General features: G+C 44.1%; 12 protein-coding genes and 1 long non-coding RNA gene across 24 annotated transcripts in view; 4 read left to right on the plus strand and 9 right to left on the minus strand.

Annotated features, from left to right (window-relative positions):
• Window positions 1-9,939: 9,939 nt before the first annotated feature.
• Window positions 9,940-13,376, minus strand: LOC108936915 (fibroleukin). The gene is made up of 5 exons (XM_018756569.2): window positions 13,169-13,376; window positions 11,629-11,706; window positions 11,343-11,455; window positions 10,759-11,021; window positions 9,940-10,270 (listed from the first exon to the last, which is right to left on the minus strand). The coding sequence occupies exons 1-5, from the start codon at window positions 13,374-13,376 to the stop codon at window positions 9,940-9,942; spliced, it is 993 nt and encodes a 330-aa protein (XP_018612085.1).
• Window positions 13,377-17,561: 4,185 nt separating this feature from the next.
• On the plus strand, window positions 17,562-27,452 carry rab7a (RAB7a, member RAS oncogene family). 2 transcript variants are annotated; one of them, XM_018756636.2, is made up of 7 exons: window positions 17,562-17,896; window positions 20,832-20,856; window positions 23,383-23,445; window positions 25,072-25,198; window positions 25,430-25,648; window positions 25,860-25,988; window positions 26,666-27,452. In XM_018756636.2, exons 3-7 carry the CDS (start codon window positions 23,393-23,395, stop codon window positions 26,759-26,761), a joined length of 624 nt encoding a protein of 207 aa, XP_018612152.1. In that variant the 5' UTR covers window positions 17,562-17,896; window positions 20,832-20,856; window positions 23,383-23,392; the 3' UTR covers window positions 26,762-27,452. The 2 variants fall into 2 exon arrangements, with proteins under 2 accessions (XP_018612152.1, XP_018612151.1); XM_018756635.2 differs by lacking the exon at window positions 20,832-20,856.
• Window positions 27,453-28,974: 1,522 nt separating this feature from the next.
• LOC114909871 (uncharacterized) lies at window positions 28,975-36,961 on the plus strand. 2 transcript variants are annotated; one of them, XR_003797429.1, is made up of 4 exons: window positions 28,975-29,183; window positions 35,804-36,040; window positions 36,536-36,607; window positions 36,805-36,961. It is a non-coding gene; the product is annotated as an uncharacterized LOC114909871 (long non-coding RNA). The 2 variants fall into 2 exon arrangements; XR_003797428.1 differs by having other exon boundaries at window positions 35,804-35,913; window positions 36,805-36,870.
• Window positions 30,253-31,680, plus strand: h1-10 (H1.10 linker histone). Its single transcript, XM_018756640.2, has one exon. The coding sequence runs from the start codon at window positions 30,362-30,364 to the stop codon at window positions 31,100-31,102; it is 741 nt and encodes a 246-aa protein (XP_018612156.2). The 5' UTR covers window positions 30,253-30,361; the 3' UTR covers window positions 31,103-31,680.
• tada3l (transcriptional adaptor 3 (NGG1 homolog, yeast)-like) lies at window positions 31,608-40,640 on the minus strand. Of its 2 annotated transcripts, none has more exons than XM_029249867.1 (9): window positions 40,609-40,640; window positions 38,714-38,946; window positions 38,116-38,366; window positions 37,469-37,574; window positions 37,138-37,270; window positions 36,819-36,922; window positions 36,529-36,638; window positions 33,010-33,201; window positions 31,608-32,667 (listed from the first exon to the last, which is right to left on the minus strand). In XM_029249867.1, the coding sequence occupies exons 2-9, from the start codon at window positions 38,921-38,923 to the stop codon at window positions 32,475-32,477; spliced, it is 1,299 nt and encodes a 432-aa protein (XP_029105700.1). In that variant the 5' UTR covers window positions 38,924-38,946; window positions 40,609-40,640; the 3' UTR covers window positions 31,608-32,474. The 2 variants fall into 2 exon arrangements, with proteins under 2 accessions (XP_029105700.1, XP_018612153.2); XM_018756637.2 differs by lacking the exon at window positions 40,609-40,640 and adding an exon at window positions 39,271-39,595.
• LOC108936968 (actin-related protein 2/3 complex subunit 4-like) lies at window positions 39,939-43,824 on the plus strand. Of its 2 annotated transcripts, none has more exons than XM_018756639.2 (7): window positions 39,939-39,954; window positions 40,236-40,333; window positions 42,040-42,158; window positions 42,244-42,355; window positions 42,649-42,744; window positions 42,918-43,088; window positions 43,306-43,824. In XM_018756639.2, coding segments are annotated over exons 1-7 (603 nt in total). In that variant the 5' UTR covers window positions 39,939-39,953; the 3' UTR covers window positions 43,312-43,824. The 2 variants fall into 2 exon arrangements, with proteins under 2 accessions (XP_018612155.1, XP_018612154.1); XM_018756638.2 differs by lacking the exon at window positions 39,939-39,954 and adding an exon at window positions 39,965-39,980.
• An 866-nt stretch (window positions 43,825-44,690) lies between these two features.
• pfkfb4b (6-phosphofructo-2-kinase/fructose-2,6-biphosphatase 4b) lies at window positions 44,691-65,965 on the minus strand. Of its 5 annotated transcripts, XR_003797170.1 has the most exons (15): window positions 58,673-58,850; window positions 55,641-55,757; window positions 55,384-55,480; window positions 55,094-55,160; window positions 54,557-54,631; window positions 54,372-54,428; window positions 53,704-53,825; window positions 53,289-53,496; window positions 53,019-53,165; window positions 52,522-52,626; window positions 51,712-51,841; window positions 51,564-51,626; window positions 51,075-51,139; window positions 45,887-46,048; window positions 44,691-45,318 (listed from the first exon to the last, which is right to left on the minus strand). XR_003797170.1 is itself a non-coding variant. In XM_018756682.1 (14 exons), the coding sequence occupies exons 1-14, from the start codon at window positions 58,770-58,772 to the stop codon at window positions 45,989-45,991; spliced, it is 1,413 nt and encodes a 470-aa protein (XP_018612198.1). In that variant the 5' UTR covers window positions 58,773-58,970; the 3' UTR covers window positions 44,691-45,988. The 5 variants fall into 5 exon arrangements, 4 of the variants coding, with proteins under 4 accessions (XP_018612198.1, XP_018612194.2, XP_018612197.1 ...); XM_018756682.1 differs by having other exon boundaries at window positions 44,691-46,048; window positions 58,673-58,970; XM_018756683.2 differs by lacking the exons at window positions 44,691-45,318; window positions 45,887-46,048 and adding an exon at window positions 49,115-49,907 and having other exon boundaries at window positions 58,673-58,970.
• Window positions 65,966-67,202: 1,237 nt separating this feature from the next.
• Window positions 67,203-75,777, minus strand: LOC108936987 (neural Wiskott-Aldrich syndrome protein). The gene is made up of 8 exons (XM_018756684.1): window positions 75,347-75,777; window positions 71,706-71,855; window positions 71,316-71,402; window positions 69,281-69,380; window positions 69,012-69,117; window positions 68,446-68,476; window positions 68,155-68,197; window positions 67,203-67,625 (listed from the first exon to the last, which is right to left on the minus strand). Exons 1-8 carry the CDS (start codon window positions 75,455-75,457, stop codon window positions 67,357-67,359), a joined length of 897 nt encoding a protein of 298 aa, XP_018612200.1. The 5' UTR covers window positions 75,458-75,777; the 3' UTR covers window positions 67,203-67,356.
• Window positions 75,778-76,321: 544 nt separating this feature from the next.
• Window positions 76,322-90,748, minus strand: LOC108936916 (MAP kinase-activated protein kinase 3-like). Of its 2 annotated transcripts, none has more exons than XM_029249217.1 (10): window positions 89,590-90,748; window positions 82,621-82,760; window positions 80,603-80,667; window positions 80,141-80,217; window positions 79,616-79,742; window positions 79,211-79,286; window positions 78,873-78,997; window positions 77,997-78,082; window positions 77,792-77,872; window positions 76,322-76,519 (listed from the first exon to the last, which is right to left on the minus strand). In XM_029249217.1, the coding sequence occupies exons 1-10, from the start codon at window positions 89,890-89,892 to the stop codon at window positions 76,355-76,357; spliced, it is 1,245 nt and encodes a 414-aa protein (XP_029105050.1). In that variant the 5' UTR covers window positions 89,893-90,748; the 3' UTR covers window positions 76,322-76,354. The 2 variants fall into 2 exon arrangements, with proteins under 2 accessions (XP_029105050.1, XP_018612086.2); XM_018756570.2 differs by having other exon boundaries at window positions 80,141-80,220; window positions 89,590-90,746.
• Window positions 90,749-96,267: 5,519 nt separating this feature from the next.
• efcab12 (EF-hand calcium binding domain 12) lies at window positions 96,268-101,997 on the minus strand. 2 transcript variants are annotated; one of them, XM_018756617.2, is made up of 5 exons: window positions 101,323-101,997; window positions 100,315-100,458; window positions 100,006-100,201; window positions 98,741-98,936; window positions 96,268-96,697 (listed from the first exon to the last, which is right to left on the minus strand). In XM_018756617.2, exons 1-5 carry the CDS (start codon window positions 101,617-101,619, stop codon window positions 96,469-96,471), a joined length of 1,062 nt encoding a protein of 353 aa, XP_018612133.1. In that variant the 5' UTR covers window positions 101,620-101,997; the 3' UTR covers window positions 96,268-96,468. The 2 variants fall into 2 exon arrangements, with proteins under 2 accessions (XP_018612133.1, XP_018612132.1); XM_018756616.2 differs by having other exon boundaries at window positions 100,006-100,204.
• A 470-nt stretch (window positions 101,998-102,467) lies between these two features.
• uroc1 (urocanate hydratase 1) lies at window positions 102,468-110,760 on the minus strand. The gene is made up of 20 exons (XM_018756606.2): window positions 110,373-110,760; window positions 109,223-109,353; window positions 108,391-108,484; window positions 107,979-108,038; window positions 107,759-107,887; window positions 107,564-107,625; window positions 107,395-107,461; window positions 107,010-107,153; window positions 106,633-106,721; window positions 106,403-106,465; window positions 105,842-106,021; window positions 105,593-105,690; window positions 104,715-104,787; window positions 104,508-104,626; window positions 104,172-104,242; window positions 103,917-104,015; window positions 103,735-103,834; window positions 103,416-103,497; window positions 102,866-102,965; window positions 102,468-102,776 (listed from the first exon to the last, which is right to left on the minus strand). Exons 1-20 carry the CDS (start codon window positions 110,496-110,498, stop codon window positions 102,636-102,638), a joined length of 2,028 nt encoding a protein of 675 aa, XP_018612122.2. The 5' UTR covers window positions 110,499-110,760; the 3' UTR covers window positions 102,468-102,635.
• Window positions 110,761-113,264: 2,504 nt separating this feature from the next.
• On the minus strand, window positions 113,265-119,187 carry sec61a1a (SEC61 translocon subunit alpha 1a). Its single transcript, XM_018756538.2, has 12 exons — window positions 119,030-119,187; window positions 118,218-118,285; window positions 118,036-118,101; window positions 117,645-117,723; window positions 116,820-116,951; window positions 116,602-116,711; window positions 116,271-116,424; window positions 115,890-116,050; window positions 115,492-115,689; window positions 115,027-115,218; window positions 114,824-114,900; window positions 113,265-114,591 (listed from the first exon to the last, which is right to left on the minus strand). Exons 1-12 carry the CDS (start codon window positions 119,034-119,036, stop codon window positions 114,405-114,407), a joined length of 1,431 nt encoding a protein of 476 aa, XP_018612054.1. The 5' UTR covers window positions 119,037-119,187; the 3' UTR covers window positions 113,265-114,404.
• A 14,904-nt stretch (window positions 119,188-134,091) lies between these two features.
• Window positions 134,092-140,104, minus strand: part of ip6k2b (inositol hexakisphosphate kinase 2b) — a 23,005-nt gene continuing 16,992 nt past the window's right edge. The window contains exons 1-5 of one of the 2 annotated variants that reach the window (XM_018756761.1): window positions 139,100-139,710; window positions 136,670-136,901; window positions 136,285-136,442; window positions 135,854-136,029; window positions 134,092-135,665 (exon numbers count right to left, since the gene is read on the minus strand). In XM_018756761.1, coding sequence (XP_018612277.1) covers window positions 135,111-135,665; window positions 135,854-136,029; window positions 136,285-136,442; window positions 136,670-136,901; window positions 139,100-139,313 — 1,335 coding nt within the window. In that variant the 5' untranslated portion in view covers window positions 139,314-139,710 and the 3' untranslated portion in view covers window positions 134,092-135,110. Of the gene's footprint in view, window positions 135,666-135,853; window positions 136,030-136,284; window positions 136,443-136,669; window positions 136,902-139,099; window positions 139,711-140,104 lie in introns of those variants that run through there. The other variant, XM_029249673.1, reaches the window with a different exon arrangement.

Genomic DNA, 140,104 nt, shown 5'->3' on the forward strand with positions numbered 1-140,104 from the left:
CACACACATTGTCGGAACCGCTTGTCCCATACAGGATCGCGGGGAACCGGAGCCTAACCCGGCAACACAGGGTGTAAGGCCGGAGGGGGAGGGGACACACCCAGGACGGGACGCCAGTCCGCCGCAAGGCGCCCCCGTATATGAAACAGAAAATGCCAAATCAACTTGTTGTGTGATTAAATAATAATTTTGCGTTTTTTGTCACGTGTCAGCGTTGCGTTGTCCGTGGAAATGTGCCGTGTCCACTCAGCCTTCTTCATTGCACATAGTCATGATTTTTGCTCAAGCTGTCCATTTGCAGTTGGTGTCATTCCCAGTTTCACGTGCACTCTGCTGAGGAACTCCTGACCTCTGCTGGTGATGGGAGGCAGTACAGGAAGCTGAGGTTTCTGGGAGAAGAGAAAATGTAGCAGTTTGAAAATGTATTCTTGGGTGGGTTGAGCAGTGCCTGCATTTTGGCGTACATTTGGTGTGAGTGTGCGTGTGTGTGTGTGTGTGTGTGTGTGTGTGTGTGTGTGTGTGTGTGTGTGAGTGTGCGTGCAAGCCTGTGGATTAGGGTACAGGGATTGGCCTCTATCAAAGCCAGGCACCTCTTTGATATGAGGATTAGATTCTGCCTCATCCACACACTCCCTCCTTCATTTCTGTTTTCTTCTACTTTCTTCCCTCTGTTCTTGCCTCTTTCTTGTAAAGGTGACGGATGACAGTTGAGCACAGGATTAGTGAGCAGCAAACAGCAAATACACTGTGGACTTAACCCTTTCAGACCCACACTGATGTTGAGTACAACTGCTGATTAGAAGGAATGCAGGCTTATTTCATATTTTTTAGTTGTAATTACTCTGTGTGTGTGTGTGTGTGTTTTGGAGACAAATTGGTGACACAAGCTAAGAATCAGTTGTTTTATCAACCACGCCAGTATGGAATCCATTACCTCGTTGTTATTTTGGTCTCTGAAAAAGTGTGTCAAAAAACCAGCAAAGAAAGAAGACAGAACATGGCTCCATCTTCAGCTTGATCCTGTGACTGAAAGGTTGCAGGTTCCAGAAGGGAGAGTCTTGTTGTTCCCTTGAACAAGTATATGACCAGAAATAGGCAACGGCACATGCATCGTGTGAGTACACGTGCTGAGTAAGGCTATGTATAATGTAAGCTTTAAACAACACAACGCAAAGTCAAGTAAAACACACACACACACACACTTTCAGAACCACTTGTCCCATACAGGGTCACAGGGAACCAGAGCCTAACCTGTCAACTCAGGACATAAGGCTGGAGGGGACACACCCAGGACAGGACGCCAGTCCATCACAAGGCACCCTAAGCAGGACTCAAACCCCAGACCCACCGGAGAGCAGGACCGTGGTCCAACCCACTGCGCCACTGCGCCACCGCACCCCCACTCACGTAAAACAGTTTCTGGTTATTGAAGATTTTACTTAGAGATCATAATATAAATTTGTGTGTGTTTGTGTGTCTATGAATGTGAAAGGAATGGTAAACCATTTGTCCAGATGTGTGTCCACCTGTTTGCGCATATGTGTGTGGGTGTTTTTTTCGTGGTTATTTTTCTGTCAGCATTGACTCATCACATTCACTCACCTCTGCATTCGGATCTCGGGTTCTGACACAGCTCTGAGTTAGGGCGGTGGCTTCTCAAATCTGCCAGATCTTACCCCAAACCCATCATCTCCTCCATTTCTGCCCAGAAGGGAGTTAGAGTTTCAGTCCAGCCACACAGTGGCCCCTCGACTCCTCCCCTCCAACACATGTCTTGTGTTAGCTCACACTCTTCACCACATCAGGATACACTTCTGCTCATGAATTCCGGTTTAAACGGAATTTTTCTCAGCTCTGCTGAACCGCAGTTATGGTATAATTAGCAGATACATCCTATAGATCACTGCAGGCTCGTAAACGAAAGGGACGGCTCTAACGAACTTTCATTTTTGTCCCTGTCAAACCCTGTCGCTTGCTCCGCTACCAGACTGCGTACATGCGTGTTCGTGTGGGCTGATGCGGAAAAGAATATAGAATCTTTATTATGCAGATTAACTGTGCTGAAAGAGTGATGCTGATGCATGATACGAGTATCTGTGTTCCGATACAATATTGTACATTTTACGTGGGAAAGGTGGACAGCAATATTCAGTTACGGTTGATGGGCCTCAGTGAACTTCATGTCTCATTTCAATAACTGTGGCACAGCGGTGCCTAAACCTTTATGTTGGTGGAAAAATCGCACCTCGATCAACCCTTGCATGTCTAGCAACAGCAAATGATGTTTTTAGTGTAAGCTGGGGCAGGAGATAAACTTGCAGATGCTCCTGTTTTTATTACAGAGGGTCTAAATCCTGACAGCAATGGGATTTGAAGTCCTGCCGCAGGTGTGGGGAATGAACTATGAAATCTGTCACAGGTGGTGAAAAATGTCCTGAATTCCTTAATGAATGAGAAAGGAATTAAGTTAAACGTAAAGTTGTTTTTCAAACACTCTCCTGGGTGTAAAGCAAAATATTAGAGGACTGCCGGTTATCCGGAAGAGTCGGTGCGGAAGACGCATCCCCAAACACTGAATATAATTCCACGGGTCTGTAGAATTATGTGACAGCAAAGTTACCAAGAAGAGCTTTCTTGACAAGGCTGGAAATGCCAGCATAAGTTCAGTTACATTTTTCCCTTAAGGATTTAGTACTATTTTGTTTTTCCTGCATACAAATTTTACAACACCAGATGTGGTGCAGTGTCATGAAGCAATTGTAAAACTGTGGTAGAATAAATGTAATTTGCGACAGATTTGTTACCAATTTGCCATGTGCGGCGACTGGGAAACGTTGCTGAACCCGTATGGCATTTTATATCTTCTTCTTGAACAATCTGCCGTGAAAGAGCAGCAGCCTCTTCCACAGTACTGCATAGACTGTAGGAGACTCACCTTTGTACCCACCTAAGAAAATCATCGCAATTGCCACACCTCATCCTCCTTCCTTCTCACTTAGTTGTGTCTTTTTTTTCCCTCCTTTCCCTCACATCTCCTCCGAGGCATTCATTTCCTTCATATCTACTCTCTGGATTAGTTAGGAAGTCAAATCGAATGGGCCATAACAAAGCATGTTTATCAGGCTTGATTTTTGTTCTGTCTGATCATGCGCTATAGGTCTCTGATTATGCAGGAGCACTTTGTAAAACTTGCCCTCCTACACTGTGAATGACATTAATTAACCAACACTGTCATCTGTTGGTGAAAGTGTGTCATAGCCACTCACACTGTCTTTGTCTAACTTTGGATCCACCGAATAGGCCTGAAATGTAAATAGATTGTCACAAATCAAGAGTATTATTCCAGAAAGGGATTTTATTACTCAGAAATGCAGCATCAGGTGCTCTGTACAATATGTGTGTTTTTTTTTTTTTTTTTGAAGACTGTGCAGTTAAAGTGGGTGGCAGGACAAAAATGGAGAGGGGAGCTGTGATTTTGTAGTCTCTGTCTAGGCAGTGCAGCTGTCTACTGGTCCAAAGGCCTCTGGAAAGCAGCCAGAGGAGCGCCATGACTGTACCAGCAGTGCTGGTCCAGGCGGTGCTAGGGGATGCTCAGGGGTGACTCCCAGAACCCAAGGACAGTGTGTGGTTACATTTGCTAATTCTAACAGGGCAGGTCACATGGGCCCCAGTCACTCAATTCCTTCCCCCAGGAGCATGTGTCTGTTCTCAGGGGGATGTGCTCGGTAACTGCTGCCAGTCCTGGGTTTCCGGCCGGGGACAGCAGAGGTGGCCGAGACCTCCCGCAGCCCCTCTATCACTGTGCTCCAGATGCTGTGCCAGGATACTGTGGTGACAGTGAACAAGGCTTCTGTTCCCCTAGTGTCAGTAAGACTGATGGCACAGTGAGGAGGAATAGGAGGAGAAGAGAAGCAGACAGACGGAAGGCAAGGACAGATAGAGAATGTATATCGTGACGCGGGAACGAGCGAAGATAGAATGCAATCATGGCAAACCCTGTGTACCAATCTCTGTAACATACACAGTGTGTTAAACCCCGTGGTAACATCCAGTGTTTCACAGTCTTTGTGAGCGCTCTAATTCTCGAGTCAGAAGTTCTGCACCACTTTGTCTTCCGGTGTTTTGTGTGTCGTTCTTATGCCGTCCAACACAGAATATTTGTTAACAAAGCGAGATATTCAGATTTTGGTACGTTAAGAGCTTTATCTCTTCATTGGTTAATGCCGTCTGTGTCCAAAAATAAGACATGTTCTTAAGAAACTGGAGAAAGGATGTTTTTCTTCTTCTCTATGTTATCATTGGGATGTTTCAATGTAAGGCTGTTGCTTTCGTTTCAGATGTGGGGTGGCATGAAAATATGGTAACCTGGTACTCTAATTAAAATCTGGTAAATTCTTTGAAATTCTTGGGAGAAAACTGATATTTTTAAAAAGTGTTGGTAATTTCCTGGTTCTAAAATACAACTGTATATTATCCTTACTTATTCTAGATGAAGTGCTTTTGAGGAATTATTTGTATCTCTATTGATGTCACTATATCAATGAGCATGATAATATCCCTGCATTTCAACGTAACCTTATCAAGTGCATTCTACTCTTTTCTAGTGACCTAGTGTAAAAGTATTCATCCTGGCTATGAGAACTCAGTGCTGACCTTAAGACTGATCTGGAAATTCTTTTAAACTCATGTTGGCAGTGATTTCAACAGTCAGATTGGTACACAACAGTAAGAAAAAGTTTGTGACCCCTTTAGAATGATCTGGATTTCTGCATGAATGGTTCCAGAAATGTGATCTGATCTCCACCTAAGTCATAATAATAAGGTAGTCTTATTTAATAAACAACACACATTTTACATTTCTATATCTTTATTGAAAAAATGGTGTAAACAATCAAGGTCATTGGAGGAAGAATTACGTGGAACCTCTTTTACTGGCAATAACCTCAGCCACACACTTTCTGTAGCTGCTGATCACATCTGCACAATAGTTAAGAGGTATTCTGGGGCATTTCTCTGTGCAATACTGTTTTAGTTCATGTATTTTTTTGGATGCCTCACTTAACTGTCTGTATTAGATCACACAACAACATTTCGATGGGACTGACGCCTGGACTCTGACTAGGCCATTCTAAAATATGTCATTTTTTTCTGTTTGAGCCACTGCGTTGTCAATGTATGTACACCTGTGATTTGGACCATTGTCATGTTGCTTAACTCTTGAGTTTTAGATCACAGACAGACACCTGGATATTATGTTAGGGAATTTTCTCATAGAGGTTGGAATTCATTGGTTCATCAATGATCACAGTCTGTTCAGGCCCTGCGGCAACAAAGCAACCCCACCACATTGTGCTCCCTCCACCTTGCTTCATAGTGGGGGGTTCACATAGAGAGTTTGGTGTTGGTATGCAGTATTTTGTTTTTTCCAAACATAATACTGTGTAATTTTACTTAAAAGTTAAACTTTTGTCTCATCTGTCCTCAAACCATCGTTTCAGTAGTTCTCTGGATCATCACAGTAGTCTTCAGCAAACTTGCAGCAGGCAGCATTTTCTTCCATGAAGACATTTACATTTACATTTATTCATTTAGCAGACGCTTTTGTCCAAAGCGACGTACATCTCAGCAAAAGTACAATTTATGCATTACATTGAGAGAAGGAGACATAACTGCAGACATGAAAGTCTCAAGCAAACCTAGTTTACCTACCACTTGCTGCACCAAGGTTCATCATTCGAGTAGGTGCATAAGACACAGGACAGACAAATCCCGATACCCACACCAATTTTTTTTTTTTTTTTGTTAAATATTATAAGATACGGGGGGTGCGGTGGCGCAGTGGGTTGGACCACAGTCCTGCTCTCCGGTGGGTCTGGGGTTCGAGTCCCGCTTGGGGTGCCTTGCGACGGACTGGCGTCCCGTCCTGGGTGTGTCCCCTCCCCCTCCGGCCCTACGCCCTGTGCTACCGGGTTGGCTCCGGTTTCCCGCGACCCCGTATGGGACAAGCGGCTCTGAAAATGTGTGTGTGTGTATTATAAGATACACAAATGAGCAGTACAATACCAGAGTAATGGCTGAATAAAGGTTGTATCTGGGGATGCTTCTGGAGTTACGATGCGTGAACAGTTACACCATAGATGAGCTGGAGAGATCAGAAGAAGAGCAGTGGTTTCCTCCATGGTAACCTCTCATGAACATTACTCTTGATTGGTATTTTTCTTATGAACACAGTTATTATCAAGTGCAGTAGATGCCTGCAACGGCTGTCAGCCTAGGTTTATTTGTCCGTTTTTTTAGGATGGTACTGCTTGCCCTTGAACTGGTCTATGTAAGATGCCCAGTCTGAGGGAGACTAGCAGCGGTATTGAATTTCTTTCATTTTTATTTGTATTTCTACTGTCTGCCAAGCTGTGGACTGATGGACACCCAAGCTTTTAGAAACCCTTTTGTAACCCTTCCCGGTCTTATGAGCTTCCACCACTCTTCTGAGGTTCTCTGAAATCTCTTTTGATTGGGTCATATTGCTCCTCAACTGCATTCTGTTGCGATAACAAGTAAACAGCATTGTGTAGGTTTTTATACAGTAGGGCAGGTCAAACACATATCTGGACTGATTGGAACATCTGGAATGGATTGACATAAATGACTCTAATGACCTTCTTTTCAAGATGGTATTATTTGGTTCGTTTACTTTTCCATCAATGACCTTGACTGTTTAAATAATTCTCTTCAATAAAAACACGGAAATGTAAAATGGTGTGTGTGTTTGTTAAGATTGTCTTTATTTATTATTATAACTCAGACAAAGATCAGATCACGTCACATTTTAGGAGCCTTCCATGCATAAATCCAGGTTATTCCAAAGATTCACACACTTTTTACCTAACAGCTGTATAACAGGCTGTTGGTAATGGAGAATATTCGTATGGTGATATCTGTTCCTAATAATCACAGCTTTTTCTTTTGCCTTTTTAAATGATGTGTCGCTTTTTTATTTCCTTTCTGCTTAGTGAACAGGCAATGTTGTTGGTGTTTCGTTGCCTGTCGATGTCCACCAGATGCCACTGTTTTACAAATGACATATTCAACTGTCTCCCCCTGTATAATACACACACACACACACACACACACACACACACACACACACACACACACACACACACGGGCTGAAACCGCTTGTCCCAAGTGGGGTCACGGCGAACCGCAGCCTAACCTGGCAACACAGGGCACAAGGCTGGAGGGGGAGGGGACACACTCAGGACAGGACGCCAGCCCATCGCAAGGCACCCCAAGCAGGACATGAACACCAGACCTGCCAGAAAGTGGGACCCGGCCAAACCTGCTGCGCCACCCTGCCCCCCTGCATAATAGTCAAAGTTAAAGTAAACTTTATTGTCATTCCACCTATAGAGTTACACGTACAGGGGAAGAAAATTTTGTTTCTCTTTGGACCTCTGTGCCACATAGGACATATAGTGCAAGACAAGTCCAAATACGAGACAGTGCAGTTCACATGTGAGAGTCTGGTGACAATATAGAAAAAAATACAATATACTCACACATGTCTACAACCGCTTGTCCCAAGTGGGGTCGCTGCGAGCCAAGACAGAACAGAGGGTTTAAGGTTGAAGGGGGACGGGACACACCAAGGACGGGACGCCAGTCCATCACAAAGCACACTAAGCAGGGCTCAAATCCCAGACCCACCACAGAACAGGCAGCAGCTGAACCCACCACGCCATGCCATGCCACCATGCCACCAAAAACTACACAGGAGATATCATTTACATAAAACTCTAGACAGCAGAGACAGTGCTACACACAGTGACGTGAACTATACAAGCACAATAAATTAATAGAGGGACCGTGTGTGCTAAGAATTTAACAGTTCAAGTAAATTTTTGGGGAGTAATGCCCAAATTTGGTGCAGAGGCACGGAGGATTCAGTTATTGCGCAACATGCTTTTTGCTTCACAGTGACATGTGCCATGTTCAAGTGACTTGCACAGTCTTTTCTTTTGTATACCGCATGTAGTATGGGGATGGTCTCGGGGTTCATGCTCTTCAGGATCCTCACAGCCTGAGGGAAGAAGCTGTTGCGCAGTCTGGAGGAAGTGCTACGGATACTTTGGTATCTGCTGCTGGACGGGAGGGGGACCGAGAGACTGTGGGAGGGGTGGATGGGGGTCAGGTGTGATGCTGAGGGCTTTGCAGGTGCACCGCATGTGATACAAGTCCTTAAGCATATTATTAAATTTAACTGTTGTTACAAGGGTCACCACAAAGTTAGCAAAATGTAAAAACTTGCAAATACACAGAGGGGCCCTTTGAAACACACAGTTTCATTACTGCGCTCTATAGGCCTACACGAGTGACTGATTATATAGGGTTTAGTGTAGTATGTCTAGCATTGTAAGTTGCCTTAGGCAAAGGTTTCAGCTAAATACTGTTAATATTCATTTTGTGCTGCTTTATAGAAAGGTGACTGCAAAACGAATGACATCGTTCACGCACTCATTTTCGTTAACACCTTATCCTTGTCATGGTCCTGGCAGTCTGGAGCCTATTGCAAATTCACTGGGTGCTGGGCTAGGAAGAACACACCGTGGACAGGACACCAGTCCATCACAGGCTAAATGAATAAATATTAATACGTGTATGTACAAGTTTTTAGCTATCTCCCGGTAATAACTATCAAAGGTAATAAGTATCATAGTGGAAGTTCAGCCATATGTTACCACACTTTTGGAAAAGTGGTTCCAGACTTTGGCCCTGCAGTGTGTGATTGCAAAGGACTGGATGTATCAGCAAAGGAAATTTTGCACGGGTGTGTAAGGTATAATGAATGTGTGTGCATTCTACTGTAAGGAGTGTGTGTGAAATTCTTCAGCTCGCTGGGACCCTGTCTGCTGTCTATCTGCGTGTCCACGTCACAAGGCTGACACGCTCTTTTTTCTCTCCAAGTGGTATTCATAGCGACTTAGATGTTGTTGGACAGGCTGGCAGCTTGTTGCAAACACTGCCTGCCCACGCTAAAACAACGGAGCCCAGTTCTCCCCACCTTCACCCAGTCCCACTCTAAAGTGAGTAAAAATCCAGCCGCTTTCTAAGTCTGCCCGTGAACTCGTGCCAGCAACTGAGCTGCCCAGTCGACGCGAGGCTCGAAGGATAATCTGGGGTCAGTTTGTGCCCTCGGAGCTCTGAGCACCCTAGGGTGCAAGCAGAGCCACGGAGAATATGAAGTTAGAGGGGCGGGGAGGACAGGAGAGGAGATGCATAGCTTACAATCATACTGTCTGCATTAGTCACCATTCACTTGAAATAGCCTATGAAAATTCTCATAGCCCTGACATTAATGTCATTCACCTGGAAAAAGAACAAAGGCCGCTGCCTTGCATGGGGAGCAATGGGTTTCTTATTACAGGGGCTTGTCAAAGCATTCAGTGTCCTATGTCTGTCTGGGTCTTTGGAGCACGGCTTTAATAGTATGTAGGAGGCAGAGTTCCCAGCGGATGACTGTGTCTTTGTATAATCCGTTGCTGAGTTAACCAGTAAAGCGTGGAGATAATGATTTTGAATGAAAATGGGCAGAGCAACAGGTAACCCAGGACAGGAAACTCCCTGTCGTTTATAAAAATGCCATCAAGCCCCAGTGGTCACAGTTAGCGTTTAATGAGCAATCTCAAGCCTGACTGAGACAAACAGATTCATGGCCCGAATGCCAGATGTTTCAGAATAAATGCACTTATAGAGAGTGGAGCAGTGAAAAAAAGATTTTGTCAGAAGAGAAAGATCATTTGAATGCTTGTTAAATTTAGTTTAGAGATATTTTATATACGCTGAATCGGTTGGGTTGCACTTTGCTTGTTATGTTGAGTGTATGCGTCTCATTTTGCTTCTTAGTAGTGAGACGAGCTCCACGAACCACCTTCTCATCTATCAGAAACCTCGTGGCCGAGTCTTCATCTCAACAGTCTTGAAGGAGTACCTCTCCCCAGTACGCGCATCTGTTAGGATGTACCACGTGCCCCAATAGATGCCATTGGTGAGGCCGCTGTACCGCCCGCGGTAGTACTTGCCGTTCAAGTTAGCTGCGAAGCAGGAATCGAACCACCAGCCAGCTCCATAGTACTGTGCGCAGTTCCCAGATGTGTAGCGGTCGTGGTCCCTGTCAGAGGTGCTGAACGGACGCCCATCGTGGTTGTAGCGTTTACTGTAGCTGAGAGCATTTCCTGCGTCACCGGAGTAGTCCCGTGCTGTCAGTCGGTACCTAGAACAGAGGAATTTTTTTATACCTTGCAGACATTTTTCATAACTGAACTGATTTAAGTCTGTTTATGGACAGCAAAACATACGAGAAAAGATATGTGGAAATGGTTTTAAAAAAAAGGTTTAAAAACCTCTAAAGGGGCGCTACTGCTAGGTCTTCACTTGGTGAGACTCTTAATGATCACATCATTTTCAGAAATAAAAAAGAAACTAAAATCAATTAAATTTGGAAAGACTTTGACTTATAACTACACACACGATGTCTAGGGCCGCTTGTCCCGGCGGGCTGGAGCCTAGCCCAGCAGCGCAGCGCGTGGGGCTGAGGAACACCCTGGATGGGATTCCAGTCCGCCACAAGGCACTCCAGGCAGGGCTTGAACCCCAGACCCACCACAGAGCAGGCCCAGACTAATCAACCTTAAAGACATTCAGAATAGATCTTTTTCTCAAGGGCATTGCACTGTGCCACTGGATTTGTTTGATTCTGACCTACTGGCCTCAGATGCTACCCGAAAGGTGCTGTAGGTGGCCTGGCGCCTCTGCAGGTGCCAATCCTCCAGCTGGATACGCAGCACGTTCTGCCCAGAGCCCGCCAGGGCGTGCAGGGCCCCGTTGCCCAGCCAGTGCTCCCCTTGAGGGGAGCCAAAGCCATCCCGGTACTCCTGCCAGGTGCGGTTGAAGTCCGCCGAGCCATCAAGACGCCGCTGAAACACGGTCCAGCCCCCACCTGCTGTCTCCATGTCACAGGCAGCCTGTGGAGGTGACAGCACTTTGTGAAAACAAACATTTTGTCTCCCTGTAAATCAAAGTGCCACGAATCAGTCACTCTTACACAGCGTCAAACCTACACAGAAGTTTCACCTTAGCCACAGCGTGCAACCTCAGTTATCTCCTTGGTACAATGCGAATTTCACAGGAAAGCTGACCTGAACCTTTTCCTATATGCCAAGTGAGAAACTGTCTTAATGTCATGATTACGCAATACGTATCATGCGGTGATGCAAATGTGGTATGCAATGTGTATCGTGTTCTTATGCATGCAGCTCTCCTTGGGGGGCCAGGTGTACTGTGACCTCGAGGGCAGGGCGACGTGGGTCTGGCTGGATGGTGTAAATTCCGTTCTCTTCGATTCCTAGATGATGGATCTCGGCACAGCTCTGAGGGTACAACCTTGCTGATGGAGCCACTGGAGCAAACAAACACGGACACGGTGAAAGACAGACGTAGAAACGCACGCAAATGGTAAAGGAGAGGCATGTTTATCTCCTTGCATTTCTTCTGCCTACTTCTACATCCTCCTTACTTCTCGAAACTTTCTACGCGCACTCTTTATATCCTTGGAACATCCTATTAACTCACCTGTTGGCGGGTTTTGTACGATACTCCCCAGTAGCATTAAAAGGTCCTTCTCGCCGTCGCGGCCCACTGCAGCAGTTTCTAAATGGCAGATACGGATGGACAGACAAATAGAATTACGGGCCTGAAAACAGACCAGGACACAGACACGTACACAAGAAAAGAAACAGGTAAAAAGAGTTAATGTAGAGAACTGCACATACTTGGCACCCCTACTTGTTGTAGTAAATACACACACACACTTTCTGAACCACTCGTCCCATACAGGGTCACAGGGGGCCGGAGCCTACCCAGCAACACAGGGCGGAGGGCCGGAGGGGGAGGGGACACACCCAGGAGCGCAGCCAGTCTGTCGCAAGGCACCCCAAGCGGGACTCGAACCCCAGACCCACTGGAGAGCAGGACCCGGCCCAACCCACTGCGCCACTAGGCTCCCCGTTGTAGTAAATATACTTTTAGAAATCATTTGCTATATCAGCCAAGTGACATAATTTTAAAATGTGTCATTTGCTTACCGTGTTATTTTTCGACGTATTGTGACACAAATCCAAGGTTGTAATTCTCTGTTGTGTGTTTGTGTCGCTGATGTGTGAATGCTCAGCTGTGTGCAGGGTTCATATAAGATGGAACAGTTGAAGGGACAGCTGAAGGGACAGCTGAGGGACAGCTGAAGGGAAAGTTGAAGGGACAGCTGAAGGGACAGCTGATGGTGTAGTGGTTAGAGTTACCAACCAAAGGTTGCAGGTTTGAGCTTCACCTCCAGCTGTAGTACCCTTGAGCAAGGCACTTACCCTGAATTGCTCCAGTAAAATTACTCAGCTGTATAAAAGGGTAAATAACTGTAACCTTAACATTGTAAGTAGCTTTAGGGAAAAGTGTCAGCTAAATGCGTAAATGTAAATGCAGGTTTGATCCCCACCTCTCGCTGTAGTACCTGTGAGCAAGGTATTTACCCTCAGTTGCTCCTGTAAAATAATCCAGCTGTACAAATGGACTAATGTTGTAAGTTGCTTTGGAGAGAAGCATCAGCTCACACACACATTGTCTGAAGCTGCTTGTCCCATGCTTCTCAGGTAGCCAGAGTCTAACCCAACAACCCAGGGTGTAAGGCTGGAGGGGGAGGGGACACACCCAGGATGGGATGCCAGTCCATCACAAGGCACCCCAAGTGGGAGTCGAACCCCAGACCCACTGGAGAGCAGGACCTGGTCAAACCCACCACACCGCCCCTTGAGAAGTGTCAGCTAAAAGCATAAATGTAAGGTTCAGGGGCTGTTTTGTACTGTTGTGAGTCTTTGTAGTACTTGTGCACTGGCTGAGTGCTGCCAATGTTCTACACTTGGGTTACAGGTCATCTGGTTGCGCTCACTTGCATTCCTGAGCGCTCACCTCTGACCGACATTGAGCAGACCTCAGTGGGAGCTTTTCTCAGCCTCTTCTGAATGTGTTCGTGTAAGCTTGTCCGTGCATTTGTGTAAAAGGGAGAGCAATTGTTTGCACGTTTGTCCACGTGCTGGTGAAGGAAAGGGAATCCGGGTCTCACCTAGCTGTTCGGTCATTGAGCGGAGGGCCTGACTGTGACAATGCAGATCACACTGGGTCAGAATGCTGGCCATCAGTGCCAGCGTGGCCCTTAGCGTGGCCCCTAAGCGTCCCTGATGGCCTCCGGGCTCCTGCAGCACTCCCATGCAGCGCTGCAGTTGGGCTAGTCGCTCAGAAACATCGCTCACCTCGAAGAAACGACGTGTCATTCTCAGTGCTGGGACACTATTGTTACAGTATTACAGCTCATGTCATTGGTACACCATGCACATCTAAGTTACTGTCATTCACAGCAAGCAGAAGTGAAATATTACTGATATGGCATCATCGCATTCAAACACCCTGGATATTAATAGCAAATGCAAGTTATTTCAAACAGCACACCGACAAACTATACACACTGCAGGATACATTGTCATAGTGTAATTCTCTAAGTAATTCATTAATAGCTCTTAGTGTAAAGTAACAGGTACCTTTAGATTACTATTTGAATACTTACTTGATTGTTTTAAATTGTTCGATCATCATAACATTCCGTGTTAACCATCATAATATTCCAGTATTATTAATACAGGTGCTTATTCTGGGTTAAATGGGAATGTTTTGATTTTTCAATAAATTCTGGACATTATGAGTGTTACATTTTAACGTAAAATACAAATGAGAAATGTATTTATAATAAATCTTAAACACCTTGTCTATATATCTCTTCATATCATTCTTCTTACAGTAAAGCACTTTGAGAAGCTGCTTTTAAAAGTGCTATATAAAATAAATGTTTTTAGTATTAGTATTATTTTTTGTAAATATAATATATTGCGCATTTGAATTACATGGTTTGTTGGTTGGTTGGAATTTAAATGCTGTTGATTTTGGGCAGAACACATAATTCAGATATGCATTTTTTCCAAAGAAAAAAAATTCAAAATGAATTAAAAATAGAGAATGTGCACACACAATAAGATGTGGTAACAAATTCTGAGAAGCATTCTTGAACATAATTCAAGTGGTGCCCGCCCCTAACAGTACCTGAACTTTATGTACTATTTATTACACATTTTGGAGAGCCCCCGAATATCTCATGACGCACTATGACACGGCAAGGCGGCACTCACCTCTGGATGGCCCTGTCTTGTTCCCTGTCTGTTGTCCTCCTTAACCGCGAGGTTTAGTGTAGAGGGGCTGAGGGCCACCACCCTGCACCCCGAGGCTGTTGACCGGCCCTCGCAGCCCCCCACCCTCCCTGCCAGAGCCACCAAACTGTCCCTGCAGGGTGGACGAGAGCACGCCGGCACATCCGGGGACGCCGAAGCTCTGCTGAACAAGGAGATGAGAGGAATGAGGCACAGGGGGGTGACTGGAAACATTGGGAACTTATTAGTGAGGGTACTCTGCACTTCACTTCTGTTCTCCAATTTCACTCTTCCTTCAGTTAGGGTTCTCTTTACGCTACTGAGAATTCTTTCCTCCGTTTTCCCACAGTTTTCTCCTTCAACTCTTCTCCCTTTTACTTGTCCTTGCTCTTGCTGTGCCTCTTTGAGTCCTGTCCTGGTGTCTTGGGTCCGGGCGGCAGGCACCGAGGGGGGTCAGAGATGGACTTCTGAGAGCTCACTCCACTCTGCCAACCCTTGGTGTCTCTGTCTCTGTCTCTGCTGGTGCTTCTTCTGGTTCAGATTCCTAGATAAGTGCTGCTCTCTGTGCCTCCCGACATACACCGATGCTCCCTCCCCGTGCGCCCCCCCTGCACACACGCACATTCATTTTCAAACATCCAAATAAATATAGACATGCGCAAACATCATAAAGCAAAAACCTATAAAGGACTGACTTGCTCTCCTACTCTCCTACACTCTTTATGCGCAAATATTTTAATTACATAGCTCTTCACCCATTAGGATCACACACAAGAGAACAGGGTGATGATAAGGCATATGTAAGAAAAACAAGAACGGAAATATTTTAAAGCATCAAAGTTTGGACTTTAAAGCCTCTTCCTCAGGTTCTTAACTTTTGCATCCATTTCCACAGATACTTGTTGACAAGATTTACACAGTAATTTGTCTTTTCCACCTCTCACATAGAGACACAGCACAGACACTTTTGTCCTCCCATCTTTCTTCACCCAGAGACACACACCCTACAGTTCCCCCTCTCGATTATACACACATACACTCATCATTACCCCCCCCCCCCCGAATAGCTATTTTTGCCCCCCTTTTTTCAAAACCTCCCCCTTCCCTTTCACAATCCTCATTTTAATAATGCTTACCTTAATCAATGGTTGTGATTGGCTGGGACTGTCAAAGTGGAAGCAGGAGAGGAAGTATACAGTTGCTTTTGCTTTGGAAGAAATGTGAGTGTAATAATAAACTGCTGGAGGGAATATCCCTCTCCTTCCAGTGCCTATAATAAAAGACAGTGGTCCAACCACCACCATTCAAACCCAGGGTGATTTAAAGGTTAATACCATAGTTAACCAGGTAATAACTATATTGACACCACTGAGGGACAAAAACCTTTTGGGTGTGTGTGTAGATTTTTTTTATGATTTTCTATTGCTAAATAAGGAGCTCCCTCTACTGGTACACTTGTCCTCAACCAGGATATTGTTCTAATGGGCCTGTTTTACACACACACACACATTTTCAGAACCGCTTGTCCCATACAGGGTCACGGGGAACCGGAGCCTACCCGGTAACACAGGGCGTAAGGCCGGAGGGGGAGAGGACACACCCAGGACAGGACGCCAGCCCGTCGCAAGGCACCCCAAGCGGGACTCGAACCCCAGACCCACCGGAGAGCAGGACTGAGGGCCAACCCACTGCGCCACCGCACCCCCTGCTATGGCCTGTTTTACATTTATATTTATTTACATTTATTTATTTAGCAGACACTTTTCTCCAAAGCAACTTCCAATGAGCTCTATGTAGCGTTATCAGCCCACACACCTTATTCACCAAGGTGACTTACACTGCTAGATACACCACTTACAATGGGTCACTCATCCATACATCAGTGAAACACTCTCTCTCTGTCACTCACACGTTATGTGAGTGACTATTTTCTTCTCAACATTCTACAAATTAGGGGGCTTTAGTCGATTATCATCAGCCCCTTGGTCTCCATATTATCACATTCCCTTAATATATCAAATCATTGTTAAATTTTTACTCCCTAAATGTGAATTTATGCCATTCATTCTTAAGAAAGGAATGGAATTTCATTGACATGAAAATGAACAAGACTAATATTTGTTCCAATAATGTCTCACATACATACACACACACACACAGAGCACAGTGATGGTGACAACTTTTATGTGATTAAGACTGAAGTGATAAGGAATACTAGTATGATCCATGGTTAGCCACATGATCTCATCACCATTTGCTCCACCAGCATGTGAAGCCTGAAGGTTCTCAGTTCTGGCTCTGTTGTGGTGGAATGACCTCCCCTTCTCACTCAGAACTGCTGAAACTCTGCCTCCATTCAAGAAGGGCCTGAAAATTCACCTATTCTGAACTCACTTTGCCCATGAGCTCTCCAGCTCATGCAAGATGTTCATGCACCGTAACTTTATGATCATGCCCCAGATAAGCATTTACACAGACGCTACTCTTTTATTGTATATTAATGTTTGTGTACCTACAAAAAAAAAAAAAAATTGTAGGAAGGTGATCAGGATTAGTCTATTAGTCTACTATCCTGAGTTTTATGCATCTACTTGTGCGATGAACACCGGTGCATAAAGTGGAAAAAAACAAATTAGGTTTACTTAAGAATCATGATTGCTACTATGTCTCTCTTTCTCTAATGTAATGCACACATTGTATTTCCTCTGAGATGTATGTTGCTAGAGAAGTGTCTGCTAATGAATAAATGTAAATGTAAGTATGACACATGCTACACATATCATTTTGCTGCGTTACCAGAGGCCGGGGTCTTGAACAACACTTCAACCTTCTTCTTACGTACATGAAATGATCACACGCAGGCAAACATTTCCGAACGGGATATCATCATCATGTTTATTTATTGCAGTAAGTAACTGTTGAAAGCCAAGGCACGTGTCCCCAGAGGGCTGCTGAGGGCCTATGCCATGGGGATGATGGTGACAGATATGTCGTTACACGTGGGCAGGAAAAGCTGCTTTCAGTACACAGTGTTAAACATGAGCCCTTACACAACCTGCAGAAGTGGATCATCACACAATACACCACATACTGCCGACAGCAAACCTCACGACCAACACACGACCGTGAAGCCCCGCTGCCACGTTCTGACTGATAAATGAGATCCGCGGCCAACACACGAGCCAATCATCGCAGGCTGTAGCAACGCGTGGGCGGGGTTTAAGGCACGCCGCGGCAAGCGTGCATATGACGTCACCGCAGGACTGACACGCCACGGTTGTTTTTGGAGGAAGTGGGAGAGGAAGAGAAGGAGCGGCGGCGAGCGGTAGCGCAGCTCGTTTTGTAGGTACTGCAGAAGCAAGAAAACTCGAACAAAGGTAGAAGGTGACCAGAAAGGTAGCGAAGCGATTCAAGCAACCGGTGAGCCGGCGTGAGGAAAAGAACATTTTAACGCACTGGTGCTGTTAGCCTAGCTTAGCCCTCTGCTGCAGTACTGAAGCGGAAAAAAAAGAAGACGGCCGTTGGCTGCTGCGGGCCGCCCGACACGAACACTGACTGCTGCTCCGGATCTGTGTGACTGACTCTGTGTGTGAACGGTAAGTTCTCGCAACACCGCTCGTGGGCGCAGGATCGCGACTCGCTCGGTGCGCGTGTGAGACCGGGAGCCAGAGAGCCGCGCTCCGCCGGCGGGAGGAAAGAAAGAGTTACAGGCCGCCGGAGCCGAGCTGCAGGTGGTGGGGAAACAAACACAGCAGGTCGGGTTTGAGCCCCGTCGGTTCTGCTCCGGTCCAAACCTGCCGGGTGAAATGAGACTTTTTTTTTTTTTTTTCCCCCTCTTCTAAGCACTGTCTGTTTTACCGTCTTCAACCACCAGGAAAAGCAGAGATGTGTGATTACTACTCACTCGCTGTCTATTCATTGTTGTTATTAATAATATATTATAATTTATTTATTATTATTATTGAGGTCGCCTGTGTAACAGAAATATTAACGTTTGCAAAAGTTTTCACTTCTTGATTTTACCGTTTGAGTGCTGAAGTGAAGGGGTGAAAGAACCGGTAAACAAGCACAAGTGACGGGAACATACTGTACTTAAGGCACGATGACAAAACAAAATCCATTCATGTTTTCCCCCAGTTACATGACTAGAAGCCAGAGATGGCACCTACTCCTGTATGTGTTCATTAGTGGTGGTTCCAACTGCTTATGGATATTAATTTAATGTTTACAGTTAACCCTTCTGTAGCTTCCTCCTTTCTCCAAGTCGGCTTACGACATTAATTGACCTTTCCGTGCACGCGCGCACACGCACACACTGGTTGCAGTCGCTCGTCCCGAGTGGGATTGTGGGAAGCCGGGGCCCAACCCGGCGACACAGGGTGCAAGGCTGGAGAGGGAGGGGACACGCGCAGGATGGGACACCAGGCCGTCGCAAGGCACTCCAAATGGGACTCGAACCCCAGACCCACCAGAGAGCAGGACCCAGCCAAACCCGCTGCGCCACCGCGCCCCCTCTCACTTTTCCATGATTTATCCGTTTATATGTACTTTGCATTCTTGCTGTAGCATATTAAGGGTTTTAAAGCAGAGAAGGGATTGGAACCAAGAATCTTCAGGTCACAAGGCTACAGCTCTGACCAGGACACTACGCGCTGCCCATCATGATGCCCATGATTCCTGAGGAACAATTGTCAGTACAGGGTTCTTGGGCACAATGGTCAGTGTAAAGTAAATGTTAAACATGAAGACTACAGCTGTGTTAGAAGCTCTCTGCTGTGAAGCTGTAGAAAGGCACCACAGGGAATTGAAGAGTTTATGAAGAGTCCACAAGTGCTTTTCGTGAGGGTCGTGACCCCCCGGGAAAAAACTAAAGCTACACTTGAGTGACTTCTGTAGAAGGAGGTCAAATGAATGAGCTCATCCAAGAACGAGTGGAAGTTGCACCAGCCAGTGGTGCAAAGTTAGGAGAGGCTTAGGACACTCTACTGGTTATTACTGCTAAAATGTATAAATTGCAAGAATTTCTTAAAATGTTGTGCTAGTATAGTTTTTAAGATTGTTTAAAAGGTGCAGCAATGGAATATGATTTGCTGAACCTCTGTAGTATTGGACTAAACTGTGGGTGGGAAGCAGATGAAGTATGTGTGGTGACAAAAGGACCCGTGACAAAGAATTGCATTCTAATGAACTGGTTGAAGGGGAGAATGAAAATCAGTTTCCAAAAATGTTCCGTTGTACTAACTTGTATCGCTGACATTCTGAAACAAAGACATTTCTGTGTAGGGTTATGCTGGATGCAGACATTATCATTACACTAGCCAAAATTTTATGGCAACATTTCATATAAAGCATATTTTGTGACATATTTTGGATGCATCATAAATCAAAACAGTCGGTGGCTTGAGTGCATTTCTGTTTAATTGGCTGCCTAGAAACAAAAGCTGAACATTGCTTTACTTTCTTTGTGGATTTAGATTTGTGGAATTGCTTCTACTTGGGTCCTAGCACTTTCTTGGCTTGACTGCTGTAACTCCTGGTTATTGACCACACATTCAGTTCAGCTCATACCGTGTTGTCCTGTGTCTTTTTTTTCCTGAATATGCACAAGTCACACCACATTGTTTTTTTTTACTTTGGACTCTTTTATCACTGCAGTCCAAACTGGGGTCAAAACCCTCATCTATACCGATCTCCCCTTTTTTGCATCGTCACCGTCTTTGGTTTTCTTCTAGATTCCCACCCATATACATTGATTTTTTTTTTTTTTTAAGCTGTTTCTTATATTACACTGCTCCTTCGTTGTACCCCTACTGCCTGTCTAGCAGCTCAGAAATGGAAGATGTCTTGTGTAGGAGTAGCTAGTTGTATAATTCGGGTGTATAAGAAGGGGAAGAACAGTTTATAATTCATCTGGAACTGTGAACATAAATTATTACTGTACACAATCTGTGAATGGCTCTGTTAATAAAATTATGAATCATTAAAGTTTAAATGGACTATGTTTGAGACGACTTGAATTCGTTATAGTTAATTTTCTAAAGATGATGCTGATAAACCAGAGTACATATATTTGCTGTCATTATACCTAACACTTCCTATACAGAGTCCTTTCAGATCTACAGCTGTACGGAACATTATGGAAAACATTTCATGTGGTGGTAGGCGTAAGAATGAGTCCACACGCTGTTTGATTTCTTTAAAAAGAAAAACAAACTTATTTGCAAAACACCACAGTGGTATGACTGCGAGGAAAGTTTAACAGAAACAAGACCAAAATTACAGTGTTCACAATAAAAATCTTCTATGATTACGCTTTCTTTATTGATTGCAAAAGTCACATAGACTGGAAGTGTTTAATGTAAGGCTGCTGCATTGGTTAAGTTTCCCCAGAGTCAGATAAAGAGGCTGAATGAATCCACCCAATGCGGCCTGCTGGTAGGGTTTTACTGTGTGTGTGTGTGTGTGTGTGTGGTCATGACTCAGTGATCACTGACTTGGTCACATGTTCCCCTTTTTTTTTCTTTCCTGCAGCCATTGTGGCAATACTCTGAGACAGGTCAGTGAAGTCACTTGTCTCCTTTCTCCTAGCGTGTACTTCTCATAGTCCAGTTTGACCTTGTGTTTTATGTGAAACTGATGTCAAAAGCTGTACATTTATGATGAGTGCTTATATATTGTGGTCTGTAAGTATTTTGACAGTGACAGTGTTTGATGTTTTTGCTCTGTACTGGAAGGGGGTGCGGTGGTGCAGTGGGTTGGCCCACAGTCCTGCTCTCCGGTGGGTCTGGGGTTCGAGTCCCGCTTGGGGTGCCTTGCGACGGACTGGCGTCCCGTCCTGGGTGTGTCCCCTCCCCCTCCAGCCTTGCGCCCTGAGTTGCCGGGTTAGGCTCTGGTTCCCCGTGACCCCGTATGGGACAAGCGGTTCTGAAAATGTGTGTGTGTGTGTGTGTGTGCTCTGTACTGCAGCACACTGGTTTTTGAAATGAAAAATCAACTATTAGGCTAAAGTGCAGACTATCAGATTTAATTTGAGACCGTTTAAATCTATACGAGATTAACAGTGTAGGGATTACAGCCCTTTTTATACACAGTACTGCATTTTAGGGGAGCAGAAATAATTGGACAGATTATCATAATCTTAAACAAAATTGTCATATTTGCATCTGATGACTTCCTGAAGTCTTCAACCCATAGACCAAAGCAGACTCTGGGTATCTCTCTTGATGCTCTGCCAGGCCTACATTTCCGGTTTGTTTCAACAACTATTTTTTTCTTCAGTCCTGTCTTTGGTTAAGTCAAATGCTGCTTAGGGATTCAAGTTAGGTGATTGACTCAGCCAGTCAAGAGAATTCCACTTTTTGCCCCTGAGAAACTTGCGTAATTGCATTAGCAGTGTTTTGGGTCATTGTCCTGCTATAGCATGAAGCATCGTCCTGTGCATTCGGTGGCATTTGGTTGGACCTGAGGAGATAAGATGCCTCTTCATACTTGAGAATTTATCCTGCCATCTGTTCGTAGGTTCTTTGTTACAGCACTCGACATGCTTTTTAATGTATTTTTTAGCAAACTGTATAGCCTGGCCTTTCTGTTTTTGAAGCTTACCGGTAGTGTGCATTTTCAGGTGAACCCATTGAGGTTATACTGGGGAATTCTTCCCTTTATTGTAGTCTTTGTCACATCTATGCCTATATCCTGGACAGTGTTCATCTACTGATTTGTTCAATAGTTTTTAAAATGGGCTTTCCTTCAGGATTTACAGTATGCTTTGATCATTCACTCCAGTTGTCTTCTATACTCTGCCAGGTCATTTACTATTTCTAAGCTCACCAGTGTGTTTTTACTTCTTAACAATGTACCAAAACAGTTGGTTTTGACAAATTTAGTATCTTTGCTATGTCTATGACTTATTTGGATTTTTCAGCCTCATAATGCCCTGCTATATTGGCATTTACACTTCTTTGGTCCTCATGGTGAGAGGCAGCAGCAAATGCTGTTGACAGCAGTGCTGCATCAACAATCAACTCTAAACCTTTTTAGGTCTTTTGTGCATGAACTTGTGATGCAGTGATCCACGACTGGCCAAGAGAGCACCTAATTGTCCAATTACTTTTGGTCCTTTAAAATGGGGTATTATGTATTAGAAGAGCTGTAATTCTTACAAGGTTCTCTGTTATAGATGTAAATACACTCAAATTAAAGTTGACAATGTGCACTCTAACCTGCATCCTGTTCAAGGTATATCCTGCCTCTTGTGCTATGTTTCTGGAATAGTCTCTGAACCACCATAACCCTGCAGTAAACAAGTGGTTATTGATAATGGATGAACAAAAGAAAAATTAGAGTAGTATGAAGGTGTGCTTAAAATACATCAAATCTGGACGCTTGTATAAATTCTGAAAACATCTGTACTGAACTAGTTTTAGTCAACATAGTCACAGAAAACAACCTGCAAGCCTAATCTGATTCCACTGACCTAGACACTGGAGAGCTCTCATGGCCATGCTTGACAATAAGCAAGCTTAATGTAATGACAGTACAAGTTGAAAGGTGAAAAGGTTTGATGCTCTTGGTGAGATCAGTGTTAACATGCATAAATGAGACAGACCCCCAGAACTGTGGAAGTGATTTGCGGTCGTGTATGTTTTATATCGCGTTTGTTTTCTTCATCACTTGTGTGTGTCTTCATCAGCAGGTAAGACGCAGTGTTATAGCATTACCATCACCTGAAAAGTTCAATTCCATTTATTTTTATGGAGCACTCTTCTCTCACAGTGTCAGAGACCACTGAACAAAGGATCAAGAGACATAACATAAATAAAACTTTAACTGTACATTGTTACTACAAGAGCTATACTACATAGTAAAGTTATAAACTAAGCCAGCGAGCCACAGAGTGTTAATTCACTCTGGATCACAGTGACCCTACACTGGGCAAGTGATTACCGATAATGAATGAATGGCAGCTTTATTACCTGTAGTTAAGATTTTGCATGGATATCTGTGGAGTTGGATGTTTACCTTTCAGTGGATGTGCTGCCATTTTTGACACAGTTTTATTTTTTTATATTTAATATTTCCTTAGCCTTGATAGAATGACATCCAGAAAGAAGGTGCTACTCAAAGTCATCATTCTTGGAGATTCTGGGTGAGTAATGACCATCCCTGCTACTGGCCCTTTCTCTCTTGCAATGTACTGCATTTCTGCTATTTCCCTTCACTTTTGATTGTCAGAGTCTAATTTAGGTCTTTTATGTGTCATTGCTGAAGTCTTAGCACATGACTTTCACCAGTAAGAGATGAGTCTAATGTGTAAGGTGCAACATATGAAAATAATTTGCCACAGATTGAAGAGCTCTAACCACGCCCTCAAAACTTTAAACCCTTTTATTTCTGTACAGTTTCACTTTGGTGTATGTGGAAGACTATTGTATGTACTGAGAAAATAAGCAGTGTGCTTTTGCTGCTCTAACTTCTTGTGATCATATTTAATCATATTCAATGTGTGATGAATGGTGCATGCCAGCTATCATGCAGTTCCATTAGTTGTGGCCTGAGACAGACCTGTCATAATGCAGATGTATTAATGCATATAATTACAAAAGTACTTGCCCTCATATAAATTGGCAGGTGTTTGTCACAGTTCTTAACTTCTCCACAAACTGCAGCTGTAAAACAGCATCCCTTCTGAATATTTAACATGCTTATTTGGTTCTCATGCTTTATCAGTAGGAAGAAACCTGGTAGGGTGGTTTTACACATCAGCATGCTTGCTGCTCATCCACAGGAGTCAGAATGTAGCTGTATTCTCACAGTTGTCATTTCATTTATTAATTTTATTTGCAAGGAGATCATCTGGTGTGAATGATGGTTACTTAATGACATATTAACTGTCAACTTGGATTTATATATATATATATTATATCTTTGAAAACATCAGATGTAAGAATGTGTATAAAATCTATCTTCTTTGTAATGTTATATATGAAATCATAATTTAATTAGAGTATAGTTTTTATAAATACAGTTTAAATTCAGTTACAGGTACATTACCTGTAATAAACATTCAGTTATCAAGTATTTTGGAATTGTGTGGTTATGTGATTTTGTTTACATGGTATGTTGTCATTTTAGTACCTGCAGTTTATCACAAAAGAGTATGAATAAGTTGAGTTACAGGAGCTAAAAAAAGTTTTATCTCATGTAAGGAAGTAACAAAAAGTTCTGTATATTTCTTTTTCTACTGAAAATTATTTAGACTGTATCCTTTCTCTTATGCTAATTGGTAGTAGTATCCAACACATCTGATGTCTTGGGACTCTTGGTGTCTTCTGCCATAAAGCCAGTAAAAAACCTCTTGCAAAAATGCAATATTGGAGTCTGTATTTCGTTTATGTTCCACTGAAGCTGTTAAATGATGATGAAATAAATTTAAATAACTAAGACACTTGGTAAATGGTTTACCTTTGTATTATTTAGTCATGTAGCATGGACACAATATTGCAAAGCCATTTGACGTTCTTTGAAGTAACATTATTTCTGTAGAAATAGTACTAGTGCTATAGAAAACAGCCTGATGTTGGTTGAAACTGTTTGGTGTTTTAGTACATTTACATTTATTCATTTAGCAGATGCTTTTGTCCAAAGTGACGTACATCTCAGCAAAAGTACAATTTATGCATTACATTAAGAGAAAATGGTAATGTGACGTGGAGTTCATACAGTGAATGGTGACGGAATGATGTTCTTCTGTCTCCTTTGCTTGAATTTACAGTGTTGGCAAGACTTCCCTGATGAACCAGTATGTGAATAAAAAGTTCAGCAACCAGTACAAAGCTACAATAGGAGCAGACTTCCTTACAAAAGAAGTGATGGTGGATGACAGACTTGTCACAATGCAGGTATAGCTCCACATTCTACATTGTAACAGAATAAATGATTATGGTATCATTAGATAGTCCATTGTCAAATTCTGGCAAGCCTGCTTGAATAAGGAGACTCAGTAGTCTGCAGCCAAAGTTGTTTTTACAATTAAAATAGCAGATTATTCAGTCGATATGAATTTAGTGCTGATGATCCAAACAATCTGTTGGACCCCTAACTTATGTCATGTTCCCCGACACCTCTCCCAGATATGGGATACAGCAGGGCAGGAGCGCTTCCAGTCACTGGGTGTTGCCTTCTACCGCGGAGCAGACTGCTGCGTGCTTGTTTTCGATGTGACTGCACCCAACACTTTTAAGACCCTGGACAGCTGGCGGGACGAGTTTCTCATCCAAGCCAGTCCTCGTGACCCTGAGAACTTCCCATTTGTAGTACTAGGCAACAAGATTGACCTGGAGAACAGGCAGGTATGTAGTAATTTTATTTGTCCTTTCTTTGTTTTTTGAGTTTGCTGTAAAGCTTTCAGTACCTTCTATACAGGCTCATTGTAGTTCTGATGTAACACTGAACCATCTTTAAAACTTGTTTTACTCACAGAATGTACTTAATACTTATTACCTTTTGCTTAAAACATTATATTACTGTGCATTGACTGTAATGACCCGTCTTTACATGTAGGTAACAACCAAGCGAGCACAGGCCTGGTGCCAGAGTAAGAACAACATCCCATACTTTGAGACTAGTGCCAAGGAGGCTATTAACGTGGAGCAGGCCTTCCAGACCATTGCACGCAACGCTCTGAAGCAGGTGAGGGTGTTGTTCAGAGGGAATCAAGAAGCAGCATGGAAAAAGTACTGAGAAAGTTCACGTTTTATTCACACATCTGCCTTTCTTTCTTTTTTTTTGATGAACATTTTTTCTCATTCGCTGATGTATGTTTTAGCATTATGATTTTATAGTTTTTAATGACTCTACGTCTTTTTTTACATTCAGAGGATACATTTTTGCAAAGTGACTTAGTTTTAAGCAATCTAACTACTCATTTATGCAGCTGGGTATTTATTACTGGGGCAATTTAGGGTAAGTACCTTGCTCAAGGGTACTGCTGCCTCCAAGTCCAAAAGCAGCAGATCTAACAGCTATGCCGTTTGCTGTCTGTGTAGATAATAAACTACTGGTTATTTGCTTAGCTGATACCTGTGTCCAAAGCAGCTTACAGTATTTGATGCACTTATACAGCTGAGTATTTTAGTAGAGTAATTCAGAGTAAGTACCTTGATCAAAGGTACTCCAATAGTACCAGTAAATGGGACTCAAAGTAGGAATCTTATGGTTACCAGTAATGACCTTAACTATCACACTACCTACCAAGTTATTTTTTTTTTATTTTTTTTTTAATGCTTATTTATATTACATGTACTTCAGTGTGTGCCCTTTGGTTCACATACACAGACACACACCTGCTTTTTGTGTCTTTATTTTAGGAGACAGAAGTAGAGCTGTACAATGAGTTTCCAGAGCCAATCAAACTGGACAAGAATGATCGAGTGAAACCTTCAGCGGAAACATGCAGCTGCTGAGGGGGACCCGGGACCTCTAGAGGCCTGAATGGTCCTCTTAAATCCTCCCTTGCCTTCTAAAAGCCTCTCCTACCCTCTTCTGCCCTGCTGTATGCTCCTCTTACCTGACCCCATCATCACTGGTGTGCAGAAGTAGTTCAGTGTGTTGGTAGACAAGAGCTGGCTTTTTCCATTTCAGTGTACTCTACACGCAGGCACTCTTAGAAACACACATCCTTGTACCCAGCCCTAGGCTCAAGAACATGTGCTCTTAGAAGAGTTACTCTAATTTGAGAATTGCGCTCCCTCCATGACAATTTAAACTCTTACTTCAAGGTACATTCACAGTCAGTCCTTTACTTCAGCCCCTCCACAAAAAGCTGAAGCAGACCTCCAGTTCCTTCTCTGCCCCTGACATTTAGGATGTGTGAGCTTGTATTTCCTAACAGGTAAGATTAGGATCACAAAGAGGAATGTTTCACTTTACAGCTTTTGATTATGTTCACTTTAAGCCTGTTTGTTTAGCTGTTTTGCAAATTTGCTTTTCAAAGCAGCTGCAGCTCATGTGATCTGATTTAACATGATATATTGCCAAGACAGCCATCGAAGAAAATAATTTGCCTCGGAGGAAAAACTTGATTACTTCTGCACTTTCATTTTGTACATGTCTGCCTTTACATATGTATGATAAGCACTTCAACTTCAGCCAGTACTGATAGAACATGAAATTAATTTGTGTGTTAGACCTGAAATCTGGTCAGTTTGCCAACCTACGGTATGTGTCCAAGTTACAAGGAACTTCAAGGCTCCCTTCTCTGCTCCACACTCCCACAGGAGTCTTAAGTGTGTTATCTGTCCAGTGTTTATACTCAGATTCAACACCGTTATGATTCGTCATGTTGGGCAGCCTGCAGTTACAAGGCAAGTAAGTTATGGACAGGAAATGTCAACTGATCTCATTGTTCGAAGAACATTACTACAACCGTTACAACTTTTGAGTTCTATCAGGTTTTAAATGACAAATTGGCACACTTTACATATTTGTTAATCACTTTCAGCAAATGCATTTGGCAGGTTGGCAAATGCTTTATTAAGTGCTTGATATTAGGTAGTCGTTCTTTCAGTCTGTTGGGGTAAAGTCAAGTCACAATCTGATTTTATTGCGGGGAGGGCTCAGCTGTATCAAGACTGGATATTCATCCTCACAAAAAAACCTCCTGTAAAGTACTCATCCTGGTGTTATTTAAATAAATACAGTACCAACTGAAGTGTTCAACAAATATTTGGGTCTCAAAGTAATAATAAAGTTATTGAATAAAAGTTCATTGTACTGAATTCCATGGGACAAAATGGTTGTCAAATTTATTCATTAAGGAAACGGTCCTTTAACACAGGGAAACCATGGTGTGCAGGAGTTTTAGTAGCCTCAAAATTACTAAGGTAATGTATTTAACAGTTATAACTATGTAACTTTTTCCTCAAAAACTGAAGGAAAGTGGTGTTATGCACTTCAGGTGCAGCATTAATATCTAACAGTGGGATTACAGTTCTCTACTGAAATCTTTGCATTTTTGCCATTTTGATAAAATAAACAGTAGCATATTTTTCAGCTGAATAAAAATGTACAATAAAAACAAACTGATAATGTTTTGTTGTCATGGTGAGCTGATACCATTTTATCAATTATTAGAAGTAGCCTGTTTAGTCTTTGAGGTGTCCTTTTGAAATGTATTACTTTACATGATAAATTGAGTTAAAATTAAGTGATGAATAGTAATAGGAAGAGTATATCACCAGTGGTACATGGATCACAGTGACAGACATGTTCAAACAAGTCTCTCTTGAGGCATTGAATACATTTCAATGTACTTTTTCAGACACTCATCATTGCCTGTATGACACTTTTGCGCTACAGTTTTATACTGTTCACAGTTCTTTGAATCACTTTTAGTTGAGACAAAAAACTCAAGGTCAATGTGTGTTTTGCAGTTTGTTACATTATTAAATTGCAAGATGTTATAACTTGAGAGATTCCAGCATCTCTCTGCTGTCCCTGCTCCTTTCTCGCTCTTGTCTCTACTCCACACTCGTCTTTGCCCTCACTCTCCCGCTCCTCTGCCTCTTACGTGTGTCCCTCAGCATGCGGCCTTGTCTGACTTTCTCAACTCGCACCTTGTTCCCGTCTGCTGCTCGTTCCCTCCCCGATGCCTCGACCCCCTATTCCCGCGTGCTCGCTAGCTCTCATCTTCCCCTTCAAGTGTCTCGCAGAAGTGTCCCGGAGTCCACCTTCCCTCTGCTGCTGCACGCCAAGTCCGTCTCCTCCTCCTGCAAGGCCGGCGCCCCGCCACCCTCACAAGATCCACGTGGACAGGTGAAGTGAGGTACACCACCCTACCCTCTGCCATCATTTGAAATGCCCTAACAGCCATTAGCCTTCAGGAAGGTAAACCAGCTTTTCTTTTTTCATTTCCTTTGTATGTTGAAAATCAGAAATGAGTCCATGTTGTTTATGCACCTGAATGTGTCTGGGGTTTGCGAACTATAGCCAACGACTTATTACTAGTGCGTATTTTAGAACAGTTTTATAGCAGTAGTCTGGTTTCCATTCTGCTTTACTTTGTCCACGTGTATACTTTTATTCCGAGGGACCCAGTGAGTGTATGTGGTCACCGTGCCAGCAGTCATTGTCGCCGCCGGGACACAGTTCAGTACGAGCCTGTTGCTGTCCGCTATTTGCGTCCCAGGTGCAGCATTAGGCGAGGAGAAACGGAGAGAGATCGGGGTGACCGAGGCTGTGAGACTGTAGGGCCGCGTAGAGGCGCAGGTTCGCTGGTGCCGCGCCGTGTCCGCAAAAGGCGTAGTGGCTACTAGTGAAATCGTCACGACTGACGCGTTTGTGCAAGAAGTTGTGACGAGATAAAAGCTTCACTCTGCTGTTGGATTTTAATTATACACGCGAACGCTTTCGAAATTACATTCGTAAAAAAGAAAAAAAAAAAGGCGGGACTCGGAGCAGGGGGGAGAAAAAAAAAAATCAATCAATATTCAACATGCTGCCACGCGAGGGCGTCTGCTGTGTTAGTTAAAATAAATTAAAGTGCGCGTATTTTGACAACGCGTCGCTGTTTAAGAAGAAGCGCCGCGGCAATACGTCGCTCGTCCTTGTGTTTAGGAAGAGCAGCCAGAGGCACGAGTGGATATTTGACGGTTCTCACGCTTTTCGCCCGTGAAGTGGGTGCCCCCATCCTGTCCTCAGAGGCGGAGCGGGGGAGAGCGCTTTTCTTTCGCTGTTGCCACTGTCCCCTTTCCACGGGATGTTTCGCCCGGCGCCGAAACGAGCACTGTGTCGTCCGGTTTGCGTGTTTGTGTGTGAAAAGCGCACGAAAGACGTTCCGTGCGGCGTAAAAACGGGTGTAAACAAACGTCAAAAAACACAACCTCGCGCCCGCTGTGGCGCGCAGTGTTGTTGGTCTCAATCACGTCCGCGCGTCAGTTATAAATCCCCGTTGCCTCCACAACGTCCCACCACAACTTGAAACGCATAACAGGCATCCTGCAGCAGCAGCAGCAGCAGCGGCGCATATTTTGTCTGCTTCTTGAGTCCCAGTGACAGTTTCAGCCATGGCTACTGATCTCCAGGAGACTGCGCCGGTCGCCGTTTCCGATGCCTCCGCAGACGCCAAAAAGAAAAGCTCCGCCAGCAAGAGCAAAGCGAAGGCGACCGCGGCTTCTGGAACACCTGCTGCCAAGAAGAAGTCTGGCAAGAAGAAGAAGAATCAGCCCGGTAAATACAGCATGCTGGTGATAGATACGATCCGCAAGCTGGGCGAGAAGAACGGCTCTTCTCTGGCCAAGATTTACAACGAAGCCAAGAAGGTGTCTTGGTTCGACCAGCAGAACGGGCGCACCTACCTGCGCTACTCCATCAAGGCGCTGCTGCTCAACGACTCCCTGGTGCAGGTGAAGGGCACCGGGGCCAACGGCTCCTTCAAGCTCAACAAGAAGAAGCTGGAGAAATCCGCAGCCAAGAAGAGCTCCTCCAAAGCCGCAAAGAGCTCGGGCGCCACCGGCACCGCAGCCGCCGCCGCCCCGCCGGGCGCCCCTGCCACCGCCTCCGCTGCCGCCGCCGCCGCCCCCAAGAAAGCCAAGAAGGCGGCGGAGAGGAAGAGCAAGGCGAAGAGCAGTCCGAAGAAGAAAAAGCCAGAGGCAGCCAAGAAGGCGGCCAAGAAGCCCAAGAAAGCAGCCAAGAAGAAGCCCGCTGCGGCGCCTGCCAAAAAGGTGAAGAAGCCCAAGAAGACCAAGACATCGGGCGCCAAAGTGCCCAAAGGCAAGAAGGCGTCCGGCGGCCCAGCAGCTTCATAGACACCGCGGCGCTTAACTCTCTTCTCATTTGCACTGAACGCGGATAAAGATGAATAATATGCTTCTTTTGGACATTCGTATATTTTTTATTTTTCGAAGGCTTTTTATTTTTATAAGGTAAACGTTTTTCTGTGCTCAAAACGTTGCGATAACAATTGTTGGGTTATGGGGAGGGGGTTGTCAGGGGGCAACTGTACACAAAAGCGCTGTCCTTTTGTGTGACAGTTGGCCAGTTATTGTGTGTCAGTGACTTTTTGTTGTTGTTTTCCATTTAGTCACACTACGCAGTTTGTGTTGTGACTTGATGGGCGGGCAACGCCCCTTTTCGGGATCAATTGAGTCTAAATATCGCGTCACTTACTTTGGAAAAGTCATTAATGGAAAAAAGAAAAAAGAAAAAAAACAAACTGTAACCAGCAATAAGACCTGTGTGACCTTAAGCATTTTGTGTTGTACCAAACCATAACCCGCATGCTCTCCTATCAACTTAGTTTTAAAATAATAAAAAAATAAAAAAAAATTTCTGCAGCTGTTATGTTCATCTATGTTAACTTAATAAAGACGTGTAAAGTTTAAAATGTGTTGTGTCCGTTTCATTTTATAATTTCTGCGGCAGGTACTTTCTATGCTAGTTTGTTACTACTATTCCTCAAGGGAGTGCTGTCACGTTATGAAAACCAGGGCGTGTTTTTATTGGCTGCGCCGTTTACACGTTGTACCAACAGTAACCAATCACATCATACTAACGCTTTGCCGAAACCTGTGCAAACCAGTTATAAAAGACCTTCCAATTTAAATTAGGTTATAAACGTCGGTTTATGCTCGTTCCAACTTCTCTAAAGCGGAACTTCCCCCACAATTTCACTCTTCATTTACGGCAGATCCTGACAATCATTCAATATTTTAATGTAATATTGTGGATGCAATATACGCTCAACTATCATCCTCTACCACGTGTAAATTTTAATATCCAATTGGTACTGCAGTATTGCTCATATGAGCATTATTGCCTAAGTCAGAAAAGTGACAAACCTACTACATAATATGTACCCATGTGATGCAAAGTTAAGCTAATTTTATAAAGTAGCGCTACATTATTTATAACAAAGTTCTGTTTATTAAAACATACATCTTTGTACATAAATATAAAAATGACAAACTGACAGTAAAGACCAAAACAACTTTCATGGACTTTAGTATTATAATCATTACCCCAACAACTGGATCACATTTGAACTAAGATGAGTCAGTGTGGAGAAACAAAATCACTGTGAAAGGGCACAACCATGCACTATACATAAATCTATCCATGTCCTGAAAGTCATCTCTACCCTCTGACCCCCTGGTCCCATTCCATCCCTTCCTTACTTTTCTACCCATCCAATAATTTCAGGATGCTCTCCCTTTCCCTCAGTGCCTTCCAGGCCTGGTCTTTCTCCTTCTTAGTAGGTGTGCGTTTCTTCTGCCGTGCAGCCATGATACGGCGGAACGCTTCCATCACTTCATTGTCAGACACTCGAACCCGCTGTCGAAGTTCCTGTTTTCTCATCTCCTCCTTGGCCAGACTGTAAGAAGCAATACAGGTGATCATCTTATTCTCTTTACTTATCCATCTGCACTCAGGTTCTTTCTGACGGAACAGAAAAATGAAAGAACTCGGACCTTATGATTAGTTATATTTACTGATCTACTTTTGCTAATTTTATTTCTATCATAAAAAATTTGTCACTACAGAATTTCACTCCCTAGCATGAAATCCAATACCAATGTAGACAATTATACTTTTTTTGGTTTTTAATTGTCCTTACTAGACAGCCATCAGAAACATTATTCTAAATTGTGTACATAATTTAAGTGACAACAGAACCACACAGTGGTTACATAGTAAGTTTTACTTTCTTCCTTACCGAAGCAGCTCTTGCTTGCGTGTGCGATTATGCATACTGAGGGCTTTAAGTTCTGCTTGACGCTTGTGCAGTTCAGCCAGCACTTCGTCCTCCGAGTCCCCACCTGCTCCCTGCCGTTCCTCTGCATCCAGCAGCCCCTGCGACACCAGTTCCTCCTTGATTCGCATCTCCAGGGATCGTGTGTGAGGCACACTAAGAGAGGGGGGCAAATATATATGAACAACATCATACTGGAAAATGAGAGTAATGCAGCCATTAAAGTCTCAGACTTGCAATGGAAGCAAGGGAGCAAATTCAAATCACATCATCTGGTTTAGAAGTACTGAGAAAGTACATTAAAGTTTCACAGTACTGATTTTTTGTTTGCATTTGGGCTATAATCAGTTTTAGCTATTAACTATTAACATTTGAACTACAAATGAGTGGCATACCAAGAAATATTTTGGACTTGTGGTCATACTGAGTTACCACTGTGCTACTTGGGGCAGCAGGTAGCACAGTGGTAACCCATCTCCTTGGAATCGTACTCCTGCTGCACCACTTACCCTGAAAAGCCCCAGTTAGCTACATAAGCCCTGCTATATAAATACGTAAATTGTTGTATACAGGCTATTATACAAACCTAAAACTGTAAGTGGACTTGACATATAAAATCTAAAAGGCATCAGCTTAAGAAAATATGAAATAACCGACACCTTTATCCAAAGTTCTTTATTTTTTTTTTGAAAAGTTACTTTGGGGGGCGCGGTGGCGCAGTGGGTTGGACCGGGTCCTGCTCTCCAAGTGGGTCTGGGGTTTGAGTCCCACTTGGGGTGCCTTGTGACGGACTGGCATCCCGTCCTGGGTGTGTCCCCTCCCCCTCCAGCCTTACGCCCTCAATTGCCGGATTAGGCTCTGGTTCCCCGCGACCCCGTATGGGACAAGCGGTTCAGAAAATGTGTGAGTGAGTGAGTTAGTTATTACTTCATTTAGAAGACGCTTTTCACAATTTCACAGTATGAAAGAAGATTGGAACCCCTGAAGAATTACTTTTATTCTTAAGTGCACGTAGGGCTGAGTCATTTATTGGTGGACGTTTCAGCATCAATCAAGATGTCAACATCAGCACCAAGAAAGCGAGAAAAAGAGGCTGTATAAACAATAATTTTATATACACTATCAGGTGATCCTAACAGGTGGCCGGTCATGACTGGCTGATTGGTTTGTTGCTGACCTTGACTTTGCTGAATTCCTGGATGCCTTGATCTCATCAGCCCTAGCTGAGACCCTTCTGGACATGCTTCTTACCTCATTAGCTCGAAAACTATATCTAAGCCACATGCTGGTTTATTTACTCTGGTCTGGACTAGTCTCCCAATCTTGTGTACAGCTGGATTGGGCCAAAAGCTTCAGGCAACCCCAAGTGAAGGTATGTCCTGTGGTTTCATCATGAGCTGAAATTCATCATCCTGAGGTGGTTTCATCAGCTAACTGAATAAATCTAAATGTAAATGAGTGAGAGTGGATTGTGTTCTCACCATCCCCTGATGTTCACGTACTCGCGCTGACACTTTTCTGCTAGTCTGTCCCACCGAGTGACACTCACTTCCAGCACTGTATCCTGTAAATAACTGGGGGCCTAGAAAAGCAGAATGTTATCTGCTTGGGGTCCACAGACCACCTCTTCTTTGTGAGCCACCATGTGGGGGCAGTAGCCAGGATCTAGAAGACGTCTCTAATGTATTGTTGTGTTTTGCATGTATGTTCTGACACATACGTAGCTGGTGTGAATGCGTCTCCTGAAGTTGCATGGGTACCCGTTCAGCTTGAGTATTTCATGTGGTTGTTTCTCTTTGGCTTCACACAAGGCACCTGCATGGTAAGGTGTTCTGATGTGATTAAATAGAGTTCACAAACAACATTTCTTATGGCATGTAGGTGATTGCTGTTATAGTGGAGCACCTGTTCTATGTGGTGTTATTTTTCTTTAGACTAATGTTTCTAACTTTCCCCCAATGTCTGTTTCACAAAAACATCCAGGGAGGGTAGGCTGTTATGCTTTTCTCCCCCCATCAGTGTCTCAACAGCTTTCTCCAAGTCTGCATCTTTTATGAACACGATCACAAACATATCCTCCACATACAGAATCTAAAGCATGCCTGGAACATGTATGATGGTTTTGCTCTCCCCTCAACCTGTGTGGTTTGTATGGGTTTCCTTTAGGTGCTCTGGTTTCCTCCCAAAAACATATGTCAAGTGACTCAGTGACTAAATGGTCCAAATTGTGTGTTGCTCTGGTGTATAAATGAGTGACTTGGTCATATGCTGTAGTGTGTGTAGCTAGCACTGTATGTCAACTTGGATAAAACTTTGTTTCAGCAAAATACTACATAGTATTTATTGCAAGTGATTTGGAGAAAAGAGTCTATTAAAACAAATAATTGAAAATGTACATCAAATAACACCACTATCTTGTCTTCTTCAACCAGTACGCTCTCTTGTTTGGACAGGAACTAGGTCAAAGAAGTGAGAGAATGTGGCGAATCCAAAACCAAATGTTGGAGCATTTAAGCAATACCTTAGACAGGTTGCATGTGAGAGCTGCCCTTGATCCAACAGTTTTTTTTTTTTTTTTTTTAGCATCTACCTGATCTTGCTTGCTATTTTTGTTGTCGGATGCTAGTGATGTATGAGTAGTAGTATCATTCAACAGTTGTTTTGATTGGTTATTGTAATGCTCTTTGTCCATAATCATGGTAATCCACCTTCTATAAACCAGGGCTACTAGTATATTCCATCTCTCTCTTCATTTCAGCTTATGGAGAAACCACAAGACATACCTTCAGTTGGGACACTGTGAAGATTCTGGACCGTTCCACCTGTACACAAGTTTGGAAAACCATAGGAGCTCCCTAGCTAGACTCGGTAAACCTTCACGTGGGCTTTAGCTCGTAAACATTGTCTATCAGCGATAAGGAGCGTGCGTAGCAGGATCTAGGTCAGGGTGGAGGCGAAATCAAGGCATCTTGGAACTGAAGGACAAAAGGTCAAGGTCAGTAACAAACAAATCATTCAACCAGGACCGCCTGGATATCGGGGTCATTTGACAAAATATAAACACACTGTTTACAGCACCCACCCCTTGTCACTTATTATGTGCTGCTTATGGCATCTTGACTGAAACGTCAGCAAATAAACCACTCAGTCATGCATGCACCGAAGAATCAACTTTACGACGACTGACCCTTTTACACGGCATGGTGGCGTTACTATCAATTCAGGATAAGTACCTTTATCAGTGGTACAACAGCAGGCAGCAGGATAGAGGGATTCAAACAAGAAACACTCAGGTTGCAAGAAAACACCACTAACCTCTACAGTACAAGCTACCCCCTTATGCTTGCACTTATCAGTTCGTAGAATTTCACACTTTTGGTTTGTTGACACAGGATATTTGCAATCATAAGCAAATCTAAACCTAATTAAGAGTTCTAATATAAGATGATGTACAGGATTTTTTTTTTTTTTTTTTTTTTTTACCTGAAAGGCTTTCCTTGACTGCGAGGGGACGTGCTAGCACCATCATTCCCCACATCCTTCCCTGACACATCGGGAATTGGTGAGTCCTCCATAGGGGAGATAATATTCTCCTGGCAGGTGGGAGACAAAACAAATGACAAATGTAGCCATAGAAACAGGATAAGTTAAGTCCTGTCTAACAAATAATTAACATCTGGACAACCAGTGGGACAGTAAACTCTGATCAAACAGCAGTAAATACTACGGTTTGTTTCAGAGTTATTCTTTTATTTGTAGGAGTGTTCCCTTACCTCCACCAGAGCCTGAAGGAGACGCTGCGTGAGGGGGCCAAAGGGGCAGCCATCCTCGGGTGGGTCATGTTGGGACTCTGACTTCTTTAACAGGGCGTCCACATCTGGGAAAAAAAGACACACATTACGGAATCGTATTTTTCATTATCCATTATTTTTCTAAAACAAGATTTCAGTGCCTTAATGGGTGTTATTGTCTACAACAGAAAGTGGTGTGAATAAGTAAAATACCAAAGAATTAAAAATCCAACCACTCACTACCTTCTTATTTGTTGTGTTTGACCTTTTTTTGTGCCCTGTATTCTGTTGCACCCCTTACCCTTAGCATCCAGCTCAGAGAGAGGGCCCATCACGCCTTTCTTCTTTTCATTTGCTCTGGCTCCATCTCTCTGCTCCTCTAGCAGGTCTTCCTGAGCCCAGCGCTGTGAGTAATGCTTTCCTAAGGCTGGTACCTGCAACACAACATGCTTGCTCAATCACGCACTGACAAACGCCCCATTTTTATGCAAGACATGGTACTCCTGTATTTCTCAGAGGTGTTTATGCCTTTAACAGGCTTAATATAACTTGTGCACATTGTCTGGACAACATAACAGAACATACAATGTTTAAATTTCAAAGGCACAGACCACATTGCTCTTGCAATGCACCTTGTAGTACTCTGCCTCATCTTCTGGGACCTTCAGCAGCTCCTCAAGCACTCGGATCTCCTCGTTGGTAATATCGGCACAATACGGCTCCACTGAGGCCCAAAACCTAGGGCACACACGTGCAGTGAGCCTAACAAGCTGAAACAGTTACACAGCCAAATGGGACACATGGTCACCCTGTATCTACTACACCAACATTGTCCTTTGCTCTACAAGCTCTGTGTCCAGTAATTACATCAATAACAAACAGATAAAAACTTATTGATCCTGAAGAAAACTGCACAAAAATTAAGTATATAAAGTCAGGGGTTCCAGAAAGCTTACAATAAATGTTAAATACTACATACATCCTAGATACAAATTTTAATTAAAAAAAAAAGTGTGTTGCGCACTTGCTTTTGTCACTGCTCTGTGTACGTTGCAGTAGCCAGGAGCAATTTCCATCAGGATTAAAAAGTTTTCAATTCAGATATAATTTGTAACTGACAGTCTAAAACTTTTGCAAAAAATAAGTGAAATAGAATTATTTCAGCATGTCAACTAAGCTGATAAGCGCTCGAGTTTACAAACAAAAATTTAAAATAAGGCCCAACATCATTTCAGTTCATGCAATTTTTCATCGCTGAACAGTTGTGTATGTCACTCACCTGTTGGGAGTGTCGTTCTTGGGATTGCGGGGGATATCCTGTGGATCTTCATTAAACTCATACTCCTGGATCTTTGGCTGAAGGTTCTTGGACTTGGGTCGTCCAGGACCAGGTCCTGGGCCATGGCTTCCTTTGCCATCCAGTTTCTGCTTCTTCGGCTTGGAGTGCCGCGGCGTGGCCATGAGATCCGCCTCCTTGCCTGGCTTCAGGAAACGCTTATCCCCTTTTTTATCCTGCCAGTCTGTGAGGATCTAAAACAGCACAACCAATGCACACCGTCAGAAAGACCTCTTAACAGACACCCACAGAAAGCAGCGTGTTCATTTCCACACCGTGTCTCCACTACGACGGGAATGGACCGGTACGTGGTTTAAAAAATAAGGGCTCTCCAACATCACTAGGTACGACCCGTCGATCGTTGACGTTAAGCGCCACATCGGCCATCCCTGTAAGGAAGCGGACGAAGATCACAGCGACCCATTGACCACCAGCAGATGACCATCAGGCCGGTGAGCGTCCAAGTGACCATCAGTGTCCGTGGCGTGATGACCATGGCATCTGTGTGAGTGACCGGTTGAGCCCTGCGTGACACTCGCACCTGTCTCTGCTCCTCCAGCGCTCGAAGGCGCCGGATGGCCGAGGACAGCAGGGTCTCAAGCTCCAGCTGCAGGGTGTCCAGCTCCTCGATCCCGATGCCGTCGTCGTCGGAGCGACTGAGCACGGCAGTGTAGCGGGGGCAAACCTTAACATGCTCAACAGGTTTGAAATCGTAGTATTTCAGCGGGGGGCAGTCCTTCAGTTCGCTCATGCTTAATTTTAAGCGCACCTGACCTGTGTGAACGGAGAACACACACATGATGATACACACTCTTCAGCACAGCATCACTAACGTTACCTCGCCGACAGTCTCATAACTCATCAGGGTCATCGTTCAACCCTCACTGGCACGCGAGATGCACTAGATGTTATTAAGGTGTAATACACATTTTAATTAACATATATATATGCAGCAGTAGTAACAGCATGGATCGTTTCGTTACACCACACGCACACACACTGACACTGCAGGCTGCACTCAACCAGCTCGCTAGACAGGTAACTCTGTGGCGTTTCCCGCTGGGTTCTGGTGTCAGCGAGTCGTGGAAAACGCACTACCTCAGAAGTGGGAACTCTTATTCAGCAGAAATTGATTGAATTCAGTGAGGCCGTCGCTCTGTTGAATCACACAGATGAAACTGAAAAACAATGGCGTAGCGAGGGGCCTTCAGACTGCGGGGTCCATTACGGACTGAACCATGTGCTGAGAGGGGGGGGTCCAAGCACCAGTCGCCGGTTTGCTTTCAACGAGTGCGCGGACAGCTTTACGCATTCAGTATGTCCTTAAAACAAGTTCTCTTCAGCTGTTTGCTATGCCTGTTATGTTTTAACAGGTAAATAATGTCAAAAACCAAATGTCTTCCGAACACGCTGGTACAAATAACCCGGCGAAACCGTGTCTACTTCCGACATTCAAATAGCAATATTGAATATAGTGGATGCGTTACGTATGCTTCACAAATGTAGAAACAACAAACAATGGCTACGGTTAAGACTGGTTATATTTTTTAAAGTGCGTTTTACACATTTTCAATGACTTGCTCAACTTTTTACACTGTACAGAGACATTTTTCGTGTTTGATTGAGCAGGCGTCCCCTACACTGCTCTGTGTAATTCGGCGACCCGTTTCACCTTATAAGGAAGAAAGTAGGGGCTAAAACGTAATATGAACGCAAATAATATTCCATAAATATAACACACTAAAGTGAAGGGACTGATTATGAATTGAGTACAGTGCACAAGTAAGAAGGAACCCATGGTGTAAAAAGTAAAAGATGCTCTTTAATTAGAAAAGCCACTTTCATGTATATGAACATTGTATTTAGAAAAAATATTGGGGGGGGAGGTAAGGGCACACATAATGAATGTTTAAACATTGTGCTATTTTGGCATCGCTACGATATTAATATCAATTTAGATACTTCTGTGTTTCACTTAAATTATTACAGAAATAGTGACCGACATAATCATGTTTTAAAGCACACTTGCTCTGTATTGTACTCATGAGGAATCCTCCCCACAGTGTGTCGTAAGTGGTACGTCCCAGCGAGGGAGAGGTTCGCGGAAGAGCGGGCGTGGCGAGGGCACTCCGTCTTCTTCCTCTACCAAGACGCTGAAATGGTAAGAGCGCTCAATCATTTTCTTCCGTATGAAATTCAAACTTAATATATCGCCTTACGATGACATTACATAGATGGTCGACTGCGTGCACTGACAATATCTTGACTATGCCAAGTTCAGCGGATACGGTGGTTGGTTTTTAATTGCTGACCCCAGTCCGGACTAACTGCTCGGGTAGAGCAGCGTTCTCAGTGTGGATCCGCACCCAGATCTCGATTCACCAGCGACGTGCATTGTTGTCTCCAGGTGTTTTCAGGTGGACGCGGACGTGTTACCTGAAAAATCCAAACTGAATCGCTGTTGATGTGCACGTAATCGCGTTGCATCTGCCTTGCTGACGTCATTGTCGTTAGCTGTTGGCGGCGTTAGCCGTGAGCATTCAGCAATTGAGCCGTCTGCTGTTCATTGGTGGAAGCTCTGCTGCTAGCTGCTCTTAGCTTCCTGAGAGTCTCCGATCGCCTCGGTCCCTTTTTAGGAAGCTGGCTACGGCTCTCAAGCTCACAGCGAGCACAGGAAGTTACTTCTGAATGCCAAGAAAGAATATACTGCCGCTGACATTCAGCGGGATATATTAATTTCTGCCATTATATCGATACATTTTGAGCTTTATTTTTAGCCAGAACAGAAGTGTTTTCAGTCAGTGGCAGAATGGCAGGAGGATGTACAACGCTGAAATGTGGTTGTCACACAGTCCGCCCTGTCTCTCGACTCTTCTTCTTGGTTCTGGTTTAAAAGCTTTCCCTCGGCCCACGACTGAGGATAGCCGAATATATTTTTAATAGTATTTCGTTCTGACCTGTCCATCTTCACGCGTTACACGGACTCGTTTTAACCGCCCCAGTCTGAGGCACAGGCGGCAGGTGTTCGAGTTGCGAGCCCACAGCGTTTGGCGGAGCTGCGCGAGCGCTTCACACGGCGCGCGCTTCCCCCGCGGCCACCGGCCGACGGCGCTGCGCTACATGATACACACTGTCTGTCACTGCAAACAAAACCAGAAGTGGCCAGTAGTATTAATAGCAATAGAAGTTTATTTTTCTCCTTCTGTCCTCCTACTATTAAGTTGTAGCAACATCATGATGATTACCAGATAAGATGACCTTCTTCTCTCATTTCGTGACTAAACTACTTCCTCTTTTGAGAACTCCGGAGAAGCATAATCCAGAGCTGCAGCTCCTTAAATAAGTATGACTTGTTTGAACAGGCCTTTGTTTGTAACTTTGTTAGCATCGATAATTTACTGCACGCACCCAATTATTTAGAGTAGTGGTGCTGAAAGGCTATTTTAGTATAATTCAAGAGGATGAAGTGGGCGGCGAGATGTCAGTGTGAAGGCAGCTGGTCTCAGACTTTGTGTGTTGCTTTGCAGCAGCGCAGGGTCCCTGGAATTCTAGTTACAGGTTGGGACCTGTGCGTCTGCTTGCCGGCGCTGCTGCCGGGAGGGGTACGAGATGCCTTTAGTGCGGCACGGCCTTTTGCGGAGGTAGAACGGGGTAGTGAGTGGAGCAGATTCATTGGTGCTCTTCTAGGTCACGGCCAGAGTCTTGAACTCGATACGGGCACCTGCAGGAAGCCAGCGGAGAGACGAGGATCTGGGAAATCATCTCGGAATTTTCATACGATCATACTTGAATAAACTTTGATTTCTCAGTTGAATGGACGATTAGTTGGTGCCTGTGCACTTATGTGTGTCCCCCTTTTGTTGCAAGACGGCGACTCTGCGCCCATATCTGAACGCCGTGCGAGCCACGCTGCAGGCCGCACTCTGCCTGGAGAACTTCTCCTCTCAGGTGGTGGAGCGTCACAACAAGCCGGAGGTGGAGGTCCGGTACGTTCTCTTTCTCATATCTGTAAACTTCAGTCTGTATTTCTTGTGTCCGTTGCAAATAAAACGTCCGTTTCCCAACCCGCAGGAGCAGCAAGGAGTTGCTGCTGCAGCCCGTGATTATCAGCCGCAATGAAAAGGAGAAGGTTCTCATAGAGGGATCCATCAATTCTGTCCGTGTCAGCATTGCTGTGAAGCAGGTTAGCCTTAAAGCTGTAATTCTCTCCCACAAAAGTTCTCAGCCTGGAGCAAATATCGCAAAATAAGTAAACTATTACCTTTTCTTATAAAACTCACATTGTTTATCATTTGTGCAGTTTAAAGCATAGCGTCACATGATGGTGCTTTATGCATCAACACTCAACAGCTACATTTTAAAATCAGCACAATGCATCTTATTTCTTACTCTTCCTCACATTGTTACAGCTTGCGGGTTTTATGACTGGCTGAGTAGTGAGAGTTAACATTGCGATTTAAATGTGATTCCCAACAGGCTGATGAGATTGAGAAGATCTTGTGCCATAAATTCATGCGCTTCATGATGATGAGAGCAGAGAACTTCTTCATCTTGAGGAGGAAACCTGTGGAGGTGAAGAGGGATAAATGGGTGGAAGTTGGGTGAAGATGATGGGATGGAGGGAACTGTTCTGAGGATTTGCATGCTGAGTAGTGCTATGAAAAGTTTGGCAGCATGGGATGAGGGATGGGCACCATGAGAGAAGAATGTCCTCTTATCTGACCATTTCTTGTTCCTGGTGCCAGGGCTATGACATCAGCTTCCTCATCACCAACTTCCACACGGAGCAGATGTATAAGCACAAGTTGGTGGATTTTGTCATCCATTTCATGGAGGAGATTGACAAGGAGATAAGTGAGATGAAACTGTCCGTCAATGCCCGTGCCCGTATTGTAGCAGAAGAATTCCTCAAAAATGTGAGTTTCACCCCTCATTTCTGTTCTCACTCTGCATTACTGTAACCTCAAATGTGATTTGGAGTCTTCATGAGTATGAAACAAAGTATTAGTAATATTTCAGATACTTTTGTTTCATACTTGTGCTAACTCAATCACATTTGAGGTTATGGTAACAAATTTAAACAGGATAGTTCAGACAATGCACCAGATAAGTGATTTGTTTGCACTGTTGCAGTTCTGAGGAAGGATTTCCAGTCCTTGTGCTGACCTCATGACGTGGCTGTAACTGGATTTGTGGATGGCGAGGAAAAGTTTTTAGGGGCCAAATGAAGAGGAAGGAGCGCATGAACACCAGTCAGCAAGGAGACCCATTGAAAAGAGACCAATCCAAAAGAGGGTGCCATGGTCCTCTCTTAATAGGCTTCCCTGATCTAATGAATATTGATGTTTTGTACATAAATATTCTCAGCTATGTTAATTTCTGCCTTCAGAACAAAACTTTAAATCAGGCGGGTCCTTTTAGTTAAACCTGAATCAATATTCATGAGGGCAGGGAAACATGTTTTTTCTTCTGGTAATTTAATGTGTTTTTTATATATAATATACAATATACTTTTTGTTACAACCACCCTTCAGACTACAGTGAGGACAATGCTTATGCTTGCATTTTGACACAATATTGAACAGACCTAGCAATTGCTGATGGAAACAATCTTAGATATGTTGTTGACAATTAAAGCCCATTACCCCTCATTTGTAGTGCTTTTTTTCCAGTGAGTTTCCACTCTCCTTGTACATCAGATGTTTCAATATACAGTCTAGGGATGCAAAGGGACAGTCATTTAGTGGAAGAAAACTTAATAGGCTGGACTTTCACTATTATATCAGTTGACATTTCATTAAAATATTTTGAAAGTGTATCCTTGGATTATAGCTGGCAGCATTACCCCATTGTTTTATAACATCTCATATACAAGATGAAAACTAAGGCACAGAAACCAAAAACCAATGGCACCTATGGCTGTAGCAAAGGTTGTGATGAGTTTGCTGTATAAGCAGAATCTAGGTACAGCCTGCTCACAGGGGAATGGCTGTCACCGAAAAGGGTCAAACATTTCTAGTACAAGCGGGCAAGATTTTTGGTAGTATAACTGACGACATGGCTTAAAACACAAAACGCATTGTGCGAATTCTCAGTGCTGTATGGAGCTGCTACAGATGCTGTCTGATATTTTTAGTGTTACCAAATTTAAGGTAATACTCATTTAGTTGTAGCTAAATTTAAGCTCCCCCTTCCTACTACCACTAGAGAGTGTATGCTTCTGTCCACTGTATGGGCTTTCAAATGCGTTAAGTATAGGGCTGTTTGGCCACTTCTTCTTTGCCATCCTTTCTCCAAAGGGAGAGAAGGACTCAGGGATCTCTCCCATCCAAGGAACCAGGCCTATTTGGAATTCGGGGCTCGTCGGTTCAGATGGCCAGTACGACACAGTGGGGATTTGAGCCTAGAATTATACAACTGAGTGAATGCACAGCACTGCAGAGCCCCCCCCCAGTTGTAGCACCACTGGCAGTTCTGCGAGACAAAACTTAAAGATGAACAGTTCAATTTGTTGCAGCTTATTAAAAGTTTATTCATGGAACAATTTATAAGAGTATCAGTACTCACATTTAAGGCTCTATACACTCCCTTACATTCATAGAAATACTACAATAAATGGTCACCATAAATGATTTGTAACATGTTATTTAGTGAGAGGAACAGCTGTCCTCAAAACACGCTTGAGCACCAACACAAATTTCCAGCCACACGTTTCCCTTTGTGGGCAGGAGTTTGCACGAACATGTCATAGTGTACGCTTCCTTTAAGTTTGGCAATGTAAATATACCCAAAGACGAGCCCTTTAAATAAAGAGCACGTTATAAGAAACTCGACAGGAGGGGTTCACAGAGCAGTTCCTCATATGCACATACAGTACTTAGCAGAAATCCCACTCAGCAAGGATTTATTTACAAATAAAAACATATGTACATACTAAAGCACTTAGTTAAACAGTGTTTGTGCACTTATGTACAGCATATTAATTAAAACTAAAGATAGTCTTTGCTCGGGTTCTCTTTCCGTTTTAACGCAAGTACCGTTTCAGGTGTAAAGCGTGTGCGTTTACGGCGTCTTTAGAATTCTCCACGAGCTCCAGGAAACGAGGAGAACGGATTCACAATCCTGTCAGTCTGCTTATTCCATACACTGCAAGAGAGAGGTGAGAGGCTGCTAACAGGCAGCGCACGATCCACAGGACAGGTGTCTGACGCTAGTTACGTGCTTCACGGATGTCTGGCTTCATCATGTGTGCAGTTACTAGGGTTACAGTTCAGATCTGTCCCCTTCTAGCCCTCTGCAGACTGGAAGCTCAGTTCTCCCTCAGAGAACTCCTAAGAACTTTCTGCTGGAGAGCCAATCGTCGTCTTACACAGGGCAACTAGTCCCTATGGGGAAGTCACCGTTTTTTTACAACAGTATAAGGATTTCTTAAAGATTATGTGCACAATGACAGAATTTCCTCAACAGCTTGAAAAGTGCTAAAAAGAATTTTCTCCAGGATCACAGGACACAGAGAATACAGTATTTTACATACAAATACACTTGGTGATTTAAAACACTATGCCTATTTCCACCACATTCACACCAGAGCTGTGACAAATGCACAGAGATATAAATAGCAGCACTGGGCAGGAGACTGTTCTTTAAAAGTTAACAAATGACATGTATAGAGAAGCGAGTGCGGAAGGGTCACAGGAGGGCTGAGTCGTCCTACCACATGGCTTGACGTTCCTGAGCGAGGTCCACCGGCATTTTGGAACGAGCTGGGGGTCGGGGAGGCTCAAACACATGTCGGGATTAAAGTACGGCGAGCATGTTAAAAGTGAGGAGGGACAGTCTTCAAAGCATCTTCTCTGCTGCGCTGGACGTTCACGTTCTGAAAGACCGAAGAGCCAGAGAAGAGGGGGTCACAGAAGAGGACACGGTGAGTCACAACAGCCGAGGAGTCACGCCACGTCCAAAAGTCGGTGAACGCCGCGGACAAAAGGGAACTCGAACGAGTGTTTTTACACAAAGTGATTTCAAAGACTTGAAATTATTATGAAATATCAACTGAGGCAACATGAGCCGTTTCCTTTTCTCCCACCGCCAATGTACATTCTGGGGAAAGACGACGACATGGATGGACAGCAGCAAATAAGCACCGTGCAGCACCGATCCAAGGTAGGAAGAGAAAAAAACCTGAACACCAAGGCATTAGTTATGTGCTGGTATCAAAAACCGACAATCGGTAAATATTGACACAAATGACCAAGGAGTGGTGGTGAAATATCAGCTAATTTAACCAGTCTTCCTAGAGCAGGATTGGTCAGCTTCATTCCTTAAGGCTCACACTCCCACACCTTCAATATACCTTGTAAATGTTGTGCAGCAGCAGCCGCTTGGAACAACAGGTAGAGCGGGGAGTGAGTCACGCTCTAAACCATTGGCGACGCTTCTCAAAGCCCTGGCGGAAGGACTCGGCTGTATTCGTTGGTTCTAGTGCAGTTTTGAACGTCCTCGTCGAGACTCCTCACTCTGCTAAATCCAGTTAGATGTCTGGATGAACCCGTAGAGCTCATCTCAGCTGTAAACCCAAGAGCGCACACACATACTTCCCATGTCCCATCACATTACTACACCCTTAGCGAAGCAGTCCAGAAAAGGTACTAAAAATGCGGTGTATCCAAGAAGATGCCCAGTGAAGAACATGCCACTTTCTGTAACAAAGACATTCAGCACACACACATTTCAGGGTAAAAAGGTGCTGATTCAACGTGTGCTGTATGACCAGTCAGTTCTGGCCACAGGTTCTTAATCAGTTGAGCCCAACCATTACCATAGTACTACTGTGGGAGGAAAACTCCACAAATCTCTTGTCCAAATAGTTTATTTTTTCCAGCACAGCCAAGCAGCATCGTCATATGCAGTAAGAAAGGCCAAATAACTTTGGAAAAATGGGTCAATGTTTCAAGCTTACATACTAACTATAGCACGAGCATGATTTTCAAGCATACCGTATAGACACTATCATTCAAAAACATTTTTTTTCATCACAAGCCAACAGGAAACTGGTCAGGAGAACATGACCACCGGTACCTAACGTATGAAATTTTATACCTTCAACAGAACAAAACAGGAAAACACCTTGAGAGTTCACATGGCAGAGAGGAACAGCGTGATCAAGCAGATGGACGTCATGCCCTCAGTTTGGGACGCGCTGATGGAAAAAACAAGCCCCAGCTGACAAACAGCTGTACCTGTACATGACTAGTTCAGTTCTACCTGGGACATTAAAATTGGTGGTTTTTAGGCCTTATTCCAGACCATGATGGGAAGTATTTAAGCAAAGGTCTTGCCACGTATCTGCATTTTACCATTCATACCTTCAGTATTTCAGTGAAGTTCTTCTTCTGGAACCTTCTCACTCAGCGTATGAGACACTGAGTTCTCGTAGAGGTGAAGGAAAATACAAACCTCTCCGCTTTCAAAAAATAGAGCAAACCACTGGATGGCAAAGACATGACCAGAAATGGGTGTAAAAATTATATATGTTTAAGCTAAGGTGAGGACAAAAAAGTTGTATGAGAAATAATGAAGGGTTGATGAACACTGGAAAATTAGTGAACTTCTCCCTCTGTAGGACTGCAAAGGGTTCCAGCCCATACCCAAGGTTAAAAGTAAATCCTCTGCTGTTTCGGAGATGAACTTGAACTGAAATCGACACCGTGCATCATGCCTGACGCACCGCACCCCACCCGAGTGCTTGTGCATCTCTCTCAAAATCTTCCACAGGTGAAAGTCAGGGCTCCTCCAGAGACCAGAATGGAAAATTCAAAAACTTCCCAGTCCGACAGTAAGAAAGAACAGCGTGATAAACAGCTCAGATTTATTTCATTCTTTAAAAGCCATGAAAAAAAATCAAAAAGAATTGTTCACACATTGATATAAATGTACAAAATCAAAAAACAACACTGATCATGTTTGTAGTAAGAAATACCCTCAGATTACTGTTTACTTATTACAATACAGCCATTTACTGTCTTTTTTTTAAAAAAAAAAAAAAAAAAGTGTCTTAGAAGCACTTATGACAGCTGTAAACAACACCATCGGCAGACACCTTTCTTCTGCACAAATGAGTCAAAGTGACTGTAGACAAACACGAATCGTCTCCAGTGACCAAACGGTCGACGCTGCCAGCAACCAGTCAGCACATTTTCAATCTCCAAAATTTGCTTATCAAAGATTTCTGCAGTTATATCCTCCCTCACGCATGCATTTTCACAACTATTTTATCCCCTGGTTTAAACTCATGCCCCGGCTGTCAGGCTGTAAACGAAGCCTAATAATGCAGAGCATCTTAGTGCCAAGTTTGACTTGAGGATGAAAATCCACATGTACACTACACTGCCCTGAACACCTCCGCATTAATCACCAACAACTAAAGCAAAAAAATTCTACCCATACAAGTTTCACATTAATGATTTCTCACCCAAAATGTAGAGAAGCGCAACCTTGACGTTACTCTTATGATAAGAGCACTATATCTGAACCAGCTTATTACCTTTGTTACCAACACGGCAACAAAGAAATTTCTTTTGGTGAATAATTTTAAAGAGAAATTAAAAATATTTCACACATTTCGAACTGTGGTTAGAAACTATGCTCTCGCATTACTGCGAATCTTCCAGATGAACCAGTGTGATCCAGTCACTCTCCTCTTGTGCTGGGAAAAAGCCAGGGCGACAATAACTGTGGTAACTGTGATATTCCAGCGCTGTCAGAACTTTGAGGTTTTTGAGGGAACGAGAGCAGCTTCCTCACACAGCAGAAGTAAACACACTTGCGTGGTCACTGGGTGACCTGTCACCTGTAGCCGCTCCTCATGGAGTCTAGATATGTGGGACTTTGCCATGCTTTATTGGGGGGGAAATATATAATATAAATATATATATATATATATATATATATATATATATATATACACACATACACACACACACACACACAGATGGTTTTAACTCATCACCACGGTATCCATTCTACTTTGAATTACCATAAAAAGTGTTTGTTTATTCAGTCACAAATTTTGCACACGAATAACTGCAAAAGGACCACAGTGTTATATGAACATAGAAAAATCAGAGTCATACTAAATTCCACTTATAAAATCTACAAAGTGCTGAATTTCACATTAATTGCACCGAGCGAGAAAAATCCCTGATTTGCTACACTTGAACTTCTGATGATTGCATTTGGTTTAGAGTACAAAATACTTTACATTACTTTAAGGAATAAACAATTTGTGCAATACTACGGTTAGGGTAAATCGAACAGCAAAGAGGAAGATTGTGTTAAGAGCTTTGAGCGCGCTGTAAAACGTAAGTCCGCCTTACATGCGGACGGAGCATTAAAACCCAGATGAGTCGTTCACAGGCACTGAGCACATGTGCACAATGGCATCTCACAATAAGGTATGTGCGCATGAATGCATGGACACACAGCCCAAGAACAGTCCACGTCAACTGGATTCCATTGCTGAGGTAAGTTAAAACTCGTAGAAAGTAAAAGGTTCACTTGATGCCAGAGCTCAAGAAAAGCCAGGCTGCGTTTTCTCTGGTTGCAACAGAAAAACAGATCGAGTGGATGAGCAGCTCTACAGAGAGGTGGTGCTTAGCGACCAAATCCACGCCGACTCACTGGTGGGCGGGGACTGTGAGCAGAGCCTCCTCGGCCAGCCGAGAAATGTCAACATTCTGCACAACGAGAAGAGAGGTGGGTCAAGTTTAGACAGTGGTTTGCTGGGCCTTCAGGAGAGAGCAGCACTCTGGGTTTCTTCTCTCGTGGCTTTGTTGATCTGAACACAAGAGTGGCAGTTTTGTCATTTTATCACATGTTCATGCAGCCCACAAACAGCTTAGTGTGGCTCCAACTGGAACTGTCGGGTTAAGCACATCTGGTAACGAGGAGCGATTAAGCAGAAATATCTATCCGTCGTTAAACAGAACGACCCATTTGACAGCATCTGCTTTGACACGTGTTCAACGCATGTTTCGAGAAACGGTTCAGATTCAGGACATGTGTAAGCCTTGAAGCGTCACATCAAAACTAGCTTGTGTCGCAGTCAAAACGGATGCTTGGTGTCAAGGTACAAATGAAGTCCTGACAGCTTCTTTTGCCACTGAAGCCGCCACCAGTTCGGTGATAACCACACACCAATTTTGAACAGACTTACTCACAGGTTCAGTTTGAAGGATCAGGTTAGTGCTGAGTTCGAGGTTTCCAGTAGCATGGGTATAACCGCCACTTACAGAAGCTCACACATTTCTATTGTTTCATCAGAACACAAATCCCAAAGGATTATTCTTACCCAACTGGAGGGCACCACAGTTCTCTTCTCAAAAGGTCCACATACTGGGCTAACACAAAACCATATCTGACTAGTACTTCGACTGATTTCTCAAAATACAGCAGCACATTCTCTGCTTATGAAGAATAATGAGGATACAGAACTTTATATATTACCAAGAGTGTAAATGTTTCCTGCTAGGACTTTCAAAAACTTGTTTGCAGGAACAGAATTGCCAGCAATGCTGGGTAAGTCAGTTCTATGACACTTTGACACCAATGAAGTAGGCTTTTAATGGTAGCACTCAAACTTGTAGCTTTCAGGAGCGATCTAGTAATGGCAAAGATCTACCACCAATGGCCTTGAGCTCATCTTTTTGATCTGTGGCTGATTTAGAATTGAAAGCATGATCTGATTCATTCAAAACAGAAGAGGACACCACCTCCTGCAACCGTGTAGTGACACAGCTCACACCTCTTGTACCACTGCTATATACCAACAGTCACCACAAATGGCTGGCTTGAAGGCACCATGAGAGGTTCAACATTCCAGAAGACACACGAAAGGTACCCACCTCTGGTTTGGCCCTGTGGGTGTCCACTGCCTCTACATTCAGGGAAATGTACTCAATCTTGCAGCCTGCGGAAAGTTAAACTACTTTATTCAAGTTACTGTTGCCTGAAACATGAAAAATGCTGCTCTACCGACATGTATTCTGTTCTAGAAACTGAAGAGCGACGTGCTGGTCATGTTCCAGTTTGGTCATCTTTATCTTCATGCTATAAACTTTCACTGGTCAAAAGTGTGTGTGTGTGGTCTTCTCAACATTTTCTACAGTGCCTCATCTGACCAGTAGGGGGCAGGTGCCCATCACAGCCTTCACAGTACTGCAGTTATCCAGGTTTCTTTTTCAATACTTTTAAGTACAGACTCAAAACTATTGCCGTTTCTCTTTATAATAGAGCTACATTAACCTGTACTCCAGTGCAAAGGCCTAGTTTGCCATTTTACACCTCTTCCTTAAAATCTCTTTTCACTGGAGGAAGTGAGAACTTAGACTTACCATAGGCCACAGGGGTGAGTTTCAATACTGTGTGCAAAGGGCACTTAAGGTAAGGCAATTCCTCTGGGAGGGAGAGAAAAGGAATGAAAGTTTAATCGTAGCAGTGAGTGAAACAAACCCCACGCAAAGTGGTGATCAGAGAACTGACCTGCAGGCTTGTCCAGGAAGTAGGCAAGCAGGCAACGCATGACAGCCTGGTGGCAGATGACCAGTACGTTCTCCTGTCGCTCCAGCTCCATGATGACAGGCTCCAGCCGCTGTACCAGGTCCTCGTACGACTGCAGCGAAATGCTTCCGTGAGGTGAAAGCTTGCACAAATCAACACCAGGAGACCTACAGCACCGAGACATCTGGGCTATCTGAGAGAACATGGTCTGTTTGCTCAAAGTGTGTCAAATGGTAAACTAAACACTTGCTAAAGATGTCCTTCATGGAAAGATATGTTGCAATCACCAAAATAAATGGCATTATAAAGCACCACTGTCAGGAAGATCATGTTGCTCAATGAGCAGTTAAGCCTTGGCAAGACAGATAGCAGTGTCTTGGCAATGCTGATAATGAGGACTACGCAAGTGACACACAGGGGTAATGCGGTGAAAGGTGACAACCAGCAGGATTCAAGTACGGTAAAACAGTGCGAAAGGTCTGCAGAAAGGCAGGATATGCACATGAAGCAAGAGGCCTTTAGACAAGTTCATTGTGTGTAAAGTTTCCCTTTTCAGTCCAGCCTAAAGATGTAATTATTGCTTCCCAAAGATCATGGATTAATACTACACCACAGCAACCCCATAACACCCAAGGAGGGGAGGTGGGGGAAGTAGCATTCCTAGTACATAATTGTCACATCACTTGTCATCGTAAATTTGTTACAAGGACTCAACAATGGCAAAGTCTCAGTTTAGGTGTTGTAAATGGAAACAGATTTTAAGTTATGCACAAGTTCCTCAACGACACTGACCTCCCCCTTTGGGTATCGGTAGCGGTACTTGTCCTGGTCTCGAAGTGCAAACTCCAGAGGATAGTTCTCCTGGATCTCCTCATATGTCATTTCTTCACATACTCCCTAAGATGAGCGAAGACAGTCAAGAAGGGTCTCAAGACTCACCTCTTTTGGACTCAATTCTCCTATGTGCTTGATAAATCTGTATGGTTACCTGTTTAAATTATTAAAAAAAAAAAAAAAAAAACACACACACACACAAACAAACCCCCTATATGTAGCTACTCAGGTAATGTACACTAGTTCATATGGTGGTATGTGACAAACTGACTATGCTCAAGAATCACGTGTCTGCATGCATGTCATTCCTACTGGCGTAATACACCTTTCGTATTGTTCTCAGAGATGTACAAGGCTTTGAAGAAAAGCATTTGCTAAATGAAAAAGTGTTAACGTACAGTCAGAACACACACGGCTGCACATACAGGAACACCTGGAAGGATTTCTTTGCTTACCGCATCAATCTCATTGAGCGCCTTCCACTGTTCATAAGGCACACTCAGAGCTTCAGCTGTCTGAATGGTCCTCTTCATTTGACTGGTCCACACCTTGAGCTCATTAATGCTCTGGTCTCGGATAAACTTACCCAGACACTCGGCAAACTGCCCAAGGAAGGAAAAGGGTAAATGTAACCTGACAAATCAGTTATAACTGGAGGAGCTGTTAAATCAGGCAACACCTGATAAGCAGAGGACTGGAGCCTCCACAAATGACTGACAACTCACCTCTTTGCCCCGCACTGAAAGTCCAGAATCACCACCAATGCGGCCCTTGACATTGAGATCGCTCTCGCCATGACGGCACAAGTAAATGGACCGGGGTGTGATGTGGATGTTCATGAGGTAATAGACAATACGGCTCTGAATGTGGTCTTGGACACGGTTCACCAGGTATCGACGACCAACATCCATAATTTTGATGAAGGAGAGTCCCCTGTAGGGACAAAAGGGGCAGACATAAGTCACAGAAGTCCCAGTAGAACTAGCAGCAAGACCCCTCAAGAGAGTAGAATCTGGAGGTCCAGTCTTTGTGATACAGTGGCTTTTCAAAACCCCCCACTCTAACAACACTTCAGATGAAACCAGACAAGATGATGCTGTCAGTCCAGATCAGTAATAGCCATGTGCAGTATGTACTTACCCGTCAAGGATCTCGTCCAATGGCTCATACGAGTTCTCGTAACACTTGATCCTCTTCATGAAATCCTCTACAGCTTTGTCCGTATCACAGTGTATGTAGTCTGGGCTGCTAAGCTTCACTTGCTGCAAAACAAGGAATCGGCAGAGCTGGTAAAAGAAAATCCTTTGCAGGAGATCACCATGGTCTACTAAGTTCATGTAATGTGTAAATGTTCACGCACTATAACTTTTAGATCATGCCTGTTAATGGACAAAATGCAACTACTCCTGTAATGTAACATAAATGTTTATATTATATACAGTATATTAAAAAAATTTACTGATGAAGAATCGTTGATATTCAGATAACGTTTTATACAGCTACTTGTGTGATTAACATCGATTCACATGGTGGCAAGAAACTAACCGCACTTTAGAATCATGGATCTAAGTCTCTCTTTTTGCTAATGTAAAGCACACATTGTATCTATGAGATGTTCATCGCTTTGGACAAAAGCATCTGCTAAATGAATAAATTTACTATAAGGTGCACTACTGCCATTGTATTCCTCTCTAGAAGAAAAGACAGTACATTTCAGTCAATGTACTTTGCCCATTAGCAGCTTTAGACTGTACAAAAGTATGTCTAATCTAAAACACACGCTACAGCAAAGTAAAACATTCACCTACCACTATATTCTCTGCAATGACATCAGGGTCTTCACAGACTGATTCCACAAAGAAGACCTAAAACCAAGAGGTCCTACAAAGGTCACTCACACTAGTAACTGTACATCCTAAGAGACAAACAGCATATGGACATGAGCTCCATCGCAGGGCTGAAACCAAACCTTCTGGAAGTCTACTGCTTTTACCTTGTAGCCATTCTGCTGGGCAAAACTCATAATGGTCCCTCTTCTCTCCCTTGTTGTGTTGGTGGCATCAAACACCTACTCAGAAAATAAAATAAAACTTTAAATTTTATAAATGGCAAACTACCATTACATACACAGATAGCTAAGAAGCATAGCAAAAAAACCAGTTACTTATTGTAGACCCCTGCACCCCCGTGCAGAACAAGCAGATAACAACAACACAAGATTACTGACATTAAGGCAGAAATTAAAAAAACTTTTGTTAAAATATAAAAAGTGTTATGCATAGAAATACCCTTTACTTTGGTATTTCAATTTCTGATGTCATTCATAATCTGGAAACCAATTACCCGAGAAAAAAAAGGATTTCAACCCCCTCACAAAGGGATTTTACCTAATGGGGTGATTTCATAGAAAGAATTAACCCAGTCATGTGAGGAAAGATACACGGCTTTAGTCATTTCAGTCTAATTAATGAGTTTATACATTTCTTGCAAAGACTGCATTTTTGTATCGTAACTAAGCATATTAACTCACCGCAACCTGCCCTCCCTCGTCTCTAAGGTAGCGCTGGACATCACCGAGTGCTGCTAAAGCACACTGCCTGAAATTTTCAGTGGTCAACAGCATCAGTAACAGCGACATTTTAAAGTACTCACACACAGTCTGGTGCCCTCTAATTGCAAGCTTTCAAACACTGACATCAAGAAGCTAGTTTATACAAGCTCACTCTAAAATGGTTGATTACTACCATTGAAATGTAATATTCATTCATAAGAAATGTCAAGTTTAGAGGCCTGGGGCATGGAGCAAGCCATCAATTTTACCTCCTGATCTTCAGACCTTCCTCATTGTCCGGACGGAAAAACTCGAAGGACTTGTAGGTCTTAACACACTTTCTTCTGTACTGCCCCACGTTGAACTCTGAAGGGACAGCGGTAAAGAATATATAACTGCACAGCATACTATATCAAGGAAACATGTCTATGATCTCTGCCCAACACCGGTCTTGGGTTCTCCAGTCACAATGATATGTGCGTGGACAAGCATGCATGGGCATTGACCAAGAGCTGATGGTTGATACCTTTGGTAGGGACCCCAATCCAGTTGAGGTACCGCGTCAGCTTTTTGGAGATGTAGGTCTTCCCTCTGGCTGGGAGGCCCACCGTAACAATGAGGGTGGGGCAGTTGGTCATACATACTGTGGGAAGGGACAAAACCCATCAAGCTTCACTAAAGTGTGCAGGCATGACCCAAGATAAAGACCACTTAACACTGGGGAAGGTGGTTTCAAAACAGACAAGGAAAGGAAAAACTTAATGGAAAATATTTCCAGACAAGTGAAAAGAAGTCAGAGAATGTGGAAACAAGACTCTGCCCTCTTGGGGAGTAAACCAAATGTATGGAAGACTGTCACAGTCCCAAGTTTTAGCATTCAGATTATCATAGGTCATCAGCATCGAAGGTTAAGGTGTACCACATAAACATTGACTGACATCAATTTATCAACATGTACACGTCACCTATCTTCATGTAACATGGTACAGAGTACAACCAGGTGTACTGATCTGATAATTACGGATAATTCATAAAGTTTGAGTGTTGACACAGAATGAGGCTCGTGTGAAGCACTCTTAACAAGCATGACACCAGACGTGGGTGAACTACTCAACAATGCTGACAAAGACCCCCCCTCCTTATATTTGGGAAAAGAATTCCAGGATGAAGGCATCCCACACCAGGGAGTGTGTGTGTATGGACTGGATGGAAGGGAAGGATGAGCAAGAACAAAGCAGATCAAGACTGGGAGCTGACATGAATGGTGCAATTGTTTCTACAGGAATTGCTCACATATCAGGGACTAACTCAAGCACACAAGCTCTGCTGACTGGCACTTGTGGGGAAGATCTCCAAGCCTTTCTTGTACCTGGTACCCAGTTGTCTGCCTCTTTGAAATGGAACACTTCCACTTTTCTACCTGCAAGCTGCAAAAACTAAGCAGGATAGTCAAATGTCTAAGGCTAAATGCCCAGACTTTCAGTTGTGGCCAAGCAAAAATTATACTCAAATTAAGGCCACTGACTAATAAATTCTTCATTTGGTTTTTGATGATCTTTCTTTCATCTGCTTCTTAATTCCAGTTGCACTCAAGCAAATAAGGAAGTGCCTGCAAAACTAGAGGTTTACTCAACAATGACTCAAAATACAGTACAACAGGAAAGCTTCATCAAACTGCTGATTCCAAATGCTGGTTCCATGAACAGCACATGAAGCAAAGCAACACCTTGGAGGCTGTGGAGATGGAAATTCACACACAAACTGAAATTGCTTAGTGTTCTGTGAAATTTTTACAAAAAAAAACAAAAAAAAAAAAAAAAAACAACATGCCTTTGAATAACTAGTCTTTTTGTGTGAAAAGGTAATTGGTCAAAATTCACCGGAATCAGTGACAAGGGAAGGGTCAATGTCACATTGCGGTCCATGACTGAAACAGCAGACATTACACTACGGCGAGTGAAAGGCACTGTGTTCCAAAGAAGCCTTGACACAAAAATCACGTGGAGGTTAATGTAGCAGCCGGCCTGATCCTTGTCCTTGAGACTGCTAGTAAGACACTGCAGTGAGAATGAAAAGATTCAACATGAGTGTTTTGTGTGACACTACCAGGCAGAGTTTGATGGGGGGTAAGAAAAAAAAGAATTAAATAAATTAATTAATTAAATTAATAATTAATAATAAAAAAATTAGACTGACTGGGGAGGGCTACAGAAATGGCCAGACTGATAACATGATGGTTTCAGTTCAGCATTTGTTACGCTACACCTAGTTCACCTCCCCCTAATAGCTGTAGACACATACAGAAACCACTTTAATTCTGAATGCATGCTTAGGAAATGCCCTTTTTGAGTGAAGCGTTCCAGAAAAGCGTATTAAGATTTGAATTTGCAGCTTATCCATGCAGTAGTTTTCAGATGTTTGTGTAATTACAGTAAGCACAGTGTTTCACCACACAATTAGTTGTCTTTTGTGTCACGAAGTAGATAGATGCAGTTCTAGTTTTAGAGCCGCAAGTTCCTCTTTCAGTCAAAGGAGAGTTTCTTCCTACCAAGATGGTAAGAACAGATATGTACGGTACAGACCATTATAATTAACTCGATGACCTCTTTCAGTGTAGTGTAGTTCAAGTGTAGTTATTCACCTACGTGATCATTTGTTGTTTTTGGAAAGCCATCACTGAGTTCTGCTAGGTTGGCTAGTAGTGAACATATACTCATATCTATATTTATGTAATTGCTTCAATCTTGTCTTCTGTGGACATATCAGTCAAAAATATGATGAATCGCTGCATTCAGTCATAAACACCGACTCCTCATCTTAGGAACACAACTGGCAACACAAATCGGAACGTAACTCGTTCTGTTCGTAACTTCAAAGTCTCCGCTGATTAAAGCGCAACAAACCACGTGATTTAATAGGTGAGGTCCTTCCTGACTATTTTTAAAGCTTATTTTACTGCTTTCGTTTCGAGCGACATGATGAAAACTAGTCTAAACTAAAATTACTGAAAATGTGACCCATACGAACTTCTGTTCAGGCCCCGTGACATTCCACGCTCAGTGTTCCTCATCTTCTTGCCACTTCACTCGTGTCCGCTTTGGTCCCCATGGTAACAGTACACCTTGTAACCCGCGCTGTCGGAGTCGGGGACCCTCACGAAAGGCGGTGAGCGGCTCTGCAAATTGAATTTAAAAAGCAAGCCCTCACTCCTGCTCCGCTTACTGACATCTGTCGGCTTGGCGGGTAAACGGCTCGCGTCCGCTCCACTAAGACATGTCACAGTAGTACAGAAAGAAGGAAAAAATGTACCACCTGGCTGGGGGTCTTGGCATCTTTCGACTTTCGTAACCCGAGGACTAAACTGTACAGATGAGGGCTACTCACTCACTGCGGTACAGACTCATGATCCGAAAAATCAGACGTAGGCGCCTATAAATTATAATATAACAACGCACAGAGTGAGTGAGTGACTATGTTGCAAGTAAAAAGAGCTGCATCCATCGTTTTGCGTGGCGCTTCCATGATTTGCCGGTGGGACCCTCCTGCATCGTGACTCACCTCTCCTCTGAGAAATGTGTCTGTCTGGAAGACCGTTCTTGCATGGCACCCAAATTTTTTTCAGCGGGTTCTGAGTGAGCTCACGGGGCGACGAGGCCATCGTGACGTCTTCAGATGAAATCCAGCACCATGACCGCTTTTGCCTTTTTAAAAAAAGGTAATGAGACCTGGCGATGCTCTCGGCGCTGTGAGGACCTACCGGCTCTGTGACCGTGCGTGATCTGATGTGGATGTCATCTGGGCTGAGGAGCCTCGTAAGAACACTACTACCGTAAAGACCCGGGAAAAGGCGCACTTGAAAGGCGCACAGTCATTTAAAATGGTTATCATGTAGCAAGAACTAAAGAATGAGTATGTATTCATTGAGTTGACGTTTTTCGCTAAAGCGACTTACAGTATTAATCTACCTACTGTAATTCACCCATTTACACAGCTGGGTAATTTTACTTGAGCAATTCAGGTTAAGTATTTTACTCAACGGTACTGCAGCTGAAGGTGGGATTCGAACCTGTAAAACTGAGTCTGGAACCAAAGACAGCAGCTCTAAATAACAACGCTACCTGTTGCCAGCTATGTTGGCTTACATTGCATAATATTCATACCGGCTCCGCATGTTGGAAAAAAGTTTGCTCTGAGAAGGCAACTCGTGTCACACTGGATTCTACGCAAAATAAATATTTTTAAAAGGCAAAAGTAAGGCTCTTCCTTAGTTTTGTTCGTTTTCAGTTTCATTTGTCTTACGAATCAATCAATGTGTCTCAGACAGCGACTGAAATATATCATGGTCTGATCAGCATGGCACTGGATTTTTCCAGTTTGGTTTAACTTAGTCCATATCACAAGAGAAAAAAGCTTTATAGAAAGAAGGGAAGAGAAACAGAGAAAACGCTGAAGGGAAAACGCTTCGTTGTAACGCCTGGGTCTACCGTAAAACCGGTGCCGCGCACCCTTCAAAATGTACAAAGATGCATGGAATAGCACACCGCCACAATTTCCTCAAAAACAAGTGGTCGCATGCTGTTCACATGCAACACACATGGAGCGAGGATGTTTACACGATCCCAACCAATCATCGAAGAGACGGGAAGAAAGACTGACCAATGAAGTTCCAGTAAGACTACCCTAGGAAGGCGTGTTAAGCGCTCGATCGCTGCTGATAAACAGCGTGAACTGCATGTTAAGCGTTTCACGGAATTTCTGCACGTACAGATCTGTTATGACAGATGAAGAACATCCCGTGAACTGCTTTGCGTCTCTTAGATAGTCCTTGGAATGGCAACTTTTTGCTGAAATATTTCCGGCGTATAAATAAAGTACTTGCGCAGACACGCCTGAGTGTAAAGCGCTACACACAACGGGCCAGTTCAACACGCTGTTAACAGAACGTGTTAAGGAGAATCTTGTCTTTCCCATTGTCTGCATTCTTGGCCGCGAGTTACAATTTAAGTCGAGTTTAAACAAGTCACGTGGTTTCTCACCCCCCCCCCCCATGTGTCCTAGGAATCGCGTTTTAATCAGTCCTAATTGCTCTCATTTAGAAATCACCCCACTGACTGCCAGCAGAGGCCCCTTTTTCTGAGGTTTAAACTTAAACCTGCAGTACACACGGTTCAGCTGAGGTTTGAGACACTGTAGTCTCAGATATTTCATATTCGAAGCTTTAAACTCTTTCACCATCCATGGCGTTATGTACGCAACTGTGACATGAGTTTGAAAAAGGCAATATTGTGTAATGAAACATTCAAAAAATATTAAAGCATCTGCTTCCATTTTTAAAGCCAGAGACTGTTATATAGTTACATTTATATTTGTAATGTGACGATGTACATGTTACATTGCGTTATTAATTTGGGATTTTTGATCTCAGCACAGCGAACAGGCCCCTTTACAGCAACCCAACAGCCATGTAGTAAAGATGATGCACATTTTTCTTCATTTACTGGTTTAAAGGCAAACCATACCAGACACCACTCCTTAACAGACAAAAACATTCTTTTATCTCATGTTCTTTCAGTGGAGCAACCCCACCCCCGGCATCAAAAAGTTAAGTCATCAAACTGCATATACAGTCACTACTAAATGGTTAACGACAACATCCATCTACTGAAATGATTGGCAACAAGCGCCGAGCAGAACGGCACGACGTCACCAGGTGTCAGCACACTGTGCAGCTCCTCACGCGTAAGGGAGAGGCGGCTCGCTATGCCGATCGATGGCCACAGAGGACTGACTGCACAAGCGACACTGCTGTTGCCCACTCTCTGTGGAGTAGCTCACAGGCCAGTGGTGAGGCTTAGTGAGGGTTAGGGTTAGTGGCTCTTTAATGCACCAAATGCCCCCTCCACAAAGGAGCAGGTTTTTCCTCTGGCTTTTTTCCAAGTGTCCCTCCGTGCACGAAACGGGTCTTCGTAGGCCTGTCACGAAGCACTGGCGCAGAGGGTAGCCGCACTCTCCAAGAAGCACTCCGCCATAAGGCCCTTCCTCAAATATTCATGCGTCATGAGTACTGCTTGGCCACTTTCCGTTTTATTCTGTATTTTAGTATAGGGGGAAAAATGTCAATAGTTTGAGGAGGCAAATATTTACTGAAATATATATACACATACGTACATATATACACACACACCATATATGCAAGAACTGAAAGTTCAGTTAAGTAGTCTGTAAATAAAACAGGCAATTATTATGCGCCATTGCCTTGTGTTGGGCAAATCTTATGTAACTTGACTGTATATGGGATGTAGCTGCAGTTCTTCCTGTAACTCAGCTAAACTTGCTGCTAAACCACAGCTGAGGTAACAAGAGAGTCACAGCCTCATTAACTTTCTACATCTGGCAAAGAATCAAGCTTATAGAAGGTGTTGTGACTGAGAAAAGCAGATGTCTTTTAATCATTACCCAAGGTTTTAATGTAATCTAAATCTTACATTTCCCACACTTCAAAAAGATTGAATATCTTCCTTTGCATCGAAAATTTCTGCAGGTTTTTTTTTTTATTATTATTGGGGAGGTGTTGTTATGCAATTTGAACACTGTACTACAACTTCCTTAAGCCACCTGGTTTGTACATTAACCACTTTTTGGTCCAGATTCTGTAAAGTTTACTGCTACACTGCTTCAAAATTCTCATCTCCACATACTGTAAGATTAGTACATTGGACAATGACATCAACTATATTCATAAGGTTTTTGGATTACAGAATTGTACCAGTGTCAAGATTCTTACACTAACAATGGCAAAAACAATAACAACGGTCCAAAACAAGCTTTGTTGCTAACCTTTGCTCTGGCGGCCGACACTGGCGAAAAGCTGCTTGTCCTGAGCGGGGTCACGGCGAGCCGGAGTCTAACCCGGCAACACAGGGCGTAAGGCTGAAGGGGGAGGGGGCACACCCAGGACGGGACGCCAGTCCATCACAAGGCACCCCAGGCAGGACTCGAACCTCAGACCCACTAGAGAGCAGGACCCGACCAAGCCCTCTCCTTTGCGCTGATAAGTTGGTTTTAAACCAACTTAAGTTTTCACAGACTTTCATTAAGCACAAGTCCTTGTCAGGGTCGTGGCAGTGCTGAGCCCATCCCGGAATCTCTGGGCACCAGATAATGAGGGCCACACAATTCCTATTGCTTGAATACTACTTCCTGCCGCCTGAGAGAACTCATCTCAAAGCTGTCTTAGAGATGCCACTTGTTTGCCTTTTACTGCCAAGTTACTACCCAGTTACAGGTGAACTCCACATGCACATTTACATTTAATTCAAACTCTTTCTTGGAGAGAAACAGGTTACCAGCTAAGTTGACTTGTAATGTTAAAGTTCAAAAAAGCCCACATACTGCAATATCCTTTAAGGGTTAGGAAGGTACTGGACAAGACCAGTAACTTGCAGACTATTCTATGTCCCTGTTTTAAATGAAGGCAGTGTTGCATATTAGTTTTGAACTGTCTGAGGAGTGGTGCAAAGACGGTCAAGCGGCTACAGCAGGGCAAAAGGAAACTAACTGGTACAGTTCTAACAGTGACAATGCTGCCGCCTTGTGTTGAAATTAAGTGAAGACAACATAGCTTTCAATGCAAAAATAAGATTTTTCTGAAGAAAAATTTCTGAATTGAAGATAAAGAGTCGGGTTTCAAAGAAATCAAACCACTTATAAAACAGTTTCGTCGAGCTATGGAGACAGGCGGTAGGAAAACAGGCCACCCTCTGCAGAATACCCGTCAGCAGTATTTGGAACTCCACCGCGCAATCGCAGTCTGTAGGTACGTAGTGGGTAGTACAATTAACCTGTGGTCAAGACGAGTGAAGCACAGACATGAAGGAGGATCACAGTTCAAGTATGCACACAGGGGACCCCTATCCAGACCACATCACTTTTTTAAATACTTAATAAAATTCTTAAAATCTATATTCTATAAAGTATTGCATATTAAAGACTCAGCAAAAGTTACTGAAATTAACATGCCATTTAATGTACTGTTATCGCTTTTAAATTTAAAAAAAGAAAAGAAAAATGTATCAACATGAAAACAACTGACGAGAAGACTGACTCTTTGTATCACATAAAGAATCATTTTATTGCAATTGCACGGGAGACATCTGCACTGGCATCCGTTTCCCCAGATGAACCCAAAACATTCCTCAAAGGATCAACTTGCACAGAAGTTCTGGAATGACCACATGCACGCAAAAAAGAACAAAGGCCTAAATACTGTATATCAGTGGTAGGTACTTTCACATGTTGTACATAAGGAAAAGAAAAAGTCAGAAGTCCAACAGGGACTGGGCCAGCATTTGAAGTCTCATTTCAATGCAGACCTTGGGATTGACACAGTATCCTCTCATTAAGTGTTTGTCAATTTTAGGAATATGCAGGATGAAAATCAGTGCTTTAGGGGGAGAAATCATACCTTACATAAATGTGTATTTATACCTATGTGTCTAGTAATGATCACATGCACAATCACAAGAGTGAGAACAGTCAGAGGCACTTAAAGAGGCCTTACTAAAACCCACATGGCTTCAAGTCAACCACACAGCAACACATCGCTGGCCCTCATAATTAGCCAAGGGAGCACGAAGCTGAACTTTGACACAGATACCACACAGTGAGCCTCTATCAAAGGGAGGAGGAAGTCAGGACAAACGTTTCCACGGAAGCTAGAAGGAGACCGAAACTCGAGTGTAAACAAATCTGCTGCTATAACCATACTCATTAGTCATCTTCATCTTTCCACAACGCTTCTCATCTTTAAAACAACCACTGGCTGTCAGAGAACACAATTGCATCTGTGTGGGAGAAGAGTGCTGTCAAGACCCAAGACCATCTCTGTGCTTTTACAATACAGATGCTCCGCGACTTGCAATGGTTCGACTTACGATTTTTTCACCTTTACGATAGTCAGCTGGCGTTGGACATTCAGTAGACACTTTGAATTTTGATTTTTCTCTCGGACAAGCGATATGCGGTGCGATACTCTCGCGATGCTGGGCAGCGATCCACATCTCCCAGCCTGCCACACGGTCACTATGCCAATACCCCCCTGTATCTACATTGTGTTTTGTGCATCCATAATGTCACAGGAATGCCCATCTGTGTCTCCTGCTACTGGTGGGAAGAACAACAGGAGGGCAATTACTCCTGAGGAGAAACTCAAGATAATTGCCCAGCATGAAGGCGGCAAGCCTGTAATGTCCATCACACGTGTGCTAGTCTACGATGTTCAGTAGGTTAGGTGTATTACATGCATTTTTGACTTACGATGGGTTTATCGGAACGGAACTCCATTGTAAGTCGGGGACCACCTGTACAAGAAAAACCATCTTATTCATCAACTCGGGCTACTTAAAGCTGAAAGATGTGCACAAGTAGAAAATAATTGTTAAAATGTTAGTTGCAATAATATGAAAGATTTTTTTAGAGCTGGGTCATAGAATGAGGGACGTCAACATTCGAGACACCGCCCACAGAGCATTACAAGTGAAAGCATTTAAGCACAGCGATTTCAAACACTCATTTCTCCAGCAGGATCATCATGTTTCCCTAGTCCCTTTGTAACCAAGAACCCTGCCAAAGAAGCCAGAAAAGTGTGGAAGAGGAATGAACTCCAAGGTGCAGACGACTGTCCAAGCAGAACAGAGGACTAGTAAGGAACAAACACCACCAATCCTGCACAAGGAGCAAAGCTCTTCTTCCACCTTCCCAAGGAAGAGCCTCGGAGGCTGAGACATCCAGCACTTCATAGGGGTCAGACCAGGGCAGCAGCAGCCTGGATGCATTCAGCCACCCAAGACAAGATCCCTCAAAATCATCTTCCTTCCAGAGGTTCAAATCAGTACAGACAGAGTAGCTTATAATCTCAGAAGCAGGCGGGAAGGAAACCGATTCTCCAAGACAGCCAACTAGTACAACTACTGGTCCCTGGTTCAAATCCCACTCTGTCCTGCTGCTGCACCCTCAGCCGAGACACTTACCCTGATTGGACACAGTAAGAATTAGAATACCCTGCTGTCCGAATGCCTGTAAGAAGCAGTAAGTAAGTCACCTTGACATAAGCGTGTGACACGACGATGACACATGATGATGAGTGAGGTTCCTAGCAGGCTGCCGCTGACAAACACCTTTCTTTCACACGCACAGCTTCAGCTCACGGTGACATGATGATTAACGGAAAAAACGTTGAGTTTTGCCCTAAGAGCAAACCACCGGAGCTAAGGCTAAAATGAAAGTATAAGTACACACTCTGACACACGACACGGGAGAGGCTGCCGGGCTGCATTATTACATAATGTATTCCTCCTGTTTGTACACAGGCGAGAGGACAGCTGTTTCGGTGACACGGTGTAGCCGCGTTAGCCACTTAGCAGCAACAGGACGAGCCACAGAGCCTTCGAGAACATCCAGCGAAAACGAGCTGGCCGTCTGCGCGCGGCCAAGCGCAGCTTCCCCGCACTTCCCATTCATTTCGCATCACGTCGCGCACAGCGCGAGCGCTGCCTACGTGACCGAGCGGCTTACGCCCTCTTCCGCGCGCCGCCTCGACACAGGCTCGCGCATCTCCTGCAGGTAAAAAAAAAAAAAAAAAAAAAAAAACGCCCAGAAATAACCAGAAACAAATCCCCGAACATCACTCCACATTCAAAGAAACAAGAGTCTTACCCGTCCTGTTCAGGTTCTGCGCGCTGCTGGAGCGAGCGGAGCCCCTCATCATCCGGGTTTCTTGGGAAAGAAGAAAAGGGGTCGGTGCCCGACACGATCGCTGCTCTTCGTTGACCGAGAATCTGACAGTGACGCGCGCGCGCGCGCGCACATACACAGATACACGCGCGGGCGCGCGCTCGCGGACTGAAAGAGGGCTTGACGGCGCACGACGTCTCGCGCCACACCTCCGAGGGCACCTTCAAGCAGCGCGTGCACAGTGAGAAGTCTGACGCGTTGTTACACAGCTAAAATGGACATAGGTCAACGGACGGACACACACATACACACAGTTTTCATCCATAAAATTGAGATTGCTTCCAGTTTTGTTAATGTTCCATGGTTAGGAATGAGAGTGAGATGATGAGAACTGTGGAATAAACTGCTTTTAGATATGTAGGCTAGTATTCATTCAGCAGCCGTTGTCCAAATTATACTATAGTGTATAGAGTTTTAGAAATAGGTTCTGTTCCTTTTTAGGAAAAAACAAAGCAGCCATGCAGTAAAACCTAAACAGAACATAAATACTAGTAGTAGAAAGTATATAATTCTGTCACAACTGCTGGGGAATGAGTCTGGTTCAAAACAGTAAACTTAATTTTCAAGATGAGATGGCAGGAGAGCTTCCTCACTACTTTCATTAAATACTAACATTCACAATGCTAAAATCTAGATACTTCTCTACTAGACTCTAGTTGCAATGGACATGTCTGTATTAACATGCTACATAGTCAGTCAGTCAGTCAGTCAGTCATTCACTATCTGTAACTGCTCATTCAAGTCACAGTCTAAGTAGTCTGGAGCCTATGCCTGGGATATTCAGGGTACATATCACATATCATTTTTTGTATAATGGCAGTACACACACAGATACACACTGTCTGAACCGCTTGTCCCATACGGGATCGCGGGGAACCGGAGCCTAGCCCGGCAACACAGGGTGCAAGGCTGGAGGGAGAGGAAACACACCCAGGATGGGACACCAGTCCGCCGCAAGGCACCCCAAGCGGGACTCGAACCCCAGACCGACCAGAGAGCAGGGCCCGGCCAAACCTGCTGCGCAGCCGCACCTCCCCGTAATGGCAGTACAGTACACGCAAATGTAGTTTAGACAGACAATGAAGCTGAACTGCAAAAATATATATTTAGTCATATGATTTTCACTTAAGACAAATTATGAATCAGTAAAAATGGACAACAGCTCGCAAACATTTTTGTGTATTCTTTTATTTAGTTGATGAATTTCTTCATAACTGCTTACAGTGTTAAGCAAAAGGTACTAAGCTATTTGAGAAAACTTACCCATTTATATTTTTAGCTATTGAAGGCTGGAACCCAGCTAAAGGCTGTGGCACTAACCACCACACTACCTGTTGACCCACATTGCACACATTTCATAGCATGCTAAATATAACAAAAAGACATTTCATACTTCTTACACAGGACCTACAAGAGTGGGTGCAGTGCTCAGGGATCAAGAAGAATAGTGTTCAATTAGGTGGTAACTGAGCAGTTTGTAATTTGGGTGCAGGAATGGGTGGAGGTGGGGGTATGCTGTCCATGGAGAAAGGAATAGGTGAGGGTGGGCTGCTGTGAGGCCCCTTGGAAAAGTCCTGAGTGCTCACATTACGTGTCAGGCCCCCCGAGGTGTTTTTGCCATCCTGCCCCACCAATGAGGGCAGTGGGGGAAGTGGCCCCTTTCTTGAGACCCTTGTTGTGGGGGAATCTCTGGACCGGGGCAGGGTCTGTGCTGAAGCTGCTGTCAGACATAATAAGCTTGCATGAGATTCAGAAAGAAGAGAAGACACTACATTTTCCATCCATCTGCCCATCGCCAATAATTGCCTCTGTGCGTTGTGGGGACCTGGAGGCTATTCGATAGGCATAGGGTATGACACAGGGTACAACTTGGACAGGACAGTCTATTGCAAGCGGTTTTGCACTCATTCATTCATACTCACTACTGGCAATTTCGACTCACCAATTCACCTGAAAAACATGTCTTTGCACTGTAGGAGGACACTGGAGCACTTGGAGATAACCCACAAGAACATGAGGAGAACGTACAACTTTGTACGGACTGAGTTGGATTCAAACCCATGTCCAAACCCACAGCCTAAGAGAGGTGAGGCACCAAACTATTATGGTTAAGGTTAGATAAGAAAAACAATCAATCGCCTAAAGGCCCTAATCATGTCTTCGCAGAGAGGGACAGAGAGACAAGCAGACACAGATGTATCAGGAATTTGGGTGTGTGTATGGAGGTGAGGGGAGGGAGTAGAACACACCTGTTTTCAGTGTTTCATTTTGCGTGGCCTCCAGTCCGACTTGCTGCTCAAACAGTACAAATGAGTTCATGAAAGCCACACATACACTGAAAAGTGACACTACACAATGTACGCATGAGTGATTCATAACAGAAAAGGAGAAGAAATGCTATGATGTGTTAGCTGTATGTCATTTCTGTAATTTTACCTGGTCAGTGGCTTTTTGGAACATGAAATGTAATGGTATGGTGTTATTTTATGCTTAAGTACCAATAATGTAATGTATTGTAATCTTTCATGAATAGTACTCACATCTGGGTCCAAGCCTCCACTCGTGGGTTGTCTATAAACAACATACTGAGGATCATTAAAATACAGTGAAAGGCACCATTTATGGCATAAATGCAAACTAGAACAGCCTTGTCCTGTTCCATGATTTCTAAGAATTTTTTATATAATACAAACAAAAAGTTAAAATGGACCATCACCAAAAGAAATTTATCATGAAATATCTATATCTATATAGCTGTTTTGACTGCCGTTTGGGTCAAGTTGAATAAATATCAGAGCCATGTTCTGTGCTGATTATTCTCAGAACTTTCTGTACTTGCTTTGCTGTAAGTAGAAAGTGATTCACATTCAAAGCTGAAAATAAAGTTACTACCTTTTAGTAAACAAGTAGATAGTGATCTGTATGCTGATGCCTAACCAGTACTTTTTGCCTCTAGAATCTCACACATTCTGGTTGGGAGGCCCATCTGTGCTCTTCAGCCTTGCCTGTGTAAGTGGGTAATATAGTAATATACTTATTTAAATTTAAAATTTAAAATGCTAATTTAAAATGCTATACTTTAAAATACTTTATCTTTCGTGCTCACCTGAAGCTGCTCTGAATGGTAAGGAAGGAAGGGTTTGACTTTCGTTTGTACTTCCTGCTGCAGGAGGAGTCTAAGCTCTCTGTCCGGAACATGTGTTGCCTAGTGCCTGAGAAGAAGAGGAGAAGATATTCCAGGAGGTTGAAAGGCCAAACCCATCTCATTGTGAACAACACACAAGTACAGCAAGAAGTGGACCAGTTATTTTAACAGGATATTTCTCGTTGATTTATCGTGCTTCCTCAAAGAAGGTACAACTGTGACGAGCGCACCATGTCTTGCATCCTTGATGTGCTGCAGCTGCTTCTCCACAGCAGAGCGGAACCGTTCGGCTTCCTCCTCGTCCGCAAAGTTCAGGGCCGCCTGGCAATCCTGTGGATGCAGGGCATATGATCACCCTCAAGTCTCTGACAGATCTACCCTCAGAGCTCCAAAATGCAAAAAATCAGATCTTTGCATCAATACACCTACGACAGTACACTAAGTACAGTACACGTTGCCTTAGTGTCCTTTTGAGACCATTTAAATTTATTATCAGTATCATTTATTTCTAACCCATTATAGTTGAGTAAATCCATTTGAATCACATATATACTACCAGTCAAAAGTATGAGTTCACCTGGGCAAATTGGCCAATAGTTGTATGAGAGGAATTGGACATAAGAGTGAAAGCAAATCAAGCCACAAGTGTCCTACGTCTCTGAGAACTGCTGAGAAGATGTGTGGGCTCATTTCCTGATCAAACCAATTCCTTGTGGAAAAAAATTGTTTCTAGAAAATTTACTCAGACCATTGACTGGTATTATATATTTCATTTTTTATACACTTGCAGGACTACTTACCAGACTTATTTCTGAGCAACTGTCATAATTTTAGATGAAATTTTCAATATTGCATATGCTGAAGCAGGTCAGATTAAACAGTTTTAAAGCAGTTCCAAAATTTCCTTCTGAAATTACTACAGACTTTTCTAACCACCAATCCAAAAATCTAGTTATTACATATATAAAGTTCAATTGAACTGTAGTGGGTAAGCAATACATTTTAAGTACAGGCTTCTCTCATATAATGAAGGCTTCTCATGAAAATTCCGTCTTATGAGCTGATGCAGTTTTTATGGTAAAATTTGCCTACTTAGCTGTCAGCCCACACTTACAGGAAGCACCGCAGAAGAACTGAAATTTTACACACACACATTGTCAGAACCGCTTGTCCCATAGGGGGTCGCGGGGAACCGGAGCCTACCCGGCAACACAGGGCGTAAGGCTGAAGGGACACACCCAGGACGGGACGCCAGTCCGTCGCAAGGCATCCCAAGCGGGACTCAAACCTCAGACCCACTGGAGAGTAGGACTGGGTCCAACCCACTGCGCCCCCCTGAAATTTCACTTGAAAAATATTAAGCTTGATGACATTAAATACCATGCCAGGCATGCAGCCTCCTATATCAGAAGCACAAGGGATGAGACAGGGTACACCTTGGATGGGTCACCAGTCCCAAGTTACTGACCTACTTTAAATATGCTTTAGACTGTGGTGGGAAACATGAGCACCCTGGGGAAATCCGGTGGAAGAAACAAGCAAACTCTGCACAAACTGAGAGGGCATCAAGACCACATTTGAACTCACAGCCCAAGAGTTGTGAGGTTTTTGTGCTACCTGCTGCACCACTATGCCACAATATGGTTTCAGGGTACCTTATTTATATCCTGTTAAATGAATATACACCAGGGAGCATACAATCTCTACACAGGCTGAGCTGGATTCAAACCCACAGCCTCAGCACTGTAAGACACCCACTGTGCCACCATGCCCCCCAAGAACAAAATGGTAGAACAACAAAATGAAAAACTAAAAAGAGGAAAAAGAAAATAATAGTAAGTCAAGTGACAAGGAACAGGGAGGTGGGAATAGTAGAGGACAAGCATACAAAGGCAATTTTTATAAGGAATCTTGACCATGTAGGTTCTAAGCCTGGATTTAAATGTGTCCAGGGCAGTTCTGATTTTCTGGATTTGGCTTTGAATCATATTTTGTTCATGCATGAAAGACGAGGCAGGAATTTGGCAGATTTGGTGAAAAAAGGGTGAGCCTTTTGTAACACAGGAAGGAATTATTAATTTTTTTTTAATTAATAGCAATTAACAGTTCTTTTTCCAAGAAATCACTTTATGAGCAGATCTTCGGGAACAAACAATACTCTGAATGTGAGGGAGGCTTGTACAGCACAATGAACATCTGATTCATGAAGAGAAAGATGTTTGACATGTTGGTGCAGGCTAGGAGTGTGATGTTGTGGATGCCTACATCTGCTGGGAAGGTGTGGAAAAAAGGCCGGCGTGCAGAATATGTGAATGTGGTGTACAGCTCCTGTTCCCACAGCAGTTTTCCTCTCTGGCAGGAGACAGGGAAACAGGAAAAATGAATTACAGACACAACATGGTGACAACAACATTTAAATTTACATTTAGATTTATATTTATGCATTTATTCATTTAGCAGACACCTTTCTCCAGAATGACAAACAACTTAGAGAAAACAAAAGTGCATTACATCAGCAGATGAATAAATATGGTTGACATCAACACAAATAATACAAGCAGCTGGTGGTAGATGGAGATGTTGGAGTGCTTGTGATAAAACGAGGAAAAATACAAGTGGAAAGCACAATGCTGAAAGCAATTAAGTCATTCTGACCTTGACACTGTAAAGACGAAGGAAGTGGGATTGCATGCACTTGTCCTGAACTAGGCACACTACCCCACTGTCTTTCAGGTTCCAGGTTGTGCTCTGGCCACTTGGCTCTGCGGTGCCCTCATACACCTGGACGACAGCTGATGCCAGTGCCTGGAATGAATACATAACCATGGGTTATCCAGGGAGACACAGACTCTATGAACCAGTTGGAGATACGTTTGGATTTTCTTACCAGTTTCATAGGCACTCCCACCATTTCAGTACTGTCATAATGTTCACACATTCTTAAAACTCTTACGGTTTGGGAGTACTATATTGCCTGTGAATATGGTGTGAGATCCACAATGTTTTTTCCATATCTCAGCTGCTTTTCATATTACATCTATGAATATATTAAGAATTAAGACTTACAATGTGCTGCATTTTTACATTTATTCATTAATCTCATTAAATGGATATGGTGGCACAGCAAGTAGTGCTGCTGTCTCACAGCACCTGGGTGGTGTGCAAGGACATGGGTTTGATCCCTGCTCAGTCTGTATGGAGTTTGCATGTTCTCCCCATGTTTGTGTGGGTTTCCTGTGGGTGCTCTGGTTTCCTCCCACAGTCCAAAGACATTCTGTTCATGTTCCCCCATAGTGTGGGAGTGACAGAGAGAGTGTGTGTTACACTGATGTATGGATGAGTGACCTAGTGTATCTAGCAGTGTAAGTCACCTTGGTGAATAAAGTGTGTGGGCTGATAACACTACATACAGTTCATTGAAAGTCTCTTTGGAGAAAAGCGCCTGCTAAAAAATAAATGTAATTTATTGAAATCATACAACTAAAAACTACTTACAAGTTTTGAGGCATATATTTTTTGCTAATTCTGTCTTTGAGGGTCACATCTCAGTCAAGTATAAGTCCTATTTTTTGCACTCAGAGCTCAGTTTCATACATAAAATCCAATTTCTTAAATCCACAGCAATAACAATAAGTAACACCTAAGAGTCAGCATCACTCACTAAATACACCTTTTTACACCGTTTCTTGGAACAGTATAGGACATGGCATCACACTAAATTTCATTAAGAAAATATTGGGTCAAACTAGAAGTCTAGGTTTTAGATTCCAGTATTCTTGACAAGGAGATACTTATTTTTTCATGACAATAACGACAGGTGAATATTTTACAAGGTACATAAATGAGGACTAAACAATCCAAGATATATGTCTACTCTGGCAATCATTTTTCTCAAAACCACAGTCAGAAGCAGCTATATCACTCATGAGTATGTCATTTAGCATTGCTATTGCTAGGAACAGGAAAGCATCAAGTTTAATTATTAAACATTTTTCTAAACAAGATCATATTGTATGATGGAAAATATAAAACTAAGGAAGCAAGAAATGCCCAGTAAAATGTAAAAAAAAAAAAAAAAGAGTCTAAGACAATCACATGGAAAACTAGATTTGCATATGACATGTCATGACCTCATAATATTTTGTATTGAGGTATGAGTCATGATATCTTCAGCGCATAAAATGTGATTAGTAAATTAAACTCATAGACAAGGTTGCACTCTGCACTTTGTATAATACCAATGTCTTCGCTTTTTCATATACATTCACTCATGTTGTGGAGTCCTGTGGTTTTACCACAGCTTTATAGTGTCAACTGTCCAATGTCCTGTATCCTCATACAGGATTTAAGCACATGGAACCTTTGTTTGCTCAACATATACACAATGAAGCTCAGTTTTTGCATCATGATTTAGGCAAATAACTTTGAGGGTAGAATATGTGTTACTTATATTGGCATAGTGGAGCATTTGTTTGCTCGACAGCTAATTTGAATATTCATAACATCTGCTGAGAGGGCAAGCGTATACCGAACTACACACCTAACTATACCAACGGCATCATGAAACCACTGCAAATTCACGTACACATTATGTGTACAAAAGGACAGAAGAATGTTAGGAGATGGAGATGTGGAAAGGAGATATATTTTGAAAAGTTAAATATTTAAAAAAACTCCAAAAGCAAAACCAAAAAAAAAAAAAAGAACATTTCTAATATTAAAATACAGCAAGCAAGGCACTATGGAAGTCAGCTTTTTAAATATGGACTTGGAAACAGTATGCAAAGCAGTAGCAACAAGATTTGATTCAGTTACACAAACACTATTTCACCCTGAACAAACAGATTATAGAGTAGAGAACCACACCTTTGATAACACTCTATGTACTATATGTATGTCAGGTCACTTGGGATTTGTATGAGGTTTAAAGAAAGAGCCAATAAAGTGAGAATGCAGCTCTCCCTCCCGGTGGTGTCAAAGATAATAAAATAATTCCCAGACATCCAGTCTGTGTAGAGATAATAGATAATAGAGAGGGCTACATAATCTCACAATTCATTGGTAGGAAATTTAATTAATCTCTCTTTCTGAGTGAAATTTAAAAGACACCATAAAATACCTCCACATGTCATAACCGAGAGTAGCTATGATTATGTATCACTTAATAATTTCAACCGATGACGCTTATACACAAACCAAACAACAGGTTTACTCATAGGTTCAGACGAAGCCGACTGATGGAAATAGGCCAAGTACAAGAGAAGTGCTCTCCTTATTCAAGACTTGAACATGGCTGCATCATCTCCTGGGGTCTGAGTTGACGAAGTGTTGGTTGTAAAGCCAGCTCTTTGACCAGTTAATTCAGTGTGGCTGCAGGCTGTCTCTTTTTAAATCATGTATCCGTATCATCATAATGCAATAGGAACATGTGAAAAACAATGTCTATTAAAGTCCAGTTGAAGTGCTTTTATAATATCTTTTGTAGATCAAGACATTACAAGATACAAATTCTTTTCGTCGAAAAATCTTAGTTGTCACGCTTTAAGGTACTGGCACACTCTTTGTTTAACGCAAAACTGTTGTTCTTTCTAACTGAAAGTCACATTAAGAATTTCTCCAGTTCTTATTTGATTACACATTTACCATGTAGTCTTCTATTTTGAGTCCTTTATTTAAACCATTTTGTTTTAATAATGAAAAACACATCTAGTTCATGATTATAGTTTTCCATTATTTATTTTTAAATATAATCTAACTTGTATTAACATATACCTCTAACATTGTCAAAATATGTTGATGACTTTAAAATAAAATAACAAGAATCACCAAAAAATAAGTCATTATCCATAGTCCCTGTTAATCATTTCTGTTCCGTCTTTCAGAGGAACAAAAAATTCATAGCACCAAGGTAGAGTTACTGTCCGAAACACCTCAGCACTGGAGTCCAGGTGTGGAGGAGGATAAATACAGGCTGCGGACTCTTGAACTAAACATTGCCAGCCTTACATAATCTCTCGCTGAAGGTTCTGCAATAATGACAAACATTAAAAGCCTTATCCATCACACTGCTGAAAATAGAAACTTACTGTGCTACACGGGTGTACAGTGCTTTTTGTTCAAATATTTATGGACTCGGTGAAAGTGAGTCATAAAAGTGCCTGCGAGTTTCATCATAATTTTTGCTCCAATCGCCACTTGTTGGTTAACGATGATTAATGATTGTGGAGGGAGGACACTTGTTACCAGTCAAATTCCATTTACTGGTCCGGGTCCAGGTGAGAGGGGTTTGGACATACCGAGCATGTGGATCCCAGCAGAGCAAAAAGCACTGCATTCTCCCTTGAAGAAAGCAGCTGGCTGTAGACCTCGGAATTTGAGCTGGACCTCCGACGTTCGAGATCGGTCATTCTTCTTCATAAAGCGTTGACCTTTCTCACCAGTTTCACTCTCACTCCATTCCTCTTCACGATTTTACACTTTCATACATTGGGCAAGCCTACACAATACACGCATTTGTTTTTTTTCCCTGTGCCACTCCCTGTCCACCCATCAGGCCCACAGATAACATCACTGCTGTCACACTTCCTTATGCAAATGTGCAGTAAGACTTTTGCACCGAGCACAAGATTTCTACAAACACATGAATGTGAAATAGTGTGGCATAAATGAACGAAACCAGTTACAAAAAAAATTCACAGTGCCAGCATCACAGTGTATATTAAAAAAAAATCTGATATATATTAAAAAAAGTTACAAGTTTTAATAATTGAAAAACACGACTGGAAAGAAATAACAGAAATAGAAGAACAGTAGCAGGTATCAATGTTCACATGGCAGATTAGAAGATGGACATGATGAATCTCAGGTTGTTGATGACAGCTGATGTGAAGATCACTGCTTCTCCCTTTATACACACGGTTACCACAGTTCTTTCGTCTGTTGACAAGAACTCTTACATGGTGGGAAGGAAGAGCGAAGCCCATAGTTATGGACAGACACGGTCACGAAGAAACTGCTGCACCCATAAAAGCCCGCACAGAAACAAACTTTCCTTCAAACACATTTTGCCGCAGAACAATGTCAGTCTAAAAGTTTTTTTACCAAATTTTCCACAGATACTTTTAAGGTTGAGCACAACATTTACACTATATTTTCTCGTTTATACCATTCAGTGACACACAACCCCACTGGCATATAGAGACACCCAGACACCCACCCACACACACACACACACACACACACACACACACACACACACACACACACACACACACACACACACACACACACACACACCCAGAATCTCACTGACTGTTGCACACAGTGCTTCCACCCCCTCCCCCTCCTCTTCCTGTGGCTGCCTTCTTGCGTCTCTTGTTCAGCAGGGGGTTGCTGGAGGTGTCCAGGTCTTTGATCTTCACTTGGTCGTAGTCCACGCGCATGGTGGCCAGGGCGCTGGTCATCTCCTCCTGCACCACGGACCATTCACACAGCCAGGAGAACATGAGATCCCGAATGCTCGGATCACACAAACATAAACACACCGATGTGATGGATGTGCACCATACACAGAGCAGAGCCTGTACCTTCAAATCACACAAACATAAGCACTGGCTTGTGATGAATATTCAAATGCACATTCTAAACATCAGCCCTTTCTGTATTTGTCATACTAAATGCATATTCTGTACACATATAAGTTCCTGTTTCCTGCTAACATCAACTTTTTAAAAATCAAATTCATATCATAGATGATAAAGGACATTAATAATGTGTATTCTACCTTGAGCATAGTTTAGGTAAGCATCTTAAGGTATTTTTCCTCTGGACTTTACATAGTCATAAGTCATAAATAAATATTGTACAAGTGTAATGATTCTAATATTGACCTTGTAATTTACAGTGAGCCCATGTGACTTCTGCAGTACATTCACCTTTAGTTAATTAAGTCAATGTTTCAATTAAAAAAAAAAAAAAAAAATTAGTAAGTAAGATGGATATTACAGAAATTTAGTGAAGCACTTCAGAAAAATGCTGCCGATTAAATGTAACACTTTCCATAAATGATTTGTGTTTATATGAATATCCTACAGCTGTTTTGACTCTGGTGGCACTTTTCCAGCATTATTTAGACCTGCAGTGCTTGGAGCGAAACGGCAGTTGTGTGGATTGCTTGATAAGTAAGATAGATTACCGCAAACTACTCTATCTATCTATCTTCTCACAGGTCATTCGGGCTCTTAACCAGAACAACACCATGGAGTAGAGATTGGACTGTATGCACAAGGAGCGCTATCTGAGCCGAATATTGCACAGATTTTTTACGCACAACACTGCACACACTGCAATTTTTATTTAACCTTTAATATTGGACTCCACTTATTTTTATCTTTCGTTATTTATTATTTATTCTATCCTATTTTCATCATTATACATTCTTCATATTTCTGTAGTATGTTTCTAATTTCTACTTTATTCGTATGGACTTATTTACATTATCTCTACTATCAGTCTGTATTAGGGACAGCCGGAAAAGCATTTCGCTGCACGTCGTACTAAGCATGGTTGTGTATGTGACAAAGAAAACTGGAACTTGATCATTGTAGGTTGCCTTGGATAAAGGTGTCAGCTAAATACAAGTTAATACAGTATTTATAGCTGGTAAAAAACACTGTGATACTTCCATTAAAAGCCACTGAGTGTCAGTATTGCAGAGGCCTGCAAATGACCTGCTCGCATACCTTTACATCATCCCACATCTCCCTGTCCTCTGTCAGTACTCGCGTGGTGTGAAGTGGTGTTGGAGGGACCACCATGGATTGCTGCGACAACAACACACACACACACACAAAATTTACACCAGGGTATGTGGGGCTAGGGTACCTCAGGGGTAAGATACCCCAAGAGGAAGGTTGAATGATGGTGCTGAGAGGAGGGAGGACTGACATTGATCCAAGGGTGGTTCATAAACTGAGTGATTGTCATCCTCTCATTCGGGTCAGTTTTCAGCAGCTGGTGGATGAGCTGTTTGGCTGAGCAAACAAAAAGAGAGGTGAGAGGGGCCTCTTTGTCAGTCACGTGGCGGAAATTTCGGGAAATTTTACAAACATTCGTTAAATGTTTTCATATTTTCCATTCTCACTGGTTGACATAATTGGCAATTCTCTATGTGCGTACAACTACAAACGTTAAAATGCATCGCAAAGTTCGACGTATTAAACTTACAGAAATCTATACAGCGGATTAAAGTACTGTTTGAAACATTTGAGCTGATAAGTGAACGTTTGCTCTTTTACGCTTTCTTGTAAACCATTTTGACCCCGGGGAGACTGACAAATAAGAGACTAAACTTTCCTGGGTGTGTCCCCTCCCCCTCCGGCCTTACGCCCTGTGTTGCCGGGTTGGCTCCGGTTCCCCGTGACCCCGTATGGGACAAGCGGTTCTGAAAATGTGTGTGTGTGTGTGTGTGTGTGTGTGTGTGTGTGAATTATATGAGTGGGGGGCACGGTGGTGCAGTGGGTTGGATCGGGTCCTGCTCTCCGGTGGGTCTGGGGTTCGAGTCCCGCTTGGGGTGCCTTGCGACGGACTGGTGTCCTGTCCTGGGTGTGTCCCCCTTACGCCCTGAGTGCCGGGTTAGGCTCCGGTTCCCCGCAACCCCGTATGGGACAAGCGGTTCAGAAAGTGTGTGTGAATTATATGAGTTACAATTTAATTTTGCCCTTTAGGGCTGTTCTGTCTCTACAAAAAAAAAAAAAGTGTTAGAACGCCCTAGAGTTTCTGGTATATACATTAAAGTAGGCCTTCACGACGCATCCCTCTCACCTTCTTCCGACACGTCAGACCACTCTGGGTTGGGGAACTCGTACTGGCCCATACGAATGCGATGCTTCATCCCGGGAGAGATAGCCTGCCCCGTGTTGGAGTAGAAGGGAGGGAAGCCACACAGCCTTTGGGCGAGAAGGCACAGACAAAGACATGCTATGTCAATCGGTTCTTAGCTCATATTCTATTATATTCATATATTTGTTCATCTAGCCACAGTGAGAGGGAAGGGGGAGGGACAGCAGGGGCTGGGTAAAGAGAACTGCTAGAAAGTGGAACCACACCACAAGACACACAATGCTTTCACAACCAGACGCACACACGGAGTCTATACTCACAGGATGTACATGATGACACCAAGAGACCACATGTCACATGATTTGTCATACTTCTCCGGGCCGAGCACTTCGGGGGCTGACAGACACACAGAAATAGACAGAGACAGATGGAAAATGAATGCGCACGCATCTTAGACATCCTACCATCACACCACCTAATAGCAAAACACTTGTGTCAAAACTAATACGGTTTTGACCATGGTCCCCAGTCCAGTGGGAGGAGAAACTAAACGTGTATCTTCACAGACACAATCATACAATGTCTAAAAATCATAATGAAACTTTCTGCCTTCTATTTTTCCTAGAAACACGGACGTAATTAATTTCGGCCATCATTCTTTTCACGACTCTTTTCGCTCCGTCGGATTTCCGCCCTGGTTCTCCCCTACCTTTTAAGATACTAACCAACATAATACGGGGTGTAGCACGGGGTCTGTAAGGAGTTCTGCAGCGTTGTCTCCTTGGCAAAGCCGAAATCAGTCAGCTTCAGCACAGCATTGCTCTCTTTGGTAGTGTACAGCAGATTTTCAGGCTGGGAGAGGTAATGTACGAGAGGAAACTGATCACAAACTGGTCACAGTCACACTCACAGCAATAATCAATATACTGGTAACTAGGAACCCCATCATTACACTCTGAGTACTCTATCTTTACTGCAACTGAGCTCACCACCACCCACTCAAGGTCTTATGTGCTGTTACTGATCCTAACCATCGCACCCGCTGTCATCTTTGAAGCAACTGTGTCCACCATCACCCCAACTGACAAAATCTTCGCCGTGTTCCCCGCAGTCACAGTCCTTGCTGTCATTAAATTAACTGTTATCAAAGGTACCTTCTCTCATCATTAACTACGTAACCGTCTGATGACGGCACGTTTCTCCATGCTAGACCTTTGCAAGAGCTGCGCACTGTTTAATGTTCTCTTCACCTTGACGTCCCTGTGGGCGATGTTCATGTGATGGAGGTGCTCAATAGCTGTCCCGATGTCATGCATGATCTCCGATGCTTCTGCGGAAGAAACCAAGGAAACGGGGAGGGACGGCACGGAGGACAGGAAGACCACGAGAACATCAACGACACTGAAGATGCAGCTTGGGGCATACGGAGAACGGCGCGCTTGGGGATTGGCAAACACGGTCAAAGTCAGAGCTTCCCAATTCCACATTGTACTTAGCGTACCACCGAATGCACGTGCAACTCTTTTTGTTCAAGACGTAAATCTCATAACCATTAATTGATATGACAATTACAGAGTGGTGTGAAACAAAAGGGGGTTGCCCGGGACCAGGGACGAAAAACCCTGATCTAGAAGATGCTCACATGCATTCTAACTTTGCACCCCTCATACAGTGAATTCACAGGACCAGCAGCCCACGCGTCCCAGCTCTACCTCTCTCCGTAAAGGCTTGGTCTCCCCGTGCTTGAATGCGGCTGAAGAGCTCCCCGCCTTCCATGCTGAGAAACAAAACCAACGAAACCTCTATTAGACACCACAGGCTTTTTTCGGGCGCCCACACACACACACACACACACACACACACACACACACACACACACACACACACACACACACACACACACACGCGCACATGCACAGACCTCTCGGTCTTTGTGTGCGCAGAGCTGGCTATCCCCCGTAGCCAGGCATTCGCAAACAAAGCCTATAGTGTACGGTGCGATCAGCAATTAGAGATGATGGAAGCGTGCAGTTAATGACCGTTAAATGAGCTCGAGGACTAGAGAGAAAACAGAGGCGTCGCAGGGAGACAGAGAGCCGCGACGCAGCTGATCTCGACCTAAAGTGAAACTTAAGAGCAGGGAGGTGTGTAGTGGAAACTTCAGAGTGGATAGTGTCTCCTGCACTCCCACGCATGGCAGCACAGGCCATCTGTACTATGTACCGTTACCCTGCGCCTCCAGCGAGACGGAAACCAGGGGACCACACAGCACGCCTCCTGTCTACACGGAAACTGCGTGGGTAGAACCGGCTTCGGCGTATCTGTCTCTTTCAATTAGTCACGCTGCGCGCTGCTCTACATTTCCACCTCGAGTGCATACGTACCTTGCGTGATTTTCAAAAGTACACTCATTCTCTGGCTATTCTCCCGTTTTATTCCACCTATCGCACACGCTCCTTTTCGCTAATGTTATCTCTCACTTGGCCGATGCCCTTGTTGAAGCAACTTACAGTGATAGATGTACTGTGCAAAAATACCTGTATTCATCTACCCATTTATACAGCACTCACACTCACACACACCGAAGGCAGTTTAGAGTGGCCACTTCATAAGAAACGTGTCTTTGGTCTTTTGGAGGAAAGCAGAACACTCAGAGAAAGGTAAAGTGGACATGGAGAGAATGCGCAAAGCCCCCGGAGACTGGACCAGATTCAAACCCATGTTCAAACCCGCAGCCCAAGTGCAGTGAGGCACCAGAGCTACCCGCTGTGCCACCACGTGCCCGTTAATACCGCGTACCCATCCTGTTTCGACAACGCGCTCCGATTCAGGGCTCAGCTCCTGAGGTCACACATCTCTGTGATGCATTCGCGTACTCCGCTACTATGTCGCTCCTCATTTGTAGAGCTGAAAGGGGGTGAACGAGATTAGAGTTCCCTGGAAAACCTTTTCATCCCCGGCACAGAAAACTACTCAACTCTGCTTTCTTACTGTTGATTTCATTGGGTGGCTGTTCTCCTCTGGTTGCCATAGCAATAAAACTTGTGTGGTTAATTTGACCCGTTTGTGACCAATCCGTCCTTGTTATAGCTGTCGGTACGCATACGTAACCCATCTCCGTTACTGAAATGACTGTGCGAGGACAGCCTGACTCAACCGGAGCTTCGGGTTCATTCGGCCGTTCTACATGACAGGTGATAACACCATTTACAATAGAGCACACTGACAGTAACATATACACAGCTATCTACAAAACTCAAAGGTTCCCAGTGCCAGCTTTGACAAAGGTTTCATCAACCAAGCAAACATGGAACTTATCTAAAGTAATGGTTACCTCTGCATGATGAAAGATCATAGATACATAGTGTCATCATAGCAAGTTTGCGGTCTTAAAGCACAGAGAACACATACAGTACACCAACATGTGCAAGATACACTGCATCTTGTGGGTCACCCTAAATTTATGTGAACATGTTTTAGGCTAATTGTATGAACACTTGCCTATTTAAATCATGAATAAGTAGCAGTGTGGCAGAGATAACAGGGGGAATATATATAGTACGTTGTTGTGCCATGACTGTGGTTCAATCGCAAGAGCATAATACTGAGAAAAAGTGTGAACTCAGTATCGGGACACAAAGTCTTCACGGAAAGGAAACTCTCGAGTGATACTAGGTCTCTGGTGACAGTGAAGTTGGGCTGTGTGGACTGGGAGGAGGAAGAGCCCTACCACTCCATGACGATGAGGAGACACTTCTTGCCATGGTGCATGTTCTCGTACACATCGAGGATCCGCACGATGTAGGGTCCCCCCGAAGCCCGGCCGTGGAGTTCCACTTCCCGTCGTGCCTTGGGTGTGTCGTACAAGATCTGCCCCATAGAGGTAGATGGAGAGATGGGGATCGCACGTCAGAAGCCGAACAAACTCAAGCTGAAGGTCGCCATGTGTTTTCCAGCAAAGAAGGGACTATGTCAGAAAATAATTCATGATAATAAAATACAGATAACAACCTCTGTGTACATAATTGGTAAATATACTGGGGGATCTTTTAAAAGCTATATACACTTCACAAAAGTCTTAATAATGAGCAAGTTATCAGGTTCGGTTTGCCTTGGGCCCACTATTTCTCAGAAATCAATGTGCTGGATATGAAAAGATGAACCAGTATCAGCTGTGTCAAAGATCTCTTAATGCTGATTTTTAAAATTTGTATTGTGCATCAAGGGGGGTGGGGGGGGGGGTGCAGTGGCGCAGTGGGTTTGGCCAGGTTCTGCTCTCTAGAGGGTCTGGGGTTCGAGTCCTGCTTGGGGTGCCTTGTGGTGGACTGGAGGGGTGCGGTGGTGCAGCGGGTTTGGCCGGGGCCCGCTCCCCAGTGGGTCTAGGGCTCGAGTCCTGCTTGGGGTGCCTTGCAATGGACTGGCGTCCCATCCTGGGTGTGTCCCCTCCCCCTCCAGCCCTACACCCTGAGTTGCCGGGTTAGGCTCCGGCTCCCTGTGACCCCATATGGGATAAGTGGTTTCAGATGGTGTGTGTGGTGCATCACGTCTTTTTTTGTAACAAACCAAAAAGCAACTGAAACAAACCAGTCTATTCATGACTTCTATTTATGAGAAAGAGGATGAACTGAATCGCTCCAAGTTCTGCCTCGCTTTATAAGCCGATGAGGAGAAGAAAAAAAAAAAAAAAAAATCAATCATTACATAACCACAAACTATGTAGACCTCTCTGGAGAAGTGTCAGAAGAACCACTTTAGGTTCCATCGAGGAAGCAAAATATTTGAGTGTTTTTCATTACGCCGCTCTGCCCCCTCCCATCATTCAATCTCTGTCAGACAGAAAATGCATCGCACATCCAGGAACAGGCACGCATCCTTGAGACAGCGCACAGCAACACCGCCGAGCATTTCAGGAACCTGCAGCAGCCTACAGCCAGCTGAGCGCAAGGCCAGAGCTGCACCCCAGGAGCTGATTTCATCCAGCGATCTACGCAGTAGACGTCACCCTGCAGGACCACTGCCCTCCTATACAGTCATTTGATTCAACAGTCCGTAGCACGTGTTTGTGTGCGCTCATGGCTTTTATTTACTTACGCTCTACATAAAAAGGAGCACCATTTAACACATCAATGTGGAACTCAGAAGTGCACGTGGACGTTGAGATGTTCCAGTCCGCTAGCGACATCCTCTTTCCCATAACCGAGAGGTGCGGCATGGGGCGCACGGAACCGCTCTCCCCTCGGTTCCTCTTTCACCCTCATCATGTTCTGCATCTCACGGCGACATCTGAGTCACGCAGCATTTTTTAAAAGAGAAACAACACGATTATGTGCCATTAGGAAAACTAAGTGCTGGACGCCCACATTTTAAGAAACATAATTATATTAATCGAATGAGCAAATGCCAGAGCAATTCCGAGGGTTTGCGGGGCCTTCTGAATGCCAGCATAGTCACAGAAGTGTCAGGATTTAGAGCCCATGGTGATAAATAGCAACGTGTGTCATCACCCGAATCGCTCAAGCGCACTCTTCATGGACGTATCTCTCTGCGAACTATACGAGCCGGCTTGATTAATTTACATTTAATTCCCTCCAAGAACACAAAAATTAGCCGTCAATCTCCTCCCCGGCGTGATCAAATAACGCGCTGATCATGCATTTCGACTTTAAAACCGAACTTCTGCGACGTAGCCTTGCACGAAAGGACTGATTCATTTTCCCACACTTCACTGTGAGTAATCCAAAGACACGAACATCTCAAAGCAATGACAAAACTGATTAACAATGATCGCGAGATGAGCTGGAGGAAGCAAAAGCACTTAGACCGGGAGCAGGCAGACAACGGGGGGGGGGGGGGGGGATGGGCGATGAGAGAGACGAGAAGTGAGAGAGGAGATAGGGAGAGGGCGGCTCTAAGCCGGTTGTGAATGGTGAGAGCGGCACGTAAATCTCCGACGGGCTCACCGTTAATCAGAACCGACTGCTGGACACAGAAACAAAGCAAAGTGCACCTGGCAGTGATTCATCTGCCCCCAATCGGCTCTGCGGCAGCGACGCGCAAATCCTGGGACCGATGAGGAGGGGGGGGGCTTAATCGGGCTGAAAGCCCTGCGTCGTCCCGTGAGAAACAAACCCACTTAGGTGGGACATCTCAGGCGCTCCCTCGAGCCGCGACACGGCCGCCTCCGGCGTCTCACAAACAGCCTAAGTGCCCGGCGGCGGCCTTCATCGGAGCCCCCGCAGGAGGCGTGTGGGCAAAGGCGCGGCACAGCACACAGGTCAGGAAGGGGTACGAGGCAGCGACACAGTGACAGTGCGAGCGCGGGTGAGACAGGGCAGTGGAACATAACATAAGTGTGAAAGTGACCGGATGCAGCAATAAACATCGGAAACACGTTTGTCAACGATCCGGTTAGGAAAATAAACAGCAAGAAAAATACATTAGAGAGCGTTTGTCACAAACCCCAATTGTTTGCAGGAGGAATGAGAAATACGGAAAGGGACGCGCGCTGCGTGCGTGCGTTTTCCGTGCCGGAGCGCTCCAGCCATCGGCAAGAGTTTAGTGCGTCTCCAACCCCGAGAGCTTCAATAGCGCAACAACTAGGCACGAGTCACGTTTCCGACTGTGCAAACTCGGGAGAGCGAGGGAACCGGTGTGACTGAACTCCGCTCTCCAGCAAAGGCCGTGTACGTCAGACAAAAGACAGCAAATGAGCCAACTGTTTATATAACCACAGCAAAACTGACGCTGCACTTTTCTGCACTGCTCTTCCATCCTGTTTTTTTTAAAAAAAGACATATTTCAGTCACTCAGTAGTCTGCTTTAAAAAGTAAACAAACCAAGAACTCGCACACACTGGCTGAAAGCGCTTGTCCGAGCGGGGTCGTGGTGAACCGGAGCTCAACCCGGCAATGCAGGGTGCAAGGCCGGAGGGGGAGGAGACACACCCAGGATGGGACGCCAGTCCATCGCAAGGTACCCCATGCAGGACTCGAGCCCTAGAGCCACCGGAGAGCGGGCCCCGGCCAAACCCGCTGCACCACTGCACCCCCCCCCCCAAACCAGGAACTAAATTTACTTAGGTATCACATTTGGTATGGTGGTACAGTGGTACAGCAGATAGTGCTGGTCCTTCACAGTACATGGATAACGTGACTGGATATGGGTTCGATCCCTGCCCAGTCTCCGTGGAATTTGCGTGTTCTCCCCATGTTTGCGTGGGTTTCTTCCAGGCGCTACTCCTGTGGTCCAAAGACAAGTCTTTCATGTTGATTAATGACTCTAAATTCAGAGCACTGTAAGTCACCCTAGATAAAGGTGTCAGCTGAATACTACATATCACCATTGTACAGGGTTTTGGAGAACAGCATCTCTCTCTCTCACACACACAGTTGGAAACTGCTCGTCCCGAGTGAGGTCGCGGCCGGCCAGAGCCCAACCCGGCAACACAGGGCGCAAGGCCGGAGGGGGAGGAGACACACCCAGGATGGGACGCCAGTCCATCGCAAAGCACCCCAAGCAGGACTCGAACCCCAGACCCACCAGAAAGCAGGCCCCAGCCAAGCCTGCTGAGTCACCGCGCACCCCCAGAACAGCATCTGCTAAATGAGTAAATGTAAACGAGATCACCAGCTCTGCAATGGACTGGCATCCCGTCCAGGGTGTACCCTCTCAGTCTTACACCCAGTGTCCGGGATAGGCTCCAGCTCACCACGACCCTGCGCAGGACAAGTGGCTATTGAAATTGGATGGATGACTAGAAGCAGCTGTATAATAAAAATATTACTGATATGTTCTGGTCCCTGTTGTTCCTGTCTAGCGTGCAGTACTTGTATCTGTCTATGAGCCGCAGTCATATTTTGTGTAATAAAAACTGCAGTTTCATCTACAACACAACAAACACAAAAAAAGTATTAAAAGGAACAGAATCCACACAGTCAGAGCACAAAACCTTTGGAATGGAATTTTGACACATGGAACACACAACTTGCGCACAACGTTTTTCAAACCATCGAACGCGAAACCATTTCCGAAGGTGCAAAGTTGCCGGACTCAATAACAGGGAGTTGCACGTGTTGCGTATGATTGACGCAACATGATTTATTCATTGATTTAATGGTCTATGACTTCACACATTTTATATAGTATAAGTGAACATCTATCACCATCCTCCTCAGTTCATTGTTCACCAACACAGGCAGGCAGCATTCAACATTTGTCAAGCTAATAAAAGGTCACACAGCACGGAACACGGCTGTTCTCAGAAAGATGCAGCCTGGCAAGCATTCAAGCACCTGCAAGGAAAATAAAAACAAGAGCAATTCATTTAGATTAAAATAGTGACCTGCCCCTCCAGCAGGACATGTGCTCATCTGTTACAGTTAGCTGTCCTCAATGTATTTAATTAATATCCAGCCTGGCTTCCCGCTCCTCATGTTCTTCTAGCCGCTTGTTTGCGCACTGATTAAAACATAGGGAGCAGAGGGCAATAAATACGAAACGAAATGTAATCAACTCGCTGCTCCACAGAGCAGCGCTCGGAATCCTGGGCCCAGTCAATATGTAAATACAGCAACGCTTTTTCTCTAAAGACATTGCGAGGCTCTCTAAAAATGTTTTAGTGACAAATCTCACACAGCAGACACAGAGCACAAACTTCTGTGCCACAAAATGCCTTGTGAAGCTGAACACGGACTCAAATGATGATGATGACCATTATTATTATTATTATTATTATTATTAATAGTAAGAATAACCATTTATATAAAGGGGTCAAACACTAAACTTTTTTGCATAAGAGTATAAACGAGGCATCTATTATTCTTCTTATTATTATTACAGATGCCTCGTTTATACTCTTATGCAAAAAAGTTTAGTGTTTGACCCCTTTATATAGCTGGTTATTCTTACCAGGGCAAATAAAGAGGTACTTTGCACAAGGGTAATACTCTAGTAACACCCCATGGGAACTTAGACCGGCAATCTTTAGGTTACAAGATGAAGTCCTTCTTGAACCCACAAGTTTTGCTATAAGTAGTGATTTCACCTCCCAAAAAATGTTTACTGAAGTGCCTGTACTTTGATTAAAAGCAATGGATGCAAGGAAGCAGCTGTGTGGTTACCTCTTTCTGCTTGAGAGACACCAGATAAGCAGCTTCATAGTCTAATCACTGGCTGTCTTTGGTGGTCATATGGTCTGAGGAATAGTAATATGTACAAATGGCAAAATCCTGCTCATTCTATTTGAGCAGACATCCTGCCCACTTATACAACTATTACTGATAAACACACACAAAGCATATTCATTTACTAATTTCACTGATACTTCTCTCCAAAGACTCTTACAATTGTTTATCAGTTTATACAACTGGATTTTTTTTCTCCTTTTTTAAGTGGAGCAATTTAGGATAGAACCCTGACTCAAGGCTACTACAGGAAGTGGTAGGAAGTGAACCTATAATCACTGGGTCCAAAGGTAGTAGTGCTAACCATTACACTATCAGTCATCCCAAAAGTTAACAAAAAGCTATTTAAAATAGACCTGACACATGTATCTTGTGACGTAGGTCAAGACTGGCAAATACCTGAGGTCAAGAGCTTTGTCCCCGTGTAAAAGTATGACCTCACTGACAGTGACTCAGACTCAGTACACATTGGGAGGAAAAATCTAATGTACCTGCTGTTATAAGGAGCCTGTTTTCAAGGCCTGATGCTTTGTGGTTACTATGGTATCAAGTGATGGCTAAAAACCTTATAAGAGAAGTTGTTCATGAATGGAAGGACCTGTGATGTAAGTCATCCTTTGTCTGTACCTAAAGTTTCTTCAGATCAGTGAGAAAAAAAATGAGACAGCCAGAGGCAGTATAGCATGGTGTGTAGTGTTGTTGTCTCATAGCACCTGGAGAGTGTGAGAGGACATGGGTTCAAGCCCTGCTCAGTCTGTGTGGAGTTTGCATATTCTCCCTGTCTCTGTGTGGCCCTGTGGTTTCCTCCCACAAATTCAAGCTGTTCAGGTAGATTGGTGAATCTAAGCCACCCATAGTGTGTGAGTGACAGAGAGTGTGTTTCATTGATGCACGGATGAGTAACTCATGGTAAGTAGTGTATCTAGCAGTGTAAGTCACCTTGGCTGAATAAGGTGTGTGGGCTCATAACACTACATAGAGTTTGTTGGAAGTCTCTTTGGAGAAAAGCGTCAGCTAAACGAAGTAGTGTAAACAGAGTGCTGTGGCCTTGCAGTGTGAAAGTCCTGGGTTTGAATCCCACTCTTGATAAAGGCACCTTTCAAGGAAACCCTACTGTATAAATGAGCAAATCAGTGTAAAAGCTGATGATACAACATGTCCAACCCAGCTTGGATATAGTGGTCGGAGAAGTACGAGACCAATAATAAGGTTATAAGCGATCGAAAGTTGGACAGCTGATAGTGTAGTGGTCGAGCTGCTGCCTTTGGACCTTAAGGTTGCAGGTTTGAGCCTCACCTCCTGCTGTAGTACCCTTGAGTGAGGTACTTACCCTAATAATTACCCAGCTGTACTAGTCTGATGGGTTACTGTAGGGAGATCATCATAAGTCAGTTTGGAGAAAAGCTTCAGCTAAATGAATAAATGTGAAAGGAAGCTGGGAGTTCCATCTGGCCTCGAGAGGCTTGTAAGCGTGGTAAAACTAGTGTAGACTAGAGGCTGCCGCCGCTGCGGTTTACCTTCAGCGCGCACTTCTCGCCGGTCTTCTTGCTGTAGCACTCGAGCACCTTGCCGTTGATGCCGAGCCCCAGCACCTGGCTCGAAACCTTGTAGTCGTCGCTCACGGTGTAGCGCTTGATCTCGAGTCTCTGGCAGGCGGGCAGCGGGACCCCCGCGAAGCCGGAAGAGCCGCTGTCACCGCCTCGGCTCGGGGCCGCCGGTTCATCGGGAGCGACGGCGGGCTGCGGTGCGGACTGCGGTGCGGACTGCGGTGCGGGCTCTGGCTTCACCTCCACGACCACGCCGTTGTCATTGTGCAGCATCGTGTCCGCGGCGCTCCCACTCCGCGTCCCTCCGTCCGTCCGGCGTATATAATGAAGCGAAAGGATCGCGGCGGAGGAAGGAGGCGTGGGGCAGACGCGGGGACCAGGGACCAGCCCCCAGCCCCCCAGCCACCACCCCCCGGCGCGGTCCACCTAGTAGAGGGGACAGCTCACCGCCGAAGTGCTAAGGACACCGAGCTCTCACAGAGAGAAACGCAACGGCGTCGATACTAGAACCCGCAACACTAAAGCCAACGTCCATTTCCGTACATTATTAAATCTTCAGTGATACCAAAACATGACACTTAAATTAATAGCATAAATGAACGACGTCACACGACTCAGATAAACTGCTGAATAAAACTGGAAGCGTACGAATAAAATAGTTATTAAAACGCTATAATAAGGCAGCCTACCGTCTTAATATCGCAATCGCCATTATTATTACAGCTGTGTTGTTAGTATCGTGAATGGAGTAAGACAGTCGCACTCGGTCCATAGTACTTATATGATCCTAATAACCGTCCTGTCCTGACCAATAGCACTGCCGAGACGCTCAGTATGACCGGCGGTGTCAATAAAATCAAATGAAATCCTGTGTTTTGAACCTACAGCTAAACTCGTTCCAGCTCTAGAGACCGATGTGAAAGGTAGAGAGGAGGGTATCGAGCCCGGTCCGTGCGCCCCTGCTTAGACCGCGTCCGCCCGGGTGTCGCACGAGCTCCCCTCGAGCCCGTCCGCACCGTTCGTTCATTCGCTCGACTTCATTGTCTTCTCTCTTAAAGGGGCCGCTGCAGGGGAGGAGGGAACTCGTGAGAATCTCCTCCGCAAACCTTAGTTTCAGCAGTTCACCCGTTCGACCGAGGCAGCTGAGCGTCACATAAATATAGACTTCGTGATCATTTGCCCATTCATAGGTCAACGTATGCCTGTCGTGTTAATTCAAGGTTAAGTACCTTGAGTAAGGGTGCGGAAGTGGGATTCGAACAGATACCATGCTGCCACGAAACAGCCGAACCTTGGACACTGCCCGCACCCGTTGTCTCAGTCCCGCCAATTCCTCTTATTTTCTCGGAAAACACAGTAGTGTTTTCTCGGGTACAGGCTACTACGTTTTAAAGTGGTTGAAACGTTGTACACACGTGTGTGACAGTATTTCACAATGATGGTCGGCTTTTATTAGAGGCCTTTTTTAAATCTCCTTTCTAAATGTGTCAAATAAAGCCCTACAAGTACCAGGCAGTGCAGAAACACTGGCTTAAACATATTACCATGAACCTACAAAAAATATTGCTTTATTTTCTGCTTAATTCAAGGTAGGTTACATAAGATACAAGTATTTATTAAAGACAATATAGCAGATAAATTCATCTCGTTCATAACGTTTTGGGCTTGTTTTTCGGAAACAGCGTACATCACAATTTAAATGTAATTTGTTTATGTGTTGAAGAAGGGATTTTGTCGCAATCCATAAGTGAATTGCAAATCAAAAATTAATCATTAAGTTTCTTGGTACAGTTCCCTAATTTCAGAGATTTCCACAGGGGTTTTATAGATCCAGAACCACAGTGCAAGTTACAGCATGGGTGGCACAGCAAGTAGTGTTACTGTCTCACAGTGCCTGGATGGTGTGGGAGGACATGGGTTCAATCCCTGCTCAGTCAGTATGGAGTTTGCTTGTTCTCCTTGTGTCTGTATGGGTTTCCTCCCACAGTCCAAAGATATGCTGTTAAGGTTCATGCATAGTGTGTGAGTGACACAGAGTGTGTTATATTGATGTATGGATGAGTGACCCATTGTAAGTAGTGTATCTAGCAGTGTAACTCACCATGGTGAATAAGGTGTGTGGGCTCATGACTCTACACAGAGATCATTGGAAGTCACTGCCTGCTAAATAAATAAATGTAAGTTACAAACACTGGGAATGTGCTGAGTTAAGTTAGTTCTGTTTGGATGCGCTTTACTGACATAATAAATAACATTTGTATCTCTGAAACTTTGTAACGCATCAGTGCCATGAGTGCAAATCCCCCAACTGTGATAAAGCTGATGAGCAGAGAAACAGAAAATACAGACACACTGAACTACTGCAGCATCAGATAAGTGTTTCATGGTTCCATTACTTCACCATAGTGGTTTTCCATACCTTAAGAGAATCTAAAAAAAGGCAGGTGTTCTTGTTGAAGTGTTACACAGAGATACCACCCCTTCCGAGGGTGACATATTTTCATATGGTTTCAGCAACGCAAGACTATTAATATACAGGTGCACTGACCTCTTTACTCAGTGTGACTGGATAGGACACACAGACGTCGAGACAAATTAAACATTTTTAAACAATGACGTGGAGAACAGTCAATTCTTAACCACGCCTGCCAAGTGGACCATGTGGATTTTTCTGACGACACACTGTAAGAGGGGAATTTTAATAATTCACTACAACGTTTTCACTTAGAATACCTTGTGAAGTATTTTTCCAGAGCTTAATAACCTGGATGCAACTGCCAAAAAATAAAACACCCATCATGTTTTCCACGACTCAGTTGACAATTTCTTGTTTCACCGACACTTTGTCCACAAAGGTGAATTGACATGTGTATTAAGGGGTTCATGCATCACAGAAAAGCCCCTTATGAAGAAACTAAAACCAAGGCTTTTGTTTACCCCGCCCGGTATGGGGTCACCGGGGCCCCACCCTGGAGCCAGGCCTGGGGGGGGGGCTCGCATGGGATCGCCTGGTGGCCAGGTCTATGTCCATGGGGCCTGGCCGGGTTCAGCCCGAAGCCATGACGTGGAGCCGCTCTTTGGTGGGCTCACCACCTGCCGGAGAGACCGTAAGGGGCTGGTGCATTGTGATTTGGGCGGTGGTCGGGGCCGAGTGCCTGGCCGACCCAAACCTCGGGCGCCAACTCTGGTTTTTGGGACTTGGAATGTCACTTCACTGGCGGGGAAGGAGCCTGAGCTGGTGCGGGAGGTTGAGAGATACCGTCTAGATATAGTCGGGCTCACTTCCACTCACAGCTTGGGTTCTGGAACCACTCTTCTCGACCAAGGGTGGACTCTCCACTATTCTGGCGTTGCCCAGGGTGAGAGGCGGCGGGCAGGTGTGGGCTTATTAATAGCCCCCCAGTTTAGCCGCTATGTGTTGGAGTCTACCCCGGTGAATGAGAGGGTCATCTCCCTGCGCCTTCGGGTCAGGGAACGGTCTCTCTCAGTCATTTGTGCTTATGCGCCTAGCGGCAGTGTAGAGTACCCGGCCTTTTTGGAATCCCTGGAGGGCGTGCTGGAAAGCGCTCCCACTGGGGACTCTGTCGTTCTACTGGGGGACTTTAACGCCCACGTGGGCAGTGACAGTGACATCTGGAGGGGCGTGATTGGGAGGAACGGCCTCCCTGATCTGAACCCGAGCAGTGAGTTGTTATTGGATTTCTGTGCTAGTCACGGTTTATCCATAACGAACACCATGTTCATGCATAAGGGTGTCCATCAGTGCACTTGACACCAGGACACCCTAGGTCGGAGGTCGATAATCGACTTTGTATTCGTTTCTTCTGACCTTCGGCCATATGTCTTGGACACTCGGGTGAAGAGAGAGGCTGAGCTGTCAACTGATCACCACCTGGTGGTGAGTTGGATTCGATGGCGGGGGAAAAAGCTGGACAGACCTGGCAGGCCCAAACGCATAGTGAGGGTCTGTTGGGAAAGTTTGGCAGAGGCCCCTGTCAGAGAGGTCTTCAACTCCCACCTCCGACAGAGCTTCAACCAGGTCCCGAGGGAGGCGGGGGACATTGAGTCCGAATGGACTATGTTCCACGCCTCCATTGTCGGGGCGGCAGTTCGGAGCTGCGGCCATAAGGTCTCCGGCGCCTGTCGCGGCGGCAATCCCCGAACACGGTGGTGGACACCGGAGGTAAGGGATGCCGTCAAGCTGAAGAAGGAGTTCTATCGGGCCTGGCTGGCTCATGGGACCCCTGAAGCAGCTGACGGGTACCGACGGGCCAAACGGAACGCGGCTCTGGCAGTCGCCGCAGCAAAAACTCGGGCTTGGGAGGAGTTCGGTGAGGCCATGGAAGAAGACTTTTGGTCGGCCTCAAAGAGATTCTGGCAAACCATCCGGCGACTCAGAGGGGGGAAGCGGTGTTCCACAAACACTGTTTACAGTGGAAGTGGTGCGTTGCTGACCTCAGCTGAGGATGTCCTTGGGCGGTGGAAGGAGTACTTCGAGGATCTCCTTAATCCCTCCGACATGTCTTCCATAGAGGAAGCTGAGGCTGGAGACTAGGAGGGGGACTCGTCCATTACCCTGGCTGAAGTTACTGAGGTAGTCAAAAAACTCCTCGGTGGCAAGGCTCTGGGGGTGGATGAGATCCGCCCCGAGTTTCTCAAGTCTCTGGATGTTGTGGGGCTGTCTTGGCTGACACGCCTCTGCAGCATTGCGTGGAGCTCGGGAACGGTGCCTCTGGACTGGCAGATCGGGGTGGTGGTCCCTCTTTTTAAGAAGGGGGACCGGAGATTGTGTTCCAACTATAGGGGGATCACACTCCTTAGCCTCCCTGGGAAAGTCTATGCCAGGGTACTGGAAAGGAGAATCCGACCGATAGTCGAACCTCGGATTCAGGAGGAGCAATGCGGTTTTCGCCCTGGCCGTGGAACACAGGACCAGCTCTATGCCCTCACTAGGGTGTTGGAGGGTTTGTGGGAGTTTGCCCAACCAGTCCATATGTATTTTGTGGACCTGGAGAAGACATTCGACCGTGTCCCTCGTGGCATCCTGTGGGGGGTACTTCGGGATTATGGGGTTCGGGGCTCGCTGCTACGAGGTGTTCGTTCCCTGTATGACCGGAGCAGGAGCTTGGTTCGCATTGCCGGCAGTACGTCAGACCTGTTCCCGGTGCATGTTGGACTCTGCCAGGGCTGCCGTTTGTCACCGATTCTGTTCATTATCTTCATGGACAGAATTTCTAGGCGCAGCCAGGGAACAGAGGGTGTCTGTTTTGGTGGCTGCAGGATCTCGTCTCTGCTTTTTGCGGATGATGTGGTCCTGTTGGCTTCATCAAATCAAGACTTGCAGCGTGCACTGGGGAGGTTTGCAGCCGAGTGCGAAGCGGCGGGGATGAGAATCAGCACCTCCAAATCCGAGGCCATGGTTCTCAGTCGGAAAAAGGTGGATTGCCCCCTCCGGGTTAGGGGGGAGTCGCTCCCTCAAGTGGAGGAGTTTAAGTATCTCGGGGTCTTGTTCACGAGTGAGGGAAAAATGGAGCGGCAGGTTGACGGACGGATCGGTGCGGCGTCTGCAGTAATGCAGTCATTGCACCGGCCTGTTGTGGTGAAGAGGGAGCTGAGCCGTAAGGCGAAGCTCTCAATTTACCGGTCGATCTACGTTCCTACCCTCACCTATGGTCATGAGCTCTGGATCATGACCGAAAGAATGAGATCGCGGATACAAGCGGCAGAAATGAGTTTCCTCCGCAGAGTGGCTGGGCGCACCCTTAGGGATAGGGTGAGGAGCTCAGTCACCCGGGAGGAGCTCGGAGTAGAGCCGCTGCTCCTCCGCATCGAGAGGAGCCAGTTGAGGTGGCTCGGGCATCTGTTCCGGATGCCTCCTGGACGCCTCCCTGGGGAGGTGTTCCGGGCTTGTCCCACTGGGAGGAGGCCTCGGGGCAGACCCAGGACACGTTGGAGAGACTATGTCTCCCGGCTGGCCTGGGAACGCCTTGGGGTTCCCCCAGAGAAACTGGAGGAGGTGTGCGGGGAGAGGGAAGTCTGGAGGACTCTGCTCGGACTGCTGCCCCCGCGACCCGGCCCCGGATAGCGGAGGAAGATGGATGGATGCATCACAGACTAAACGCAGTAACTCTTCCTCAAGTCCTTAATTGGCTGTTCTTGATTTGTGCACTTCCCTGATTTATATAGTAACCTGTTCTTGATGAGAAGCCTGCTTTTATCTTAGATGGAAATTTGCAGTAAAAAGGGTCACTGTTGCTTGTATTTTCCCCTTGTACCTAAAAAACAGTGCACAGGTATCATAATCAATATTAAATTAAAGAAATTATGGAACGGTGCTGAGGGTTGTAAGCATAAGAAAGTAACAATAAACTGCTACAGCAACATCTTCCTTCTGTTAATAGCGCTGATCTGAGCCTCATAGTGGTTCCCTGTTGTCTACCAGCTAAAGGGCTCAGGTTTGAATCCCACTCCTGCTGTGCCACCCTTGATCAATCAACCTACCCTGACACGCTCCAGTAAAAAAGTGACCCAGTTTATTAGTGGGCAAATAATTGTAAGCTGCTTTGCAGAAAACTTCCAGGTAAACAAATAAACAACAGAGTAATAATAACAGATACCAAGGTAAGTATTTCTGTTTATTTTGTCTCTGCAATGACTTATGGCCTGCGCCACCTGCTGGTAGTCAAGTTGAATAACATATAAATAGCACACAAAAGAAAAGTCTTATTAATTTGTATCCAACAGAGTTAAAGAACCTAAGGTACTTTTTGGAATAATTTTTATTGGTGTAGTCAGCATTGCTACTCACCTAAAATTTGGACATTCTTCCTACAGGTTTTGGTAAAGGTCCTAGAACAGTGTGTAAGTCTTGTTGCCATCAATGTTGCCAGAAGTATAGTAACCTTTTTCGTTTATGGGCCAGCAAGCAGGGCAAGGGACAGGGTTGTGACGTATGGGCTGGAACAACACATGCTCAGAAGAGATGCCAACCCGGGGCAGGTAAAGTCTGACATGATCCTCATGGCCTGGCCAGAAGGCATTAGAGTCAGCTCCATGAGTCACGGGATGCCTCTTCTTCCTAATGCATGGTCCCACACACATCATTCAAACAGGTTCAAAGTCAAGTAAACACAAAAGTGATGCACTCAGGTGCACCTCACAGCTAAGGCAGAAATTATACAATAAAGAGCAGGAGATCATGCCAACATACAGTGCTGTGAAAAAGTATTTGCCCCCTTCCTGATTATTTTTTTTGCATATTTGTCAGAGTTAAATGATTGAGATCATCAAACAAATTTTAATATTACACAAAGATAACCCAAGTAAATACAAAATGCAATTTTTAAACGATGATTTCATTTATTAAGGGAAAAAAGCTGTCCAAACCTACCTGGCCCTATGCGAAAAAGTAATTGCCCCCTAAACCTAATAACTGGTTGTGCCACCCTTGGCGGCAACAACTGCAATCAAGCATTTGCGATAACTGGCAATGAGTCTTTCACATCGCTGTGGAGCAATTTTGGCCCACTCTTCTTTGCAGAATTGTTTTAATTCAGCCACATTGGAGGGTTTTCGAGCATGAACGGCCTGTTTAAGGTCATGCCACAGCATCTCAATTGGATTTAAGTCCGGACTTTGACTAGGCCACTCCAAAACCTTAATTTTGTTTTTTTTAGCCATTCAGAGGTGGACTTGCTGGTGTGTTTCGGATCATTGTCCTGCTGCATAACCCAAGTGCGCTTGAGCTTGAGGTCACGAACTGATGGCCGGACATTCTCCTTCAGGATTTTCTGGTAGAGCGCAGAATTCATGGTTCCATCAACTATGGCAAGTCGCCCAGGTCCTGAAGCTGCAAAGCAGCCCCAGACCATCACACTACCACCACCATGTTTGACTGTTGGTATAATGTTCTTTTTATGAAATGCAGTGTTAGTTTTACACCAGATGTAACAGGACACACACCGCCCAAAAAGTTTGACTTTTGTCTCATCAATCCACAGAATATTTGCCAAAAAAGTCTTGGGGATAATCAAGATGTTTTTTGGCAAATGTGAGATGAGCCTTTGTGTTCTTTTTGGTCAGCAGTGGCTTTCGCCTTGGAACTCTCCCATGGATGCCATTTTTGCCCAGTCTCTTTCTTATTGTTGAATCATGAACACTGACCTTAACTGAGGCAAGTGAGGCCTGCGGTTCTTTAGATGTTGTTCTGGGTTCTTTTATGAGATCCTGGATGAGTCGTCATTATGCTCTTGGAGTAATTTTGGTAGGCCGGCCACTCCTGGGACGGTTCACCACTGTTCCAAGTTTTCTCCATTTGTGGATAATGGCTCACACCTTGGTTCGCTGGAGTCCCAAAGCTTTAGAAATGGCTTTGTAACCCTTTCCAGACTGATACATGTCAATTACTTTGTTTCTCATCTGTTCTTGAATTTCTGTAGATTGCGGCATGATGTGTTGCTTTTTGAGATCTTTTAATGTGCTTCACTTTGTCAGACAGGTTCTGTTTAAGCAATTTCTTGATTCAACAGGTCTGGCAGTAATCAGGCCTGGGTGTGGCAAGTGAAATTTAACTCAGCTTTCCAAAAAATGTGGTTAATCACAGTTCATTCATGATTTAACCAAAAAAAAAAAAAAAAAAAAAAAAAAAGGGGGGGGGGGGGGGGGTTCAATTACTTTTTCACATAGGGCCAGGTAGATTTGGACAGCTTTTTTTCCCTTAAAACATGAAATCATCATTTAAAAACTGCATTTTGTATTTCCTCTGGTTATCTTTGTGTCATATTAGAATTTGTTTGATGATCTCAATCATTTAACTGTGACAAATATGCCAAAAAATTTTTAAAAAAATCAGGAAGGGGGCAAATACTTTTTCACGGCACCGTAAATATAAAAATCTAAATTTTCATTCTTTCGCTACTATTTCCAGATCCGATCATCTGAGCATTCCAATGTGAGCCAGAACTCAGTGCAGTGTCCATTTCTGGCACAGCCAGTGTAAAGGGGCATATGCTTTGTCTCTCTGTGCACTGACCTGTGTGGAAGGTACCGTGACGGTGCGAATGTACTGTACCTAAGATGTTATCATTGTCTATTTGCTATTTACACACAGCTCCGAGCTCACCTGACTTTCTGAACGTTATGTTGGCCGGTCACCTTCATAGCATCCATCTCCTCCTCCACCCTGCCTGCCCTCTTGTTCCCAGGGCTCCTCCAAAGCCAGCCCTGGGGCCAGCCCCCCCAGTTGGGCACTGGGCTTGTTCCAGGCTGTCTCAGCCTTGACCAAGAGCTCAGATCACGGTCCCCGGGGTGTAGAAGGACTGCAGGGAAATTTTGAGAAGCGCAGAATGAGGAAAAAGAGAAAGGGCAAGAAGGAATGAACATTTTCCCAATAGAATATTGTCAGAATTATAACAAAGTTCAAATAAGGTTTAAACCATCTATCACCACGTTTCAAATTTCTCATATCCAGTTTGGTCTTCATTATACATGCGTGTTACAAACATTGGAAATGCCCTGAATTAAGTTAGTACCACTGTCCTGTTCTGTTTGGATGTGCTTCACTGACATAAGAATAAATACAATTAAATAACATTTCTATTTCAGAAATGTTGTAACACATCAGTTCGCAAGTTGCAGGTCCACTGTATTTGGAGTATTCCTTCCTCTCCCCTATTCCATTGTGACCACACACACACACACACACACACACACACACACACACACACACACACACACGTTGTCCCATGGCAGGGGTCACGGAGAGCTGGAGCCTAACCCAGCAACACAGGACACAAGGCTGGATGGGGAGGGGACACACCCAGGACGGGACGCCAGTCTGTCGCAAGGCACCCCAAGCGGAACGCAGACCCCAGACCCACCGGAGAACAGGACCTGGTCAAACCCACTGCACCACCACGCCCCTCATCACCCACCCACACACACAATTCAATGTCTCACACACACACACACACACACACACACACACATTTTCAGAACCGCTTGTCCCTTACGGGGTCACGGGGAACCGGAGCTTACCCGGCAACACAGGGCGTAAGGCCGGAAGGGGAGGGGACACACCCAGGACGGGACGCCAGTCCGTCGCAAGGCACCCCAAGCAGGACTCGAACCATAGACCCACCGGAGAGCAGGACTGTGGTCCAACCCACTGCGCCACCGCGCCTCCCCAATTCAATGTCAAGCACTCAAAATGTTTAAAAATAAAGGCGGTCCTAAACTCATGTTAATCAAGCTGTTAATTTTTTGGGCCACCACCAGACCACGTGTAGTTCTATGTCGAACAAGGTGTACTTTCCTGCCCAGTGTGTACTTTTTGGCTGAATATGAGTGTGTGTGTGTGTGTGTGTGTGTTTGCATCCAGAAACATACCTCTTTCCAGTACTGCCCGGTCGACCACAATCCCCTGGGCCTGACACTCATCCAGGACATCCAGGTGCTCCTTCATGCACCGTTGCCGGTATGCGTCCAGTGCTGCTGCGTTGTCCCCTCCCAAGGTGGACGGGAGGCAGTGGGAGCTCAGCGCCATGTTCCCCCGCTGCACCATGTGCATGCTCGCCAGCACTTCCTGCTGTGGTATACCACATTGCCAACATAGATGGGGAGGTCACAGGTTTGGGGTCAACTTATGCAAATCAATATTAAGCCATATAAAAACAGGCATCAGAGCCTGATGCCCACCTTCGTCCTGTGCTGTTGGTGAATTGTGAGTTTTTCCCCTCTCTGCAGGTGGAGCAGAGACTTCCCATCAGCCCTGGCACTTGGCTCCGACCGGGTACCATCCCTCATCTTCAGAACCAGCAAGTCCGACCAGCCTGGGGTGTGCTACAGTTTTCGATGGATAATCAATTCATGTTGAGAGTTAATGTAACATTTTACAGTTCTCTGTGGAAATCTAAGCGAGCTGAGGTTAACACAAAGTGAAGAAATAATTTGTCAAGTGTTGGTAAAATTAAGGGATATGAAGGGGAAATTAACAGCATTATACCAAGGAAATCCAGAGCAATACAGTATCACTTGTGTGTTTTTAACTAGGGGTAGCACGGCGGTGAGGCTCCCTCACAACGTCTGGCGTGAAAAAAAGTCACTGGTGTGAAATGGGCTAGATTTTTGGAATATGGTTCAGAAACCTTGAAAAGAAAAAGGATATAAATGCTAGGGAGGAACAGCAGTTCAGAACATTGTATCAAACTTCAAAGTAGCTGAATAGACCAGAAGATGAAAGCTATAAAAACACAATTTTACTCATTAAAATCAAACGGAAAAGTCAACGTTTGTTCGTAAACAACATAAAGAATGGATATTGTATATATCCATCTATGTGCATTTATTATGAATAACTGTGTTTGCCCAACGTGCGGCGGCACAGTGGACTTGGCAGGGTCCCACTCTCTGGGGGGTCTGTGGTTCGAGCCCCGCTTGGGGTTCCTTGCGATGGACTGGCGTCCCGTCCAGGGCGTTTCCTCTCCCTCCAGCCCCGTCACCCTGTGTTGCTGGGTTAGGCTCTGGTTCACCACGGACCCCACTCGGGACAAGTCAAGTGGTTTCAAACTCTGTGTGTGTTTGCCCAATGCAGGCTCTCCCTGGGGCGTGAGGCAGCGCACAACCCGGCCGTCGGACCCCATTCTACGAAGGCATTTTTGTTCATTAATTCTGTGAATAAAAAAAAGTCTTTGAAGACTCATTTACCCGTGCAGGATCGGCAGTCCGGTCAGAACCACAAGCTGCGTGTTTGGACTTCTTCAGTCGTTCCAGAACCGAACACTCCATTTCTGTGAGCGTGGGTTTGCCCTCCACCCACCTGGCCAGGTCCGCCATGCCGTCGAGCGCTTTTCGGAGCGCGATCCTGTCGCGGAGCCACACGCGGTACCGCTCGACCCGCTCGGCCTCATAGCGCCCCCTCGCAGCGCTTCCCGGAGACACTTCCGCACATTCTGGGCCGGGCTGAGCTCCGGCAGCCGCGCTCATCGGAGGGGCCATGATCATGACCACTCTCCTTCTTCCAGCGTGTGGGGTGGCGGTCAGTGCTGCCCCCCCATGGGCCCCGGAGGTTGTTCGGTTGAATCCCACCACCTACTGCTGCCGCTCCTCACTCACCGTGAATGAATCGCTTCAGTAAAAATGACCCAGCGGTGCTAATGCGCCAATAATAATAATTCTTGTACGCATCTTACACACTGTAAATTCATAATTTGTAAATCGCTTCGGCGAAAAGTACCGACTAAGTGACTAAGTCTTAAAGTGTAGCGTCACTGTGTGGAGCGCCGAGCGAACCGCCTGGAGAAAGGGACACAAAAATATTTTGCATGGCCGAGAGAAAGAAACCAAGTGACAGCACGACAAAAAATGTGAAATATACGAACAGTCGCAGTGTCCATTTCCGTGAGCCGGGTGCGCGCGACGCTCTGGTGTTGACGCGCCCCTATGGCAACGCTTTGTCAAGCGCGTGCGGCATTCATTGCACGTGTCTGCGCTGCACCTTCTCGTCCCACTGTCATTTGATCACCAAAAAAACGGAATTCGACACTTACGCACTCCTTTTTTATACTCATATCGAAGTCAGGTTCGATCCACACCTGAAGCTCTAGTACCCTTGAGCAAGGTACTTAACCTGGCTTGAATTGCTCCAGTATAATTACCCAGCTCTGTATAAATGGGTAAATAATTGTAAGCTTGTAACTGTAATAATTACCTTAATGTAAGTCGCTTCGGAGAAAAGCATCAGCAAAATGAATGAATGTAAATCTAAGTCATGCAGCTGAAACAGACATCTTTTTAACAGTTTATTAATGAGTTACTAAATCCTGAAGTTTACAGTTCAGCATTTCTAATTTTTACCATCACATCTGGCTTAAATTGATACTTTTTCCTCGTAAAATGCTTCCGATGATTATGCGTTCTAACTACCCCTTGCAGGTGTACCAGTACTGAATACACAGTCATGCTGTTGCAGATAATAAAGTAGTGAGAAGGTCCACATAATTAGTGTGATGTGATGTGATTTAGCCCTGCAAAGCTCCATCCAGCAGTTGTTCATCCTGCACGTGGAATGGCATGGTGACCCGCAGCTGGCTCTGCTCCTCCATGGTACGCTGGATGGTGTCGTAGGCATTCTTGTTGCCAGACCAGCAGCGCCTTGCCACCTGAAAGGAAACAACAGTATAAACAGGCCCTCATGCAATTAATGGGTGTGTCTGAACAAAATCCCCCAAGAACCAGCCTGCGCTCTCACCCCATTGGAGACATCCCAGTTAAGCATCATCCGGGCACGACGGCCTGCTTCCTCGGACCCATCCAGAACCAGCCCAAATCCTCCGTTTATGACCTCGCCCCTTAAGGTAGAAAAAACCTCATTGATCCAACAGAGTGGGACGAAGTAAGTGTTGAATTCCTTTGTACAGGTAACTCATATACATTTTCCTAATAAGCTAGATGGCCACTTTTACCTGGGAAGAGTGGGAATTCCTCAAATGTAATTAAATTCAATTTGTTTTTATAGTGTTCTCAAAATTGTTGCCTTGGAGCATTTAATTCAACCCTCAGACCCCAAACTGTCTATGGACAATTGTGTATGTCAGGAATGGATAAGCAATCTTGAGGGAAAAAAAAAAAATTAAGAATTTTTGAATATGTGTACTCATCTACATTATTAGACTCCATATTGGTGTGTTTAACTGTTTTTCAGGGTGTTCGTAAATTTCAGCCAAAAATTTAATTTATTGGTAATGTGTGGCTTTTTCGCGACAAAATGTTATGGAGAAAAATATTCCTATTGCTCTCACCAGCCCACCCCTCCTCCATTGTGCAGAGCCACCCAGGTGGCCCCCCGAAAGGCATCTCCCACAAAGTTCTGCACCGCCATGTCTGGAAGGGACAGGAGAGTCCTTCATAGTGGTGTACCAGGGTATCACTGCATTGTTTACCAGCTATATGCTGCACCTTTCTCTCCTGAAGCCGTATTGCGTCTGTGGGAATATGCATGCTTGTTTGTTGAAACGTATGCGCGCTGAGAGATTAGGATTGAGCATGAGGTTTATAAATGCATTTGTGCGCTTACAATACGGCCCATGCACTCAGCACCGTGATCGCGAGGCTATGTACCCGCACAGAAGGCTGAACCGTCATAAACATTGGACGTCTCTCTGAAGGGGCTGTCTGTTCCACTGACATCATGGTGATCCCTGCTGATGACTACAGGGGCCTGACCAAAAAACACGCCATTGTCATTGGTGTACACGTGCCAAGTACACAAAACAAACGCAAAAAAAAGTTGCGGTACTTACCGAGACCCTTCCTTCTGCAATCGCTCTGTTGATGGCCAAGGCAATGGAAACACGTCCTTTCTGATCTGAATAGAGGATCCTAGCCTGAGAACCCACCACCTGCACACAGGGCACAGCTATTCAGAGAGATATGTCCCAGAGCACGGTGAAGCTCGCTGTATGGTATTTTAAGCCAATGCAAAGTTTGAGAATTGTGCTTTTTTTGGAAAGGACAGGGTGACGTTTCGGTTTGCAGCAGGACGCATCGATGCTTACCATGTCGTGCTTCCCTGCTTGGCGTATCCAGCAGATGTTGTCATTGTACTGCTGTCTTACGCTCTCAGAGACTGAAACAGGAAAGCACTCTGTGATACTGCCCAACAGCCATTGTGTCTGGGTACAGACTACACCACTGGATTTGCTCAGCGAGGTCTTCATACATATGAAAACACAAAATAATGGTTATGAATTATGCCGAAATATATAGAAAGTGCCATGTTTATCGAAAGAGGTGTAATTGCCTCCGATCATTTTCGGTGACATCGCATATAAGTGTAGTATTGTTCAGTATAGACCTGTGGTTGTGTTGTCAAGCAAGCTGAAGTTCCCCACCTGAAGTACTGATGTCCTCCAACACAGTGGTAGCGATGTCATCAGTTTCTGCCAAATCATGTGGGTCGCCAGATGTACAGACCCAGCGGAAGGGGCCAAAACCCAGGGAGAAAATATCCCTACAGTATTATAAATCACATAGTGTGTTAGGAGAAGAGCTCTACATTCAGTAGTAACAGCTGGTAGCAGCGGGCAACGCACACCTACCCCATGATGTGCTGAACGTATGAGGGGTATCGGAACTCCGTCTTCCCAGCACCGCCCTTATTCACCTCCGCACCTAACAGAGAATAGAGATTGAGCAAGATGTAGTGAGTTCATCTTAGTCCTAAACTCAAGGACAGCAAATGAAGCAACAGTTTCAAATGAGGCCTGTGACAGTTTATTAATACGCTTGTGTCTGAACACATTTATAGAGTTTTGGAGTTTTACATTTACATGTATTCACTTAGCAGACACTTTTCTCCAAAGCGATGTACATTTCAGAGAAAATACAATTTTTGCATTACATTAGGAGAAAGAGAGACATAGTAGCAGGCATGTGATTAAGTAGTTTTTTTTTTCCCCCCACCATATGAATCAACGTTCATCACACGAGTAGCTGCATAAAACTCAGAATATCGACAATTCCTGATCACCTTCCTACTAATTTTTTTTTGAGATACACAAACATTTATGTACATTACAGGAGTAGCTGCATAAAGTCTTATCCAGGGATGATCTTAAAGTTATGGTACATGAACATGTACACCTTACATGAGCTCAAGAGATCATGGGCAAAGTGAGTCTGGAAAAGGGGGGTTTTCGGACCCTTTTTAAACGTGGACAGAAATTCAGCAGTTCTGAGTGAAAGGGGGAGGTCGTTCCACTACAACGGAGCCAGAACCGAGAACCTCCGTACTTTACCTTTCTTGCGCGGGACCGCCAAGCGGGCAAATGTGGAAGAGCGCAGCGGTCTGGTTTTCTACCAGATGGTCCTTGTTTTTTTGCTCTGTCTGTAGTTGCACAGATGCTCCCGAGTGCCTGACAAACTGACACGTGCACTGAGAGTACAGGGGCAGTATGGAGTGTGGCCTGGGGCTCACCTGCTCTCTGGGCCTCCAGGAGAAAAGCATTGCCATAATCCCAGAAGAACATCCCAGCCTCAGCCAGCTTGTTGATAGCTCTCACCTGCCTGCGTAGACTGTGGGGGAGCGCACAAGTTTAGAGTCCCTCCCAAAAAAGAGGCACATTGCTTCAGCAGACAGAAAGATCAATGTCTCAGTCTGAACAAAACTAGTCTTTATGTCATGTCTTCTTTTGAGTGATGTTCTGGTGGTGATGGAGGAACTCGCCTGTCCTGCACAATGGAGCGAAAACGGATCGGATCAGCGGACATGAGCCGGTTCGCTTGGTGCAGTGCGAGTTGTGCTGGGTAGTACCCTCCACTGAAGGGGTTGTGGAGGGAAGTCTGGTCCGATCCCAGGTCTGCCAGCAAGTCCCCGGTGGCCTCATACTCTTTCACTAGTCTCTCCCTGAATGACACAGAACTCTTATGTGACAGCATCACCTCCAGCTCCAGATGTACCACAAATCTCTGTGTGCTCACTGTGGGCAGATCTGCTTGAGATGATGGTCGCAACTCCACGAGTCGCTTACGCTGCGTTTGTATATATGTAATGTATAAAGTAGTTGAAGAAAATATGCTGCAACACCGAATCCTCCCAATTCATGTTGTAATTGCGCTAAAGTCACATGACCATAATTATGAAGATAGCAAAGTACCATGTAATAATAACCAAAATTTGATGGTTATTCTCTGCTCCAATAAGGGTGAAGTACATTATCTCATCTCTGTAAGATTTTAATAAATTGCTTTAAATGTAATAAATTAAAAGAACACCTTTAAAGCTTACCAGAGATCAACAACGTTACCGTGATAACCCAAACTGAGTGGAATCTTGCACCTCTTGGCTTCCCTGTGAAACCAAATCAGTAAGGCTGTGTGAACCCATCACTTCTCTCTGCAGCATTAGAAAGCATTCTCATCGTTGACAACTGAGAGCTATGTGTATGTTGCTTAGATACACCTTTTTCAGATATTAGGTTCAGTTGGCCTTCAGGGCGAACTAGTGGCAAGTCTGACCTGATGCGACTGATACAGCGATCCAGATCACTTGTGACTTCCATAAGCCAGCCCTGTGCATGTCTCTTTTTCAAAGGAGCTTCATCCACCTACACGGAACAGGGTTTGACAACATCGCAGGCCACACGCATCGCACAGGGCAGCATACGATTCAGATGAGGGGAGCGCATACAAAGCCGCTGAGCAAAAAAGTGGAATTCCGCTTAATGTACTTGGGCTGACCTTGCAAGAGCCACACATTCACACACGTGCAGTAGAGTAGCAGGAGACCGAGCTACATCAGACCTCAGCGGACTGTTAAACAAACGTGCATTTGAAATGACCACAAACAACCCACCCTCTCCTCTAGCACTTTTTAGCAGCAACAGTTCCCTGACCTCAGCAATGACTCCCACGCAGCCAGCAATGACGGAAGCCTTGGCCTGTGCTCCGCTCATCCCTCCCAGGCCAGACGTCACAAACACTTTTCCACGCAGGTCCCCGGAGCCAAGGTATCGGCGACCAGCATTCAAGATCGTCAGCTGCAAGAAAGAACGCGCAGGGGCCATAGATGAGAAGGCTGTCATTGTATCCAAGACCACTAGAATTTCACCTTAAGGATCGTTTGTCCTTCTGGAGTAAACAAAGTTTTAGGTAATAAACGGGAAATAGCCAAAACATTTTTATCCTTGCATTTGCAGAGGGTATGATAATAAGAAGAATCAAACAGCAGCCTTTTTTGCACAGAAAAGATGAGAGGGACAGCTGGTTGGAGAGTCTCACTGTGGTGCCGTGAACAATCCCCTGAGGCCCGATGTAGCAATAGCTTCCTGCTGTCATCTGGCCATACCTGAGTAGATACACACAGATAGACAAGGTATAAAACACACAAGTATATGCATATCACTTTATTTCCAACTCAGATAACAATGAACAGAGGGAAATTACTCACATTGTATTTCCTAGAGCAAACATTTTTTCATATTCATCTCTGGAAGAGTAATTAGGGATGACCTTGGATGACAGATAAAACAACATGTACATAGAGAGATTACAAGTCAGTTGATGAAAACTGCAGTGAACTCAACAAACAGATGGACAGAAGGACATTGACACATAGAGGGAAGGAGTGGAGGTGAACACTCACCATGCCATTGGTGATGACAGCACGGGGTGAGGAGGGGGTGCTGGGGAACAGGCCCAGTGGATGTCCACTGTAGAGTACTAGGGTCTGTTCCTCTGACATCTCACTAAGGTAGTGCAGCACAAGCCAGAACTGTGAGCACAGAACCCCAATATTCATTCATCACTGGATCAGGAGGGTCAGGGAAATGGGTCGGGTACCAAAGTGCCTTGCCCCATCTTACCTGGGCCCAATTGCTGAATACCTGCCCATTGCCCCCATAGGTCACCAGCTCCTGAGGAAACTGGGATACAGAACCGTTACACATTATTATGGATGAAAACCTGGCAAGTGCTGGAGAACCAGCTGAGGAAAGTACGAGGAGCAAGGAGACGAGAGTAAAACTGGAGTAAATTTGCAATAGTCACAATATAGGAAGGTCACATGATTATTTTCACAAATAAAACTCTTTAGGTGGATTATGATGGGTGATGCTTATTTATCAGAACAATCATGTTTACGCTATCTATTTTAGAGTTTCATACGTTCTGTCTTGGAGTGATGTGCACATGCCCCATGAATGACACTGTCCACATTACTCTGTGGCACCGATCCCAGGGAAAGCAGTCGTAGGAGGAGTGGGCTGGAGGGCTTACCTGTGCCACTGCAGGATCCAAGTTGTTCATGATCATGTGCATGATGGCAGCTGCCTGCCTCATGCGACAGGGGTACTGATCAATGGGGTATGCCCTTGAACAGACACACACGCATTATTGCCTACAAACACTGTATGGACACACCTTCACACACAAACTCTGAAAAGCTCCCAGTTAGCTGAAGAACAGACAACTAATTTAGAAGTCACACGTTTTAAATGCAGGACTGCAACCACAGAGGGACTATATTACTGCATGAGCCTAACGGAGAGGAGAAGCCCATGAGTGAACAGAGAGAGTGGGCTGTTATAGCACATGGATGGAGGAGGGGTGGTCTGGTGAAGGGTAGATGATTTAAGAATGGGAGTTATGAAGTGGGAGTGGAACAAAATATAACCAAAGCAATAAAAGCCATGCAAAAAGTATAAGGGGATGGAAGATTAGAAAAGGCATAGGAACTGGTAGCTTCTGTATTGAAGAAGACACTAAGTTTTGGTGTTTAGGATCTAAGATCAGGGTGGGAAGAGTCTAAACCCTTTATTACTTTTGTTGTGCTGATCATAAAACGGCTATTTAGTGTATTTCTTTTCCCTTATTAATGACATTTAACGCCTCTTATTTGTGATTCATAACTTCCATTTGACTGAACAAGGGGACAAGAAAGTGAAATCTTCCTCGTTTTCCTTTGTTTCTCTTTCGGCAAAAAAGAGGCACCGACACCATGATCGGCGTAGACTGACTGTCGGAGTCAAACTATCAGTCTCCAGTCATCGGCCCCACTTCCACCGGGCAGCGCACGCAGCCAGAACGGATCTCGGAGACATGTCCTTACCTCATGCTGATGGGGGGGCAAAAGCGGTACATGTAAATGTGGCCATACTGGCGCAGCTCCTGGGCAAACTCTGCGGCAAGGGTGGCGTGGAGTGAAGGAGGGAAGTAGCGCAGTGCATTTCTGAGGGCCAGCTGACGGACAAGAACCAAGATGATGATCTTTGCATCTTTGTCTACAAGCATCTGTGCCATCCCTTCTTTGTGCGTTTCACCGAGTCCATGCTCTTGGCAGCACACGGCCCCGTGCTGCTCTCACAGCGAAGCAACATGAAAACGCACCTCCCACGTAAGACACATCGCAACGTCAACACCACCTCTGCCTCTCTACTGTCCCCGGTATCGCTTACAGCTCTAATCTCTCCCTAATGATTGACCAGACCTGTCTGCTTTCCATGCTAGAAAGTAACTAGGAGAAACTTCCAGAAGGTGCTCATTTTCGGTGCTTTACAAAGTAAAACTTCAACAAACTCAAAGTCTGAGAAAATCCCCTTAGGAGCACCTGGAGCAGAACCATAGGAAGATTGGGAGAACGCGCAAACTCCAAGCGGACCGAGTCCGGCTTGAACCCACAGCTGAGAAGCAGCAGTACTACCCACTGCACCATCGTGCAACCCGAGTCAAAAATATTCGACTCCCTCTTGAATAATCAAAACTTGTTCATAGCTATGCGTCTTAACATTTACAGCAAAAGAGTATCTGACAAATAAAACAGTGGCAATGGATAGATTTTCTGGAACATACTGCATAATTAAAATTTCAGTAGTGAAACTGAGAATGTTTCATGTTTCAGTAATTTCAAATTAATACAAAGGATCTGTAGTTTTAAAACTTATTCACAACAGAACCTGGAGAGTTCACGTTATGCCCATGTTTTTTACGTCGGAAAAGAACGGGACACAAGAAGGCTCAGTAAGACTATAGCTTACATTGACATTTATTCATTTAACAGACACTTCCCTCCAAAGCGACGCACGTCTCAGAGAAAAATACAATGACTGCATCACATCCACAGAAGGAAATACCTGATATATACAGTATATATATGTGTGTGTGTGAGAGCCAGGATGACATTTTAGGTAGACATGTTACTTTATTATAGGAAGCTAACATGTTCGCTACTTCACATTGCAAGATCCCAAAAGCGCATTTACCTTCTCCTCTTGTGGCGAAAGAGCAGGAGTGCGGACTGGAGCATGAGGGACTTTGGGGTCTCGACCTCTGTTGACGGGCAGAGGGTTCAGGGGTAACCCCGCACACAGCTCCTTCAACGTAGACATCTCGTTTCCAGGCACAACTGAGACACAGACGATGCAAGAAGGAATGGAGACGGGAGCGACGGATGTGAGATTGAGCGTGAGAATATTCCTCAGGCTGTATCTTTAGGAGGACTATGAGGAAAGGAAGGTTACAGAAGTAAGTTGCACACGGGAAAAAGGCTGATGTACGGCGTAACAGAGTCCACTGATCTCCGCACTCAGCCCTGGAGGCTACAGCCATTGGAACAACTGTCCGGGTGGAGGAGCAGGCATGACCTACCAACCCTTCCCCATTGGCTGATTTGTCTCAGCCCCCTGTTTGCCCCTACAGCCCTGACAAACTGGGCAGAAAGATGTTCCACTAATCATTGATCTCGCTAAACATGATGTGTCATCTGGTCATCCAGGCAAACATCGCTAAATACACCGCTTCTTGCTGAGAGGAGGACGGCAGTAACAGTTATGCAGAGATACTGATCCAACCTCTGGCTTGCAATTGAGCTCTAATCAAACAAATGTCTAATTTTCTTTAGTCAACATGGTTTAAGTACAACTGGCAAGGATGTATTCTGTGTGAGAAGGGGTGCAGGTTTTGTATTAGAATTACGTTTCTGTCCTCTTAGTACAAAATGGTACACCGGGCTGTGCAACAAGAATGAAAATGTACATTATTGACAAAAGCTAAATGGTTTTAGGTTTATTGTACCTGAGAGAGAGCAGAGTGTGCAAAAAATTAAGGTTTGACTGGAAGGAAAATTGTTTCTCTGCAGTTTGTCCCAGTTTACTTTTTACTCAGATCATAAGACGGGGATAATCATTAACTGGCCAAGTCTCATTTGAGGATCACAATAAGCATCATACCTAATCTTGTCCCTTGCCTACTGACCCTTGACCCTGCACCCAACACCTCTCCAGAAGACTCAGCTGAGGAAGACAGAAATGGTTGAAGATTCACTTGTGATGTGAGCCCTGTCCCCAGGATACCTTAGGACTACCTGTACTCTGGCTGTCATTTTTGGAAGGCCTGCCACTGTGTGACAAGTAAATGTGTGGGATAGACATTTTACTCCTCCTTACCCTTACTCACAACAATGTTCAGCTCCTCTTGTGGGATTCCCAGGTGTTCCCAGACCAGCTGAGAAAAATCATCTTTCCAACATGTTCTTGGGTCTGATGCAGGGCATCGTCCCAGTGGGATGCCCGTATAACTGAAGTGGGAGCTGACGATGGGACATTTCTATGACATGCTCTAACCACCTCGACAGACTCCTCTCGATTAGGAGCAGCAGCAGCTTTACTCTGAGGTTCTCTTGGATCACTCACCTACTCACCCTGTTGCAAAGAGTAAACCCAGTGATCCCACAGAGAAACCTTATGATCGCTTGTATCCATGATCTTATCCTTTACTCAAAGCTCATGTCCACAACACATGCCAAAAGACAAGGCCATATTGCCCATTCCAATTCCAAAAAACATGTACAATGGAATGATGTATCTTTAATTTATGCTCCTTCTGGTCCAGTATTCAAGAACCAGGAATAAATCAGCATTTTTCCTTCTGAATCTTAACTGTCAGGTGCAGGCTCCTTTCCAGTAGCATTTCATCTAATTGCCTTTCTTAAACATAAAGGACCACCACCCCAGTTTCCCAGTTCAGAGGGTTTACTGCCATGGGAGGCAACAACTGCCATCAAAACACAGCTTCTGATAGTCAGGTCTTAAACATGGTCCATTCTGACTCAGGTAGACACACTGTGTGGCCATGTTGCTCTTTTACAATTTAACTTGCTGAGCCAACAGTGCAATCTGCCAGTCTGCAGTCAGTTTGGGTACCCTTGCCTATAATGAGTGTCTGAAAGAATAGGTCTAGAGGGTTGCAGATATCAGCAACAGCGCAGTTAATATGAAAATCATTATCTTATTTTCTTTGGGAAATCTCTGAACTGTAACTGTTAAAGGAACAGCTAAAGCATCTTGGATTAGGCCAACGACATCTAAGATGAATATATGAGAATGAGAACCACACATATCACCCTCTACCTCAAAAAAACCCCTGCATATGTTCTCACATTCCTTGGAGGTGTGGAACCCTTCTCCTCACTTTTTCAAAGGAAGCAGAGAAGCCCTCTTGAGCACAGCATGGTTCAGTACTGAAGTCTTCTGCTACAAATCTGCATTGCCAGGAACGTATTTACCTAGAAACAATGACTAAGGAAATATTTTTAAAAGTTAAAACCTTACCAGGTCAGTATTAACCCAGTCATGTGGTTCAGCATCATGGCATACTAAGGTACAAGCTTGCTCTGTTGATGTCTGCTGTTAATGGCAATTACTGTGCTAAATTAGCAAACAATTTTCTTAAAGCAGAAACGCTACAGAATCACATAGCTGCATAGGATAGAGAATGTTTTCAACAGGTAGTCATTCATTAGATTTTTTTTGTAGATTGTTTTTTGTTTACTGTCAGCACCTGGCATAGAGTCTGAAGAACAGCTCAATCATAATTTTGTTGCCCCTGTACCAAACACCACCTGTGTTAATCTAATTGCTTGTCAGATGGTTTTCCCAAAAACTTTAAACTTGTAACTTTTATCTAACAGGTGGTATATTAAAGCTGTAGACCCAAAAAAAAAAAAAAAAAAAGATCTTCAAATCATGTGTATAATATAGACAAAACTGGCACAACTACACCTTATGGTTTCAACCCTGGCATTTTGATAGTTTTACATCATCTGCAATATCCACATTTTGAGTAGCAAATTAACCTTATTCTGAAGTGTGCTGTGCTATTTTTAGTGCTGTTAAGCACAGATCCAGCAGAAATATCACACAAAAAATGTGCCATTCTCTTTACATTGACCACAAAGTTTTCAAGTGCCATACTTATGGAATGAGCAGAAATGAGTGGCAAAAAGTTTTTGTAGCTTTTTAAGGTGAACAGCAGTTTAACAAGGATATTAATAAATGCAATTTATTATTTTTACATAGTCAAACATAATTTTACACTGAAGATATGTAATAGCAAAATCCATGAGGTTTTTGTAATATACAGTTATACTGGAAAAAGGTATTCAACCTACCTAGGCCTGCCAAGCAGGATCTAGCACATTTGGTCTGAGATGAAAAACCCAAACAAATACGCACATATCCATACCTTTACCTAGCATCAATAGAATAATAAACCAGAATACTCTCAGTAAGACTTGAGTGAATGTTTTCTTTTGGATCAAACAACATTCTCATAGCCTTAAGAGTTTTGTATTTTAACCATGTTTGTTGTATGAGGCCAGCGGCTGGGATACAGCTGCCAAATTTTAATTCTGTGGCTAAAAAAAAAAAACCTATATATATATATATATAAAAATAAAAAAAAAAAAACTCATTGCTGTTTTCCACCAACAGCCAGATACAGGCCTCAAAGGGTGCAAGACTCAACATATAAACAAGCAAAACAAAACTGACTGTTTTTTTAAGCAAAACAAACACCCACCTGGGTAATGAATTGGTTTACTTGAAATAGCAGGTGACCAAATACTAAACAATGTCAACATGTCTGACAGTGCCTCAATCCAGTCTATAAGCAGCAATTTCTGAAGTATCCATGCAATTTGGGGGTGGGGGAGTTAACATAACAGCAAATAAAAATGTGCTTTAACCATTTCTTATGAGAAATACATTCCGACAAAGTTCCCATGACACCGGCAAATGCCAGCATATTACTGGGCTTGCTGAGATGTAAATAAAAAGCCAACCCTTTCCAATATCTCTAGCTCCTAAAGATCCTATTACAACACTGCAAATTTTCTGTAAATTCTGTACGGACTCCCCCAGCATCCACATTGATTCTGTGGGCTTTTTGAAACTTTAAAAAAGTCAGTAAAACAACAACAATACCAGAATTGATGGTGGGACTGGTGAGGAAAAGTTTTAGAACAGTAGAGCTCCCATACTGCCCACTTCACTTTGTTCTTTGACAAAAATCTCAAAGTACTGGTAGATAATTGTCACAGCCAAAAGAATCCCAGTTCCAGAGCCAATGGCTCCAAGGAAATCAGCCATCACAGACAGACCACCGATGCACAGCCCCCCAAATGCTGCTGCTGTAGGGATGTACCTACAAACAGAGAGAAAGGAAAGTTAGAAAGGGTCAATTTTGAAACCAGGTAAGCAGTTCCACTTTGGTCAACCTATACAGAACATCACCTATGCAAGTAAGGACAGAAGGCAACATGCAGGAATTTACTAGGAGTAATCCATAGAGGTACATAAAGGAATACTCCAGGTATATACAATGATGGACTACTGAAAAGGTACTCAAGACTTGCCCAGGATGAGCATCTCTGTACCTGTTGAGCTCATGTACCATGGAGGTCTCTCTATGTCCCCTCATCACCATCTGCTGTTCCTTTAGCTGCTTAGCAACCTGTCCAGCAAACATACACCAGTTGCAAACGCAGCATAAATAAAGACAGAACCACACCCAGATTATGCAAATATTATCCATCTTTCACTACTGTCTATTGTAACTCTTACAAAGAGAAAAACTCACATCTTTGGCAGAAGATCCAGACACCTCAATCCAGGTTTTGGAGAAGAATGCACAAGATCCCAGCATGAAGACAATATAAATGAGAGCGTGGACTGGGTCATCAAGGACTGAACCGAAGGACTCAGGGGGAGAGAGATAGTAGCACAGCCCTCCAACTGGGTAGGCACGAGCAGGGCCGCCAGTGGAAGTGTCCTAACGTGGGGAAATTTACAACATTGTTGAAGTATAAAGGTTCAACAGCAAATATTTTACTGAGTATTAGGAACCCATCTACTACGTTCACATAACAAAACATTTTTCAAAGCTTCAGATTTGTTTTCCTTTTAGTTTCACTCCACCCCATTACATAGGAGCTTGTCTTAAGATGTTGAATCAAGCTGTACTACAAAAGGCAACTTTTTATTCAAGTGAAACCTCTTACTTATCTGGGGAAAATGTGCTTGAGGGACTGAAATGCACACTTACAGACCAGGTTCCCAGCAAGTTCACCAGGAAGTTCCCACTAAATCTGGTAGAGAGCATCTGGGAGATGACGTACAGATTGGAAACCAAGGCAGACTGGAGGATGATGGGAATATTGGAGGTATAAAACAGCTTGATGGGATACGTGTTGTACTGGCCACGGTACCGGGCTGATTTAATTGGCAGATCCACTCTGAAGCCCTATACATAGTGGAGGGAAGAAACACATTAGCTAAAAACATGCACTGTTTTGCCAACTTTATAAGAAAGGCAAATTAAATAAATAATAATAAAAAAAAACTTAAATATCAAAAGGCAAATCAGCAAAACAACCTTCTGACATTTCCAGTGATATATTCCTCTTTCAAAGAGATGGAAACCTTCACAATCACCCAACTGACCTGGAAGTATATGACCACAGCAAAAACAAAGACTGTGGCTATGAGGTTCATGAGGTTGGGCAAGTTTTGACGGTAGAAGGCCTCTCTCAGTGCGCGCACCTTGTCCGTGCGCGTGGCAAGCAAGTGGAAGAGAGCAATGATGGCTCCTTCAAACTCAGTTCCTGGAGACACAAGCCCTGGTCAAATCCCTTCTGTACATTACAGATACAACCTATAACAAGCCTAAAGCCCTCAGTGAAAAATGCTGCTGTAAAGTTTGTCCTGCTACAAGCAAAATTAATTCACAGTACTACAACATTTTGGTAACTGCACTGCAGGAAACCACAAGCAATGTGATGGCTCTCCAATTGACCCAGATATTTGTATGGTCCAACAGCTAACCTCTGCCAGTGTTGACAGTAGTAGGACTGAAGGCCTTCCAAACAATAGTCTCACAGATGTTGGTGGCAATGAAAAGCGAGATGCCGGAGCCAAGGCCGTAGCCCTTCTGCAGCAGCTCATCAAGCAGCAGAACAATCAGACCCGCTACAAACAGCTGCAGAGACCACAGACATCAAAAACCGTTAGAGCATAGAGCACAACATGTACCAGCTGCTATTCTTTTATATAAAACCAATTGATTTTACCATTACAGTTAAGCAACTGCTCAAGATGGAGATTTCAGATACAGGTCTAGTTGAGTTGATATATCACAGGTCTTCAGCTGACTCACCTGAATGATGATGAGCAGACAGATTCCAGCACCCATCTCTGAGGGATCTCCATACATCCCAGTCATCACATACACAATAGCCTGGCCAATTGTGATGATCATGCCAAACACTGCAGACCAGACGTTGCTCAGAGTTACACAAATATACAGTTCTACGAAAATTTAACTAGCACATTATTGTGATGCGAGGACAAGAGAAGGGAAAAATGCAGCATTACATTTCTGTGCCCCATTGAAGAGTGCTCGGTCTTTTGGCGTGTCCCCAACCTCAATGATCTTCGCTCCAGCCAGCAGTTGCATGATGAGACCAGAGGTCACAATAGGAGAAATACCCAGCTCCATTAATGTACCTGAGGACAAAAGTGAATATGAACACACAGTCTGCAATAATTACTACTATATGGAGCAGCAGGAAGAGTAGTGGTTAGAACTGTTGCCTGGCGAACAAGAGAAGTTTAAATCCAACCTCATCCTGTATTATCTTTAAGCAAAGTATTTACCCTGAATTTCTTCAGTAAAAAAAAAAAAAAAAAAGTCACTGAGCTATATAAATGGGTAAGGAGCCTGATATACAAACCTCAGATTGTAAGTTTCTTGGAAGAAAAATATTTATTAATAAGCAATGACACATTATATTTGATACCCACCCATGAACGTGAATTTCAAAGTACTGCGAAAACAAAGTGGTAGTGGTTGAAGCTACTGTCTTTGGACCCGAAAGTTGCTGGTTCAAACCTCACCCAATTTCTCTAGTAAATTACCCAGCTGTATAAATGGGTAAATAGTTGTAAGTAGTGTAACACTGTAACTCACTTTGCAGAGAAGCATAAGCTGAATGAACAAATGTAACTCTAAACATGTAATAATCATACTGCTTGGCAAACAAAGTTCAAACAGTTTTTTTGAAAACAGGCACCATCTTAGATGTTTGTATTGAAATTGGTAATAAAACCAAGAGAGGCTATTCTGAAAATGTTGCCGAATTAAGAATCTGTTGGTGAATAACGAGAATCCAAAGGGGAACGAAGTCGTTGGTCACACACCTCTGTTCGAAGCCAGGATGACTCTCATCCAGTAAAATGGATCTGCAGAGTCTGATGACATGATCCCAAAGAGTGGAATCTGCAGAAAAACAGAAAGCACGGAGTAAGGCCGAATAGCAGCAGTTACAGTGCAAGACCTGTCCACTCTTCCCCGAGCTTCTCAAACAGTTTTACTGTGTTCCGCAGCTCAGAAATATTTTTCAAAAACTCAACTGGATGAACCGGTGGGTGTCACTCCGCAAAGGATCCCTACCCAAGCATCTGAAAGATTTGTTGCCTTAAAAAGTGATCTCTAATATATACAACCCCGCTACACCCCAAACTAGACATCACAAAGTTCAGGTGACTGCAATAAAAGAAAAAAAAAAGGCGAGAAATGGCTGTTACTTACCTGACAGCAGACCAGGAATATGAAGAGAGTGATAGCTGTCCATAGCACCTTTTCTCTGAACTGAATCTGATGGAGAAGAGACGCGATTTAATCCTCAATGTTTTTGCAGCACGGTGGTTTACGATTTGAGCCTGAGGCAGACGAGCCGCCAAACCCGTCCAGTTCCCGCCATCAACACATACCTTCCTTTCGGGTTTCTGAATCTCGGGCAGGACAGCGCAGAAGGGCTTTATCACCTCTAAAAATTTAACTGCAGAAGAACACACACACACAAGAATTAATGTTATAGTACAGACACCATTTAGTTTTGGATATATAAGAACAGGTGGTGCACACATTTGCACTGAAAGGTCCCTACTGCATTAATATGAACAAATACCAGGAGATTTCAGGGTGACTGTAAAGACTTAGAGCTAAATAAACCTAAATGTCCACATGATTAACAATCACAAGTGTGAATGATGTCTCTGTCTCCTCCTCATCATCATCATGTTACCACCAGCCAGCTGTAGTGCAGCCCCCTGTCCGCCCCTGTTTCACACCACCCTTAGACTAGTTGGCTGTTAAATTCACAACGTAAATGCTTGACATAAGTCGGCTACAAAAAATATTTCGAGCAGTAGTAGATTTAAAAATTACTAGTTAGCTTCCAAGCTAACAACAGTGAGTGAGTCCTAACTGTTACGTTTAGCATGATTCAGTCAGACATAGCGAATGAGATTCGAATCGAGATCACCGTCACGGAATAAGTGAAACATACATAGTTATGTTACACACATTCATTACCGCTGAAAATGTGATGTTACGAATACGACACAGGCGCCCAGGTCCTCCTGTTTTTGGGCTGTCTGGTGTACAACAGCATTATTATATATTATTAGCCATCTTCATGTGTAACGCGAATCAATGAATGAATGCCAAATAAACATGGATGCTGAGACGGACACCGGCGGCCGCGCGTTTACGTCCTATTAAGCCCGACGCTTTTACTTACTTCCCATGTTGTTCCTCCGTGTACGAAACCTATACGCGTTAAACTCCCGGTGAGTTGGATTAAAGCAGTTTGTGCGGCATCAGTTGGCCGTTCCGCCGGGAAAAGAAGTCACTTAAAGACACGTCACCAGCAGCAGACTCCGTGGCTAGGCTAGGCTAGGCTAGGCTAGCCGGCGGCGGCACTTCCCGGACCCAACTGCGCCTGCGCGCACAGGGTGTGTTTCTGTCCCTTGTGCTGCGCAGGTTGCGCCACTGAATGGCTACCGGATCGATTGAGTCGTGTTGTGCCCTTGACTGATGCAGATGTGGTGCGGGGAGCAAACGTGCAGCTTCTTTTGAATACTACTGCAAACACCTTTAACCTATAGCTTTGTATTGATAACACAGATAATGTGTACAGAATTAAAATGTCATCAGACTTTTAGAATGAGTGATTTTATACTATATAGCACTTGTTTGAGTGAATGTACTCCGTAATCCTTCTCAAATAAATGAATAAATATTATTTTAAATCCTTACAATTTCACTTATAAAACCGATATTGTAAACGTGATTAAAATTAGAGCTCCACAATGTCCCCGATTTTTATACATCATTTCTTCTTCGCTTCCGCGCTGCTTTCCCAAGCCAGACCGTTCATGGGTTTTTCCCGCACTTACCGCCAGGGGTCAGCACTGGCTAGGGAAAGACGCCATTCGTCACCGAAGGAGAGTCTTTCATATGCAGTATGGGAAACTGTCTCTGATTGGTCCACTCCTATGGGAGCTGTCTCTGATTGGTGCACTCTTATGGGACCTGTCTCTGATTGGTCCATTCGTCCATATGATATTATACGTTTCATCATCATAACTGAATATAATAAATAAGTTTGAATATTATAGTTTATATGCTGGTTTTGGAGAAATTAAGTAAACGAATCAGCAGGTCTACTTAAGGACAGCTCAGGTTCCAAAGAACATTTGAGGGTGTCAATTGGGCTTGCTGAATATTCAGGTATTGCCTAAGACAGTGATGTGTGTGGGAATAAATTAATGAACAGGCTAAATAATAGGAACAAACTCTTCCAATTAAGCCAGCGAATGGATTGTAGCAGAAATGCACCCATAATGAAATGAGCTTGGGAACATGTTTAATTGAGTTTGTCCCATCAGCAACATGTTGATACCGATGACATTAAACACATGATTAATGTGATAATTAATGTGAAGCGTGCTAACAAATGGATTTTACATGTCTATGACCAAAAATGTGTTCATCCTATGCCATGTCTGTAAAAAACATGTTCTGCGGTAAATTAAACAGGGCAACTGGGCATAAATTGACAGGTAAAGTATTTAAGAAGTAACAGTCATCATTCATATAACAGACATGGCTGAGATCCCTTTGAGTATTAAACCATGAAAAAGTGTGGCTGAATATTTACAATAAATTGCTTAATCTATTGACATATTTATTTTCTCAAATCTGATTAAGTGATTTGCATTTATTCTTTTAACTGACACGTCGCTAATGCAACTTAAAATATTAAGCTACCAACAATTATTCATCCATTTATACAGCTGCGTAATTTTAGGGTAAGTACCTTGAGCAAGGTACTACAGCTGAAGGGGGTATTCGAACCTGTGACATTTGGGTCCAAAGGCAGCAACTGAGGCCACGATGCTACCAGCTGGTTTAAAAAGTACAAAAAAGTCATGGAAACACTGCATGCATACACAATTTGATGTATACACACAAGCACCCACACACAATACAGTACACTGAAAAGGACATATGCCCACAATCTGCGGCTTAAAATAGATCTATTGTTTGTTCAGCTGCATTACACAATAATCAGAGATGAAGACATATGTTTTCCTGCCTCTTCCAAGGCCTGGTCTTTACTTGCTTGCAGTCATTGTCACATCGTCCTCTGGTGATTTTCCATTGTTGTGCTGACGCAGGTATTTCTTTGATTGCCTCCATCTCCGCGTCTTCGACAATTTCTGCTTCCCGCAGGATCCGTGAAAGCTTTCTTTTCTCTTTTTTTGCACTCCCTCAATTTCTAACATTCGTGTTTCACCAGTGCATTTTAATCCGTTTTGCAGTATTTGTATTGTTTGTTATATTTTGCGCGACCCTGACAGAAAAAAATGATCGACTGAGTAATATTCACCGTAAAAGGCACTGGGTAGAGTACAGTTTAATGACATGCTCTTGTATCATGCTCTCGTAAGCTCTTGCTCAAGCATTACTTCCAGCTGTTGCAGAATGAGGAAGTTAGCCCAAATTTCTGCAATAAAATTGCCCACTGCGTACTTCTGTAAGTAGCATTTGACGAAATTGTCTGCCAAGTCCTGTCGTTCATAACACGAACGTCTTCAAGTAAGCTCTCCAGTTGGTCTGCTATTCCATTCCAAGCAGTCGGAATGACTACAAAGACCTCAGCAAGACCACCGACTGTCCTTCACCATACTGGGACCAGGGGTGGAACAAACTCTGTAGAAATAAAGCTTAACTTCAACACCTCTATGTGGGAAACGGTCGCGCAAACTATTACAAAAGCGATGGCGTTGTGTGTTTGGCAAGACAGCAGCAATGAACGAAAAAAAGCAGCTGTGTATATTTTATTTGTGTGTTATCAGTCAGCAGAAAGGAATGACAGGTGGCATTGAGTGTGTATGCTATGTGTGGGGCAGGGAAGTGAGACAGTGACGGAACGTGTGTGTGTGTGTGTGTGTGTGTGTGTCTGTTCAACGCTAACTTGTGCCTATTTGAAAAAGGAAAGAGTGGAGGAGTGATAGCATGCTTGTGTGTGTGTGTGTGTTTGAGATAGAGACATGTAGCAAGAGATACCGTGCTAGTGTGTGTATTTGGAAAAGGGAAAGGTAAAGATATAGCACGACAGTTTATATAGTCATTGTAACGATAAAAATGTAAGGCAGAGATATTTTGAGTCCATGTGAGATGATAACCTGTGTGGGCCTCAGAGTGGCTCATAGGAAAGGGACAGGAAAGAGAAAGAGTCTGTCTGTGTGAGTAAGGGAAGGGGAAGTGAGATGTCCTAATCTATGGTTACGTATGAGATAGCTCATTTACACATGGGGATTTTTCTGTATGGCGTGAGGAAAAGAAATGCGAAACTGCTTGAGCTTGTTGAAAAAGTTGAACGCATTGATAGTGTGTACATTGACAGCAGTCATGTGACTTTCACAAAATCCACTTGCATGAATCATCTCAAACACTAATGCCTGTAGTCGGTATATGGCAGGTTATAGTAATGGAGACAGCAATATGATTCAGCCACTCCCGTGTCATGCGAACGTAGTTAATTACACTTGACTGAATCGAGCCTTGTGTTCCGGGTGAACACTCCCGCCAAACAGGTCCTCTCTTTTCATTTCATTCATACTCACACACACACACACACACACACACTGACTGAAACCGCTTGTCCCAAGCGGCGTCGCGGCGAACCGGAGCCTAACCCGGCAACACAGGGCATAAGGCTGTAGTGGGAGGGGACACACCCAGGACAGGACATCAGGCCGTCACAAGGCACCCCAAGCAGGACTCGAACCCCAGACCCACCGGAGAGTGGGACCCGGCCAAACCCGCCCCCTTCATTCATACTTTCTTCTTAAGATAAAAGTGCACCTGAACACAGAATATTCATATATGTCTTTGGACAGTAATGGCTTTCACCGGTGATCATGGTTCGAAGTGCAAATCCCTGATGACACAGATATTTTATCTGACATGACACATTAGAAACATCCACCGTAAGCCCCTTTTCAGAAGCTCACCTCCGACGGGTAATATTAAAAAACAACTTGGTTAAAATATCCGTCACATAGATATGGGAAGCTGGAATTGGTTTTAAGACGAGGAGAGGGAATTATGGAATATGGACAATTAAAACAAGAAGGATTTCATGGCTTGGAGCTGAAATAAGCTGCTGAGCAGTTAATTCCCCACCGGGGACTCTGAGGACTGGCAGTCTTGCACGTACCAGTGCTAAACAATAAGACAGTGACAGTCTTACGGACTGCAACTCAAATGGGTAAAAAGGCATTAATTTGCAATTAAATTAAATGTGCTTAGGTTTTTACAAAAGACTATTTAAAAGAGCTTGGTTGCAGGGATATTGGTTTTTGGGTTAAATTCAGTGAGAAAGTGTGAAGCAGCTGGAGATGGTGGTTTCAGTCTTGCACATCACGTGGCAGTCAGCATTATGCAGAGAATAGGCTGTACTCAGGGAATGTACTCTGTTGCTGCGCATCATCGAAGCGACGGTTAGTGGAAATTAAAAAAAAAATAAAACAAAAACATTCTTTGCTTGCTGACCTTCTCAGTCAGATGTTTGTAGATGTGATATCTACCTTGGCCTGTCCTTTATCCGCCGTGGTGGTCGCACACAGGAACACTGCGTATCTGTGTGACCGTCACGCAAACAGCCCACAGCTCAGGCAGGCCAAATGAAGAACATCTTGCTCCAGGCAAGGTCTCATCCTCTCAGCCAGCAAAACTGCCTTTAAAAACACTGCTAATACAAAGGTGACATCTGTTCCAGGATGGGGACGGGGACCAAGCGACAAGGCGAGAGGCAAGTGCGTCAGAGATAAGGGCTGAGGAGAACCGTGTTGACATCAAACACTGCCTGGAGCGTTATGGGTCTACTGAGAACACACCACACTGCTGTAAATGTCAGCTGAAAGACATGGGCTGTAAACAGTTACACTCTGACAATGATCTTGTGTTCTAAGAGTTTCATCTTTTACATTTATTTATTTAGCAGAGGCTTTTCTGCAAAGCGACTTCCAATGAACTCTATGTAGTGTTTAGTGTTTAGTCTTTATCAGCCCACGTACCTTATTCACCAGGGTGACTTACGCTGCTAGTTACACTAGGTCACTCATCCATACATCAGTGGAACACGCTCCCTCTGTTACTCACACACTATGGGGGAACCTGAACAGCATGTCTTTGGGGTGTGGGAGGAAACCAGAGCACCTGGAGGAAACCCACGCAGACACGGGGAGAACATGCGAACTCCACACAGACTATGTCCTCTCGCACCACCCAGGCGCTACTTGCTGTGCCACCTCGTGTTTTAACACAGCTACACACACACACACCTCTGCTTGAGGCAGCAGGTAAAGTAGTTAGAGCTGCTGTCTCTAGTTACAGGTTCTCTCTGTACCTCCCCTGCCCAAGCTGAGCGACAAACTTCCACTCAGCTTCAATTGCTGTTCTATCGATCTTCCTTCTTCTAACCTTTCACCAGATTTTGAAGACTCATCTCTTTGCTTTATACCTTGAAACTTCTAAACATCTTTTGAATTACTCATGGTTTACTGACTGGGTGGGATAATAATAATAATAATAACACTAACACACACACTGTCTGAAACCACTTGTCCCGAGCAGGGTCGCAGCAAGCCGGAGTCTAACCCGACAATACAGGGCGCAAGGCACCCCAAGCAGGACTCGAACCCCAGACCCACTGGAGAGTAGGCCCTTTCCAAACTTGCCACACCACTGCATCCCCCCTAGAATAATAATAATAATAATAATAATGATGATGATGATGATGATGATGATGATGATGTAGTAGCACAGTGATATATCACATGTAATTTTTAAGAAACATATAAGCATTGCACTGCCCCTTTAAAAATTGCACTGCAATAAAATCAAACCTGCATGATCAGCAAAAACCTTCCAGACACAATTATCTCCTAGGACAAGGCATCTGTCTAGGGGGGGGGGGGTGCCCTGCCTAACCTAGTACCATGTGCTTCTGTAATGGGCTCTGGACAGTAGCAACCCTGCCTAGCAAGTGAGAGAAAAGTAATACTTTCCACTTCTCATACTGTAGATGAGAAAATGTGAGAGATGGAGACACAGAGTATATTGAAGATGACTGGCAGGAGAATCCAGGGTCAGTCTGGTCCTCATTTCTCTGCAAAAGGTTGAGGGAGACTAATATTATAGAGATATCATTCAACACCCTGTGTAATAAAAACCACAACAATCCCCAGTAAGCATTTGCGTGATAAACTGTAACTGTTGGAAAGAAAATATAAGATTAATAATTGGGAAAAAAAAAAGTCTGAAAATTACTCGGTGGCTCCCAGAGGTTCTTGGAGACCCTACCCATGGAGAAACACTGTTGTATTGAAATGAGATGACAGCATGAGGAAATCTATATTGGAAAATATGGAACTTTGATGTGTCTGCACTCTCAAAAGGATATTAATAAAAATACAGTTAGAATGATGAAAATGAGCCATGGGCAACATCCTTTAGAGTACAGACTGGTGTACAGTGTAGAATTTATGACAGATCCAGTTCACTCAGTTACACACCGAAAGCAGGTTTTCAGTCCCTGGACATGCTGTGCTTGTTCTTTCACTGGTCAGATGAGACCACAAAGTGACTGTGGACATGAGTGTCAAAAAGTGTCCATCCCATCTATCAGCAATCTAGTCCTTCGCTCACAAATTTTTCTTGCAAATTTTCATACACAGCCTGTGGTCAGTGCACATGCATTTATAAAGGGTGGTAGATCTTTAGATGTGTAGGACACCTTTGGCATGGAAGGTCCACATTCATCAGTCTCGTCGTTATGGCCAGCTTTTCTCTGTCAAAGTGTGCCGCCAAATGTCCGAGGCATTTGAACTTAACTTGGCAGTGGCGCCAGGTTTCAAGGCTTTTCATAAGAACAAAGTTCAAGTACATGCTGACAGTTAAGTTCGCCCATTTTCTACCTAGGGATTGTGGGACAAAGTGCAGTGTGATGAAAGATCTGGCCACTTTCTCAGCATTGCTGATAGAGAACTGGAACTTTGTGTCTTTTACCCCGCCATAGCGTTACCATGAAAATGAAAACAAGAAAATCCGACCTCCGCTAACATCAAAATCCCGTTGTGTAAATGCTCTCCCCTTTTGCTGTAAGCTTAAACCACATACCTCAAACAAACATACACAAGGACAGCTAGTTATGATTCATTAGTAAATCGAAACATAACTTTTCTTTGTCTTGGAGGTTCTGGTGTTTGCTCCACACAAGGACTTTTTTATAATATCAAACACTGTTGATATTATACAACTAAGAAATGATAATTTATACAGATATTATGCTAGAGGGGGACTTAACTGCTGAACTTTTGGTTACATAATAATAATAATAATAATAATAATAATAATAATAATAATAATAATAAATTTACTATTTACTTAACCGGTTTGATCAGAAGCATTTATTTTGGAACAATTAAATGCGCTCACGCACTTAAATTGTCTGGTCCTGATACTTGCTGAAGTTTTTGATCTATGCAGTCTTCACAGAACTCCTGGACCCAATATGGTCTAATAAGCTTCTTTCTCCTGCTCGAACCAGTAGCAAATCAATAATTGCCCCCACCAAAAAACCCACATGGCAGGTGAATTAGTCCAATAATCCCTATTTCCTGGGTAATAATTTTGATCAGATGACTACACTTTAAGGCATCATAAACTGAGCTGATAGAACTGAATGACTTTCCATTTAACAAGGTACAGTGTAAGCTGTGCAGAGGTTGAATTTGGATAATGATAGATCCCACATGAAAAATTTCATGTTATACTCTAAACATAAATATGCAAAATGCTCATTTCATATGCACACTTCGGAAATAGAACCAGACAACTGATGACAGCTCAGTGAGCCCCCCCATCCCACCCCACCCCCACATTTTCTCTCCTATGAGAACAAGGGTGTTTGTCAGTCCAAAGTGAGTCACAGCTTTACATAACATGGATTTGAAAAGCAAAGGTAAAGGCCACGGCATGTTTATTCCCCAAAGTGATAATCTTCTTAAGGCTGAAAAGCGGACAGCCTGTTTGTGCAAATTGACAGATAAAACAATCAGAGAAGTGCAAACACTTCTATGCGATCACTGCATTTAATACATGACAATTCTTACTGAATGGGATATGGGTATGTTTCTAAATCATGTCATTCATGACCTGTATCATACCAGATTGAATGATGAAGTGTGTGATTCATAAACTCTGGATTCTTCAAATACAGTATGCATGCACACACACATCATCTGAAACCGCTTGTCCCATGCGGGGTCATGGGTGGCCGGAGCCTAACCCGGAAACACAGGGCGTAAGGCTGGAGGGAGAGGGGACACATGCAGAACGGGACACCAGTCGGTCGCAAGGCACCCCAGGAGGGACTCAAACCCCAAACCCACCGGAGAGCAGGACCCGGTCAAACCCACTATGCCACTGTGCCACCACACCCCCCTGCATGCACACACATATAACAATTTCCATATATAAGTATAGCCACATATCGAAACCATTTCTCCAATGACATCTAATCTGCGCCTCTTGCTCTTACTGTATCTTGTACATAAGCACCACACATATTTTTACCACATATGAAATATATGGGGATCCCAGTGTCCTTCGTCAACCTTTTCCTTTATTGCAAGTCTGTTTCCCACACTTCATTAAATATGTCTGAAAATGCCTGTGTGCAATAGATCACACTCAAGGATCAATCTAAGAAAGTGTAGGCTATGCTGACATTTTCTGAAATGTATTGTTGGGTTTTTGTGCATTTTTCCATTATTGAGATGATGTACATTTACATTAAATTATGCGCATATTTACATGAAAGGTATCGCTTTACATTTTTCACAAGTACACAGCATAATGACTCTTTTATGTACATTTCAGATGTCCGTGGATTTGCCAGTTAACTTATCAAAGCTTAATTCCAAATCACAATTACTCATTCCTCATCACAGTGCAATGACCATACATGGCAGAACAAAATGAACCACCAAGTAAACCTGGGAACTACAAGAAGCTGGCATATTTGGTAAGATCTCCTCTGTGTAAAGGTGGAGCAAAAGCAGCAAAGAGCAAAACCTTTTCCCTTGAGAATGGCTTAAAGTTAAACTATATTAACTTTCCCATCAGTCGTGTGATCAAGTCAGGGTATGAGCTGACTCATGCAGGTCTGCATGTCCATGTGTACCTTATATGTCAGCTGAGTCTGTAGGTCTGAATGTCTAGTCATATACAAATACTCCAGCTCTGTAGGGGGTCTCAATGGCACACACACCACAGTGGTTCACTGTGTATACGTGTTCGCGCACATACAGGATGTACCTTCATAGAGGGTAACGAGCACAGTTTGTTTAAGACTGATAGTGTTCAACCAGCTATGTTTTCCTTCTTTTCTACTAAATAGAGAACTGATGGCTTTCTGAAAATCTTTGCATTACATTACATTTACATTTATTCATTTAGCAGACGCTTTCCTCCGAAGTGGCACGGGTGCACAGCGAGGAGCGCTGTTGTCTCGCAGTGCCTGGGTGGCGTGAGAGGATGTGGGTTCGATCCCTGCTCAGTCTGTGTGGAGTTTGCATGTTCTCCTGTGTCTGTGTGGGTTTCCTCTGGGTGCTCTGGTTTCCTCCCACAGTCCAAGGACATGCTGTTCAAGTTCACCCCTAGTGTCTGAGTGACAGAGAGAGTGTGTTACACTGATGTATAGATGAGTGACCCAGTGTAAGTGGTGTATCTAGCAGTGTAAGTCACCTTGGTGAATAAGGTGTGTGGGCTGATAACACCACATAGCGTTCATTGGAAGCTGCTGTGGAAAAAAGCGTCTGCAAAATAAATAAATGTAAAGTGACGTACATCTCACAGAAAAATACAATGAGTGCATTACATCGACAGAAAGAGAGGCTTAGATGCAGACATGTGATTCTAAAGTACAGTATGTTTGTGACTTTCTTTCATTTCATCGTTACTTTAGGTGCATTATGACCTTTTCTTATTTTATGTTTGTTACCTCTGGGCCTGTTTTGCATGTTGTTTTGTATTTTTGCAGCATTCTTTGTTCTTTTCTATGGTGACATACTGGAAAGGACCATGCACAAATGAGTTGAAAATGTCACATGTGATTTAGGAGATTTTTTTTCCAAAAGCAACGTACAGCTTGTTGGATACAAGAGTGCATTTTGCAACACGTAGCTTTAGATACAACTAATTATTAAAGGAATGCTTGTTTGATTGGTGCTGCAAATTTGCTGGAGCTACTCAAGTAGCTGTCAAATAGCAAATAATCATTGCAACTGGTGCTGAGCAAATGTACTGTATGTAGCTTTCAGAAGACTCTTCTTGAAATCCAGGAGAGGATCAGTAATATCACATCCTACTTTGACGTGATTGAATCGGTTGTTTTCTCTTTAACTTTGCCTGCAGGCCGGTCAACTTTACAGATGAGGGTGTCAAGCAAGGCTTTTTCAGATTTACAGTACAGCAACTTTGTAAGGGCTACAGAAGCCAAGGAAGCATTTTTGCTGTGGAAGTAAACTTTTCGTCACTACGACACAACAAGGACAGACACCCACTAAATGAGAGTTCTTACTGATGAAAGCGCTGGTGCCAGATCTTGTTTTCAGAATTCTTTCAACTGAGTTATCCAACACGCTAACCCAGTCCATGAGAAGAGAAGGAGCAAATAGTGAGGGAAGCAACACTTAAAGCCATTCAGCGGTATTCGCTTAGCTATGCCAAAAGTATGCGTTTAACCCGAGATTAATTAATCCTGTGTGACTTAATGTGTTTTCTGATGGGTTCTGCCAGGCCTATACCAAAAAACGCTGGCACCAACCCCAAGGGACAATGGGGAGGACAGAGGAGTGGGGAAATGAAGCAGATCTGCCTTGTGCCCTGATCAGAGTAAAACGAGGTATGGAGATGATTGTACCTGAAGTTGAGAACTTGACATGGGTATCACCATTTCACTGACATCTTCACATCCAGCAAGAGCGAAACTGCTTGGTGTTTCTCTGTGCTGTATATTGAATCTGCAGGCTGTCACAAGCCAAGAGTCTGAAGACTGTCCCAAATTAAACCCGTTTGACTGCTGTGGATTTATGACAATAGAAAGTGCGTAAGGGAAGGTAACTAAATCAAGTTTATCGGACACTGGCAACACTGAGTGATACTGGGTTATGTAATACTAGTTGTTCAGCAGTAAACAGGTTGCAAGCACCTGTACAAAGGGCAGCAATTAAAAAGTGTCTATTAAGATGTTTTTTGCCAGCAGACGATCTCAAAGTGGTCCATCTCTTCTGGTCTGACGTTATTAAATGCTATTAGATAAGTGTAATTTTGCATAAGATTATCGAAACTAGCTACCTGCTTTGCCTTATAAGACGACATGCATGATTTCTAAGTTTGTTAAGACTTTATTCTTGAGCTTAGCCTGGGTGAGGTATTGGGGAATCAGGCTGATTATTAGAGACTTGAACCCCTGAACTTTTGGTCTCCTGGGCCTCTCTGTCTTGTGCTCCAAGGATAATTTCTTCTCACATTCAAAGAGCGGCTTCAACAGAGGAGTCACGGAAACTAGGCATTCATTTATTTTATAACAAATTGTATGTGTTAGGGGGGCGTGGTGATCACTACGGTAATCAGGTACAGGTGTGTGTGGTCAGTATGTGTGATGTTCTGTTGTTGAACTGCTATAAGATATCTGTCTCCCTAAGTGTCAGTTGAAATGTGATGAATTTTGTAAACAGATTACACCTGGCTCTCGGGGTTTCTACCTCCCTGCACATATGCATCTATGCACGTATGTACATATCTTAAGCACTGTAAATTGCAGCGATCTAAATGCTGCTACGTGAAAGAAATGATAAGATAAGGACTGAACAACCTTGGAGTGACGTCATTATACTGGAGAACCGCAAAGTCCGAGCACCTCACCCCTTTAACCACTCCAAATTCTTTCAGGCTTTATCATCTTTTCAGCAGACATGTGCTTCCACATAGCGAAATTCTGTACTAATTCAGCAATGGCCTGATGGAACATGTGCATTTAGCTCACACTTTTTCATCAAAGGTAACTTATAACATTAAGCTACCTACAATTACTTACCCATTTATACAGCTGGCCAATTTCACCAGAGCAACCACCTTGCTCAAGGGTTTCATAGTGAGAGGAAAGATTTGACCCTAGAACTTTCACATCCAAAATCAGCAGCTCTAACCCCTATGCTACCAGCTAGTACTTCTTCTTTCACTATTGTCACACCTCATGTCTTGGTGTGGGGTGAATGTACTTCCTGTAGTTCTTTTCTTCAAGTGGTGGTAGGTCACAAAAAACATTTTTGGTGCCCAAGTCAATGGCAACATAGGGTGCAAGGCCAGAGGGGGAGGGACAGGACACCATCCCATCACAAGGCCCCCCTAGTGGGACTTGAACCCCAGACCCACAAGAGAGCAGGCCCAGGCCAAACCGGCTGCACCTCTTAGAAACAAGAACTTTATACAATATTTAGAAAAGTTCACAATACTTCTCATTTGCCGCCAGCAACAGCACACGCCATACATATCTTGTCATTTTCATAAAACACAATGGTTCAGAAAAACCAGTTGACGGTAACCTCCATAGTAATTTTCTTTCCCATTTTCATGGCCATGAGCCACCCCAAAAAACAGGCAGTATTTAAGGTCACCTAAAACCTTACTGGGTTCTTTTGCCAGGTTCGAAACAATACTGTTTGGTAAGCGGTGTATTAATGAAACACAGACATAACATGTATAACAGACGCATTGCGGAGAGTTGATTGTCTCTGTTGAATATTTGTGTATGATATACAGTACTGTGCAAAAGTCTTAGGCACTTAGATGTTTCACAAAAATATTTGTTTTAGACGGTTATTAAATGTCTTCTGCATGAGTGTCAATGGGAAAGAGCATCTTTTAGATTTCCAAGCATTCCCTTTGCAAAAAGTTACAGTATTACAGTAAGAGTTTTGTATGTCATTAAAGAAAGAAAGTAAAATAGTAATAAACCACTTTCCAAATAGAGAACTTGAGGTCTTTGTATGGCACACGGTTTAACTGAAGCAGAAAGAGCTGTATAGAGGCAATAAAACTGGGTGAGGACAACCAAACTGGAAATGGGAGGTTTTGTCAGATATGACAGTTTAACTCTCAGATCTTAAACCATGACAAGAGTGAGTAGAGCAACAAGACACAAGACGGTCATCCTCGGGACAAGTGCTTGTTGACGATGGATGGTTACTGAGATTTGTAGGAAGTTTATTAATTAAGAGCATTATTTCTGGAATCATTCTCGCTTTACAGCTTTTCCCCCCCAAATGCCTAAAACTTTTGCACGGTAGCGTATAAAGAACAGAGGGTGTGGTGGTGCTGTGGTGGAGCAGGTTTGACCGGGTCCTGCTCTCTGGAGAGTGTGGGGTTCAAGTGCCACTTAGAGTGCCTTGCTATGGACCGGTGTCCTGTCCTGGGTGTGTCCCCTCCCCTTCCAGCCTTGTGCCCTATGTTGCTGGATTAGGCTTCAGTTCACCGCAGGACAACCAGTTTCAGACAGTGTGCATAAAAAATATAACCAACTTTGTGTGTGCGCACCCACTAATTTAAACTCTTGAAAGAATGAGTGATTTTTCTCCTCACACCTGACTGAGACAGACCTGCTGTCACAAGTACTCTGTATTTTGCACTGAGAGGGGACTGAACTCTAATGACTGAAGTTGACATTATTATTATTACTATAAATAATAATATTTGATAAAAGTATCATCCTTGTAGGATGTTCCATTATGACATTTTCGAACTCTAAATTGCTTGCTCGTTTCTGCCACCTTCCCAAAGTCTATAGTACGTTGATAAAACATGCTGTATAAATCATATTTAAATTTTTAACTTACAAAATTGCTTAAACCAGTAGAGCGCACACAACCCTAAACATCTCAAGGATGTTGGGAAAGAGTGGCAGGCATACATGGGATAATTAAGACATCATTGACGCTGGTTATCTCCCATCATTTGCAAGGGTGAAATAAGTGTGTTTAAAGGGTTGTACCTAAGTTTATTTCAGACTGGAGTTGCAGCAAGTATGAAGGCAAAAATGTTAACATATTGACAGAAGAAGAATGAAGAGAAAATCGAGAGAAAGGAGGAATAACACAGTACGAATGATCACAAATCACCTTCTTTGATGACATTACACAATGTCTAGAGAACAGACTAAGGAATTCCAGGTGCTCAGTAGTAAATGTACTGCGTCATGTCATAAGTGTGTACACACCAGTTCAGGATCCTTGTGCTGAATAAATGATGTAAATGACGTGGTTGCACGGAACCTGTTTTACAGTGATTTTGTATTAAAGGAAGTTTCTAGGGGTTAATGATTCATCACTGAGATATTTTCTGCTTCAAACCAGCAATGGACCAGATAAACTAAACCCAGATTCCTTGCATTCTTTTTGTCATACTGCATTTATTGCCGCTTCTCTGTTACAGCAGCTGCATGTTTCCGTATTCAATGTCCCTCACATTTCATTGTGTACCCTATGAAGAATTCATCCTACGTAAAGGAGATACTGTAAACATTAATGGATAACTTTATAAAGTAGCATCATCTGTTTTCTATTCTTTCCAAATGTGAATTAGTCATATTTAATAACCTTTAAAAACATGATCTTGAGGTCAAAGGTCACGGTGAGAACAGAGGAATGGTGGGGGTGGTGTTCAGCGAGATTATAGGCACAGGAACTGAAAGCAGCAACTGGCATGATTTTACTAACAAAAAACTAATCATGGTTTTAGCATTCCATTAGCAGATAATCCAGTAAAATTCATTCATTAAACATACTAGAAAACCTATGTCAGTCAATGATGTTGGCTACAAGTGTGAACTCTTAAATAGGATTTTATAAAAAAAAAAAAAAAAAAAGAAAACGAGAAGAGTAAATTGAGCCTTTCTGTTTCTGCCCAATTCTAATTTGGGCAAATGTGACTGGTTTTGAGATTTACACAGAAGTACAGTGTGGATGACATCTTTGAAATGTTACGTAGTTACATAAAGAGCAGCTTGAAATCATTTGCTCATTATTCTGTCAAAATATAAAAACTGAATTCTGCTCCTTCTGAGTAAGAAAATCTCAGATTAATCTCCTGACCACCTCCCATTCTAACAAAAAGAAGAGGAGAAACCAATAAAACTAGAAACAGAAATTTTCTTTATTTGCTCCAACATACTGCTGACACACTTATATAAGAGGTACTTCTCAAAGCCAATGTTCATTAACATCATAACAAGAACACAGAATATGGAATGTAGTCAGCTTTCATTATTTTTAATTAACAAATATTTGAAATAAATAAAGATCTATAATAAAGGTCTCTGTTTCCTGTAATTAATCTCAATACATACTCTCCCCCTCAGGCAAAGTTGCTGGAATGAAAAGGGGAAGGTGGGAGGAAGGACTACAAATCAGGGATTGGGGTGGAGTAAGAGTTTTAGTGCCATGAATCTTCCCTCCTTCCCAAAACAGCCTTCTTGATCCTACTCCTCTTCCCTTCATCCTTCCATTATTAACTTGGCAAAGTGGAGGCAGAGAGAGGGGGGTGTGGACTCAAAAAGGCGCTTCCCTATGACCCTGACTCTCCAAGTCCTGCAGTCTGTTTCTCTTCTCCCTCCCTCGGTTGGTCTCCGTCATCCTGATGCCCATCACAAGTCTGTATGAGTGTGTAACTGAACCTAGTAGGAAAAGACATGTCTACAAGTAGAAGCATCTCTGTCCAATGGTCAGCTCATACAAAGAGGTGAGTGGGAGTAGGATGGATAAGAGAATGCTTGATTTTTTTTTCCATGCTTTCTTAAAACCTGTTTACACTTTTGTTCTTTCCTTAATTAGCTTATCTTTTTTTCTTTCCTAGGAGACAGGAAAAATGTAAACTACGATGACTTGTAACAGTGGGAGAGAGGCAGGAAGTGATGAGTCAGAGCTGGTGAAAAGAGCACGGGTGTCCGACTCCACTGTCCTTCATTCGCGAGTACAAGTCAACACTCCTACGCAAAGGAAAGAACGGGCAGAAAGCAGGCTGCTTTCTCCATTTCAGTCTTGTGATGACTGTCAGTTCACTTCTGCTGTCCTGTCCAGCTTTCCTACATCCCCTGACGCCCGTCAGCGGGTGTGGGGGTCGTGGCATTGAATGTGCGCACAGAATTAGGCTGGATTTGCACTCAAGATTTCAGTTCAAGATACACTTTAGTCAGCACTGTGGTCCTCCAGCTCAGAGATGATGGTGATGAGGTTCTGTAAGCCGAAAATGTAGCCACTGTCCTGACCCTCGTGCACGACACTGTCCTCCCCGTAGTGTCGGCACGTGGTGTGGGCGAAGTCGATCATACGCACGTCCACCATGGGGCTGCCCTCTCCGCCTGGGTTCCGGCCACTTGGAGCCGCTGCACCCCCACTGTGGTACCCAAACGCGCTGCCCCCCTCCTCCCCCTCTTCCTCCTCATCCGATGGCTCGTCCTCCTCGCCCTCCTCTCCACCGCGGTGGCAGGGGCGCCGGGCACGTGGCGGCTCGCCATCATAGATGATGAGCAGGGAGCTGGAGTAAAAACGGTAGGATTCACAGGCCTCGAGTGCCGCCTTCATTTCTCGAAGTCTCCGCAGCACCGGGGAGAGAAGCTCACGACGCAACCGTCGTCCATTGTGAAAGAACTGGAAGAGCGCTTCCTTAAAGCCTGCCAGAGTCAGTTTGCGCCCATGGTACTTGTTCATGAAGATGAGCTGCCTTGAATCAGACTGGTACACCTGGATGGAGAAGAGAAGCAGAAGCGCTTGTTAAAAGTGCTGTAAACAAGACTGCCAACTCAAAAATACTCTAGGGTAACAACACGCTTATGTCTATCTCTGAAAGGAAGAAGTTGCCTTCTAAGCACTTCTTTCTCTGTGTTCTGCTGACTTTACAGTAAAAATGGCCACATTCCTGCTGTGCTCACCTGCATGCCGCACAGTCGCACGCCAATGGAGGCCGATGTGCTCTGCTGACACTTTCGGATCTGGTTAGCCTTCTTTTCTTCTGAGGCATCGTCGCCATGCTGGCGTGTGCCCATCTTCAAGTCTAACACGCAGGGCACTTTGTAGCGCCACGTCAGGTTCTCCAGCAGGATGAATTCTGGAAATGGTCTTGAGTCAAGGAAGGAACTGCTGGGAAAGCTCTCAATTTCTTATTTATATACATTTGAGGAGCTTTTCTACCATAGTTTAGCATGACAGGAGCTACTTCCTGTCATGCTAAACTATGGTAGACAAACTGTACGAAATGCAAAATTTTCCATTAACCTATGACCTTTCTGAAAGCGATTTGCACATGAAAGCAGACCAGATTGTTGTGATGCATTGAAAAGGACGCAGTGGTTTGAAAGGATACTGTATTGGTTGCGGTGTTTGGCGTTCTCTTTCATCCTCTGCAGCTGTTGCTGATGGCACTGGAGACTCCAGGGGTTGTGCTTGATCTGAGGCACCACCTTGCCCTTCTCCAGACTGCAGTAGAGCACCTCAGCCTTCTGAATGTCCTCACGGTTGTGGCTATGGAGTACGGAAAGAAGAGAAAAAAGATTGGATGAGAGGATGCCCTTGTACAGGGGCAAGGAAAACAAGAAAAGAGAAATACAAAGGGACATCACTACTCCTTGCTCAAGGCACAAAACATGGGCTTAGCTGCACCTTACCTTAGTTTCTGCTGCAAGTACACATTATTATGAGGTTCTCAAAGGATCAGCAAGATGTATGGTTTATAGTCATGACCTTCTCACCTCTTGATCTTGTCCTCCTTACGCAGTTGCCTGGTCCTGTCTGTGGTGTAGTGGTCACTTTCTGTGAGCAGGGTGGGTGGTTTCTTCTTGCCCCATTTCAGCATCTTGTGTTTGGGCTCCAGGTTGGCAGTGGGATCAACGTTTTCCAGATCCCCCTGTTCGCTGTGCAGGGGGTAGGCAATGAGGCACAGATTCCCTTCCTCATCTTCCTCAAAGCTGACCGACACCACGCCTACAGGACACGGGACAAAAAAGGTCAGGCTGTCTGCTAGAAGGCACTATAGCAGTCAGAGCATTGGTAGGAGAAGCTTGACAGGATATTCAGAGTCCCCCGTATAAAAATAGCCAGATATTCTTAAACACTCACCCCCGACTTCAGCCTCTGAAACACTGATCTCTTTAAACAGGAATAAAGCCAACAGATCAGAGGATCATGACAAAGCAAACCATGAAAAGACTCAGGTTGGGGGAGAGAGCAGGTGCACAATCCTGGTATGCGCCATGTACAAGGATATTATTTTTACACACACATTTTTTCCAGCACAGATGCCCACCCCCATTCCCCCTCGGCACAAAGCCGTCTTTCTGAGCAGGTAGATGGGCTGTGCACGTTTGCATGTTCACACCCTGCAAGATTACACCGCAAAACAAAAACAGGAGGCCTCAACTTGTACAACTCAAAATGAGCTTTATTAGTTTGTTGTTTCCACTTCTGCATACATGTACAGTTTAACAATGAAGCATTAGTAGACCACACCACATTGAAAATGCATACAAAAGTTGTTTAAAAAAAAAAAAAATAAACACACTTTCATTCCTCAGCAAAATATTGATGATATGGAAGCAAATAAGCCCTTTGACTTGTTTTTCCATTTAAAGCAATATTTAAAAAAAAAAAAAAATCCAGACAGACAGGAATGGGCATTTGAAGTCTGTGTGGGGTTGGGGACAAAGTGTGACATTCCTGTGCTGTCTGTTAGATCATTTCTCTAACCATATAGTCCAGTGGGGTAGGGGAGTACAAACAGCTATGCTATTTTGGGGCCTTGGGGGTTGATGGAGAAAAGAGAACGGTTTTCACCCTAAAAGGAGGTATTCCAGGTGAAAGGTGTGTGGAAAAAAGGACGAACGGAGGCCGAGAGCTTGTGAAAGGAGAAGTAGCAAAATAAGAGTTGATATCTGCATTTAAGATAAATACCATTTTCTCGGGGTGCAGGGCATTCAGTTTAGGATCAAAAGCACCAACATCCTTACACTGGATTATGTAATACATTGCTAATCAGAATTAAATAACCTAATACATTATATTTTAACAGCTAATTTCATACTTTAGGGATGAAATGCATATATACATTACGCAGACAAAAAAGGAGGACACTTTATGTTGTAAAAGATATCTGTTTTTCAAAACGAAACACAATAATGCAGGTATAAATGGCACTCGTGTTGGGGACCCTCTAGGACCCAGAGGCCGATCGTCCTCTGCAGTTACCCTCCTCGCAAGTGACATCATAAGCAACGGCGTCACAGCCGTTCCCAAGCTCGGCAAATTAACTCCTTCCAAGCCAGGTTGTTGCTCAACAGAGCCTCGTGGCAGAGTCTGCCGTGTCAGTGAACGGTTAAGACACGTGAACATGTGAATGCGGCACACGGCCTGTGATCGCTTTATTCTTTTTATGTGCCTACACAATTCTCTATCGGGTATGTGTGTATGTGATGCGTACGGAGTCACCTCTATCCCATTTTCTCCCATAGGTTCCGTTTGACAGCAGAATGCGCGTGAGAAAACGAAGAATAAGATCCCTTGAGTTTAGTGCTGTGGTTTTAGGGAACATCGGGGACAACACAGGGATGCCGCATGAGCTCCTGGGGCCCGGACGCCACATCCCGGAGCGAGCTGTCCCTGACCCATCAAACACCGACACCTCGCCTCTTCCCTCTTGACCACCAAATCCAGCTTTGGAATAACACAAGCTGGTACAGGGCGGCGCACGGTGTCGTGTCCACGGCGTACGTCGCCCCGTGGTACCACGTCAATGGCCATGTGAGCACGGACTCGGAGGCTGGCCGCCGCACTCATCTTATGACACAGCAGAGCTGACGGCATGCAAGGACACATAGGAGGTTCGGGGGGGGCAAGGGCACCCTCTAGCGGAAAGGTGTTGGGCGACGAGACCGCCTTCCACATTGCCCATTCATATTGAAACTGGCTACTACCCACAAAACAAATGCTGCTGTCTATTACCTGGCGAGGTACCGGCACCTGTGTACCCCACGCAACACGGAGACATGAACGGTCCTACTGGAAACACCATGATACTGACTCACCCTTCATGCCCGTATCTGTCAATATTACACAACACCGCGATGGAGACGGAGCACTGGCGACAATATACTCCGCTTTCAAGGCAGCTAGTAGAAGGGACTTACCTTTATACTGTGGGGTAAATTTCCTCATTTCGGGAGGGAGGCTCTTGTAGAACTGATGCTCCCTGGGGATGAGAGGCTTGCAGATGGTCTGCTCCCCAAAGCGGAGCACGCAGGAGTGGCCCCCCACCTGGTGAACGAAGGGCTCGAGCAGGACCCCTTTGCTAGAATATCGCTGCTGCTCTGCCTGCATGATGGCTTCTAGCGCAGGACTCATCTTCGACAAGCATTAGACTCCTGGCTGGGGGGGTTGAGAAGATGGAGAGACCCAGTGGGGCGGCAGAGAGGACCGAGCGACAAGCTGGCAGCACAATAGAAATCCCCGGGTGAAACTGAAATTCCTGACACCAGAGGCGACTGAAATACAAAGACGAGAGGAGGAACGGGGTGGAAAGAGATTTTTACTCCATTTATTCAGTAAAGAAGAGCTTCCCAGCAGGCTATCCACTGAACTAATGTCCTCCCTGAGAGTGGGATGCTAAGCAGAAATTTGGAAGAAGAAGAAGAAGAAGAAAAAAAAAAAAGCTTTGGTTTCACTGTGGCTTTAAATGTCACAAGTGAGATGGTAGTGCGTCTCACTTCCTCGCTGGAACTGAAATGACGGACTGGCAGGGGACTAGAAAAGACCACAACAAGTCAGACGGTCCCGCCCCCTTCCTTCGTCGCAGCCAATCGGGGAGGGGCGGCTGTTGTTGGGTGGGGATGAAGCGACCGCACAGAGCAGGCAAACAAAGGGGGAGGTGGGGAAGGGTTGGGGGATGGGAAAAGGAAGAGAAAAAGAAAGAAGAAGAAACGAAACGGGGAAAAATGAGAAGAAAGTAGTTTTCAGCTGTTCTCGATTCTCCGGAATCATTACTAGCACCTACCTGTCAACCAGACCATAATTTAGAGCCTAGTAGGGAACAACGAGCGGTACAGCGAGCCCTTCCCGCTCACCAACGGGTACGATCGGTAAAATACAGAACGGTACGCTGGCAGCGTTCGTGAGGCAGACAGGGGGCGCTGTGC

This window comes from Scleropages formosus, chromosome 2 (assembly GCF_900964775.1).
Source record: "Scleropages formosus chromosome 2, fSclFor1.1, whole genome shotgun sequence".
Taxonomy (NCBI): domain Eukaryota; kingdom Metazoa; phylum Chordata; class Actinopteri; order Osteoglossiformes; family Osteoglossidae; genus Scleropages; species Scleropages formosus.

Coding starts and splice junctions, on each gene's coding strand:
- LOC108936915 (XM_018756569.2), bottom strand. CDS start 13,376: ATGACACGTCGTTTCTTCGAGGTGAGCGATGTTTCTGAGCGACTAGCC. Junction 11,707..13,168: donor CTCAATGACCGAACAGCTAG/GTGAGACCCGGA, acceptor TCTGCCATTTAG/AAACTGCTGCAGTGGGCCGC. Junction 11,456..11,628: donor CGTACAAAACCCGCCAACAG/GTGAGTTAATAG, acceptor TGTTTGCTCCAG/TGGCTCCATCAGCAAGGTTG.
- rab7a (XM_018756636.2), top strand. CDS start 23,393: ATGACATCCAGAAAGAAGGTGCTACTCAAAGTCATCATTCTTGGAGAT. Junction 25,199..25,429: donor ACAGACTTGTCACAATGCAG/GTATAGCTCCAC, acceptor CACCTCTCCCAG/ATATGGGATACAGCAGGGCA. Junction 25,649..25,859: donor TTGACCTGGAGAACAGGCAG/GTATGTAGTAAT, acceptor CTTTACATGTAG/GTAACAACCAAGCGAGCACA.
- h1-10 (XM_018756640.2), top strand. CDS start 30,362: ATGGCTACTGATCTCCAGGAGACTGCGCCGGTCGCCGTTTCCGATGCC.
- tada3l (XM_029249867.1), bottom strand. CDS start 38,923: ATGAGCGAACTGAAGGACTGCCCCCCGCTGAAATACTACGATTTCAAA. Junction 36,923..37,137: donor CTCTGAGCTGGATGCTAAGG/GTAAGGGGTGCA, acceptor TTTTTTTCCCAG/ATGTGGACGCCCTGTTAAAG. Junction 32,668..33,009: donor CGCAAGCAAGAGCTGCTTCG/GTAAGGAAGAAA, acceptor TGCTTCTTACAG/TCTGGCCAAGGAGGAGATGA.
- LOC108936968 (XM_018756639.2), top strand. Junction 42,159..42,243: donor AAGCCGGAGGTGGAGGTCCG/GTACGTTCTCTT, acceptor CCCAACCCGCAG/GAGCAGCAAGGAGTTGCTGC. Junction 42,356..42,648: donor TCAGCATTGCTGTGAAGCAG/GTTAGCCTTAAA, acceptor GATTCCCAACAG/GCTGATGAGATTGAGAAGAT.
- pfkfb4b (XM_018756681.2), bottom strand. CDS start 58,772: ATGGCCTCGTCGCCCCGTGAGCTCACTCAGAACCCGCTGAAAAAAATT. Junction 52,627..53,018: donor CGCTCAATGAGATTGATGCG/GTAAGCAAAGAA, acceptor CGCTCATCTTAG/GGAGTATGTGAAGAAATGAC. Junction 51,140..51,563: donor ACTCACCCCTGTGGCCTATG/GTAAGTCTAAGT, acceptor AACTTTCCGCAG/GCTGCAAGATTGAGTACATT.
- LOC108936987 (XM_018756684.1), bottom strand. CDS start 75,457: ATGACCGATCTCGAACGTCGGAGGTCCAGCTCAAATTCCGAGGTCTAC. Junction 69,381..71,315: donor TCCACACCTTCCCAGCAGAT/GTAGGCATCCAC, acceptor CTGCATCCACAG/GATTGCCAGGCGGCCCTGAA. Junction 67,626..68,154: donor AAATGAAACACTGAAAACAG/GTGTGTTCTACT, acceptor TATGTCTGACAG/CAGCTTCAGCACAGACCCTG.
- LOC108936916 (XM_018756570.2), bottom strand. CDS start 89,892: ATGCTGCACAATGACAACGGCGTGGTCGTGGAGGTGAAGCCAGAGCCC. Junction 78,998..79,210: donor GGTGTCATCATGTACATCCT/GTGAGTATAGAC, acceptor TCTCGCCCAAAG/GCTGTGTGGCTTCCCTCCCT. Junction 78,083..78,872: donor GTCTGACGTGTCGGAAGAAG/GTGAGAGGGATG, acceptor TTGTTTGCTCAG/CCAAACAGCTCATCCACCAG.
- efcab12 (XM_018756616.2), bottom strand. CDS start 101,619: ATGATCATGGCCCCTCCGATGAGCGCGGCTGCCGGAGCTCAGCCCGGC. Junction 100,459..101,322: donor GGACTGCCGATCCTGCACGG/GTAAATGAGTCT, acceptor CGAAAACTGTAG/CACACCCCAGGCTGGTCGGA. Junction 98,937..100,005: donor CCGGGCAGTACTGGAAAGAG/GTATGTTTCTGG, acceptor ATTTCCCTGCAG/TCCTTCTACACCCCGGGGAC.
- uroc1 (XM_018756606.2), bottom strand. CDS start 110,498: ATGTCTACGTTGAAGGAGCTGTGTGCGGGGTTACCCCTGAACCCTCTG. Junction 107,888..107,978: donor TATTCAGCAATTGGGCCCAG/GTAAGATGGGGC, acceptor CTGTGCTCACAG/TTCTGGCTTGTGCTGCACTA. Junction 106,022..106,402: donor GGTAACGTTGTTGATCTCTG/GTAAGCTTTAAA, acceptor TGTGTCATTCAG/GGAGAGACTAGTGAAAGAGT.
- sec61a1a (XM_018756538.2), bottom strand. Junction 117,724..118,035: donor TATTCCTGGTCTGCTGTCAG/GTAAGTAACAGC, acceptor GTTTTTCTGCAG/ATTCCACTCTTTGGGATCAT. Junction 116,952..117,644: donor CATCCTGGCTTCGAACAGAG/GTGTGTGACCAA, acceptor TTTTGTCCTCAG/GTACATTAATGGAGCTGGGT.